Source organism: Aptenodytes patagonicus, chromosome 9 (assembly GCF_965638725.1).
Source record: "Aptenodytes patagonicus chromosome 9, bAptPat1.pri.cur, whole genome shotgun sequence".
Classification (NCBI taxonomy): domain Eukaryota; kingdom Metazoa; phylum Chordata; class Aves; order Sphenisciformes; family Spheniscidae; genus Aptenodytes; species Aptenodytes patagonicus.
The window spans coordinates 298,077-402,882 of record NC_134957.1 but is presented as its reverse complement, the minus strand read 5'-3'; the positions used below and the strand labels follow the sequence as shown (position 1 = coordinate 402,882).

Below are 104,806 nucleotides of genomic sequence, written 5' to 3'. Positions count from 1 at the left end.
GTGCCCCAGGGTGTGCAGGTGTCCCGGTCGGGACAGTGGGGGTTACCCCCCCGCCCAGGGCCGGTAGCTGGGCAGTGCCCGTGCCGTGCGCAGGACAGGGTTCTAGGGGCCGTGGGGGATACCGGGGGTGCAGGTGCGGTCAGTGCTGGGACCCAGTGGGCGCGGTACCGGACTGCGCGGTGCCCGGCGGGTGCGATATCCCCTCGGTGCAGTGTCCAGGGCGGTGCAGATGCCGGGGCATGCGGTACCGGGCCCGGCCAGCCCAGCGGCGGGGTCGTGGGATGCCCGATCAGTGCGGTACCGGGCGGCGGTGCCAGCGGCAGCGAAGGGGTGCTGCGGTACGGCCCCTCCCCCGCCCGCCCCCGCCGTGCACGCGCCGCGCGCTCCCGGTGCGGGGTCGGGCCGGACTGAGCGGAGCGCGGGGCGCGGAGCAGACGCTGCCGCCACCGGCATGGCACTGCCACGCCGCTGCCCCCGACGGTGAGTGAGCCCCGCCCCGCCCGGCCCGGCCCGCGGCGGCTCTTGCTGGGAAGGGCGGCTGGGCGGGACCTGACCGGCCCCACGGCGCGGGGCTGGGGCCGGGGCCGGCCGCCGCGGCGGTGATGGGGCTCCTGGGGCGGGGGTGGCTGCGGACCGGTTCCGGTCCCGGTCCTGGTCCCGGGGTAGGGCGTCCGGGGCCGGGCCGGGCATCGGGGCGGGGCGCGGCGGCGGTTAACGGGTGGGGCCGAGCGCGGCGACGGCGGCGGGTAACGGCGGGGGTTAACGGGGCCGGATGAGCGGCCGTGGCGAGCCGGCGGGTTGCCATGGCGACGCGCTGAAAGGGGGATTGTGCGCCCGCCTCAGCTGCGCGGCCCCCGCCCGCATCCCCGGCCCCCGCCCCGCATCCTCGGCTCGGGGCCGCCCGGTTGGCCCGGTTCTGTTCGGCTCAGCCTGTCGGGCCCAGCACGGAGCGGGGAGCAGGGGTTGTCCCGGCTCGGACGCTCCCGCCTCAGGGACTGGGATCCTCCCCGGGGCTGGGGGTGCCGGTGCAGGCAGGGTCGGTTATTTGGGGTGCAAGGATGCGCCTGGTGCTGCCCAGCGTGAGGCTGCTGGCGTGAGCATCCCCGGGTCAAGGGCAGGCAAGAGATCCCCTTGGCTCAGTTTATTTGGCGTAGCATGGGGAATGATGTTAGTCATTGGGCTCCCGGAGTGAAAGGGCATTCCCTGTCTCTGTCTTGGGCAGGGGACTGTGGTGGAGGCAGGCTCGGTGTCAAACGGGCTCTGTCGTGCCGGCCATGCTTGTCCCTGAGTGGGGTGATGGGTCAGGCACATGGCGCAGGGGTTGCCGGTGGCTCCACCAATGCACACTATGGCTGGAGTCGGCACTATTTGCCTGAGCTTGGCTCCGTTGCACTTGAAGCCACAGAGCAGGACAGGCGTGGTGGGTAATAGTTAGCGCCAGGGTCCATCCACATCTGGCACTGTCAGCAGCGAGGGAGAGGAGAAGTGATGAGGGACATGAGGCCTTTGGCCAGACAGTCTCTTTCTGGACTACGCTCTCCCAAATGGTGACACCTCCCGGTGCCTCTGCTGGCAGCCCTTCCCAAGGCCACAGACCTCCCTCGGGGAGGTGGCTCTGGCATGAAGTCCCCGTGACACTGAGACTTTCCTTCCATCCTTTGAAGGTGCCTCATCTGATGCTGCTGCCACCAGTGGGGCTGGAGGTGTCCCCATGGCTGGGCATGTGTGGGTGCAGCAGGAGAGCTGACAGAGCCAGCTCCCCGCGGGCCCCTGCACTGGCTGTGCTTTGTGTCAGCCTGGTGGGACCTTCCTTCCTCTGGAAACCGGGGTGCTCTGTGGAATCAGGAGCATCTGCCAGCTGGGTAAGGGGTGGATGTGTCCCCAGAGAGGGAGCTGCGAGGTGCCAAGGCAAGGGTCACTTTTAGCTCTGGGAAATGCATGTGCCATCTTTTCTCCCTGTTCTGCACCAGAGCACCTGTGCCAAACCCTGGCGCAGAGCTGGGCGCCCCAAGGTTCCCATCGGAGCAGACCTCCTCCTGCTCCACACGCTGCAGGTGGCCACCACCAGAGTGGTGTCTGCAAAATGGTTAAAGACTGACATTTAGAGGTCACACTTTTAGCATTGTGCATATGTTTGCTTCATTTGCATTTGCAGTTAGCCCAGCTTGAGGCTTCGCCACTTGCATGTGCAGTTGCCATGGTTACGTGTAGTCAGGATGTGGAGTTTAGTTGGACACCTGCAAACATGCAGCTCTCAACCTCTGGAGCACCAGGGCATGAGCGAAAGCCGCCGAGATGCCAGGCAGCCCTTGGACCTGGGCGTGTGGGCCCTCTGCAGCGATGCACTGAGGAAATGGAGTTGTAGTGGCCATCTTGGCAGGGTCTTCATGTTACTGCCTTGCATAGCCTCCAACTGCCCATATTCAACACACAATGTGCATCTAGGGCAACGTTGTTGGAGAGGAAGATTGAGCCCATGCCAAGGGTGTTGCCCTGGACCTTACATGTGGGTCTGTCTCCTTCCCAGACCCTGTGTAGAGGCTCTTCTCCCAAAAGGCTGGAGTGAAGGTGCTCGAGAGCAGGGCAGTGAGGGCAGGCAGAGCCTGGGAGTTGCAAGTGGAGCTGCTGTGCAGGCTGGCAGTGCCTTGCCTGTGGGCAGGGGCCTGCCAAGGCTTCAGAAGGCAGTGTGAGAATTGGCAGAGCACTGTGCCGAGGCTCCAGCTGTGGTGGCTGTGTCTCTCCTGGCTCTCTGTGGAGTCTGGTCTGGGTGCTCAGGTCCAACACAGACAGGGACCTGGTCCAGGTGCCTTTTGACCAGGATCACATTGAGTCTGCGAGCAAGAGCAAGGAGATAGTGACTGCCAAAATCCTCTGGCAGGTCCACATTGGCCTTGTCTTTGTGTCAAGGAAGGAAGAGTTTTAGGACAGCAGGTATGGAAGGGACCTCGAGGTCGTTGAGTCTCTAAGCTCCATCTAAACCATTCCTGAGCAGCATCAGCTCAGCCAGCTTCTAAACCTCCCCAACCACAGTGGTTCTGCTGCCTCCCAAGCAGTTTGCTGCCATCTTCCTGTATCCTTCCTGCTAGAAGCTACTTCTATGCAGCAGGCAGGGGAGAAGGGAAGCCCTCTTGGCTGTCCAGGAGCAACTGTGGCCTCGGACAGACTGGTGTGGGGTGTCCATGCTGTGCCGGTGGCAGCTGGAGGAATCCAGTAACAGGAGGAAGGTGGAAGGATGGTGGGAAGCGGTGGGGATGGGGACATGGAGCATGTATCTGGGCATGAGCTGTGGAGGAGCCACGAAGGAACCTGTGAAATCTCACAGCAGAGCACAGAAGGGCTGAGTATCTGCCATCCTCAGGCTGTGCACCAAGTGCAGAGGGATGGGGCAGGGACAGCTTGGCTCTGTTCTTAGGGCTTTCAGCGCTGCTGGGATGGGACAGTTATTTGCTCCCCGTGGGATCCCAGGCAGATTCCTCTCCTGATGGTCTGTGGTTATCAGCTGCCACTGACAGAGCGTTTCAGAAGATGCTTCTTAATCAGGGTCTGGCATTTGTACCTGCATCCACAGCCACAGCCAGGGGCGTGCACAGGTCTTGGGTCAGCACGGAGGGGAGGTGGTCACAGCCGGCTGGCAGGGGCACATCAGCAGAAGGAGGCAGGGTGGATCCTGGTACTGGGGTGCCTGAGGAAAGCTGGGTTTGAGGACTGTGACAGAGCTGAGTAGTGCTGCATGGTGGACTAAATGCTCCAGTGGTCTCCTGATGTGATGCTCCCTGGAGCTGGGGGCAGGGAGCAGGCTGTGACCGGTGCTGTGTGCTGCTGGCCTCAGCAGGATTCTGCAATGGGTGTGAGGGGAATGAATAAAAGGTCCTGCAATTGCCAGAGCTACCACATCATTCAGACCCTGGAGTGAGTCTGAGGGGAAATGGGGATGAAGCGGGAGCGGTGAAAAGATGTGGGGGCTTCTGGCTGCAGCTGCTAGGTCTTGTCTGGTGCATGCGGCTCCTGGGAGTTTTCCCTAGTTAGGAGGATACATGCTGTTTGCTTGGAGGCTTGTCTGGGCTCAGTAGCGATGAGGTATTGCAGTCCATGATGAAACCTGTGTTCCTGCTTAGTCTTGCAGTTGTGTGGGGAAACACTGCCCTTGCAATATACTCCTTTTGCCATGTTGTCTGTCCGGCAGTGGGGCAGACACATGGCATGGGGGGGGCATTGTCTGTGAGCAAGACTTTGTGCCGGGGAGTGCTCTTTGGGCTTAGACTGCCTTGGCAAGTAGCTCAGGGGATTGTTGGTAAAGAAGCCTTGTTCCTGACACTGCAAAATGCAGAACAGTGGAGTAACATCTGTTATTTTCGAACTGCATCTCAGTGTGAGCATATCCTGTGAGGTGCCTGGCAAGCAGAGCCGAAGCTTTGCCTGGTGGCCAGATGCTCTGGCCATGCCAGCAGAGCAGGTGGCAAAGTTTGGGAAAGGTTGCAGAGAGAGCATGTTACAGGGCTCGTACTGTGCACAAGCCTTGTTTGGGTCTGGGTCTGGGCTGCTGGGGCTCTCTGAGGGTGAGGATGGTTGGCAGAGGCTGGTCAGGAAGGCTTTTGGACTTGGGGAGGGGACTGCTAAGAATGCCCTTTGGTGTGGTGATCAGGGGCTGCAGGGACTTTGCCTTCATCAGGCATTCATTAGCTGCTACTCTAAAGGAGTGGGAGAAGAAGCCCAAGTCTGCATTGTGGCCAAAGTGTCTGCATGCCACTCACCATGGAGGTGGCCATGTCCATCTCCTGGTGCCAACACCCAGTGCTAAAGGAGTTGTGGAGGTGAGTCTGTGAATCCGGCTGTCTTCACGTCCTTCCTCTACCCTTACATGACTCCAGACACCACTGAGCAACTTGAGGACTCATGGAACAGTCCTCAGGTGGTGCAGGAGAAGGGGGCAGGGGTTGCTCTATGCCTCTGTCTCTAGAGCTGCCCGGGGGAGCTCAGGAGAGATGTGTGGGTGTTGAGATCATTGTGGAGTCAAATGCCTGGAGGTTGCAGCAGGAATGGTCAGAGGTCTGACAGCCTCTGTGCAAAAAATGGCTAAATAAGGCAGGGTTCTTCAGACTGGAAAAGAAACAACAGAAAATGGATAAGATTTGTCTACAGGAGGCCAGGAGAGAAGGGATAGAGGTTAACTGTTCACTGTTTCTTTCCATGCATTCCTTGTACTACAAGGTCACATCAAATGAAGCTAGCAGGAGGTGCCACACAGGAGGAGGGGCATTGCCTCTCGCAGACGTGCTATCAAACCGCAGAAGTCCTCAGAATATGGTGTCGTAAACAGCAAAACCTTACATTGGTTCCAGGAGAAATGGGATGAATTCAAGAAGGACAAGAGGTTCCCCCAGAACCAATAAATACACTGAGATCCACATCTGACCTGGTCAGCTGCTGAGCTGCAAATTGCTCATGCTTCTGACTATTGGCAAGAAAGTACATAGGGGAAGGTGGACTCTTGGTCTGAGCTGTTATTTTCATAACGTGGTGCCTACCAGAGAGGGTGGAGCCAGGAGGGAGCACTGGGCTTTGGTAAAGAAGGATGGATTTATCCCCATCCAGCTCTGTGTTACTTTGGCACAGGGTGACAGATGCCTGCTCAGTCCTGCTTCCTCGCTGAGAGTGTGAGATGCTCTCCCCACGTGATGGAGGTGCAGCTGGTGGGAGAGGTGGTACCTGTGATAAACACCGATCTGCCTCGGTATCGCAGAACCCTTTGCTGGAGACTTCTGACAGACTTTTGTCTGCTGAACAGTCGTTAATTCGGTTGGTTTGAAAATGGATGGCAATATCCCTTCCCTCCTGTGTTACCTGGCAGTTCTGCTTCCTCTGGTTCCCTGGGCACAGGGCACCTGCCCGACACACTGGCAGCAGAGCTGGAGTCTCATCCCAGTGTTGTCCCAGTTCCCTGGTACTCGCTGCACATGGTGGGCACTGTGGGATCCCTGGGGGTCTGATCTTCATCTCCACCTCCTCCAGTCCCCTGGCTCTGCCTGTTCTCACGCATGTCAGGAAACATCAGTCTCGGTTTTGTTCCTGGTTTTATGCTCAGATGAGAAAAGACTCATGTCCTGCTACCAGTGAGGGTCCAGTTCAGCCTTACCTAGGCGTACATGGGGTGCCCGAAGGCTGTCCCCCAGCTCCTCAAGCAGTCCAGAGACATGCAAGGACAGCACAGAGATGTGAGGCTCGGCTTGGGAGAGGTTTGCTTCTTGTGGGAGAAGTAGACTGGGAGAGGAGGATGCAGGGATGAGCTGGGGATCTAGTGGTCCCCAGTGGGCTTTGGGTGGGGGGCAGCAGGATGAGGCCAAGCAAGGCTGAAGCTCATGAAGAGGATGCTGTTTCCTATCCTCATGACTTCCAGGAGGACCCCGTCTGCAAGGGCTGGGGGCTTCCCAGCCAGCACAATGGCGTCCTTGCAACCACAAAAATGAAATCTGCCCTTGGCTAGCAGCCGTAAGGGGCAAGCATCCTGTGCCCCAAGACAGAAACGATCTCTATTTCTGTCTCGTTGCCATTTTGGTCTCTATTGCCACTGGGCTCTCTTGATGAGGATCTGAGGTTGCAAACTTGGGCTGCTGTACTTTGATGCTCACGACCACAAGAGGAGCCAAGTGGTTACCTGCTCTTTGTAACAAAAACCTCCTCCTGTGTCCGCCGGGAGTGATGCTTCAAAGTGGGCATCTGCCGAGGCAAAGCTGTACTCAGGGACCTCTGAGAGGCAGCAGGGAGCGCAGGAACCTTCTTGGCACTGGGGGTTGCCTTTCCTTGGCATTGCTGGTCCTTGCACCCTGCCTGTATGTCGTGCTTCATTCTGGTCTGCTCCCTCTGGAGAGACAGGGCATCCCCAGGCTGCCTGATTTGCTCCGGTCCAGCTTATTTCTTAACACTAGGCAGCCTTTACGGTAAAAGACATTAAGGGATTTTTTGCCAGAGGTTTTAGGCTTTCTGCTTTTTTGTGCTTGAAGATAGAAAATATGGGAGGAGAAAGCTACAAGGGAAAATAGAAAATACATTTTGGATTAAATTTGAACAGGCTTCCTTCCTAGCTGCTGGCTTGCCTGGCCTCCAGTCCTTAGCAAGCCCTGGTTGCATGAGCAAGAGTCAGACTTTGGGGAGCTGCCCTGGCTGCAGGCTGACCCCCCCTGACCCTCCAGCCCGGGGGGTTTCCATGGTGTTATGGTTTAACCCGGCAGGCAGCTAAACACCACACAGCCGTTCACTCACCCACCCACCCCCACCCCCCCCCCCGCAGTGGGATGGGGGAGAGAATTGGAAAAAAAAAAGTAAAATTTGTGGGTTGAGATAAAGAGAGTTTAATAGGACAGAAAAGGAAAGGAAAATAATAATAATAATGATAAAAGAATATACAAAACAAGTGATGCACAATGCAATTGCTCACCACCCACCGACTGATGCCCAGCCAGTCCCTGAGCAGCGGTCACCACCCCCTGGCCAACTCCCCCCAGTTTATACACTGAGCATGATGTCCCATGGTATGGAAAATCCCTTTGGCCAGGTTGGGTCAGCTGTCCTGGCTGTGCCCCCTCCCAGCTTCTTGCTGACAGGGCATGGGAAGCTGAAAAGTCCTTGACTAGTGTAAGCACTACTTAGCAACAACTAAAACATCAATGTGTTATCAACATTATTCTCCTACTAAATCCAAAACACATCACTGTGCTAGCTATTAGGAAGAAAATTAACTCTATCCCAGCTGAAACCAGGACACATGGTCTTCTGCTTGGTCACGCCAGCTTGGGAACACGAGCAGCTGATGGCTCTTGCTGAGGGCAGGCTTCCCTGCTTGAGGAAGCTGCTTGTCTTAGTTGAGTAGAGGCTGTTGTGGGCTTGGGCTGGACCATCTAACTGCTTGAGGTCCTTCCAAGGTGACTGACACTGCATCTGTCTGGGTTGCCAGCCGTCACGTATGACCTGTGACAATGGCGATCTCTGGCCGTGATGCCTATATGAACTCTTTAGGTTGCTCACTGGAGCACGTAGCAAATCTATGCATTTCCAGAGTTCCTGGGAAAGCCTTTAGGGTTTCTGGAGAAACCAGTAACTCTGAGACAGGCTTTTATCTTATTCAGCAGCAGACGGGCATTTTTGGATGCCATGCCGTGTCAGCAGCATGTGTGGGTAGCCGTTGTGCCAGGGGCCCTGGGGCTCCCCTCTCCCTGGTGCTGCCCCAAGCGTGGAGGGCACTGCCAGCACTGTGGCAGCTCTGCTGTGAGCCAACGCTGGCTGTGCGGGGTTGGCATCTTTGCCCAGGAGCTCCTCCACAGCCGCCACCCATTATCCTCAGTGCCGGCGCTCAGCGGCGGGGTGGGGTGAGGGGGAAGACAGATGTGGAGGGGGAGGGTGGCTTCTCCAGCACCTGTGCCTTAGTCTGGAGCATGCAAGTGTGAAATTCAATTTGTAGATAAGCCATAGCTGGTGAGGAACACAGGCCACGGCGTCTGCTGGAGCCAGGCGGTGTCTGGGAGCAGCGCGGCCGGCATGCACAGCATGTCCTGCCTGCCAGCTCTTGCGGAGGCTGACGTCACCTCGGAGGAGCAGTGTCTGCTGCAGGACGTGGCTGCTTGACGCTGTGTCATGTTGGCTCTGGGTGTGCAGCCCTGGCTACCGGCAGGAGCCCTGCCGAGAGGTGCTGCCCCAGGCTGGTCTCCCCTGCCCTGTGGAAGCGAGGGGCATGGTGCAGCTGGAAGTGAGAGGGACCTGGTGCTCTCTGCCACCAGCAGCTTGCAAGCTGGGCAGCAGGGAGGATGGGTGTTGTGGACAGAGTTGTCTGTGGTGCTTCCAGCAGCGATGGCATTTTCCCACCTCCACGTTCAGATCTTCCCTTCCTGACATTTCCAGTGAGTCCCACTTGCTGGCAGGAGCAGAGGCAACAGGTGTTAGTGTTAGCAAATGCAGCTTGCACTGGCCTGTGCTCTGTCCTCCATGTGCATTGCTATCAGTGGTCACAGCTCCCCTTCTCCTGCCCCAGTCCAGAGCTTTCTGGGTCTCCTACCTTTGAGTACTTTGCAGACAGCAGCCCTCTGTTGCAGGTGAAGAGACCAGTGCTGTGAGGAGGGGAGCACAGTCACCCAGGCCAGCCACAGCAGAGCTGGGACCGAGCAATGCTCTGGTGGCTGCTGCTGCCGGGGCCAGCTGTGTCCCCAGGCAAGCCGCAGTGTCATGGAGCGGTGGGTCACTGCTGATGCCATCAGGCCTGAAAGGGGCACCAGCATGGTGATGCCACGATGATCAGTTTGTCTGGGTGTTCCTTGCTGGCCAGAGAAACCGCTGGTCCCCTGACCCTGGCTTGACTTTTGCAATATGGTCAGAAAATCATGTCTGTTCTCTGGTCAGGGCATCCCAAGCTCTGGGTGTGTGGGTCTGCGCGGAGCCTGTCTGGTGTTTCACCTGGAAGTAAGGACTATTGTAACAAGGTGGAGCTGGTGTGGATGGTGGAGGTGATGCTAGCTCAAACATCATCTGGGACAGCTTTCCTGAGCATTGCCACCAAGGACCCTGCAGTGGGGAAACGATTTGGTGCTGGACTGCAATGCTTGGGCTTTCTAGCACTGTGAGGGAGCATGCATGGCTCTGCTGCCTGTGTTGTGACCCTGGAGGGGTGGCTCTGTTGAGATGGCCCACACCCGCCGTTGCACAGGGATTTGCTGTCTACATAGAGCCACCCTGCTCCACAGACTTGGTGGCTGGGTTGGTGTCCCATGGTACAAGACAGGGTGGTAACAGGTGGTGCAGGAAGGTGGTGCTTGTACACTGTGAGGTAACTTGTAATCTTATCTCTGCACAGGAAAACTGACTAATTATGTCATGTTTCAGCTTCCATGGAAAAGTTAGTTCCTGCTTGTCTCCAACTATCTTCCTCATCTTTGTTCTTTGCCCTGGGTTTCATTACCTTTAGCCTGGATCACCTCCATGACCTGGTTTACAATTCTGCCCTGCAAAACTTTGCTCAGCTGACGAAGAGCAGTGGGCAGTGATGTCAGGCAGAAATACGTGGTTGGGGCAGGTGTCGGTAAAAGAAACAATCCTTTATCAGCTCTGCCACTGAAACCAGAGGTTCTTACAGCCATGGTCTGGATTACAACCTGTGATTAAATGGTTTTAGCTTCCTGCTTTGAGTCAGTAAAAATGAAATGTTGACAACTTATTTTGGGTGTAGCTGTCCCCATTCAAAGCACTCTTGGGTTTTGTTGCACACCCTCTCTAGTCTCATTTGCAGAAAGTCTTTGTATTTTAAGCTGCAGTCACTTCCTTTCTGCCCAGCCCACCTCCTTACATTTATAGAGCCTCCTCCAGGCCACGCTAGTCCATGGAAAGCATTGGCTGTGCACACACTCAGCCTGCCTGCAGCCACTGGTGCTTTCTCAGCTTTCCTTGGAGCATGCGTGAGACATCTTGACCTGTTATTAGTACAGGTGGTGGTAAAGGTAGGACAGGGCTTTGTGCAAATTGCCCATGACCCAGTTGGTTGGAGGGGGTCCATGTCCTTTGCATGACTGGGCGCCCAGAAAGGAGCTTGAGGGACTGGGGTATGAGGGAGTTTTGGGGAAGGACATTCCATCAGCAGCTGGGTTTCATACATGCTGCTTAGTTTGAGGCATTTCAGAAATGGGGGTGGTCATTGCATCAAGCCAGCCTCTTTGGGTCACTGAAGTCTCCTTTCTTTATTAAATTTGAAACCTGTTTTTGCTAATGTAAGAAATATTAACATGTTTGGACTTAGAGTTTCAGAAGCTTGTTGCTCTGAAAAGAGCCTTGTGCTCATGTAATTTCTCCCTAACATGGTTCAGTCATAATGATCCATGTTAACTTGAAAACCAGGGCCCCTGCTAGCCATGGTAGTTTCCGAGGTGGTTGGCAGAGGACATAGGAGCCATTACTCTGGCAGATGTGAGGGGGATGGTGATGAGCAGCTGGGATAATGTCAACACGTGGCTCACCAAAGCTGGAGAAGGAAATGAGGGGAATGCTGCTTGTGCAGACAGCTCACTCTTTGCTGGGTGAGATTTGCACTCCAGTTGCTAGCTGCGGAGTGTTGATCTCAGATTTGTGAGTGAGCTTATATTGCCTTAAAGTAGGTGCCTGGTGCTTGTTTGTGATATGTTGGAGAGTGAGCAAGTTGTCTTGGCATGAACTTTGTGCTGGTGCCAAGGGCTTGCTGAAAGCAGATTGTCTGTCAGTTTGCTCCTGAATAGAAGTCTGGAAATTCCAGGGTTCTGTGGATGCACTTTTGCATTGTCAGTGACCTGCCCGCACAAAGCGAGCGCTGGAGTAATTCTGCCATTTATTTACAAAGCGCTGTTTCCTCTAGAATAGAATAGAATAGAATAGAATAGAATAGAATAGAATAGAATAGAATAGAATAGAATAGAATAGAATAGAATATTTCAGTTGGAAGGGACCTACAATTATCATCTAGTCTAATTGCCTGATCAATTCAGGGCTGACCAAAAGTTAAAGCAAATTATTAAGGGCATTGTCCAAATGCTTCTCAAACACTGACAGGCTTGGGGCATCAACCACCTCTCTAGGAAGCCTGTTCCAGTGTTTGACCACCCTCTTGGTAAAGAAATGCTTCCTAATGTCCAGTCTAAACCTTCCCTGGCACAGCTTTGAACCATTCCCACACATCCTAGCACTGGAGAAGAGATCAGCACCTCCCTCTCCACTTCATGTCCTCATGAAGCTGTAGAGAGCAATGAGGTCGCCCCTCATGTAGTCCAGGTGATGCAGTTTGCTCGACAGATATCCTTGCACATCCCACCTTTCCTCCAGCTGCCAAACGGCCCGCTGGAGCCCGAGAGAGACCGAGCGCTTTTCCTGCAAGTACTCTGTGCCTTTTAGATGATCTGGGCTGCAGGGCTGCGCTGTGGGTCTGCTCGGAGAAGAACCACACGTTCTCCTGGTGGGGGAGAGGCCGGCGGGGCGGCGGGAGCGGCGCGGTGCTGAAGGGACAGCTCCCGCCCGGCCCCGGGGACGGCGGCGAGGACGCGCCGGTCCCACCTCCCCTGCCGGGCAGTCAGAGCAGGCAGGGATCAATGTGCTGGCAGTGCTGGGGGGCACTGAGCAGCCTGCACCCCCTCACACGATCTTCAGGGAACAGCACAAAGCACCGCCCCATGGTGGTCGGTCCTGCCAGGCCGGACCAGGCACGTTCAGGCTGGGATTGAGCGATGCCACATCCAGCTGTAGCAGTGTGTGTGGCGACCCCATTGCAGGGGCTTCTGGAGTCTCCTCCGGGGCTCTTTGATCTTCCAGGCTGGGTCAGGCTCTCTTCCTTTGCTGCCAGTTGTTCTGGCTGGGGAGCAAGTGCATGTATATCCATGCCAAGGCCAGGGCACTGTGTTTGCTGGTTAGACAGTGGTTCTCATTAACCTTTGCCCCTGCAGGGAAGCATTTGTAAATTGAAACTGTGCAAGCAGCAAGGTGAGGGAGAGAAAAGCTACCACCATTTCTTCATGCTGGGGTCAGGGAAGCCGTAACATGAGATAATCCAGATTATTTCTACCCAGAACATGGCAATAAATGGCCTACTTCCAGCAGCTATCCCTGAGACATGTGGAAACCCGACAGCCCACCAAGAAGCTGCTGCCACTGCCCTCTTCACAGCCAGGGTTCTGTCCCAGCAGAGCCTCTTGCTCACACAGCAGCTGCTGGCTGTGCCATGTGGCCCTGCCTCAGCTTTCTATCAGACTTCTGGGAAAAAATGAGTGGGAAGATCAGTCAAAATCTACACCAGCTCAAGGTGAGTATGTAGCCCACTCCAAAAGAGCTCAGGCTTTCAAGAATGGTTGTCCTTGGGTCCCCTATAGAGGTCACCATCTGCTTGCACTGGCAGTATTGGGTGCTGACCCCAACAACGTCCCTGCTGCAGTGCTCACTGGCTGTCCTTCAGCAGCATCGCCAGTCTCAGCTCAGTGACACTGAGAAACCTCCTGCATTTTTTTGAGCTTTTGATGCTAAACAGGAGTTGGAAATGAGCCAGGCTATCTCACCTGCTGGGTAGTGTGCCTTCTGGAGCCAGGCATCGAACAGTGTGCTGGCATTCAACACCAAAAATGTCTGGAAAAGCTGAAGTGTGGGCAAGGGAAAAGTCTGCTTTGCCCCTGGTGTCCTTCCAGCAGGCTTGGCTCCTTCAGGAAGGACTCGTTAAAGGCCATGGAGCAAATGGGTACAGGCCATATTGCAGCAGGAGGTCATTGGCACCACAGCAGAAGTGGCACTTGAAATTGTCTGTTTCTAGCGATTTTGGGTAACATTCTTCTGTTCTGAATGGGAGCTCTTGAGGATCTTGGCACGTGTCTGGGAGTTGTCAAAGAGCTTCTGTCCCACATATGTTCTTGCAGCATTGAGAAACTTAACTGACACTTCTCATACGGTCTATCATCCTCTCCCCAGGGCAAAGGACGTGCAGTGGAGTGTCTCGTAGGCTTCTGATGTTCAGCTTGCTTTAAATATTGGTGGTGCTGTGGGTAGAAGTTAGGAAAGGCAAGTCACAGGGATGTATCTTGCACTTGAAGCAAATGAGGGTGAGGTTTGTGACTGTTTTTCCTTCTGTTCCATCAGAGTGACTGTGGTGCCTAGATATCGGAGGTGCTGCAGATGTGCCTCTAGGAGGAGAGTGAGATGGGGGACACCGGACTCTGGGGGAAACCTCTGCAGAGTGGAGAACAGGTGTGATGGGCTCCACAGTGCTGGGAAGCCTCCTAAGTGTTCTGCTCTGTCAGAGCATCCTAAATGCTGAAGGCTTCGTGGCCAAGGTGGCTGTAGTTTGCCCAGATGGTGACAAATGCTGAATGTATGAGAGCAGGGACAGAGCTGCCAGCCAGGGTGATGAGAAGTGTAGGAGACTGGAGGGACGCCAACGGGTCACTTGTCCATCTATCTGCCATGTAGCACCCTTTGCAGATATGCATGGGGTACTTTAACTTTTCCTGGTGTACACTCTTAATATGAATGTGTCTCCTACCTAGCATGAAGTTCAGTGTCAGACTCTTCTGACCTTTTTTGCAGTGCCCTCTATATGTTATAAAACTGTGTCCTCTGACTTGTCTTGTCTAGACTAGCCCCACTCTTCCAGGCTTTTGTCCAAGGCTTTTTGGTGGTCTTGCTGGTCTCCTGTGGCCTCTCACAGTTGGTCCAAATCTTTTGGGGAATGAACTGGTTCTCTGGAGGACAACAGTATAATTACTTGATGTGCCTTTATGAGCTGAAAGGAGAGCTGAGTAATTACTTCACGTGTCTTTATAAGCTGGCCTTTCACACATCCTACTGTATTTGCCTTTTTTTGTGGCAATGACATGCTGGCTCACGTTCAGTTTGTATTCCTCTGTAGCCCTTATGACCCTTCTGGCAGAAACGCTGCTGTTTTTTCCTCCGTGGCCTGTTTGTGCAGTTTTTCACCTCCCAATGACTACAGCCCTCCCCAGGGTTTCCTATGGGGTTTCTGCAGTGTTGCAGGCCAGATGGGATGGGATCAGGGGTTGGTGAGAGCCAGGGTCGCTGCCTGGTGGAGGAGAGCAGCTGGCAGGGTGGGAAGCGCATCTGGCAGGTGCTGCTGCCTGAGAGCTGAGCATCAGCCTGAGGTCCCAGAGCACAGGCTGGTGGAAAGGTCTGGAGGTTGGTCGCCCTGGGGAAGAGGAGGCAGAGGTTTCTCATGCTGCTTACCAGGTGCATGTCTGTGCTGGGGTGCGTGGACTGGCCCCCAGCTACCTCTCACCATGATACAATGGCATCAGATGGTGAGCAGAGCTGCACAAGGCAGAGTGGATGCAGGATGCAATGGGACATCTCGTCCACTTGCTGTCGGGAGGAGATCATCCATCCGTGCCAGCTGGGCAGTTTGAGGTCCCAGTCTGTTCTGGCTCTGGACCACACGGGACATAGAGCCACAGCATCAACGTGATGAGCTTGGGGTTGGGTCAGCCTGAGTGCTCAGGGGCAGGAGGCTAGACCCCGATGAAGGGTGCGATACAAGGGCAGGCTGCCTGCTCGCATCTCCTTGGTCACCTGCCAGGGAAGGTGTGGATCCGGCTCGTCTGGCTGGTGTTGAGATGCCTCACTGTGCATCTGTGAGGGAGGCTTCCTGAGGATCCCGCCCGCCCAGGTTTCCATGGAGAGTGTCTCCTTGTTGAGCAGGGAGCCGTCTGGCAGACAGTACGGCCGTGGAAATACTGATAGAGCGTTTGTTTTCCAAAGCACATGAATAATATCCCTAACAGCTAGCAGCCTCACTTCCTCCACTCGCCCCACTAGTGGTCTGGCAGAGTGACCTGGGATGCCTGAGGTGTCTTTATCCTCCTGGCTCCTCACTTCACGCTCATCTGAGCATCCCCAGTTTGGCCGTATCTGCCCAGCCCAGCCCAGCCCGGTTTCCCTTCCAGTTGGCAGGCACAGCTTCTCCTGGTGCAGGGCTGCAGGGAGGCAGCAGCCATCTTCGCTGGGGGACATGTTTGGCTTCGCTGCTGGAGGGAAGAACGGGAGTGCTGTAGGCGGCAAACTGGGGAAGTTTTGCTCCCACCTCTCATGGGATGCGAGGGGAATCACTTCCCTGAAGGAAATGTCCTTTCTCAGATATCCCGGTTATTTTGCATGCTTTGAAAGACCAAGGGGAAGCTTAAGAGCTGTTGAGGCAGCAGGCAGCGATGCAAGTCACATGCAACAGCCCCTGGTGAAGGGGGCTGAGCTTGGATTTTCATGGCAGTCTGTCAATTTTAAATTAAGGCTAAATTCCCATCCTAAATGTTATGTTAACATGAAGTTACAGTAGAAAGCACAGAGCACAGAACAGCAATATGTGGGTATAAGATGTGTTATGGGGATATTGTAATCATCCCAAATGAGGCATTTGAAACCCAGGGAATTCCAGATTTAGGGTTTGCATCATTTTTTGGGTTTGTAATTGAAAAACAATCCAAACATAGGAAGGCTTAGGAGCATGTTGCTGAGATTGTTTGGGTGCCTTTATTCTGTGCTGCAGGGACATGGGCAGATGGAGGGAAAAAGTCTCTAAAAAATGATAGAACCAAATGTGGAATTACAATGTTAAAATACCATGATCTGGATTTGAGTGTTAAGGCATCGTGGCTCTCCAGGGTAATGTTAGGGCTGCTGGGTCTTGATTGTGCATCTCCATATCTGGACATATTTAGCTATCGCTAACGTAACTCACCTCTGTGCCTGATGCTTCATAAAACTCATAATTGGAGGCAGTTGCAAGTCCTGTAGTATCATTTTATTTAAGGATGTGTACTTGGAACTTTAATTCTATCTTAGCTTATGTTTTTTGTCTTCAGATTTCCATGGTTTTTAAAAGCTATTAAAAGAACCATGGATGAGGATTAAACAAAAACCCAAAGGAATATCATCATAACATAATTCTGAGGAGCTGTCGCAAGAAGCTGATTTTTGTCTGTTTTGTAAAAAGAGATTCCTCATTGTGCCAGGACAGGGTGGTTACACTGGGTGTGTGGCCGCTCCAAGGGTGCAAAGTGGGTGGTGAATTCAGCCCTAATTTTGCAGTGACTGGTGTGCATAGCCCAGCTGGGCAGCTGCGGGCTGTGGAGCGGTGCTGCCTGGTGCTGTGAAATTGCTTGGCTGGAGGAGTTGGTGGAGCAGCAATGCCCACAGCACCTTGTGGCTGCAGCCCCGAGGAAGCTCTCAAGTCGGGAAATAAGCTGGTAAGCCACCGCTGGCAGGGCTGTGGTGTTCCTGCAGAGGAAAACAATGACAGGTCAGTTGAAATGGCTCTGCGGGGAGTTGTGGGCACTATCATAAAGACTGGAAGCTGCCTGTAGCTTCCAGTCATACAAATTAGATATGACAGTCATTAATAATTTGGCTTTATCCTAACCCGTGGTACCCAAAGGAACTTGAGCAGAAGGCAGTCTGCCTTCCAGCAATGTCAGGCAGAGCAGTGGGTCTGAAGCACCTTTGAGATCCCATGTGGGAATGCAGCTTTGCGGGGTCCCAGCCCATCATTGCACCCCTGGGATGTTGCTGCTAGGCAAAGGTCAGTTCTCTGCTGAAGGAAGAGCATTGCTGCAAGGAATATTAGACGACTGTTGGTTTTCTTCTGGAGCTGGAGGCAGAGCGGGGCAGCCGAGGCACTGCACTGCAGAGGCAGCTCCAGCAGTGGTGGGGCAGAGCAGAGCTTGGGGTCTTTGGGTGCCTCAGCTGTATTTCTGTCCCTTGATACACCTTTTATTTCTTAGGCTTTGGCAGCTCTTTGGGGAATAACGCAGCAGTGTCATGCTCCCAATGGGTGTGTTTCTGTCACTTCCTGGTGGGGCAGGAGGAGGTGGAGGGGAATGATGTACAGAGGTGATGGGGATCAGGTGTAGAGCAGGATCAGCCCCAGTCATGATAGCTCAGCCCTCAGGTCGTCCCTGTGTCATGGATGGGGCAGTAGGTGCAACTGCTTCTCCCCATCATTTGTACCACCCTCCTTGTCTGGCATTATCTGTGGTCCCTCCGTGGGCTCTGGAAAGGTGCCTGCATGCCCAGCCCTGTGAGGCCTCACTGCTCAGGCAGGCTGGATGCAGTAACATGATTTTCTGGGATGAGTGTTTCTTATTATGCCTGTCATACCCTGATTTCTGAGCCTGCTGTGTTCCCTGGGCATATCAGGAGGGCAGGCACAGCACGGGCCCAATTCCTTAATGACCAGCAATGAATTGCCTGCACATGTGCAGTGCAGATTTGAGACGCCCTCTGTGTTTGTTTGTTTGTTGTTTTTTTCCTGCGGATTTTCCTCATTGGACGAGGTATTCTCCATTCGTGGAGTCCCTGCCCAGCTGAGCCTCCACCAGAGCTGCATCCTCCCATCTGCATACAGCCCTTATTTTGTGCTCCAATAATTCCAAGGCAACTCTGCTCCCCTCTGAGCTTGGGAGAGATTTACTAGGTGGGCATGTAAGATGCTCTGGGGCAAAATGGAGGTGCCCCACCACCGCTTCCATCTCTCCCAGGGTAAGGACATGTGGCTGAGACAGGACGTGCATCCTCTGACCCGCCACTAAGCAGTGCCTTTTAGTGGGGACCGGGCTGCAAAGCTGCCTGCTGAGGTGCGGAGCTGGCCTCCGGCTGACGCTGCTCTCGCCCGGCTGGGGTGAGGGCGAGCACCAGGCAAGCGTGGCCTCCGCGGCTCCCCTTGCCCAGGTCCCCAGTGAGCAGTGGTGCTGGCGGGGGGAGGCGGGGGGGACACTTACATAAGCCCTGAATGCGGCAGGCGGTGCAGGGAGGTGAAGGACAGAGCACTAAAAATCCACACAGCCTACAGCAAGGGCTCCCTGGCGCAGGAGCTCTGCTTGCTGACATACATCCGCAGGTCCCCATCTGCAGCCGCTGCCTGCCCTGCCTGCCTGCAGCTCCCTCCATTTCCCACACACCCCACAGGGGGCTGCCACATCTGCTCCCCACTGCCGACAGCCCAGCGTGGGGACGTGGGAGCAGAGCTCTGCCTCCCCGGGGCTTGCTCGGATGGCCAGGAGGCAGCCAGGACAGGGAGGGGGTGGCAGGGAGGCTGTGGTGCCGGCACAGGGAGACGCTGCCCAGAAGCACTCTGGCTGTTCCCATCCTGCCTGCCCAGCACCCAGGTTGTGCCTTGGGTCTCGCTGCTTTGGCCAGCGGCACATGGAGGGAGAAAGCTGGCTGCAGACTGTGTGGGCGGGCGAGACGGCTGTCTGGGTAGGATATGTGGGTCTAATTTGCTGGGGTGTGAGGTGGGGTGGTGGCACCTGGACAGGGGAGCAATGCTGGGATGGAGCTGAGGCAAGGAGCACAGACTGCGTGGCGTGGGAACGCAGGCAGCTCCAGCTCAGCCAGGAGGGGAGAGGTGCCAGCGGGCTCTTGTGCAGGGGCCACGGTGGGCAGCAGTGGTGCCTGACAGGTTCCTTGTGGGGAGGAATGGTGCCAGGGAAGTGGCACTGTCCTGCTTGTCTTGGCACCCATAATCTGCTGCTGATACCCTCCTGCATCATGGGGCAAGGGCATCGTGCCGCTGTGCAGGGCAGCCTTGGGCTCACCCAGGCAGGGCAGGGGCAGGGCTGGCCCTTGAGCACTGGGGACAGGCTCTGCAGGCGTGGACAGATGTAGTCTGTGTGTCTGCACGTGCTCTACTTGTGCTGCCCACGCTTGCCTACTCCCAGAGCCACCTGCTTAGGCAGTGGCAGAGCCAATGAACACCCATGGGTGGGAGGGTCCAGCCAGGGATCCTGGCTCCTTCTGCACTGCAGCTCTTTGAGTCTTCCCTGAGCAAGTCTGCTGTTAATTCCCTCCATCTCTCCACAGTATCAGCAGTCCCCTCCAGGCCGGGCCATTGGCAGGCGGACAGCAGTGGGCAGCTGGCAGGCTGTGAGGAGTGGTGGCACATCTCCCTGCATCCGTGCTCCTGACTCACCCAGCAGAAGGTGTGGCTGGGCTGTGCGCTCCTGACTCCTGGCTCTCCTGCTCTGTTCCCGGTGGGCAAATCGGAGGCTTGGCGTGATGGGGATGCCCTGAGCCCTTGCCCCAGGAGCTTCAGGCCTGGATGTTGGTGCTGCTCCTCCCAGACGATGTGGCTTATACTCTGGAGAAGCCCTCTCTTGCCCCCTGTTCTCCAAGTGCCTGAGCTGGTGGCCGGCTGGGACCTGCGTCTTGCCCTCTGGGTCCTGAGCTTCGCCTCAGCAGTTGTGCGGATGGAGGGCCAGGTCTACTCGCCGACTGTCAACACGCATTATGGGAAGTTACGGGGGGTGCGCGTGCCACTGCCCAGCGAGATCCTGGGGCCCGTGGACCAGTACCTGGGGGTGCCTTATGCTGCCCCCCCCATCGGGGAGAAGAGGTTCATGCCCCCTGAGCCACCGCCATCCTGGTCGGGCATCAGGAACGCTACCCACTTCTCACCGGTCTGCCCCCAGAACATCCACAACGCCGTTCCTGAGATCATGCTGCCCATCTGGTTTACCTCCAATTTGGATATTGTGGCCACGTACATCCAGGACCCCAATGAGGACTGTCTGTACCTCAACATCTACATCCCCACGGAGGATGGTGAGTCCCGGCCTGGGTGCCCACAGGAGGGCGGAGGGGGCCGCTCTGCCCCTCCCCAGCAGTGATTGGTCTTACCTGGGTGTTGTGTTTGAAGCATGTGGTTGTGGACCCTGCAGCATGCTGTCTGTTTGTGGAAAGCTTTCTCTGGCCACGCAGCTCGCCCTCTTGCCCTCAGCTGCCATCTCTGTCTCGTGTGCTCGTGCTCCTCCACGCCTCCCGGTCCCCCTGCCCCTCCACCTCCATGGCATCGTCACGGGTTCCTCTCTTGTGTTGCTAAATCTGAATCCGACTCTCTGACCGCAGATCCACAGAGCAACCAGCTGGTTTGTGCTCCCCAGGCGTCGAGTGCCAGGTTCTGTCTTGAGTTGGTTCGGGTTTGTCCTTCCTCCCCCCTTCCCACCCTCCCCAGGTCCATGCGCTAGTTGTGGGTGTGGGCTGCGGCTGGGAGGAACACTCTCTGCCTCTCCCTGGGGAGATGCTCCAGCAAGGAAGGGACCGTGGAGCCCTTTTCTGGGCCCTGGTACAGACGGGAGGTTGGGGCCACTGGCAGGCGCATTGCTTGGCTGCTTCCGCATCTGCTGGCGGCACAGCAGCAGAGTGATGAGCCTGGGGTGCGGGGGACCTGCTGGGCATGGTCCCGTTGGGGTGAGGCTGAGCGGCGCTGGGTGCCTCCTTGTCTAACCTTTTCCTTTGTAGGGGATCCCACCTGAACTGTAAGTAGAGGCCAGAGGAGGCAGTGCCTGCCTGCGCGCCCGCCCCAGCCTCACCGCAACGGGAGCCCCTGGGGATTTTCAGCGGGCTGGAAGGGACCCACAGTGGGTCTGCTGTGTGGTGGAGCAGCCTGGCGGGCCGGTGGCTTCTCCCAGGCCGGCTGGCTCCACTCCTCTGTCCCTGGGGCCCTTGGCCACGGGATGCATCGTGCCTTCCTTCCCGCCCAGCACGGCTGGCCCAGAGTTTTCCTCCCATGGCGACGCTCCCTCCCCACCTCCTGCGGTCCCGGGGGCAGCGGGAGGGCAGCAGCGTGGTTGTGATTGCATGCCCACTCCCGCCAGTGGAGCCTCCTGTTATTTTGTAGTCTTTTATTCATTTTACAGTAAAACGGATTTCCAAGGAATGCACCCGAAAGCCCAACAAGAAAATATGTAGGAAAGGAGGTATGTAGCAAGCCGACCGGCAGAGAGGCACAGAGAGGAAAGAGAGAGAGAGTGAGAGAGTGAGAGGGTGCCTGGCCGGTGCCCAGCCCACGGCACGCTCCTCTGGCACCTCTCTGTGCTGCCACGCAGACCGTGGGCCCTCTGAGCAGCCCACCCTGCCACCCCCCACTTCCTACTCGGAGGAGCCCTGTGGATGCTCCGGTCACCTCTGCTCCCCGGCCGTGGGAGCCAGGACTGGTGCCGGCTGGGAGCACAGGTCTGGGGTCAGGTCAGAGGAGGATGCTCACATTGCTCCAGGCCTTTCAGAACAGCTTCTCCTGGGCTGAGCCTGCGCTCCCGCCTTCATCCCACTGGCACCGGCAGCCTCCCAGCCCCTGGGTATGAGGGGGAGCCTCTGATGGTGGGTAGCACTTAAATGCACCCATCCCTTAAGGGTGCATCCCCCGTTGGGGGTGTACAGACCCACTCAGGGAAGCACCTGTGTGATGGGGGACTGCAGCCCATCTTGGGCTGAGCTTTTCCCCCGTTGCATCCCTGGTCATTTTGCATCCAAAGCTCCTCGGTTAAAAGCATAAAACCTCTCCTGGCTGTGTAAATGCTGCCATGTTCTGCCCCAGCCCATAGTCCTGCCAAGACTGCTCCCCGCTGCTCACACCCCTATGCCTCTGCCAGCGCTGCCAGTGAGGATCTGCTCTCCACCCCCTGGCACAGCATCCTCCCTGAGCCCCAGCCGCCCTGTGGGCGGCTGAGCACCTCCAGTTCAGACACATCTCCACTTTGCTTTGCCTCCATCCCCAGGGCCATGCGGGGCTCATCCTGCTGCACTTTGGGGCAAGGGGGGCAGCTCAGCCCTGCCTTGCCCCAAAGTGATCCTGTGTTCCCAGCCAGCCCCACCACCGCGGGTCGGGGAGTGGAGACGTGCAAATGGGAGCTGGCTTGGCCCCTTGTCAGACACGATGCTTTGCCCATCCCATTGCACGACCCCTTTGCAGGCAGGGAGAGCCCAGGCTGCTCTGTGCATCCCAAAGTTGCATGTGCAGGCGGTTGGGCAGCCAAGCTCTTCTGAAAGACTCAGTGCAGGGAAGGGGTGTCTGGCAGGCAGGGGCTGCCATCCTGGGCATCCTGTGGCAGTGGGGTCCCTGCATCCCGGCCTCTGCCTCCCTGTGCCCCTGGGGTTGGCGGGGCTGGCACAGCTGGGCTTGGAGGTTTGGGGAGCGCTTTCCTTCCCGCCATTTCCCCCAGTTCTGTTGTTGGGTTTCTTTGCTTTTCTTTTCCTGTTGCTGTCCTGGCTATTCACACGCCATCTCTCTGAGTTCCAAGGCTGCCCCTGAAAGGGCTGGCGCATTAGGGAGTCTCCGCACGCTGCCTCCGGAGCCGGCTGTGCCAGCAATCGCCAGCCACTTCAAAGCGCTTCCTCTCCTGGCCCTCCCACCGGCTGCTGGGGCTGGTGGACCCCCACTGTCCCGAGCCCTACGGCTGGGGCCAGGGAAGCAGGGTCTGGGTTATGGCTGGAGAAGGGGGACAATGTAAGGCATGGTGAAATACCTTGGGTGTGCTCGTCTGCTGGTTTTTCCTCCCTGCTGGCTCTGCTTACAGGCAGGGTTTCTTTGCAGCCCATCTGTGGTTGCCTCTGGTCACCTCCTGGGGAGCTGGTGGGGGATGTGTCCTCTGCCCCCACCGGGCTCTGCTGACTCATGGACCAGCGGATCCCCAGTGCTGGCCATTTGGGTATCTAGGCATGACGTGCCGGGAATTAACACACCCAGACACTGGCGCTGCCCTTTGGCTCCAGTCACAGCTCTGGTGGCCGTTGGCTCAAAATTGAGTCACTTGTGATGAGACACGGAGGCTCCCCCGCCCCTCATCGTGTATCCTGGGTTAGTAATGCTTGGGGTGAGGATAATGTACCTGCAGTACCTGATTTCCTCGGGCTGCGTGTCATTTGAACATTGGCTCATTCTGGAATATTTTTGATTATTATTTCTAAGGCCACATATGAGCGGTGAATAAGCTCTCCTCTCACAGAGCAGGCAACTGTGCAGTATTTTGGTGGTTCAAAACACCTCAGCTCCCACCTTACTGGAGTTTTCATTATTTCTGCCACCCCTAAGCTCAGTGTATTTCATAACAGCCAAAGGACTGAGAATTTATCAGGATTTATCCCAGGGACAGAAAAATGTCCCTGTGTCCCTGCCCAGTTGCCCACAATAATTTCCTATATGGAAATTTCCTACATGCCAGTCTCCTCCATACACATTGGTCCCTTCTCTGGGAGCAAGGCAGGGCAGCGGTGCTTTGAGAATAATTAGCCATGCACTGTGCCGGAGGAGCTGACAGCGCTGAGGCTCAGCTGAGGCTCAGGTTTTGCTGTGAAAATAGCACTGCCTGCCCGAAGAGCATGTACACACACACACGGTATAGTACCTATGTGCAAAACACAGCTCTGCCCTTTGCTTTGTGCTGCCAACATTTCCAGCCTGTGTTTGACTGTGGTGGGCGCCAGCATGCTTTCCCCTCCCCTTCACCACTAGCCTGGGCAAGCCTTGCTGCAGGGCATGAGGAGGTGGATGTCATTTTTGGAGGAGAAAAGTGTGGCTGCCCTGCACATAGCAGCCCTCCCTGGTTTTTACTAGCGACTGCCGTAATCTCTCTGGCTGGGGCTGTGCAGAGTCTGCGATGCTGCAGAGACAAATGTGCTAGTCCAGCATCTTGCTCTGCTGTGCGAGGGTGGCTGGAGCTCCCAGCAGCTCCTGGGCTCAGGATGCGCTTCGGCTGCTCTGCGGGAAAGGCATTGTGGCTTCTCTGTGGCTCTCCAAGAAGTGAACTTGTCCGAGTACTGGCTGAGGCTTCCCTACGGCTGCGCAACTTCTGCAATGCTCCCTTGCTGGAAGGCTTCTCACCAGCCTCCTGCAAAGCCTGCTGCTTTGCAGAGCTGGCTGGGAGCAGACCACCGCCCTGGCATTCCACTTCCGCTCCAGGGAGTGATTTGCAAAGGTGAGGGTAGGTGTTTGTGCTGGCAGAGGCAGCAGAGCGTGAGAAGATGCAGTGCTTTTAAGGAGTCCGCTCAAGGATGGAGATAACTCCTCTGCATCACCCAGGGACAGGGAGGGGCATGCCAGCACCAAGGTGCGCTGCAGTCCTGAAGCAAAGGTTGATGGCTGGAGGGGCCACCGACACAGGTCCCAGGGGAGCTGCCCCTGTCCATGGGGTTGTGCAGCAGCAGGTTCAACAGCTGTCATCAGTCCCGGTCCTGTTCCTTGTTGCTCCCAGAGAAGCACCTGAGCTGGTGTGGCCACCAGCGTGTGTGCCTCTGGGTACACGTGGCCATCAGACAAGGTGGCAGCACTGCTGTGGGCTCCTGCTCACTGTGGCGTCGTGGCTGCTGCATGGGAGCGGGTGCCCCAGGGAGCTTGCAATGAGGATGGGGTGCTGGGGCTGCCCATGGCCACCCTGAGCAGACATTTGGATCTGGAAAGGTGTCAGCTCAGGCTCCTGCTCTTCTCTTATCCACACCATGCTGAGCACAAAGGCTCCAAGGACTGAGGCTCCTCACCCTCCTTTATCTCTGTTTGCACTGGTGTCAGTGCTGTTGGCATGGTTTACTTAAGATAGCATAAATCCGGTGTGGATGCCCCTGTTTCAGGGAAAGTGATTTTATTTTTTTCTGAACTTGAGCTTAAATCTTCCTAGAGCCTTCAGATAAGAGCGTGTGCATCCTTCCTATCGGCCTAAACAATGTCACTTCGCAGTCAGCTTAAAGTGAAGCAGCAAACAGGCATTCACACTGGGTTAGTGGAGGGAGTTTTTGATGAGTAAGGAGAGTAAGAGCCACAAGTCCTTTTGGATTTTCCAGCTGTGAATCCACAAGCTTAAACCCATCCCCGTGAGAGTAGATGCTGCAGGGCTCTGCGTAGTGGCCTTTGCCAGTGCGGAGGAAGATCTCCTGGGATGGATGTCCTTGAACATGGCAATAACCAGTGGAGGGAGGTAATAGAGCAAAGTGCAAGGCATGGGTGAGGGAAGTGAAGCTGTAATTGCTCTCACAACTGTGGGGCATCAGTGGGTCGTCGTGGAGGTGAACAATGTAGTGAAAGGCAAAAAGCCCACTTGGTCGCAGCAGCCTGTGTTAGCCATAACCTCAGCTACCCTGGCACCTTCCTGCCGATGGGGAAGGCTCGTGCTTTGCATCTGCCACGCACATGTGCCACCACTGTTCCCCTTCCCCCTGGCCTGCATTACTGCACTCCTGCTTTGCTTAGCTTCCTAGTGCTGCTTTCTACTGTCCCTTCTGTGGTGCGTGAAGCTCAGGTTGCTTTAGGCTTGTCCCAGCCATCCCTAAGCTCCAGGGTGGCGGTCTCCAGCCGGATCCCTCCCTGCTCAGTCAGGACAGTTGCTCAGATCACAGGGATGTTGTCCACAGCCTGACAGCTCCTCATAGCTGGTTTCTCCATCCCTGTCTGCATGGAGACCTTTGTCCCCTGAAGGAGACCAGGCTGGAGGGCTGCAGCCCAGCTGGTCACGGGGCTTTAACAGCACCAGGGCCCTTGGCAGTGGAAAGGGATCTCCAGCTGCTTGTGATCAGCTTCCCAGCTCTGAAGCATGGTGCAGATGAAGGCTCATTGCCTGTGGTCTTCATTAGAGAAAAATCCCTATCCCTGAGCAGTATCAAGGAGGTTGGTGCATAGCACCAGTTAGCAAATATTGCATGAGTACTTTGTCATGTAAGTGCTTTCTGGGCTTGCAGCTCTTCCTAATGAAGATGCAGTAGGTCAAGCTTGCAGCCTCCTGCGAACAGGCCAGGCAGCTGCACGCGCCTAGCTGAGTGTGCAGTTGGCGGGTGGGCTGGGGAGGGAGCACGTGGGAAAGATGCAACAGGAGGGGGGGATGCTGGGGCTGGGGTGCTGGGTTTAGAGGTGGCAGGGCTGGGGGTGGCGTTGGGTGAAAACAGAATGATGTGAGGAGCTCAGGGGAAGGCTGGGTGGTGAAGCAGGAGGCGAGGCAGCAGGGCTGGGGCATGGAGCGGATAGGTCGGGAGGTGAACTCTGAGTCGGAGAATATCAGGACAGCTCTGGAGACAGCCAATCCATCCCTGCCCCAGGCAGGAGCAGCTCTACCTCACCTCTTCCTGGCAGGGTGTCTCGCCTGGTCTTAAACACCTCCCCAAGCCACCTCTTCCAGCGCTTTCCTGCCCTTTCTACCAGGAAGGTTTTCTTCTCGTCCAGCTTCAACCTGCCTCGTGTAGCTCCGGGGCTGCCTGTGCTCTGCGCAGCAGAGAGGGAGTTGCTCTTCCACCTCACCACCTGGCCATGGCCTTTCATGTGTCAGGATGCTGCTGTATCTCCCATCACTCCTCTGCTCCTGGGATTCGCGTGACCCAGCCTCCTGCAAACTTTTCTTGCCTGCTGGATTTTTCTAGACTTCTGGTCATTGCTCCTCCAGACTTTCTCCAGCAGGTCATGGTGGCTTAAGGCATTGTGCAAGCCTCTTGCCCCGATAGAGCTGCCCCAAAACCGTTTCAGACCTCTCACTCCCCCATCACAAATTCCTTTTAAATTCAAATCCTGTCCCCCTCCATGCTGCCATCTCTGCTATCCGTCACCTGTGTCACCTGTGGGATCCCACTCCCAGAGTGGCAGTGAGGACGATTCCCCAATTTCGTCTTCCCGGCCAGTTTTGTGCTCGCCTCATTGTAGTTTCATCCAGCTGCAGGGCTGCCCCTTGCTCGCAGGAGACTTGCTGGAGGCCATGCAAAACCCTTGCTGCGGTGGCGATGGAGCTGGCTGGTGATAGCAGCGGGGCCTTGGGATTAGCTGGGTGCCTGGAGGGACCTCAGAGCCCTGCACATCTGGGGGAGGTTGCTGGGCAGCGTGGGCACAGCGCAAGCTGGAGGAAACCCTGCTGTCACCCCTGAGGTCACCATCACCAAGGGAACGTTTTTGGTGCAGGCATTGGGGAGCAGAGGACCACAGGCACTGGTCTGCAGCTCTAAGGGGGTAAGGAGAGCATGGCCTCTTCCTGAAATTTGGGGCTGCAGGGCACAGGGATGGCACCACTCAGCTTTGTGCCCACAAGGGCATGCAGCCCTTTGCAGCAACGGGGCCTCAGTACAGATCTGCACCATGTCTGCTCCCTGCCAGCCCACAGGCCACCTCTCCTGGCTCACGCCGGCTGCATGCAGCTCGGGAAGTACCGCACTCAGTGCACATCGTCTGCAATAGCATCCCACAGTGTGGGGTGGGGCTGCTGGCGTGGTCCGTGCCCTGGCACCGCGGATTTGCTAAGGGCCATGCAGCAACTAGAAAGTGTTCAGGACGTTACAGAAACGACTATTTTTAGGGTTCTGTCTTGGTCAGGGCAAGCTGGTCAGTGCCTTTGCAATCCTCAGTGAACCATGCAACTAGTCTTTGAACTAGAAGGCAGTTGGTACAGGACAGAGCCGAGCAGCGCAGGGAAGGACCCATCACGATGGCTCCCTGCAGTGTGCCATGGTGGTCTCGTGCTGCGGCACTGGGGGTTTGCGGCATAGCTGTGCCAGGCACAACAAGAGGCAATGCACCACGTGGGGATGATGGGCAAGACCCCAGCTGGTGGTCAGTGGCCACCCAGGGCAATCCTTCACGTGGGCTCTGCTGGTGGCAGGGAATGGTTGTCCCCTGTGGCAGCAGAGCTGGGAGCAGATCTCCTGCTCGCACCCAGGTGGTAGGAGAGGGAGCCTTGCGCCGGCACAGGGACCCAAGAGTGCACAAGCAGGCGGGGACCAGGCTGGGATGCAGGAGGATCGGCGACTGCTTTAAGAGGCTGATCTGCCGCCGGCACTGATGCTGACCCAGGCCCGCTCTCCTCCTCCCTGCTGCCCCGGCACTCCCCGGGGAGGATTTGGGAAGGGGTCCAGGCGAAGCAGCATCCTGGTGCAGCTCCTGGGGCAGTCCTGCCTGCGCTCTGTGCCGTCCTGGCTCTGGGAGAGGTGCAGTGTGAGTAGCCGGCAGTGCTGTGGGGCGCAGGCCTGGCCCCACCGTCTCTGCTATCATGCTATTTTTGAATTCTCTTTTGTTTTTTGTTTTTTGTTTTGTTTTGGTTTTGTTTCCTTTTGTTTTCCTTTTTGTTCTGTCTCCTCGTGTTTGGTCCCTAGGAGCCAGCGCTAAGAAACAGGGCGAGGACTTAGCGGATAATGACGGGGATGAAGATGAAGGTATTTCTGTGCTCGAGGCTGCCACTGCATGACACGCAAAGCAACTCCGTTTGCCCGCCATCCGCTGCCATCCCCAGGGAGCCCTATGTGTGTCTGTCTGCCGTGCCGGGCAGCTGCGCGGGGCGGGGGGCAGGTTGGCCGGCTGTGCAGGGCGCCCAGGCCCTTCCCCTCCTCGGGATGGGGGGGAAGCTTGTGGGGTTTTTTTGCTTTAGGAGAAGTTTTCTCCCGCTCCGCTTGAGCGAGGGCAGGGAGGAAGCATGGCAGCTTGGGAGGAGAGGAGCCCTCGGGCACCTGGGCCCATTTCACCCTGAGCCCGGTCACATCCCACCTCCAGCCTCATCCCTCTGGAGTCAGTGACATACAGCTGGGAGCCAGTGACCTCCCTCTCCACCCTTGCCCGGCCCTGCCGTGAGCACCACCACAGGGTGGCCATGCCAGCAGCTTGGCACCTTTGGCACCCACAGGGTACCTCGCCATGCCCAGGAGACCTGAGGTCTGCTCAGACATGGTTTCTGTTAACCTTCTCCACCGAATGCGAGCCAGGTCTTGCTTACAACCAGAGCATCAGCATCAGCCAAGGCAGAGCGAGTGGGCTTTCAAGCAGATGTGCTTCTATATGTATGCCAGGGCTAAGCAAGCTGCAGAATAAGCTATTTTTAGTAAAACGGGGTTGTTCCTCTGCAGGGTATGGAGTCGGTGTGTTTAGCTGCAGGGATGTGAAGAGGAGGCAGGGGGAAGGGTTGGCCAGGGTGCAGCCCTAACGTGCCGAGGACAGTAAAACCTCATGGTGTGCAAGAGTCCCAGGGTAGCTTGAGCACAGCCTGGCAGATGGTGTTTAGGATCTGGGAAACAGATGAAAAGTACCAAACCCCCATTGTTTTCTCACACTAACCTGTGCCCCAGGATCTCTTGTACCAGGGTATAAACTGGCATTCAGCCTAAGTGACTTGACTGTGCTAAATCCCCGCACACTAAATTGTGCTGCAGCGGTTAGGAGCCATTTATTCCCTGGTACCTCTCTGCACATTGTTGCCATTCTGCTGTGAGGATGTCCCTTTGTGCGTCAGCGGGAGCATATGGCAGGGAGGAGAGGACACAGGCACAAGCACCCATGTTCCTGCTCTTTGCATTTCAAGCAGGCGGCCCTGGGAAGACTTGTCCTGCCATAGCTCTGCCACATGGGCAATGTCTGTCCCTGAGGAGCTGTGAGCGCTTTTTGCTCCCCAGGTCTGTGCATTTGCCTGGCTGCATCCTGGCAATAGGAAAAGAGCCGGCACAGGTTTTGCCATATCCTCATTCTCGTGGAGGGAAGAGGTTTTCTATACGGGAGGGAGGCCACCCTTAGCCATGCCACGGGCCACAGCTGGAGGTGGGGATGGCCAGAGGTACCCATCAGCCTGCCCTGTAGCCCCCTGCGATGGGCAAGCCGTGGGGAAGAGCAGACATGGGCAGGGGTTAGGTGGGTGCGAGGGAGCATGTCCACCCCAGCCAGGCATCCCCGCTGAGTTGGTGTGGCTGTGCCCCAGGAGTCCCAGCCCCGCGGGGACTGCAGCGGGGGCTGGCTGCCGGGACAGCACAGTGCACCAGCAAGGGAGGCAGGCAGGGAGCAGCGGCGGGCCGGGGCAGCCGAGGCCGAGCAGCCCCAGCAGGTGATGCCAGCCTGCCCGAGCAAGGTGCTGGGTGTGGGTGAGCATGAGGGAGGGCAAAGTCCATCGGTGCTGGCTTGCCAACCCAGGAGAGGGCTGGGCACCGCAGGCATGTGAGACCTGGCACCATCTCCATGATGGGCGCAACCACCTCCTCCATGTAACGTGGGCAAGATGTACCAGGAGCCAAACGTGTGTTCTTCCCTCACGCCCAGGCTCGGCTCCATGAGGGATCCCGGGCCAGTGGGACAGAAGGGGCAGGACGTCCCCTGGACAGGGCCAGTCAAGAGAAGGAGCGTGGCTGCTCCCTGTCCCGTAGGCTCCTGCAGTCCTTCCTCCCCGGTCCTCAGGGTCCCATTCCCCATCCTCACTCCATGCCTCATGCCCGGTCCTCATCTGGATGCCATGCTGAACTCCCTGACACACACACGTGCACACACTGTCTGCCTCATCACCATGTCTGTGTCTGGGCACTGGGGTGCCTTGGGTTCACATCCAGGCAGCCGGCAGGTTTCTGACTTCCCAGGGGGATGGGAAGGGGGGGGGGGGCAGGAGAGTCAGATGTTGGAGCACCCACCAGTGCCCCCCCCGCCTTCCAGGTCCTGCACACGCCCATCCCTGCCCCCCCCACAATGCCAGCTTCCAGGACTCCCAGAGCTGAGGGCTTGGGTCCAGCCAAAGATGGGACATGGGGCTGCATCCCAGGGCTGGACTCTGCAACTCCCACCTGCAACGGAGGTGCTGCTGGTCTGGCTCCCACACGTGGGCCAGAGCCCGGCTCTGGGGAAGAGCAGCCAGGTCCAGCCAGCATCTCTCCCACATGTGCTGAGACCCCCAAGGGGACAGCAGTGTGGGGACGGCACAGCAGCTGCCACCACCCGGAGAGGGGCTGACGGGGTTGGTTCAGTGGTGGTTGGCTTTGGAGGTCCATGCTCTAGCCCTCAGAAGAGCTCTGGGTTTGGCTCCTAAGCCCCCTCCCTGGTCCTGGCAGCTGGCATTGCCCTCGTCCTTGGTCTGCCTGTTGGGCAGGGTGCTGCGGCTGTCAGCAGGGTCCTGTGTTTAACCGCCTCTCCTTCCAGACATCCGGGACAGCGGGGCCAAGCCGGTGATGGTGTATATCCATGGTGGCTCATACATGGAGGGCACGGGGAACATGATAGACGGCAGCATCCTGGCCAGCTACGGGAACGTGATTGTCATCACCCTGAACTACCGCGTTGGAGTGCTCGGTATGGGCTGGCCAGCGTGGGCTGTGCCGCCAGCACGGCCGGGCAGCGGGATGAGTCCCCACGGCCAACCAGGCTTGAACCAGCTGGGAAGGGGGTGGGGGGGGGTGTGGGGGCCGGCAGGATGGGGGCTGCGCTGCAGGTGCTGCCCCTGCCCTCCGCCCTGGCCGACAAGCAGGGTGCCACGTGGCAGTGCCCCCAGCGGGCGGTTGCAGCGTGGTCTGGCTCCTGGCACTTCCCCCCCCCAGGCTCATTTACACAACCTGGCTCAGCTGAAAGCAAATATTGGTCTGCGGTTAAATAAATAATAAATATGTTTACCCAGTATCTCCTCCTGAGAGGGCTTGGAGCGGTGAGCTGCCAGTGGACACTGCCTAGCTGTCCCTGGGGACCCGGCAGCTCTCCCTCCCTGGGCGTGGGCTGCCTCCAAGCCAGTTGAGCTGCCGGGACCCCTGCAGCCACCTACTGCAGCCTGGCTGTCTGCAGAGGGGATCACAGAAGGCTGTCAGGTGCCGTATAGAGGAGGGCGGCAGTCCCATTTTTACAAGCACTGGTGACCTAGAGAGGTGACACAGGGTCAAAAGACGGTCCCCTACCTGCCACAGCAGAAACCTCCAGGTGCTGGGACACAGGAGATTTGCCTGGAGCATCATTGCTGCGTCCCTTAGCAGCAGGGAGAACAAGGGGTGTGGAGGTTTGCGGAGAGCTATTTCCCAGCCAAGCTGCTGGCAGGGCCAGCTCTCTTCCTAGCGATCCAGCCTGGCACGGTGCTCTCCCCAGGCAGCTGGGCTCCTGGCCGGTACCTGGAGCAGCATATCCTTCTGATGGCCTCCGGACCCCATAGTCACTTGGGGAAGATGGCAGTTACCTGGTAGAAAATAGGCTTTTCAGTAAAAACAAGCCTATTCAAGACCTTTCAATATTACAAGTCAGGCCTTTAAGATGGATAGGTGCAAATTTAAGAGACATAAATCACAATATGAAATAAGACTTAAATGGTGTCATCGTCGTCTCCATTGAAGTGCTGCAGCACACCCAGCCAGAGCACCTACAGTGCTGGAGCAGCACTGGCACCACTCCCTGCCTGCTGGGATTACCCGCCTGGATTTTACCTCAGGACCATGGTTTTGGCTTCCTGCTTTGCAAACGAAACACTGATAGCTTATCTTGGGTGTTCCCTTTGCTATTGAAAGCATTTCTCAGCATCTTCCTCACTGAGAGCCTTTGTATTTTAAGCTGCAGTTGGTTCCTCTGCCCAGCCCACCACCTTACATTTATAGAGCCTCCTCCAGGCCATGCTAGTCCATGGAAAGCATTGGCTGTGCACACACTCAGCCTGCCTGCAGCCACTGGTGCTTTCTTTGGCTTTCCTTGGAGCATGCATGAGATGTCTTGACTCGTTATTAGCACAGGTAGTAGTCTGGGTAGGACAGGGCTTCGTGCCCATCATCCTGTCACTGCTTGCAGTTGGCTGGAGAGGCTCTCCGGGGCTTGCAGCTGCACTTGCAGCCTTTAGCCCCTCTGTGCCGTGCAGAGGGTGGCTAGAGGTCGGTGGTATCCCTGCTCCAGCTTAGAGCTCACAGGACTCTCAAGGTAGTGGGATCTCGTGGTGGGACAGGGTCCCATAGAAGTTCCTCTAGGCCTGGGGAAGGGGGGTGGGAGGTCAGGACACCCTCTGCTTCCTCATCCCTAACCAGGCTCTCCTTGGCCCATAGGGTTCCTGAGCACGGGGGACCAGGCTGCCAAGGGCAATTATGGGCTGCTGGACCAGATACAGGCGCTGCGCTGGGTCAGTGAGAACATCGCCTTCTTTGGGGGAGATCCCTTGCGGATCACCGTCTTCGGCTCCGGCATCGGTGCCTCCTGCGTCAGCCTGCTCACCCTCTCCCACCACTCTGAAGGTAGGTGCCAGCTGTGCCCAAGGATGCTGCAGCTGCGAGCAAGCACCCTGGCTGATGCTAACCCAGGGAAGGGAGCCCACCCGGGTGCTGCTGGCTACCCTAGCAAAGTCAGGGCTGCTTTTTAATTAGTCACTGGTGAGAGCCTTACCCAGGGCCAGGAAGCAAAACCTTCTGACGGTGGGCAGGGAGAAGCCAACAGCAGAGCACGTGGGAGCCAGGGATGGCACTGGTACTCCCAGCGTGCGGGGCTGCAGCCTGGGGCCAGCACCTGGGTGTGGGGAGAGGTGGGGACCCCTTCTGTCCAGGCGCCTGGGCTCGCCCACGTGCAGGTGTGGAGGGGGTGTAGGGCATCAAGCAGGACACCAGGAGCATGGATCTCAGTGCTAGGAAAAGCATTCATACTGGAATAGAGGGGAGGCCAGACCTGAGCCTGGGGAGGGATGGAGGGCCCCATCTTGGGAGACTGGGAGAGCTGGAAGTGCTGCGACTAGTAAAACACAGATGGAAGTGATATGATTGATATCTGTAAATATAGCAGAGTGTTTACCCTAGATAAAGATAGGAATTATTTACACTAAAAGATTGTGTTGACATAAGAGCAAATGCATGTGAACCACCTGCAAAGACATTTACATTGAGCATTGGGGGAAGAAAAATTAACCATGGGAGTAGAGGTGTTCTCGATAAACATCCTAAAGGAAATTGCAGGAGCAAAGCCTGAACTGGACATGGTCCACAGGGTACCAGCCTGCCAGGGACTTGGTCACAGGGGCTTTATATGAGGGTGCAGCCCTCTTCCCGTGCTGTGTCCTCAAGCGTGGTGCAGGGGAGAGGGGGACACGTGTGGGCAGTGGACACGGGCATGAGTCTGCACCTTAGAGACACACAAAATTGCACTTGAAGCCATTGTGAAGAGCTGCAGTCCTGCTCAACAGCTTGGGAATGACACAGGAACGAACGAGAACTTCAGAACCTCAGCAGGGCTGATGAAATGGCAGAGGGTGTACAGGAGGGGGCTGGTGCTGGCCAGGCTGCTGGCAAAGTTGGACAGCCTTCTTCTGGCCCTGGGAGTTGTCAATGGACTGATTGCCCCGATATTGAAAGCAGGAATGATCTCAGCCCAGGCTGCTGCACAGGTGGCTGCACCAGCACCAGCATCATGGTCTGCTTGGTAGTATTCGATGTGGAGGTTTTGCAGGTGCTGTGGGCAGCACGAGGCTGGCATTAGCTGCAGTGAGAGATGGCAGAGCCTGTGCTCATGATGGGGAGTGAAGGGCAGCACCACACTGAGCCCACACCTGGCACAGGGCTCGTAGGATGCTGGCAGTTCACCATGGAGTCAAAGGCAAACCCGAAACAGCTCTCTTCTCCCAGATTTCTCCAGTTAGTTCTTTTCGGTTAAACTTGCCTGATTCTGGCAAACCACTTGCCCTGCGGTGAGCCCACACCCATGCAGACCCGTCATCGTGGGGAAGCTCTGCTTCCCACTGATGGCCCTTCCCCAGGGACAAGAGTGGGGCTGACAGGCTGCCCATGCCTCTGCACCCATCCCTGCTGCCCATCAGGGTGCCCAGCGGTTGCAGCTGGCTGCCAGCCTCTCCTCTGATGGACCAGCAAACTGAAGCAGAGAGGCTGAGACATGCTGCCATGGCCCATGGGATCAGAGTATGCAGAGGAGCTCCAGAGCCTCCTACGTGGTGGGATATCCCAAGCAGGCTCTGGAGCCCACCAGTGCCCCATGCTCCCTCTGCGCCAGAGCCTGTGGCACAGCCAGCACCAGCCCACCCTATGCAGAGTGTTCCTGCTCTCAGGGTGGCTGCTTCCACCGCTGGGCTCCCCTTGGTGCCCCAAGGACCAGCGCACTGGGGGATGCTCTGTCCCACAGACCCAACAACAGAGGCATGTCTGGACCTGGTGGGCAGCTGCTTCCTAAAAGCTGGCAGCTTGGGCACTCCCACATTAAGTCCATGGTGGTCCCTAGTCTTCCATGACTGCCCTGCAGCCCGCTGGCTCTGCTGTCACCATTGCTGGTGCCCTGCCATGTTTGCATAAAGCAGGGAGAAACAAAAAGGCAGGTAAAGCTGAAGTGATCCAACCCTGGCAGCATGTATGGAGCTGCTGTTGCCCACTCAGGACATGTCTGTTCTGGGTAGGCCCCTTTCCCTGCTGCCCCGGGGCACTCAGTACACTTGTGCTCAGTCCATGCTCCTGCATGAGTGCCCGGTGCCTGAAGTCAGCCCCTCTGTCGTCCTGCTCCCTCTGTGCCAGCTCCTGAGCTGTTGCCCCATCCTCTTCAGGTGACTTGGACAAATATTATGGGTTTTAGATTACAGTAAGCTCAAGAAGCTCAAGAACATGGAAAATGTGAGTTATACCTACAGAGCCACTGCTGATGTTGCAATGCCAGAGCAGGGCAGGACCACTTTTGGGGCTCCTGGGGTAGGATTCCCAGCTACCCAGAGCCGTGTGGGGCAGGCAGCAGCTCTCTAAGCCCACAGGAGGAGGTGCTTTTGATGGCTAAAGCCAGAGGATGCTTTGCTTGTGCTAGATGGTAAATTGAGCAGCGTGTAGGAAAGGAGCACGGATAAGTCTTTGCAGACTCGTTTCTGAGCAGCAGGCAGGGCAGGGCATGGTCTGAGGCTGCAGGGGCCCATGCGGGGCTGTGCCGTCCCTGTGTGGATAGCTGGGGCTCTGCGTGCCCTCCTGCCCTTGTGCAGGCACCCTGGGCAGCGTGGGCACAGGCTTGGGTAGTCTTTTACAGGCTGAAAGCTCCTACTGAAAGGCAAAGGGTTTTCTCTGCCCATACTGAGTGTGAAAGGCTGGGGAAGGGACACTGGGTGTAATGCATTCACGGTGCTTCTTAGGGTGCTTTTCTCCATCACAGGAGTGCCTGGGAGGCAGGTGGAGATCGCGGGGAGGTGCTCTTGGTCCAGGAGTCTCCTCTCTGGGATTGGGTGCTTCTGGCAGGGCAGCCCCAAGGCTGCAGACTGATTTTCATGGTCAGATGGTGACACCTCTTTGGAATCAGGACTGTGTGCTTGGCTGCCCAGGTGGCCTCAACCACTTGTACGGGCCCAGGATAGAGGGAGCAGCATGGAAAGAGGTTGGGGGTGGATTGGAGGGGCTGCTCCCTGACTTTCCAGCCACGAAAAATACTGTCATGCCAGTATAGCACTTTTCAGGTGACACTAGGCTTTCTGCCACTAAACCCTGCACCTGTGTGCCATGTCTTTTGCTGCCCCATCCAGCCCCAATGCCTGTGATGTGATCCCCCCCTGCATCACAGCTGCGCTGGATGCCCAGCACCCTCGTTGCTGTGGCAGGGGAGCTGCTGTTGGCTGTAAATGCCGTGAGGTGGGAAGGGAGTGCTCGATGCTGCAGACAGTGTCACATCAAAGCAAATGGCCATAAAATGACCTCAAAAAAACCCCTGTGCCGGAGCACCCATTTCCCCAGGGACAGGGCAGGGGCTCTGGAGCACAGCAGGAGAGCTGTGCTAAGATGCAGCCTGCAGACCAGGCAGGTTTGTTTTTATCACATCAAAATAAAACTCATAGTGATCAAGAACTATTAATGAAGCTGCTAATTTGTGCCTGCTCTGCCAGGCGCTGCGAGAGGCAGACACTGGAGGCTGGTGCAGTGCATGCTGTGTCTGGCTGCTGGGGAGACCGGCGGCTCCCCTGCCAGCTTCAGCCCTTGTAGGCGGGTGGATTCCTCGCCTAGGACGGAAGTGCTGCTTCTCTCCCCAGCTGGCCATGCCAGGGCAGGAGCAGTCGCTGCCAGGCAAACCTCTTGTGCTTCCTTTGCCCTATCTCCAGCTCTGTGGGGGCTGCTGCCCTTCGCTGCCAGCTGTGGGGATGCTCAGACCTCAGCTGGACAAGGCACCCAGCACCCTGCTTTGAGCAGGGCTTGGCCCAGACAACTCCAGAGATGTTTTCAGTCCCAGCTACTGTGCAAAGTGAAGGGGAAATCAGGAGCTGGCAGCAACCTGCAGCACCGGGCACCCTCCGGCAGAGCCCTGGTCCCACCACGTGCCTCCGCTGTGCTGTGGCAGCCAGCTCTGCAGGACACGGGGTGCATCGGGACCCTCACCTTGGAGGGGAACAGGCAGGGAAGGCAGAGCTGCATCTTCCTGCCTGGGCCCCAGCAGGCTGGAGGGCTCTGGGGTGAGCTGCAGGGTAGTGATGCCTCCCTGAGGTGCTTATTGGGCTTCAGCTGGGTGCTGGCATGGAGGGGGAGGATGTGGCAGGACTGGGCTCTCACAGACTCCTGCGTCCTCCTGGGTCAGGACATGGCCATGCAGAGACACAGTGAAGGGGCTTCATCAGGGATGTGACCAGCTGTTGGTGACACCAGCTGCCTGTGCTTCCCCAGGCAGGGGCAGGCAGGGGCAGAGCCTAGCCTGGTGGGTCTGTCTGGGAAGTGATGCTGCTGGTGGGGATCAATAGCTGCTGCTGGGATGGCATCTCCTGGGAGCCAGGGAACCCCCATCCTGACTCTTTGGCATGTGGATGATGGTGCAGAGCAAGCAAATCCATGGCCAGTCTCCAGCCTGTAGGCTGGGTACGGCTTTCTAGGGCACTGGTAGGTGACAGAGCTTGTGACTTCTCTTTCTTCCAGCACATGGGACTGTATGTCAGGTACTTGGCAGAGCAAGGACTGTGCGTGCAGACAAGAGCTATGGACATGGTGGCTGGGAGCCAGGAGCCCCTGAACACTTCTGCTGCGGGAAGGTGCATGCCCCCCTGCAGAGCGGCATGGCCTTGGCTGCCCAGGGGGTCTCATGCAGGTGCTCCGCATTTCAGGGCGGCCAGGGGCAGCCCCGTGGCCACCATGCTGCTGAGCCAGCACCATTCAGGGACCGCCTGAGACAGTCCCTCACAGGGAGCAAGTGCCAGGGTCTGGTGAGGGCGCAGGCAGCACTCGGGGTGCAGGAGAAGGCTGGCCAGAGAGCAGGGACCCCAGGGTGCACCCTGAGCCCGGCTGCCTTTCACCGCCCCGGAGGCTCCGCTTCCTCACCGCCCTTTGTATTCTGAGCACAAGCGCCATTGACATGGGGCTGGAGCACAGCCACGCATTCCTCTGCCTGGGCCAGGGCCTTTGTGGCCCCATTTTCCAGGGCGAAAGTCCACTCCCTCTGTGTTCCCAGTGGCAGAAAGGCCCTCTTTGTGCATCTGGCAGCATGCTCCTGCGGGGCCGGATTGGCACCGAGCAGCCCCAGCTGGGCAGGAAGCGGCAGGGAGGGGGGCGAGGGGGACCCTGACAAAGCGCTGGGGTGGGACATGCAGGGTTAAGTGTCCCTGAGCAGGCGTTAACCCTCCCACTGCTGCCAGCCTGCAGCCTGGCTGCTCAGTGAAGCCGGTGCCACCCTGGGCGCTGAGGATGGCGCTGAGCCAACAGCAGCATGTGCCCCTTGGGGGCTCAGGCAACACGTTCTTGGGGTGGCTGGGACAGCATGGGCTGCTTGGCAAGGCCAGGCTGTGATGCAACCATGGCCACTCTCCTTCCCGCACCAGGACGGGGTTGCCGGGCTAACCCCTGCAATGGGATCCCTGGGGAGCACAGCAGCCCTTGCTTGCTGCCAGGAGCACCCACTGCATGCCCAGCTGTCACCCTGCCACCCTCATGGTGGCCCTGAGCTGAGCCCCCCGTGCGAGCCCGGCTCAGCGGGCAGCACAGCCTGGGTCAAGGCCAGGCGCAGGCTGGAGCACTGGGTCCTTGCAGGGGTCCAAGGGCATTGATGCCTTCTCCATGCTGTATCCTGCACTGCAGCACTGGGGTGTTGGAACGGTGCTCAGCCCGCTGCAAGCTTCCTCTGCTCCTTGCCTGTCTTGCAGGTCTCTTCCAGAGAGCCATCATCCAGAGTGGCTCCGCGCTCTCCAGCTGGGCGGTGAACTACCAGCCTGTGAAGTACACCAGCATGCTGGCCGACAAGGTGGGCTGCAACGTGCTGGACACAGTGGACATGGTAGACTGCCTGCGGCAGAAGAGTGCCAAGGAGCTGGTGGAGCAAGACATCCAGCCGGCTCGCTACCACGTGGCCTTTGGGCCAGTCATTGATGGGGATGTGATCCCGGACGACCCGGAGATCCTGATGGAGCAGGGCGAGTTCCTCAACTATGATATCATGCTGGGGGTCAACCAGGGTGAGGGACTGAAGTTCGTGGAGGGGGTGGTGGACCCCGAGGACGGTGTCTCAGGCAGTGACTTTGACTACTCAGTCTCCAACTTTGTAGACAACCTGTACGGCTACCCCGAGGGCAAGGACACCTTGCGGGAGACCATCAAATTCATGTACACAGACTGGGCTGACAGGGACAACCCTGAGACACGTCGCAAGACTCTGGTGGCCCTCTTCACTGACCACCAGTGGGTAGAGCCATCGGTGGTGACGGCTGACCTGCATGCCCGCTATGGCTCCCCCACCTACTTCTACGCCTTCTATCACCACTGCCAGAGCCTGATGAAGCCTGCGTGGTCTGATGCAGCCCATGGGGATGAGGTGCCTTACGTGTTCGGCATCCCCATGATTGGCCCCACAGACCTCTTTCCCTGCAACTTCTCCAAGAACGATGTCATGCTCAGCGCCGTGGTGATGACCTACTGGACCAACTTTGCCAAGACAGGGTGAGTGGGGATGGGTGCTGTGCCTGGGAGGTCTGCACTCACTGCAGCTGCACCCCTTGGGACAGTGCTGTGGTGGGGGATGTCATGCCCAGAGGTGCATGTGCTGTACCTTCACTGAGGTCAGGGCATCAACCACACAGCGAGAAGCTGAGAGCACGGCCAGCCCCCTGGGACAGGATCCAGCCAAGCACAGGGGTGGGGAGGTTGGTTGGCCGTGGTTATCGTGGGTGAGACTTGACCCAGGGTTGGGGTGCTGCCCAGCCATGCAGGACCTTTTGCCAGCCCACCCTGTGCCACCACTGGCAAAGGTCCCCCCCCAGCCTCCATCTCCACATCCAGCTCTCCCTCCTCGCCTTTCTGGCTTTTCCCAGTGCTAGCTCTGTTTTGCCTGTGTTTCGCAGGGACCCCAACAAGCCTGTCCCCCAGGACACCAAATTCATCCACACCAAGGCCAACCGGTTTGAGGAGGTGGCCTGGTCCAAGTACAACCCCCGTGACCAGCTGTACCTGCACATCGGGCTGAAGCCACGGGTACGCGACCACTACCGGGCCACCAAGGTTGCTTTCTGGAAGCACCTGGTCCCCCACCTGTATAACCTGCATGATATGTTCCACTACACCTCCACCACCACCAAAGTGCCGCCACCCGACACCACACAGAACTCCCACATCACCCGCCGGCCCAACGGCAAGATCTGGACCACCAAGCGCCCTGCCATCTCGCCTGCCTACAACAGTGAGAATGGGAAGGAGAAGTGGAGCCCAGAGCAGGAGGCAGGCACCCTGCTTGAGAGCCCCCGCGACTACTCTACCGAGCTGAGTGTCACCATTGCTGTGGGCGCCTCCCTCCTCTTCCTCAACGTGCTGGCCTTCGCCGCCCTCTACTACCGCAAGGACAAGCGCCGGCAGGACACGCACCGGCAGCCCAGCCCCCAGCATGGCACCACCAATGACATCACCCACGCGCCTGATGAGGAGATGCCCTCCTTGCAGGTGAGCCAGGGGCATCGTGAGTGCGAGGCTGTGCCACCCCACGACACCCTGCGCCTGGCTGCTCTGCCCGACTACACCCTCACCTTGCGCCGCTCTCCGGATGACATCCCGCTCATGACCCCCAACACCATCACCATGATCCCCAACTCGCTGGTGGGGCTGCAGACCCTGCACCCCTACAACACTTTTACCGCCGGCTTCAACAGCACAGGGCTCCCGCACTCACACTCCACCACCAGGGTATAGCTGCCCGCCGCCGGCGCACACGCATGCACGCACGCACACGCACGCAGCAAACACTGGCAGAGGGACCGGTGGGGCCAACAGAGCCCCCAGACGGAGGGGCAGTGCCCACGGACGGTGTGGCACCGAGCCTGGAGACCCATGGGGTCCCGGCATGGCTGGATGCCCCGGTCTTCCCCTGGCGCTTTATTTCGTTCCTATCTAACTTTTGAGAAGTGCTTTGATTCTCCCGGCTCCCGGCCAGAGGGCCCCGTGGGTCGACCCAGGGCGCTGATGGGGTGCAGGGGGGACACGGTGTAGTCCCTGCACCCATGTACTGGCATGGGCGGGCAGGGGGGACCCCACTGGCAGTGGCCACGGGGCTCCCCGCACCGGGGCTGTGCCTCCCCACAGGGTAATCGCATCCCCAGTGCTCCGCCTGCTGAGCACCCCACGACTGACAAGGAACGGGGCTGGGCAACCCTCTTGGCCAGTGCCTGGGCATCCCCAGGCAGCTTGGCATCTTGAGTGCCCTGGAAAAGGCTCCTTCACTGTGTCGAGAAGTGGCCCTGGGCCATGGTGCTATAGGCAGAGGGAGCAGGCGGGGTCCAGGGACCCAGCCTTGTGCTGGGTGTGGGTGCTGGGGCCAGTGCTGGGGCCTGGGGACCCCAGGGACCCTGGGAGTGAGGCCCCGGGCTGGAGACTCGGCACCTCTGCCCCTCTTTGCGCTGCAGAGAATCTCTTTTGTGTCAGTCGTTTCTCTTTGCAGAGACGTTTTTTAAGCAGATCTTTAGTTCTTTACACACTAACGGAGTCGCCGCGTTTTGTCCTTTGTAAAGATTTTAAAACCAAGTGTTCTTGATATAAAATAAAAAGCCAGTTAGAAGCCAGCGTGTGCGCGCGGTGCCGGCCCCCATGGCCCCCGCCTGCCGCGGGCAGGCACCAGGCAGGGCACTGCCTCCTGTGCCGTGGGGCCGCACTCTTTTGTATTTTTGATATTCTTCCTCCTCTGTCGCCCGTGCCAACGTATTTCAGCCAAATAGCCTACCCAACGGTCTGCCCGCGAGCACCCCCACCCCGGCCCACCCCGCTGCCACCACCAGCCAGTGCCACCCACTGCCCCACGTGGGCATCACCTCCTGTGAGCACCGTCTGCCCACCCCCATCAACCCAGGGCAGCCCTCCAGCACCGTGTCCCAGTGCTCCCCACCCTGCCCTGCTCCCCTGGGAGCATCCCACGTCCCTTCACCACTACCCCAGGGCCATCCTGTGCCCTCCCTGCTCGCGCTGCTGCCCGAAAGCAGAGCCAGTGGTTTGCAGCCTGCGGCAGAGGTGGGCAGTGCTGCGGGGCTGTCAGGAGCAGGATGAGCTGTGCACCGACAGCGACTCTGCTTCCCACCTAGCTCCCGCTGGGGCCTTTCCCCTGTTGCAAGGTGACCCCAGCTCCGGCATCCAGGGCATGTGGCCAGGATAGATGCCTGGGCAGGGGCTGCTCGAGTGGGGCCGCTGGTGGTGATGCAGCCTGCATGGGGCTGGGAGCACCCGCCCTGGGGCACCCACTGGGCTGGTGGTGACCACCAAATCGCATACGGCTGCGGGTAGTGGGGTTCAAGGCGAGGGGCTTCAGTGCAGCTGGGCGTGGAGAAGGACCTGCCTGGGAGCCCATGCGGGGCACCCCAGTCTCAGCCCCCCACCGTGGGCGCTGGCACCCGGGGCCTTGAGAGGCAGGAAGAAGGGACGGGTCCTTGTGGGGACACCATACCTCATCCCTGTGCAAGACGGTCCGGCTGGCAGACGCTGCCTGCGCTGGCGGCCGTGACGCACCGGTGCCGGCTGGCCCTACTGCCTGGGGCCAGCGCATCCCTGGCCCTGCACCCTGCCCTGGCCCTCGCTCCTGGGCAGGGCTGAGGGTGAGGATGCTCGTTGGAGAATGTATTTATACCCTGTCACCTGCGCAGAGTAACAAATTCCAAATAAAACAGAAGTGATATTTTTAAGTGGTGTATCTTGCCTCTTCTTGGAGCATGCAGGGACTGGGGGCTCCCAGGCTGGGTGGGGTGTACTGTGCTGACTCAGAGCCACCCCAGCCATGTCTGTGCCTGCAGGCAGAGGGTCCGGATGGTCCCTGTGTCCCTGGCACCCACCCCACGGAGGCAGCAGGAGGACCCCGGTATCACCCCACCAGGTCAGGGTGCTGGACCCCCAGCGCAGCACGCATGCAAGCCAGCACTGTGTGACCCAGGATTGCCAACACCGTGTGCCACACTGGGGGGGTCCCCACATGCCCCCAGCCCTGCTGGGCACCCCCCCAGCACTGAGACCCCATGTGGGACCTCATCTGCCCCACAGCCCCCTCCCACCGAGCTCCCCTCTCCTTTCCCAGCCCAGCTCCCCTCCCCCTGCTTGCCAACCAGAAAAGCTGCTGGTTTCATTTCTTTTTAATGTAATTTCAACTGGAGTTGCCATGGAAACCAGGCATGGGGCCTGAATCGCCTCTAGGCAGTGTGCAGGCAGCAGAGCCAGGGCTGAGGCCCTGAGCCAGGGGGGCTGGGGGGCAGGCAGGGGACAGGCGGGGGCCTGCGTGGGGGGCTCTGCCCTGCTCTCCTGGGGGCCCCTTGCAGCTGCAGTGCCACTGGCACATGTCACCCTGCTCAGCACCATGCTCAAGCCCCTGTGCTGGATCCCCCATAGCCCCCGGTACTGCCCAATGTGGGGGTCCCACAGCCCCTGCCAGCCTGTGCCCTGTGTCCTTGAGCTGCAGCACACGGCAGGCAGTGTGGGCATGGCCTGGAGACACCAGCCTGGGATGGCAGCAGGCCCCTCACACCATGGGGCAGATGGAGAGGGTGGGGAAGGTGCCGGAGGCAGGCAGCATGCCGTGCCATGCTGTGTCATGCCATGCCATGCCATGCCGCCAAGGGCAAGGATGCTGCAGAGCGCCTGGGATGGGTAGCAGCAGGGCCGAGCCAAGATGGGACGCCAATGGGACTCCCGCCGAGGGCACAGGGCTGCCTTCCACTGGGCTTTTCCATGCCGATGGGCAGAGCTGCTCCCTGCAGGTTCAGCTCTCTGGATGGGGGGATGGCTGCCCACCCTGAACCCTGACCCGCAGCCCCATCCAGTGCTGCCCCAACTGCTGCCCCCCTGGTCCAACCCACTCGGCAGCCCCAGGACTGCGGTCCCAGGATCCTCCCTCGCAGCCACTGGGTGCCCCTGTTTAGTGACTGGCTGTGAGAGGAACCAAGATGAAAAACCCACATCAGGCCATGGGGCTGGGTTTCCATGAAAATGCCGGTGCTCTGCAGCACAGCTCCAACAGCAGCCACCTCACCACGGTCCGAGCAGTAGGACCAGCCCTGCCTGGTGGCCCGGTGACACCAGCATCACCACCAGCTGCCCATGCTGTGGTGCCTAGTGCCCTCTTGAAGGGGAGATGCCTTTCTGCCCCAGAATAGGAGCTTGCCCTGCCCTTCTGTCCCCCTTCCTCAGCCTTGCACAGCCACACCTGCCTGCTGTCCCCATGTGCCAGCACGGCCACCCCACCTAGGACCCCAAGGGCAAGCTGGTGACAGATGACGTTGCTATTATGCTACTGCCTTTGCAAAACTTCCCAGCCTGCCATCTGTCCAGGGTCTCCTTGACCATCAGCAGTGTTTCTTTGGAGACGTGGCAAAGCCCAGGGGACACTGTGTCCCAGAGGGCACGTGCAGTTAACATCTGTGTGACAATTGTGGGATATCCTCAGCATCCGGTGACGTGTTTAGGGCTGCTGGCAAAGAGAAGCCTAAGGGAACTGAACTGCAAAGGTGTCCCTGGCATGGGGAGGGGATGAGTGACCTGTGCCTGGCCCCTGCCTGCTCTAGGAGCCACAGCCAGCAGGAGGGCAGGGATGCTTCTCTGCATAGTAGCATCAGTGGGACAATGTCCTGGTCCTGGTCCCCACACCCCCGATGCACCCAGGACACAGGACAGCAGACCCACAGGTGGGCAGGACAAGCCGTTACACCGTGCGCTGCAACCCCCTCTGCCCTGTGCTGCAGCACAAAGGATTTCTGTGCTCACCTGCTGCCAATGCCCTTCCCAGCAGAGTTACTCAAACCAGAGGGTTTTGTCTCTCTGAGGGCAGCAGCCTGGATGCAGGGATGCCTGTGCTGCCGTCAGCCGAGCCTGGAAGCCTGGTGGCCCCTGCACTGTAGCGGCCATTCAAGCTAGTGGGGGGGACTGAGCCATGCATGGGGCCACCCCAGCCTGGGGCAGGATGGCAGGGGAAAGGGCGCTCTGAGAGCCTGCTCTGCAGCACCCTTTTCCTCCTGGCAGAGGAGGTGTTTCAGTGATGGTTGGAGCTTGATTTCCTCCATCATACCGACACAGACTGCTGGACTGTGAGATCTCTGACCCCAGCAAGGTGCCAGCAGCTGCGTCACTCCCATCCTGCCACTCGGATGTTGGCTCAGCCCTGCCCATCTCATCAGCTTGTCTGCATTCGATGTGCCCACATCCTTGAGCTCTTCGCTGCAACTTCAGACACCAAATTAACCCCACGATTAACGTCATTAACAAAGAGCCCATTTCTGGTGCACGTGGTTGCAGACAGGGCAGTTTTCTGAGCACTGGAGGCAGCACCGGCCACAGCTGCTTCGTACAGACTGTCCTTGACCGCTGGCTTTTGCACAACAGTTTTGCTTACTGCAAACAGGCGGTGCACGGAGGCAGGGCACGGAGGTCAGCGGCAGCTCCGGGCAGGCGACGGTGCTGCCCGCGCTCCCGCCCATCCCCGGGGCTCCTGGTCCTCCCATCACCTCCTGGTGAGGACACCGGGCGGGCACCGGGCTGGACAGTAACACCCCGGGTTCCTCCTCCCTCTTTCCTATTTTTTCTCAATTTTTATTATATTTTTAGGTGGATTCCCACGCGTTGAGCCCCCCGCCGGGTGCTGCCGCGGGCGGGTGCGGACCCGCCGCCCCCCCGGCCCGGCCCGGCTCGGCCCCGCAGCGCCACCTGCTGCCGTGGCCGGGCGCAGCCGGCACGGCGGGCGGCGACCACCCCCCGCCCCGCACTGCCGTGCTGCCGGCCAGCGTGCCTCCTGGAGCCCCCCAGCCTGGCTCCTGCAGCCCCCCAATGCTTCCCCCTACTTAGCCCAGCCCACAGATCCCCCAATGCCCACCAGTCCGCTCCCCCCGGCACCCCCCAGTGGCCCCCACCCAGCCTGATCCCCTCAGCCTGGCCCCACTTAGCCCCTTGCCCTACTGCCCCCCCCCAGTCTGCCTCCGACACCCCGCAGTGCCCCTCCCTCCGCCTGCCCCCCCCGCACCCCGCTCAGGGCAGGACCCCCCCGGTCCCGCGGCGCGTCCCGGGCCCCGGCTGCGCGGCCAGGGAGGTGGTGGCGGCTGCAGCCGCTCCCGCTCCCCGCCGGGCGCTGCTGACTCAGCCGGCGGCTTATCGTGGGCCGAGATTGCGGCCCCGGCCGGCCCCACCCGCCCCGCACCCCGGCGATCCCCGGCCCCTCACTGCCCGTCACGCTGCGGGGGGGGGAATTCCCCGTCGCCCCCCGCCACCCCACAGTGCCACCGTTCCATCTTCATGCAGGGGACAGTGGCACTACTGCCATCCTCATACAGGGGATGGTGTGCAGTGTCCTGCAGCCCACCCCGGGGCCCCAAAATGCAGGGCAGGGTCACCATGTCCCAGCACGCTGCGGGGCCATACAGGGTGCTGGGCGGCAGGACCTTGGAGTGGGCCGTTAGCTGGGTTAATCGTTGACAAGCTGTTTGCCTTTCCTGGCTGCACTTTTACACGTTAAATCTGGGTGCTGGTGGCTCCCCAGGGACCAGCCGGCAGCCTGCAGCAGCGGATCAAGGTGCTCCAGGTGCTGGGGGTGCCCAGAGCTGTCCCCTGGGATGGAGAGCGGGGCCCCGCCATGGTGCATGTGCCTGGCTGACATGGCGGGGAGGAAGCTCACAGCAGGGGAGTGTGGCCAGGGAGACCACAGAGCTCCCACGGTGACCATCCTGGGGGACTGGCCCTGCCTCAGTGCTGCGGTGACCCCTGGGCTGTCCCTGGGGGATGCTTGGCCACAGCAGTGGGTGTGGGTGGATGCCTTGGCAGTGTGAGCGCGGACTGGACACACCTGCAGTGTTTACTTGGCAGGCAGCAAGTCCTGGAAGGAGCGAGGCTGTTTGGGAGGGGGTGAGTGACGCGCTGGAGGGCAGTATAAAGTCCAGGGTGCTGCACTGGAGGCTGAGGCTGCTGTGCTTCCCAAGAGCTTTGCCTGTCGTGGTGCTGAGGTGAGAGCTTGGTGGGCATGGCACTGCTGCGGGGGTGGCCATGTGTCCCCCAGCTGGGGGACACTGGGGGGTCCAGGGTGGGGGCCACAGGAGGGCTTGGCCATGGGCCAGGGAGGGCAAAGCTGGGGGTGCTGACCCCCATGGGGGAAGCAGGGCGAGGAGCAGAGCATGGTCTGGGCACTGGCTGCCCTCCCCGCAGCTTCACTGAAGGGTCTTTGCCCACCACCGTTTGCACAGCTCCACGCGCTCGCACTCTGGGCTAAGGGGGTAGAGATGGCATTTGGGATGGCGTTGTTGCCCCGCCACCCTGCAGGCCCCCAGCTGGTAGGTTTTACTCGATGTGCTTAGGTGGGGACAAAACCCGAGGGACATGACACCATCCCCACAGGGATGGAGCACAGCGTGACAGTGTGGCTGGGACACCAGCCCTGAGGGACATGGGCACAGAGGGTCTGCAAGCACAGAGGCTGTTGCCCCCACCAGCATGTCTGAGCAGTGGGGCAGCGTCAGTGGCACCCCCATCCCCATAGAGGAGCGCAGCTCCTGCAGCGCATGGCTTTCGGCACTGAGTGCAGCCCCCGTTAACACACAGCCAGCATCACCCCGGCAGACTCTTTCCCATGTCCTTAACAGGATGGGGCACATGCAGGGCGGCTCCAGCGCCCTCGCAGCTGTTGCTGCTGGCACCAAACCCCTGGCAGCAGAGCCTCAAGGGCATGGCAGGACCCACGGGGGCTGTACCCAGCGCACCCAGACCCATGGGTCCTTACAGACTGCTCAGTGCCACCTGGGGAGCAGCCAGACCCCAGCTCCAGTCATGGTGCCCCATGCCATCCATGCGGCATGGGCACGCAACTGGGCTCTGCCATGCATCCTGGGGAAGGGACCCCCAGCCACCCTGGGTGGCCATCCAGCCCGGTGATGCCCACAGCGCAGGTCCCGCCAGGCAGAGCGACGAGCACCCCGCAGCCGGCAGTCAGGGAGGCCGCAGCCGTGGTTGGCACAGGGCGAGGTGGGAGCAGGGCCGGGGCCGGGCAGCGGGAATGCAGCACACAGGCACTTTGTTTGGCTGGGGTGGGCGGAAGTCAGGGTGTTGGGTCTGAATGCTAAAGTGTGTTGTTCAGGAGCTGATAAAGGCCCCATTGTATGTAAATAGTTTATAAAGCAGCATATGACTTCCAGTGCAGGGCAGTGGCGGATAGAGACGAGGGCAGGCGGAGCAGAGCTCTCTTATGGGAGACATGAGACCTTAGAGGGGCCACTGGGGGCAGCTTGCAAGGACCCTTCCTCACCGGCAGGTACGCACCGCCGGGACCCTCCGCAATGGGGACGGCCAGAGGGCAGGTCCCAGCCCCCCAGCCTCATGCTCAGGGTGGGAAGCAGCTCCCGGGGCTGCTCAGTGCTGGTGGGTGGCCCCGGCGGGGCGGGGGTCTGTACTTGGGCTGCAGGGTCACCCCATGCTCCCCAGGCAGGGACGGCTCTAGGAGGGTGGCAATGCATGGCTGCATGGGGGGTCACCCCAGCTCGGGGCTCCCCAGCCCCACTCCTGCAGCGAATGGGAGGGATGAGGGCAGGGAGGTGCTGGTGCAGAGGAGCCCATGGAGCTCCTTGGGTCCATCCCTAGCCGGAGAGCTCAGTGCTGGGTGCAGATTGGGGGTCCCTGAGGAGGTGTGGGAGCTTCACCCCCATCCTCTGTGGCAGCTGTGGGTCAGGATCCCTGTGCCAGTGTGGGGTGGCAGGGCAGGAGCAGCTGGCATTACAGGGCCAACCGGTCTCCTGCCTGCTCTAGCCAAAACGCTGCCCTGAGCTGTGTCAGCAGCAGGAGCCACGCTGCCATCCTGCTGTCGGTCCATCCTGCTGTCTGTCCATCCTGCTGTCCACCTACCAGGGCTGCGGCAGCCACCTGCTCCCAGGTCCCTCCTGGGGCTGCTGCCACCAGGGCCAGGACACAGTGGCTCTCAGCCAGGGGCCCTTCCCACTGCTAACACCGTCTCTCGCTGCTCGGTCCTGCAGACGTGAGGAACAATGAACTGGGCCGGCCTCTACACGGTGCTGAGCGGGGTGAACCGCCACTCCACTGCCATTGGGCGCATCTGGCTCTCCGTCATCTTCATCTTCCGGATAATGGTGCTGGTGGTGGCAGCTGAGAGTGTCTGGGGGGACGAGAAATCTGCCTTCACCTGCAACACCCAGCAGCCTGGCTGCAACAGTGTCTGCTATGACCACTTCTTCCCCATCTCCCACATCCGTCTGTGGGCCCTGCAGCTCATCCTTGTCACCACGCCAGCCCTCCTTGTGGCCATGCACGTGGCCTACCAGCAGCACCAGGAGAAGAAGCTGCTGGTGCTGAGGGGGCACGCGGACCCCAAGCACATGGAGGAGGTGAAGAAGCACAAGATGCGCATATCGGGCTCGCTGTGGTGGACATACGTCTGCAGTGTGGTCTTCAGGCTGCTCTTTGAGGCCGTGTTCATGTATATCTTCTACATGCTCTACCCGGGCTACCAGATGGTGCGGCTGGTCAAGTGCGAGGCTTACCCCTGTCCCAACACTGTTGACTGCTTCATCTCCCGGCCCACTGAGAAGACCATCTTCACCGTCTTCATGCTGGTCACCTCCAGCATCTGCATTGTCCTCAATATGGCAGAGCTGGTCTACCTGGTGGTGCGGGCCTGTGCCCGCCGAGGCCAGCACAACTCCAACCCCCCGTCAGGGAAGGGCTCCTTCTACGGGCACAAGCTCTCCTCCGAGTACAAGCAGAACGAGATCAACCAGCTGCTGACAGAGCAGGATGGCTCCCTCAAGGACATGCTGCGCCGCAACCCCGGGCTGCAGGAGAAGGGCGACCGCTGCTCTGCCTGCTAGGGCCAGTGCTGCGGGGGCTCCAGCCCTTGCCCCCACCCCACAGCCTCCTCATGGCCCTGTGCTGTCCTTGTCACATGGATAGCATCCCTCAGGTGCCGGTCTGGCCCTCCTGGATGGCCAGGAGGGCATCTGGGGCCATTAAATCTCCATTCTCAGGCGCTGCCTCCCTCCTTTCTGCTCTGGCCGGGACATGCTGGGGACTGGGGTACCAGTGTGGGGTGCCCACCCCTGCACCCTAGCCCAGGTGGGTGCCACGAGGGGCTGTGGGGACTGCAGTGCCCAGGCTGGGCTGGGGCCATGGCTGCAGTGCCCTGGCAGCTGGCATGCAGGAGCAGTGACCCCTGGGTGGCATTGAGCAGAGTCGAAGGGCTCGTGCTTCCCCAGCACCAGCCCCTGCAGCCCCAAATATATTTAGAAAAGTGCCCAGACCAAAAATAGAGGGAAAAAGTTTCCCCAGTGGCTGTTTCATCTGCCAGTCACAACGAAAGCCAATGGGGCACACAGCTGCCTCATGCCCCAATAACCCCATGCCCACCGTCAGGTGGATGGACGGACAGAGCCAGGCGGACCTATCCACACCCTGCTGAGGAGCCGGGGACCAGCTGGGAAGGGGCCTCACAGCATCCTGCACCGCCCCACCGAGGGGAGCCGACGGCACGGGAGCACTGGGCTCTGCCCCACGCACCTGCCAACGGTGAGAGGGGTCCCCATGACGGATTGCCACTGCGGTGTCCCCCACGGTGCTCCCAGCATGGCAGGGCTGCTTTCTGCTGGAGATCTTTGCTCCTGCTGCCCTCCCCGTGACAGGTTAGGGCTCCCATGAGACACAGGGTGGGGACGCTCCAAGGACAGCCCTGGGTTGGGTTCCTGCACGCCCGCCTGGCCGGGGGATGGGGTAGCAGTTCTGCAGGTTGTGGGGTGGCCGTGTCTGGAGAGCGGCTGTCTTGCAGGGCACTGCGGTGCGTGCCATGGGGGACTGGAGCCTGTTGGGGCGGCTACTGGAGAGCGCCCAGGAGCACTCCACAGTGGTGGGGAAGGTCTGGCTCACCGTCCTCTTCATCTTCCGCATCCTGGTGCTGGGGGCAGCTGCTGAGCGGGTCTGGGGTGATGAGCTGTCTGGCTTCTCCTGCGACACACAGCAGCCTGGCTGCCAGAATGCCTGCTACGACAGCACCTTCCCCATCTCCCACCTCCGCTTCTGGGTCCTGCAGATCATCTTTGTCTCCACTCCCAGCCTCGTGTACCTGGGCCACATCCTGCACTTGGTGCATCTGGAGGAGAAGGCGCAGCAGCAAGCGGCAGCACGGGCCAGCAGCGGGGCCAGGCGGCAGCGTGCCAGGCAGCCCCGGCTCCCTGCAGGGGACATGCGGGTACGGGTCTGCATGCGGGGGGCCATCCTGAGGACGTACGTCTGCAACGTCGTCTTCAAGGCTCTGTTGGAAGTGGGCTTCATTGTGGGCCAGTATGCCTTGTACGGGTTCCAGCTGAAGCCCCTCTACACCTGCAGCCGCTGGCCCTGCCCCAACACTGTCAACTGCTACATCTCCCGGCCCACCGAGAAGACCATCTTTATCCTCTTCATGCTGGGGGTGGCCTGCGTGTCCCTGCTGCTCAACCTGGTGGAGATCTACCACCTGGGTCTCACCAAGTGCCGGCAGGGGCCAGGCCCCAAGTCCCGCATCCTGCCCAGTCCTGGTGGCCCTGCAAGGTCCCACAGCACCTGCATCACCCTGCCTGGCAGTGGCAGCCCTGTGGCTGCTGGCAGAACCCCCCATGGCCTGGCACCCTTGGGGAAAGTGGGTACATGGCTGGGGGTGGCCAGTGGGTCCCACGGGAAGGCGCGAGTGGCGGACCTGGCAGTGTGAGTGTGGCCTGCTGGGGTGCTCAGGGATGGGTGATGCACGGGCAGCCACAGTTGTGGTTCTGCCTTCGGGCCCTGCTAGGCTTGTGGCATGGACTCCACGGCCAGCACAAGAGATGGGCATGGCCCTGGGGACACGGCTCGGCCACTCCCTGCACTCCTGGGAGCAGCAGGGCTGAGAGTAGGACCAGGCTGGGGCAGGGGCCTGTCAGCCCTGGGGGAGCAAATAAACACCCACTGCACCTAATTTGACTCCTGCTCTGCCCACAGGCACCGCGGCATTGCTCTCTGACTGGTCCATCCCATGGCCACACTGCGTGGCCAGGGCAGGGCCACTGCTGGGTTGGGTTGGGTTGGGCTGCAGCCCTATGGGCAAGGGACAGGCAGGGCATGTCAGGCTGGCACCAGCAGGCACGGGGTCAGGGGCCATTCCAGCATGCCAGAGCTGGCAGCACACCAGGGACCAGACAAGGTAGGAAGTGCAGGCAGCACAGGCAGGCAGAGATGTACAGGAGTGAGGTGCACAGCAGCAGTGGGACACTGGCCCTGCTTTCCTGCAGTGCCTACCCTGCCGAGGGGGGAAAAGCAGGGGCTGCCAAAAGTTTTCCGCATCTTTATTTGAAATGAATGGTTTCCAGAGACACAGGGTTAGTCCTACCACCCTGGCATCACTACAACAAGACTGGTGAGTGGCTCACTCTCCACATGGACACAGAGAACAGATGGCCCCAGGCCAGGGCCCAGAACAATATATACAGGCTCAACAGGAGACCCATGTACAGCTCAAGAAAACCGACCAGAACACGAGGAGGGGCAGGAGGCAGCAGGGAGCAGTACAGCTGGAGCCAGGCTTGCCCTGGGCAGGGCGCTGGCACCCCGCTGCTTTGGGAGGGAGAGGGAGGCCAGCCAGAGCTCCTCACTTCTGCCAGTGGCTGCCTGAGCCCCCGGCCGGAGCAGAGGGACCCACCGATGGCACCTTGCACGGGGGAGGGGGGTTATGCCAGGGCAGGGGACAGTGCGGAGAGAGGGCCAGCGCTGGCACAGACCCATCTCCATTAGTTTTCCGCCAACTCAGAAAACATTGACAAAACTGAGGGAGGCAGCCCGGCTGCATACAAGGGAGGCGTCCCCGCAGCAAGGCTGGGTCTCTGCCTTCACGTTCCAGCACTGTCTCCCTCTGCTTCCTGCAGCCAGCCCAAACCTCTCCCACCCCTAGGAACAAGCCCTCCCCCTGACCCAACAGCTCTCGGCTTGCCCATGGTCCTTCCCCACTGGCTTGAAAACACCATCCTGCTGCAGCAGCAGCAGCAGCGCTACTGTTCCTGCTGTGCCACCTGCAGCCTCGTGAGGGGATGCTAAAGGAAGGACGAATTAAAAACCTTGGGGCCGCTGGTCCCAGACGGTGCTCTGCTGTATTGTGCGGCTTCTGCCCCAAAGCAGGGGGAGAGGGGATAGTGTCAGGGCTGGGGGTAGGCGGGGGACAGGGCTGGGCAAGGGGAGCTGCCCTGGGGGCTCTGCCACCCCTGTGCTGTGTGGACTGGCCCCGGGGAAGACGGCTCACCCAGCAGCCAGGACAGGAGGCAGGGCTGAGCGCAGGGGCCACGTACATAGGAGAGGCCTGTAACGAGCAGGATGGGATGTTCAAGTCCAGTAACGATGAAGGGACAGCGCTACCGCAGCACCATCCCTTCCTGCACTGCATGGCCCCTGCCCTGCAGCAGGAGGCAGGGAGACGAGGTGTACAGGGCTGGAGTGCAGCCAGCCCGGCAGCACCTCGCTCTTAGTCCATGTCGTCCTCCAGGCCGCTGAGCCGACTGTGCTCCTCGTAGATCTCCCTCACAGCCAGGATGCGGTTCAGCATGCTCTCTAGCATGCTCCGGTCCATGGGGATGACCGAGTACCAGAGCGGGGACTCGGCGATGCACGACCGTTCGGGCTGCAGGTAGAAGACATCGTTGCGGTTTCGCAGACTCTCAGGACTGTAAAGACAGAGAAAGGTGAGGATATCAGCTCCAGGGACTCAGAAAGCCTGGCCTGCCCTCATGGTTACCAAGGGGGGGCTCAAGGCTTGTCACAGCCTCTCATCCTTTGGCAGGACGAGGACACAAACCGAGTCTGCAGCTCCTTGCTCAGGACCAAAGCCCCTAACCAGCCAAGCACCAGGACTCATACTGCACACTCCTGCCTGCCTGAAGAAAGGCAAGTAGTGGAAGGGGCCAGAGAGAAGCATTCCCTCAACCATGGTCTATACAAGCAGCGCAGACACTGGGCAAGGCTTCACACTCAAGTACAAATGTTTGAAGAGCAGCAGCCACTCCACAGGGTCCCACCAAAACTGAGAGGTGGCCCCAAAATGGCACATGCCCCTTCTCCAGAGAAAGCCTCACCATTTGGAGAGGTAAAACTCATAGAACTTGACTGGGCATCGGAGTGGGTTCATCCTGTTCTCCCGCTGCTCCAGCATCGGTACCTCCTCCTCGCGCTTCCGCTTTCCAGAGCCGCCATCTGCAGAAGGGGAGAGAGCAGGATCACTGCTGGGACCCAATGGGGGAGGCAGGGGCAGGGACAGAGAGATGCTCCGTCAGACCCTACCTCGGCCTTTCTTCTGCTTGGCAGGAGCGTAGTAGCGGATGCTCACCACCTTTGTCATGCCACGGGCTGTGGTGCACTTGCGGGACTGGCGCACCACGTTGGTGAAGGAGAGCTGCATGTGCTCCTCCGCTGTCTGCAGCCCAAAGAACTTGGTGTTGAAAAACATGAGGGTGTTGAGGAGCACGAAGGGTGAGTAAACGCCCAGCTGCTTGCACTCCCAGAGGTGCTCCTCCTCGACACGTGAGAAAACTGTGTCTGCAACGCACAGAGGAAGAACCAGGTCACATCAACAGTGGCCTTGTGGCAATCCCTTCACCCTGCCCAGGCAAGCTCACTGCAAAAGACTGACGCTTCACAACATCTCCTTTTCCATGAGGTTACTTCTCCAGAGCCATCAGCAGAGCTAGATGCTGGCTCTGCCCAGCCACGAGCCACCCCAGCTAAACCACAGGCCAGAACCCAAATCAATCCTAACTGCTCATCCCTATAGATGGCCACAAAGTAAACTCCAGGTCAGTGCTCCACCACAGTCAGTGTGAGATGAAGGAAATACAGCAGGCAGGACAGACACGACCAGCTCCTGCCCAGACGCACAAGTCTGGAGCCAAATACCTCTGCCTGGGACAGCCAGTATGCAGAGGTGAGGCTGGATCTGTGAACTAACCACTTACAAGGCACAGCAGGGAAGGCAGCCCAGATCACAATATCATGAATAGCTTCTGCAGAGCTCTAAGTTAGTCCACTCACAAGGCAGCAGCACAGCAACCCAGGCCAACACTTAGCACAGTGTGCAGAGCTCGCCGATGTGCTGGGAACACAAAGGCATGGGCCACCGTGCCTCCTGACTTGGAATCCTCTTTGCCAAAGGGTGGAGACATCACTGTGAAGTGTTGTAAAGATTCAAACTGTCCCAGGACACAAAGCAGCCATGCTCTGCTCCCAGCTACCCTGACTCTGGACAACAGAAGCTACTGAAGTGTAAACCAGGCTGGCTCTGCTGCTGGTATGGGTCAGTATGACCCCAAGACACAGCGGGACTGTGCTGCCTATGCCAAGGAAGAGGGTTGAGGCTGGAGGAGCACAATCAGACCGGGGGATCCAAGGCTAGAAGCACAAACTGGGTATGGGTGGTGACTGAAGGTAATCTGGAGACACATACTATTTGGTAAGATTGTGGGTTGCCAGCCGCTCAGGGATTTGTTCAGCTCCTGCACGAAGGTCAGGTAGTAAAGGTCTGTAAATATATTCACCATACGATTGTTCTCAAGCAGGTACTAGAAAGGACAGAACACACAGTCAAGAGAGACACAGCAGCACTTGGAATGCAAACCCTCCCCAGAGAGCCCAGGGCACACATGCAGAGTGCCCCTCCTTGCACAACCAGAGCTGCAGGGCAGACTCCTAAAACCAGCCACTTCTGAGAGCTGTGAGGAAAACCCCCGGGCGTGATAAAGCAGACTTGGTGCTGAAGAAGGGACTCAGTCTGGGGAGATCTCCCAGCCCTCCAAAAGGATGTGCAAGGAGGGTGCAAGGCTGGGGAATAGCTGCCACCCTACCCGCTGGGCTTGGGAACAAACACCAAACCAGGTGGGCTACTGTCCTGGGATGAGGCACTAAAGGAGAGTCCAGTGAGCCTCTCTGGGTCCCCAGAAGGCAGAATAAAGGGTACAAGCTCCCCTCACCAGATCTGACCCCCAGGTTTGGCTGTGGAGGACTTGAGGGCAGCAAGCCCTCCCTCACCTGCTGGATGCCAAGGCAGAGGTAATAGATGCTGTCCGGTTCGTAGCGCTCCCCATTGGGCCGTGTTATCTCCTTGACAAACTGGGCCAGGCCGTAGTTGAGCTCAGCTGCTGTGCAGGCCAAGATGTCTTCCTTTATCCTCATGGGCTTGGCTGTGGAGACAAGCACAGCAGCCTCAGACAATAGCCTGCAAGGCCAAGAGCACTTCAACACTCTGGGACACAGCTTCTGGGAGGTTTCTGCCACTCCGCCCCATCCAGACAGGGCACTTACGGCCAAAGCGTAGCTCCTCTCCCTTGCTGGTCTCTCCCCCTGCATACTTGGCTTGCACCCAGGACTTCCAGGCATTCACACCGTATGAGTAGTTCAGCACTGTGCAGCTGGGCTGGCTGCTCACTGAGTCTCGGGAACAGCTTTCAGAGAGCACCAGACGCTTCTGCCCCTGCAGAGAGGTGTACTGTGAGACTGGGCACCTACCTGGGACAGATGCAAGAGTCCTGGCCACCCCTCAGACCTGCTGACCGCCAGCTCCCTCCCAGTGTGCCTCTACCAATGCCAGCAGGCATCCTTCTGCTGACAGCAAAGCCAACAAGGCCCATTAATTATGAGGACCACAGGCAGGAAAGAGGCCAGCTCTCACATGACCTGTGGCATTCAAAGCTTCTCCAAAGTGACAGGCAAGTACTTTCATTCAAGGAGTGGCCCACAGGCCAGGCATGCCCTGAAGGGAAAGGGCACAACCTCCCCAGCACACCAAAGCCTCTGGCACACTTCACCTTGTGCATCCCAGACAGCAGCTCCCACTCCAAACCCAAAGAGCTTTAAGCAGGCAGTACCCACAGAGAGCTCACCTTTCGGACAGCACGAGGCAGATCCTGCTCTGTTGACACATCATCAGGTCCCACCAGCCCACAGTCAAAGAGGAAGTCCACACTGGGGTTGATGTCTAGAGGGTCTGAAAGGAAACACAAGCAGAAGGGCTCAGCTGAGACTTCTCATCCTGTCCCCTGTGCTGGCCTGGTTCTTACAGCAAGATGAAGAGGAAACACGCAGCCCAACTCTTCATACCTTCCACTACTGCCTGGCATGAACTTTCAGCCACAGCCCAACAAAGGAAATACAGCTCTGGCAAATGATGCTAAGCTTTCTCAGACTAACCAGAGCCCCACATTCTCCCCTCTGACAATTTTTTGTTTGTTTGTTTTTTAAACCTGAGGAACATTCCTCATCCCCTTGTGCCAGGCCAGCACTGGGGACAGCCTGGCACAGGCACCCCAATTCTCTGTCCTTTGCTGCTAGCATCCTGCCTCAGCACTGCTGTGCTCCTGCCAAGTCCCTGCCTCTTCTTCCACCTTCTGTCCGCTGATGGATACTCAGCAATTCTGCAGTCTCCCAGGATGTCATGCCCTGTCCAGGTCTCTCTCGCCTTGCTGGATCCTCTGGAATCATCATCCATAAGCACACCAGCGCCGCTGCCCTGCTTTTTGTGCTGTTAAAATCAGCTTCTCATTCCCCCTTCTCTGCAGACCTATGTTCGCAACAGGTCAGTTAGTCTAGACAAACACACACTCCTTCAAAAGTGGTGGTCTCCTCACCCCTGCTGCGAGCAGTCATCTGCAAGACTCTCAGTTCCTGGCCTCAAGCCTGGTCAGTCAGAGGGCATGGGGAGGTAAGTTCACACAGCTCTTAATGCTGCTGGCAATGGTCAGCCGAGGGCAGCAGGAGGACCCTGCTGCAGCATGAGCAGCCCTGCATGCCTGCTTCACCCAGCTCTTACTCTTAGGGAAGTCAGCTTCCAGGTCCTGGCCCGGCTCATCGAGGACATTTGCCATCTTGACAGCCATAGCCAACACATCATCCCGTGCCGGTCCAAACAGATCACAGTCCTCCAGGAGACCCTCTGCACTCTGGTTACTCACCAGGTCTGCAATGCAAAAGCAGATCATAAACCCAACTTTCAAGAAAGTCTTTTGCCTGTTTTCCCTGTGACAGCAGGAAAATGAAGTCAGGCTCCCTGCAGCACAGTCCTGTGCTCAGAGCAGCCCCATGACACCTGCACTGCCCAGCTTTCCCTGGACAGCAAGACATCGGACGTTTGTCCTTGCCTCAGCCCTAGTCACTGGGGCTTGAGGAATGCAGCCCTCAAGTAAAAAGACCTGCGAGGTCAGGACTGCTAGTCTTCTGGCTGGGAAGCTGCTTTAGGTAAGAGCCTGAACAGCCACCTGAATAAACTAACAGTGCTGCACATGTGCCATAAGACTGGCACCCCCAAAAGGGACAGTGGCAGACACTGCTCCCTGCTGCAGCTCTTCCCTCCTGGTACCTCCTCAGCAGAAGTTGAGGACTTGCTCAACTTTCCTGCTCCCTTTTCAAAGGCTTTGGGGGAGCTGCGATCCAGGCAGATGCTCTAAGCTCCAAGAGCCGGCAAACCCCACATGATCCCAGCTGTTGGGCCAGACCAAGCCATGGCAGAACCTACCGCACAGGTCCGAGGAAGCCTTGTCCAGTTCCTCAGCCTCTGCAATCATCTCGGCCATGGCCAGTATGTCAGCCTCCAGGGGATTGGAGGGGATTTTCACCTTCAGCTCCTCAATGGTCTCCACAATCTTATCTGTGCTCTCCAGCGTGGTGGGCAGGAACATTGGCACAGGCACCTGTCGACAGCAGCACACCAGGCAGAAAACTGACACTCAGCTGACTGACATAAAAGCAGAGGCAGGAGAAGAGGACGAACAGAGAAGCAGGGAGGCTGCAGCAAGGCAGGATCGACACAGTAAGAGAACATGAGCGGGAGGAGTGTGTCGCTTACCGGGACAGGCATGGAGAAAGGCACAGGTACTTTCTGGCAGTACATATGCATAGGCACAGGCACGAAGATCGGGACGGGGATTGGCAACACAATCACCTGGGGCTTCCAGTCAGCCTCTGACAACAGCAAAAGTACGTCAGTGAGCTTGCTCCCAGCAGCTCCTCCACCCAGCCCTGCTGCGCACTGCCATGCCCCCAGCCATCCAGCACCACGGTGCTTCCAGCCACCAGCTTCTGTGACTCATGGAGCAGAGCTGGCTTGCCTTAGCCAGAGGTGCAAGCCCTGCTCTTACATGACCCTGCTGAGAGGTCCAGTTACCTTGCATATGCCGGAAACCACACACACATGCCCAACAGGAGCTACACAGTGGAACCTGCTCAGCAGATGGCCCCTCAGACAAGCTGACTATCTCCAGAGGAGCAGAAGTCATCCCACAAGAGGTGGGATCTTGCTGCAGTGCTCTCTGCATCTCTCCTTTTGCTGCTGATGGAAACGGGCTCCCTACCTCCAGCCCTACTGTGTGTGCCCTGCACTGCCCTGAGACTCCTCAGCATGGTGCCAAACACCCAGCCATTCTGTACAGCATTTCAAGCTGGATTCACATTTAGTCTCTGGAGCAGGGATGTGCCACTTGCCTTTTCAAAATGCCCCTGTAATCCTGCAGTTATGTCTCGTTTTCCTACCTGTCTGACATCCTTTGGACTTCATTTCTACCTTGCAGGAAACACCCCGATTCTGCATCAGTGGTTTACACATGGCAGCTTTATTTTTCCGAGGGGTGGCTGGAACCGGAGGGGGCGGGGGAGGTGGCGCGGTTGGAGACATCTGGGCTGAGGAGGTCTTTGCCGACAGCTGAGGAAACGCAGAAAGCAGGAGGTTGGTGTCCACCTAAGGCAGCACCACCTCCTCCCAACCACAGGTACAGCTGGAGGGACTCCCAAAGCACTTCCTGGAGCCTGGCAGTCCCCAACACACACCCATGGTCAGACCCGGCCGAAGGACTGCCAAGCTGCTCCTGGCAGGCAGCAAGCCTGTGCAGCATCTCTGCAGCAGCCAGCAGGGAGCCTGGTGCTGGTTGCTCCTGCCCCGCAGGGCAGCGGTAAACACAGTAGGACAGCAACTATACGCAGGCACAGGGGAGCACCATGCAAAGAGGAGCCAGTGCCACAGTGGCAGGCTGTTCTGGAGACCATCATCGATTCCTGGGGAATGGTTATTCTTGGCCCTTGCAGGAGATATGCTGATGCTGTCCTCCCCAGCAGCTCTTATCAGCTCCCACTACCCAGACATCTTAAAATGCATTGGTTGTAGAAGAATTAAATCTCCCTGAGAAATGGCAGATCTGTGCTTTCTTTGGGGACAGCCCCTTTGTGCTACCTTGCAAACTCCTACCTCCAACAGGCCTTACCACGTTAGTGTCTGTCTTCTGTGGGGAAGGGGCAGGTGGTTTTGGCTCTGAAGTCTGACCTGAAAGAGAAAGCAACGACTCTAAGTTCAAGAGCTCCTGGGCCAACAGGTCCCACTGCTGGGACTGGACGTGGCACCAGCCAGAGGGCAGGGACAGGCTCCCCGGAAGCCGCTCCTGGCCACTCCAGGAACAGTTAATGTTTCCACAATCTCTAGCCCTAGCAGCTCAGAAGACACTACAACTCCAAAATCAAGTAATTTCCATGTCATTTTGTGCTCCCTTGCAGTCCACCCCATCCCCATCACAGCAGGTCAGGAGAAATCCCAGTCCCTTGTAAAGAGAAGAATCCAGGGCTCTATTCCCAGCTCTGCCTATTGGCTTGCTGTACCGAGCCATGGCCCCTCCCTGTGCCTCCATCTCCCTGCTACAAATACCTTGGCAAAGTGCTTTGAGATCCCTAGGAAGAAGGTGACAGAGCTAGTAGTAGCATTACGAGATATCCCAGAAAGCAGGGAGACCGCTTTGCCCCAGCCCTAGGGATGCAGTCCATTCCCCTAAGGAAAGAGGGGATCACCTGCAGGTAACAGTGCGTGTGGCAGACACTAGTCTCAGGTGGTGACAATATCATCCTGGCTTGGATGATAATTCCAGCTCATTTCCTCTGCAGAGAACCTGCACCCATCTCAAAGGCTGATGAGCTAAAAGATCACCTTCATCCAAGCCTCCCGTGAGCCCTGGTTACCCATGCGGCTGGGAAAAAGAACTGCCTTCTACAGCACTGACTAACCGTGGGCCATGCATGAAGGAGACACCTGCAAGGAAAGCAGCAGGTCTCAGCACCCAAAGGGAGCGGTGGATCCATTTGCACCTCCTACATAGGCTCTCCAGGAAAGACCCAGACTCCCAAAGGACCAACACATGGGCATTCACACTGTGCAGATTTCCTCTGTCCTGAGGAAATGCAGGACAGCTCTTGACCAATTGGAGGCCCAGCAGGGTCCACTTGCTGACCACCACAGGCAGACAGGTAAGTTCCAGTTGGAGGAAACTCCCTAGTCTGCAGCTAAGCATTCAGCCATAGGATCTGCAACGGTCTCAATGGGTCCAAGAACTCCCCCTGACCAGCCCGAAGAGGATGGACAGCAGGTAGGTGGGGGACATCAATGGCTTGAATGAGAAAAGACAAGCTATGGAGTACGAGCAGAGTTTCTGCTGCAGCAGAATCAAAAGCAAAGTTGATTGCCCCACAGGCCAATGATTTAGGACTAAGGGAAACAAGATCCTCCTGCCACAAAGCTCCATGTGCTACATGTCCAGGCTTCCAGGAAAGCTGCAACTTGTTCTTTACTCTCATCCCAACACCAGCAAGGAGCTGTCAAGGCATTGCCTGCACCAACTGTGACTTCTGGCCCTCTATCCTCTCCAGCTGGATGTCCCTGTGCAGAGGCAGTTCCCCTTGGAAGTCTTTGGGCAGTTCTGTGGCAGAAGCTCCTCAATCCCTCATTACACAGACTGTTCCCAGCAAAGGAATAGCCACTTTTATCATCAAGCACTCTCAGGATCACCAGGTTGGCAGCAGCCACTGGGTCACAGGAATGAATGGCTTTAGGCAACCACGGGCTGCAAGAGAAGCAGTAAGTAGTCAGCAGCTCTGCCCAAGACAGGCCTGAAATCCAGGTAGTCCCTTGTGAGCAGGCAACACAGCTGCCAGGTCCACAGGAGACCCTGGCCAGACCAGGCAGAAGCTGTTCCTCACCATGCACTGACAAGCTGCTCCTCCCAAAATCCCCTGCATAGCACGCTGGGCTGGAAAGCTCTCTGTGTAAGCACACGGCAGGCCCTGGCTCCAGCACCCTTCCTTTGCAAGCTGAGCAGTATGCCACAGTCCCAGGACAAGGATGTCCACAGCTATCCCACAACTGGCAGGGGATGGGTGTGCCGGAACACACAGAGGGCCCAGTGCCACCAGCAGCATTCACCAAGCATGGCAGCTGCTGGGGCAGCCTGGAGCTTGCGCTCAGCCGAGCGCTCACCACTGCTGATGGGCTTTTCCTTGGCTGCCCTCAGACTCCTCTGCCTCACAGGGTGCATGGAGAGGCAGCTGTGGCACGGTGAAGGGTGATGCCCCATGTGCCAAACAGCAAAGTTCTTGGGGGTCTCCAGAGATGTGTGTGTGTGTGGGGGGCTCAGACTCTCGTGGTTGTTGGTGGTTGAGAGGGTACTTCTTACTCTTGTGGTCCATGGCTCCAAGGAGACAATGGCCAAATGGTGTGAAACATGCTTCCCTCTGCAGGCAGAGCTTGCTCACTGTGCCTGTGTCCCAAAAGCAGTGTTACTGGTCCCTCACAAGCAAGATGCCTTGAAAGCAGAGGACAAATGGAACAGCATGGCTAGGGCTGTGGAATCACTTGGTGAGCTACACGAACCAGCAACTTTAACACCTCTTCCTCCCCTGAGCAGTAGGACAGTCTGTGTCCCATCAAGCAGACTCCCCCTGGGCACCCCTGTGCCAGCAGAAACCAACAGTTCCTTATCCAGGTCACTCCAGTGTGGTGACACTTGAGACGTCGCCTCACACGGCCTTTTAGGGAGCATGGCTCTTAGAGGGCAGGTTGGGACTCCCCTGGCTGGTGGAACCTGCTGCTTCTGGCAGAGCAGCTCTGCTTTGCTGTCTAAGCAGCACTGACATGCAGGGCTTCAGCTTCCCCCATCTTGCAATCAGCCCACTGCTGTCAGGAGAGGAACAAGGAAGAGTCTGGGGATGGAGGACGAGGTCTCTCACAGGAAGGTCCTTGTCTTGGTTTCCCCTCCTTGGCACACCCTAGTCAGGGTTTTACACCTCATGAAATTCCAGGGAGGGCAGCAAAGCCCTGAGCCTGCGATGCAGGTATCTGTCAAAGCTTGATGCACCAAAGTGAGTCCTACCATAAGCTGCAGGCATTTTAACTAGATCACACAGATTACCTAGAAGATCGTGACCTATGAAAGACCATGCAAAATGAGACTATGTGAGTGTCCGAGGGCCAAGCAATGTCTTGTCACTGTCACTACAAGCACCTTCCATCCTGAGGGACCCCAAAGCACTTTGCAATCTTCCATAAGCAACGGGCTCAAGTTAATGATAGGAAATGGGGCAACAGGCAGTGAAAATTGCCTCTCCAGCTGGAACTCCACAGATGCAGAATGGGGTTATGCGGGACATGGGGTTGGCAACTCCCCAAAGCTGCAGCAATCTTTGGGTAAATGGTAGGACTCCAATCTAACATCACAAGACAGAGTGCCTCCAGCAGCTCAGCGCTCCCTCAAGATCGTTCTAGGTTCAGCTCTGGCTGAGGAGAGCCCACCTACAGCATCACCAGCACCACTTCCTGCAGCACCCTGCGTTTTCCTTGAATGTTTCCCATCCAAGCACTGACCTGGCCCAATCCTGATTAGCTTATGAGATCTGAGAAGGTCACAGCTCGGAGGTGGTGTGGGGCTGCAGGTGGATTATCATGCCAAACCACGCTGTCCCCTAACCCTGTAAATCGAGCTCTCCGCTGGCAACATGAGGCTGTTAAATCCCTGAGTATCCTCGCTAAGAGTGTGAGCTACAGGCAGCACGCTGGCACCGGCTCCTCCCGTCTGGGCCCTGTGTGTCATAGAACCATAGACGTTAGAGATGGAGAAGCCCCATTAGGTCCCACTCCGTCCTTTCCCCCCCGCAAGGGCCAGTGCAGGATTGTTCCCTAGCGTCTCATCCAGTCCCGGGCAGGAAGCTTCCACCCCTCGCTGTTCAGTCTTCCCTGTGTCTCTCGGACTGAGCTATGCAGGTCCCCTCCCTCCCTCCTACTCACTGTTCAGCAGGCTCTCCGGCCCCTTCTGCGTGTCCAGGTTGGGCTGGTTCTGTTGATTGTAAAATCGCAGCAGACACTGCTGGTTGCAGAAGTGTTTGATTTGCCCCCGCCAGTGGATGGTTTCCAGCAGCTTCCCCTGACGCTTGCAGGCATGGCACCGAGCTGCCTAAAGCCCACATCAGCAGGAGAGAAACAACGAGTAACTAACCACACCCCCTCCGAGTGCAACACAACTCTCCAGTGAAAGGTGCACATAGCAAGGTGCTGTGAGCTTCCCCACAGCAGTGCCCTGCCAGTGCCAGCCGGGGACTCCAGCGGTGCGAACTTCTCACAGCAGCACTAGCCGCGGATCCAGCACTGTGAGCTTCCTCAGTGCAGTGCTCTGGCAGGATCAGCTGGGGACTCCAGCTACGTGAGCTTCCCCGTAGCAGTGTCCCGTCATTGCCAGGCAGGACTCCAGCAGTGCCAGGTTCTCCGCAGCAGTGCCAGCCAGACTCCAGCAGTGCGAACTTCCTCAGTGCAATGCCCACTTATCTGGGTGCCGTGCCCACCACAGCACTTAGCACAAGCTGCCAGTGCCAATACTGACCTTGAAGTACCAGAGCAAGTATTTGCTTTTGCAGTCTTCACTACAGAAGTCCCAGGTGCTGCCCTCCAGCTGCTCGGTGACCGCCCGCTGGCAGGTCTGAGAACAGTAGGTGCAGGTGATGCAGCACAGGCCCAGGTTCTTGGTGAAATCCTGTTTGTAAAGAAGCACACACCCTGCGGAGAAACAATAGGAGTGAAACCTTCCCAGGATGAACTGGGGGCCTCCCTGACCCAAACATGACCAGAATCCAGGTCTGCGGAGACAACAGAGCACACGCAACACACTGTAGGGAACAATCCAGCACTGGCCCCTGGGGCTGGGATAAGATGGGACCTCATGGGGACTTGCCATCTCTCACCTCCATGCTTCTAGGAAGAGTCTGACTCCAACCTCCTGTGTGCAGGAACCCAGCAGGCAGGGCAAGGCCAGGTCAGGCCAGCCCAGACGCAAGAGCGTAGAAGTGCATGATGACAGGAGGAGCGGAGCTGCCACCTGCTGTCTCCCCAGCCCCCAGAGAGAGAAAAGCTGTGAGAAAGCCCTCCCCAAGGACACAATGAACGGTAAAGATCTTGCCCTAGGGCCTGGCTGGACAGCAAGCCATCCCCACGACAGTCCTCCCTTCACTGCATGGCAAGGCTCTTGCCCCAGGGCCTGGCTAAGACAGTCTCCCCTCTGTTTCTCTCCATGCTCTCTTCTCCTCCCCCAGCATGGGCTGGCATGGGGGCTCTGCCTCTCCCATGCCTTCCCCAAGTACCTTCGCTGCAGAAGTTCTTCTCCACTCCAGAGAAGCGGATCTTCTCATGCAGCAGCTTCTCCTGCTTGCAGTGCTCACATTGAGACACCACCCCACGCAGCCGCTTGAAGTCCTCGCAGCAGTCCTTGCAGCAGAACTGATACACCTTGTCCTGCCAAAAAGACCACCACTGGGTCAGCCAGGCTGGCAGGAGGTCCCCACACTTCTTGAGGAAGCAAGAGCAAGACTATGGGGCTGAGCCAAGTCCCCAGCTCTCCTGGCACGGGGTCTGGCAGAAGTGGTTTCCTCCTGCCCTTCTGACATCCTGCTGAATATCAGGAGCGCAGCACTCGGTGCACGGTCTCCAGGCACATCTCTGCAGCTAAGGCAGTCAGAGCACTGGCGCAGAAGGAGCTCTGCTTTGAGCAGGGAGAGGAAGAAGCCCTGCAGTCCTCACTGGGGTTGGCCTCTACCACAGCATCCCCCTGGGGAAAGTCCTCACCTGCCAATCTAGGATCTCCGGCTTCCCACTGAAAAGATTGTGGCAGTAATGGCAGTTGAGGTGGATCCCACCTTCCGGGCTGGTTCGCTGCAGGAGACAGAGACAGCTCATGGAGGGAGAGGCACACAGAGGGCAGCAAGCACCCGCTTCACACTACCACCACCTCCTGCCTCCTCCACCGTTCACAGCAGTCCATCTGCCCCTGCTCAGACCTGCGCTTGCTGCCACTGTCAGTGACTCACAGTCAGTCCATCAGATCATGTCTCAAGCTCCTGGAGAGCAGATTCTTGAGCAATTTCACTTTGCTTCCAGTGTACTCGGTCCAGCTCTTCTCAGGAAGGCAAGCTTTCAAGCTGCCACCCCTCTGGATTTGAAAACATTAAGAGACGGGAGAGCTCTGCTGCCTCTTCTGAGAATTTCTCTAAAAGATCTTGAAGCACAGGTGCCTGGTTTCTATTTTCAAGGTAATGCAACTTCAGAATTCAAGCAGCCATTCTCATCCCACCTTCCTCTGCTAGATTAAACAGCCATTTAGCACTTGGTGTCTTGTCCACAAGGATATATTTATTAATAAAGTCATCTTCCTGGTTTTCTTTCTTAAAACCTCAGATAAGGTGCTCTGCAAGTGCCTCAGTACATGCATTTTTCAAACCCAAATGTAATTTTTCTCTCTTTTTTCCAGCACACTTCAAATTTTTCTTCAACATTGAAAATAACGTGGACATCGGATGAACATCCTTCCTATCTGTGCTCTTTTGCTCCCTAGCCCCCAAACTTTAACTCCCTGTTCCTCTGCTTGTACTTGCAATAACTTAATTAATCCTTCCCTCTGCGGCTGTAAACTGAGACGCTCGTACTGAATAGCTTATCTACTGTAATCCAGGGCCTTTTCAAAATCCTTACTTTCCCAGGACTTACATCCCCACACTACTTGAGTAAGGCTGATACAGGATCTTGCACTGAATTGTGTTTAAGCACACGTTAGGAGGAACCAGTCTTGTCAAGCAATGCAATTGCTTTGCTTTCTATGACTGCCCTGACCTCAGCATGAGTTAACATTTCACCAGTTTTTGTTTCATCTGCAAAATTTTATCACGCTTACTTTGACTTTATTGCCAGATGACTGATGAAGACTCCTTGGGCTTAATACTGATCCCCAAGAAGCCATCTTGAAACACTCTCTTCAGTTGTTTTCCTTTGACAAGTGTGTTCTGAGATCTGCCAGCAAGACAGTTCCTAATCCAGGTTATGCATGGATTTACTCATGCTACAATGTTGATTTTACATGGCAATAATTCAAGTTAGGTGAATTAGGTTAAGTCACTGGTGACTGGAAAAAGGGAAACATTGCACCCATTTTTAAAAAGGGTAGAAAGGAGGACCCTGGGAACTACTGACCTGTCAGCCTCACCTCTGTGCCTGGGAAGATCACGGAACAGATCCTCCTGGAAGCTATGCTAAGGAGGACAGGGAGGTGATTCGAGACAGCCACCATGGCTTCACCAAGGGCAAGTCTTGCCTGACCAACCTAGTGGCCTTCTATGATGGAGTGACTACATCAGTGGACAAGGGAAGAGCTATGGATGTCATCTATCTAGACTTCTGTAAGGCTTTTGCCACGGTCCCCATCAACATCGTTCTCTCTAAATTAGAGAGATACGGATTTGATGGGTGGACTGCTCGGTGGATGAGGAATTGGTTGGATGGTCTCATCCAGAGGGTAGTGGTTAATGGCTCAATGTTCAGATGGAAATCAGCGACAAGTGGTGTCCTGCAGGGGTCTGTATTGGGACCAGCACTGTTTAATATCTTCATCAATGACATAGACAGCGGGATCGAGTGCACCCTCAGCAAGTTTGCAGATGACATCAAGCTGAGTGGTGTGGTCGACACGCCAGAGGGATGGGATGCCATCCAGAGGGACCTGGACAAGCTCAAGAAGTGGGCCCATGTGAACCTCGTAAGGTTCAACAAGGCCAAGTGCAAGGTCCTGCACCTGGGTCAGGGCAACCCCCGGTATCAAGACAGGCTGGGGGATGAAGGGATTCAGAGCAGCCCTGCCGAGAAGGACTGGGGGGTACTGGTGGATGAAAAGCTGGATGTGAGCTGACAATGTGCGCTCACAGCCCAGAAGGCCAAATGTATCCTGGGCTGCCCAAAAAGAAGCGTGGCCAGCAGGTCGAGGGAGGTGATTCTGCCCCTCTACTCCGCTCTGGTGAGGCCCCACCTGGAGTACTGCGTCCAGCTCTGGAGCCCTCAGCACAGGAAAGACATGGACCTGTTGGAGCAGGTCCAGAGGAGGGCCACGAAGATGATCAAAGGGATGGAACACCTCTCCTATGAAGAAAGGCTGAGAGAGTTGGGGTTGCTCAGCCTGGAGAAGAGAAGGCTTCAGGGAGACCTTATTGCAGCCTTTCAATACTTAAAGGGGGCTTATAAGAAAGATGGGGACAAAAGTTTTTAGTAGGGCCTGTTGTGATAGGACAAGGGGTAATAGTTTTAAACCAAAAGAGGGTAGATTTAGACTAGATATAAGGAAGAAATTTTTTTTACGCTGAGGGTGGTGAAACACTGGAACAGGTTCCCAGAGAGGTGGTAGATGCCCCATCCCTGGAAACATTCAAGGTCAGGTTGGACGTAGTTGAAGATGTCCCTGCTCATTGCAGGGGGATTGGACTAGATGACCTTTAAACGTCCCTTCCGACCCAAACTATTCTATGATTCAAGTCTTATGAAGTCTACAACTGTAAAAACTCTACAGCTACCCTACCAACACCATTTGTGATCTCAGTGAAGGATCGCATCAAGGATTTATTAAAAAAACCAAAAACAAACCAAAAACCAACACCCAAAAAACCCACAACACAAAAACCACAAGAAAAAAAACAAACCCCAAAACCAAATGCTGCAACTGCCAGTAACTAACTCTTTACCTCTAGATTCTCTAAGTTTTCTCAGTTGCCCAAGGCATGTCCTGGTCTAAATTTCCCAGGTCTTCCTGGCTGTTGCTTTCTTCTTTGACAACTGTACAAAACTAATATTCTTCCAGTTGCCTTTGAATACCATAAACATTTCACATATGCTGAAACTTAGTATCAGAAGATTAAAAACCACCAGTCACATGAGGTATCCAGGCCTGCTGGTTGTAAATTTTTAGACAACACATCCTAGAAGACTTATGTTCCTTGGTGATGCCTGGCTCAGAGGGCAGCTCTGCCCCTTTCCACCCCACTAGCAGGTGCCCACTGTGCTTTGCTAGCTTATTTGTGCTTTTGCTCGTGCCCTTATAAGGCCACTCATGCAGCACAGCTCTGCATTGCACTCCTGTTGGGCATAACCTGATAGACAGGAGTGAATTACAGCCCGTCTTAGCCCAATGGAGGAAGGGGGCGATAGGGCCAAGACTGAGTTATTGGCAACTACAGTCACTGCAACTCTTGTGCTCCAGCAGAGACTTTCTTATGGACCACCCCAGAGGAGCTTGAGGAAGGTGGAGCCTCTGCTAAGTGCAAAAGGATGCACGAGCTCTATGGCCCAGCCCAGCATGAAGGATATTTCAGTACCTGGAATTTGGTCCAGCAGCTGGGGCTGCAGAACTGGTAGACAACCCGGTCTGTCTTGTTGTAATAGCAGGGTTCAGATAAACTCTTTCTGCAGAAGCTGCAGGGTCTAGGGGGACCTGATGAAACAGACAGGAATTGGTGAGGGCAGCAGCACAGGACGTGGGACTGGATTCTGAGGATGGCATGCAAGCTACTCACCCATCCTCAGTCTGTCAAGCTATTATTAAAAAGCAAGGGACAAGAACACCAGAAAACTAAGAGCACCAGATTCTGCTAGGACAGAAATGTTAAACACGGATGGAGAGCAGACTGGTTCAAGGAAATGACCCTAGCTCTACAGGAATTTGGGACAAAACAGGCTGCAATACTTGCACCAGAGACCAGACCATACCCATTCCTGGACACCCTGGTACTCCGTGTAATGGAAAGGGCAATGCCAGCATAGTACGGCACTACAACTTCTTCCTGCATTCTCAAGAACAGCAATGTACACTACCCCTCAGTATTAAGATGCTGCAAGAGTTCCTCCCTCTGCAAATCTCCTTCCACTTGTCTCACTGGACTCCTCCCCAGGCAAGCAACATGCCTTCTTTCCAGTCTCATCCACAAGCAATAAATAGTACCAAGGAAGGAGTTAGAGTAGAGAGGTGACTGATGCCCTGTATGTAGGTGCTCTTACCAACCAAGCCTGACTGCTTCACTTTGTGGGAGGTAGTGCAGCAAATGGAGCAGAACAGGCCCATCTTGCCACTACGATCCACGTTGGGCAGCATGTCGAAGTTCTTGCACAGCGTCTTGCACCACATGCATGGGTAGACCCGAGTGTTCTTCTGCAAACACAGAGCAGAACAGAGCTGCCAGGGAGACCACCACAACTGGTGAGGTCCGACCCTCATATCCCACCCCACTACTGTATCCACCACAGGGCAGCTCTCCTCCAGGGAACACCTGATGTCAGATCCAGTCTCATAGTCTGCAAGTTCAGCTGGTGGTAGCAAAAAAGGCTGCCTTTGGCACCTCAGCTTCTCATTTGAAGGGTACCCTGGCAGGAATACAGAGCTTGGCAATCCCATCAAGACAGTTAAGTGAAGCCTGCTTAGGCCACAGAGGAACATATCCAGCCAAGCTTTGGGGAGACATCCAAAACAAGCCAGCCCATGCTAACTGCATATACTAGTGTCGCTGCACAGTCCAGCTTACTGAGTGCCTGACCCGTACTCGGGTCCAAGATGGGCCCCACGCATAATAAATAAATTCTGTTTGTCTGCTTCAAAGTTTCTCCACAGCAATCTCTTAAATGTTTTGTCAGCAGTAGAAGGCCAAGGGGATTCAAGTCACCTGCTATTGCATAAAGTGCCCTGTGCCACACCGAGCAAAGGAGCTGTGTGCCCACAGAGATACCCCACCCCAGGCAGCTGACTCCACACACCTTCTTGTAACTGTTGAGACAGGCAGAGTTGCAGAAGCGTTTTTGCTGGCCTTCATGGAAGAGGTACTCCAGGGGCAAGCCCTTGTTGTAGATGTAAAGTCCACAGTTGTCACAGCAGTTGGTTTTCAGCCCCTTAGTGGCCCGGAACTTGGTGAAGCAGGCGTCGCTGCAGATGCGGTGAACCACGTTCCCATTGCTGACCTCATGCTGGATCTGCAGAGACATCATTGCTGTCACTCCCCCAAACCACCACGTGTCCCCTTCCGACATGTGTGCACCACTGCTACCACGGCCCTTGGGACAACAGGCTGTTACACTAAAATTCAGGCAAGTGCCATGCTGGATGCTGGTGTGGACTCAGGCTGGCCTTCCTTGCCAAAAGTCAGCAGAGCAATTGGGAGAGTGGAGTGGCAGGAAGAAATGAGCTTCAGGGTGGGAAGAAGCAGAAGCCTTATTTCTTCTGCTGGAATAAGGGCTCATTCACAGTAACAAAGAAGGACCTGGGAGTGAGCCCACGCCAGCTCAGGGGCTGAGGTCTCACACCACAGGAGAACCTGGCAAACACCCTGTGATGGTCCCAGGCAGGGCCAAGTGCTGCAGGTAACAAGCACCTCATCCAGGACATGGGAAGGACAACGGATTTGTTTACCTCGCCAGGTTTGTGGCAGACGCTGCAGCGGCTGGTGTCCAAGGCATCTGCAGACTGAGGTGCTGGTCTGTGCTGCTGGGCCTCATAGAGGGAGAGGCAGACAGAGGTGCAGAACTCGTGGAAAGAGCCGCCTGAACCGATCTGGGCAACCACAGAGTCCTTGGTGTTCCAGATCTCCCTGCGCATCAGGAGGGGATGTGTTAATGCAGGGACACACCGGTCCTGCCACGAAGGGACAGGATGGCACACTGCAATGCACGGGACTTTCTGGTGCCCCAAAAGGGTGGCAAGAACCGTCTCACAGCAGCTTCTGTCCTGGCCCAGGGGGGTGGTGCCTGAAGACAGAGCATGCGGGAGGCTGTTTTGAGGGGAGGCTGGGATATGGGGCATTGAGCCTGGGGCAGGCAGGGAAAGGCAATAATGTGAAGGGGGTGTAGGGAGCATGGGATATGCAGTGTGTGAAGGAAGACATGGGGCAGCAGCTGTCAGTGGGCAGGAGTAATGTGGTTGAATGGGAAGCATGAGGGTCACAGGGATGGGGACTGGCAGGTAGGGCTGTGGGGCAGGTGAACAGGGTCACAAGCGAGCACTGGGGAAAGGGGAATGAACACACACTTTTTACAGAAGGTGCATATCTTCTTGCCAGGTGGTTTTTTTGAGAAGGTGGTGAGACAGGAGCTGGAGCAGAAGAGCTGAGGAAGCCCTTTACGCTGGTAGGCAGTTTGGCCCTTCTGCAGTGGGGTCCGGCAGTTGGCACAAGTCATCTTGGTGACAGTAGAGCGGGCAGCTCGCTGAGCCATCTGAGTACGTAAAGACATACGAGTTGAGCGTCGGGTACGAAAAGGAACAAAATCCTCGTCGTTGGGATCATCCACCATTGCATCAGAGTCTTCGTCAGAGACCGGAACTGCAAAGCACCAGAGAAAGATGCACAGAAATTCCTCATTAGGAACTGAGACAGAAACCTCTGCCATGAAACACATGCTGGGGCTTTCTGGGGTCACCTTTCTGGAGTCCCTCTACAGGCTTTGTACCTGTCTGGGTGAAATGATAAAGGGACCCTTAAAAGATATTCTGTTGGAATCAGAGATGAGTCAGGAGGTCTTTAAGCAAGCTGGGCTTAAGTACAGTTCCTCTCTAGGAAGTCATGATTTGCCAAGGCTGAGCAGAAGCCTAAAGTGTGAATATTTACAGCATAAAACCCTCAAAGAACTGGTAGACCTTAAAGGGAACAAGCTGGATCACCAGTCTCCAGCACAGGCTGCACAAGCAAGCAATGAAGGAGCAACACACAAATACTAGGGAATGGCAGGGTGACACTCAACATCTCAAAGAACAGAGACTTCACATTCTTCTGCAGGAAAATCCCCAAAATGCAACCTTCCTTCAGACAGCCTGCTGCCATAGAGACAAAGGAAGAAAGTTCCTGTCTGAGGAGATGGAAGATGTATTTCCTGGGAACAACCGCAGAGTCTCATCCTATCACTTGGTGCTTGGTGTCTACACACCACTGTAAAAATACTACAACCCTCCCTTCAACCTAAGTGCCCTGAGAAAGCAAGGCAAGTACCCCAGATTCATGGGGTGAAGGGACCTGTCCTGTGTAAGAGGAAAGTCTGCACAGAAGCTCCAGAGTTCCCACCGTACTCACACCATGAACCACCCGCCCACAACGGAGTCCCTGCTCTCTGGCTGAAAACAGGCATTGGCCAGCCCTAGTTACTCACTGCTCTCAGAGGAGTTCACAGTTTCAGGCCTGGCAGTTTCTGATCTTCTGGCTCGTTCACTTCTTTTCTGCTCCTAGAAGACATTCAGAAAATACTTAGGCTAACCATCTGCTAGGACAACCATGGATAAATATCCCAGATCACGGTGGAGTTCCAACTTCCGGGATTTGCTTTGCCAATAACTAGGCTGAAAACGGATAAAACTCCATGGATACCTGACCAGTGTTGGCAAGGTGGGGGAGAGGGGGAAGTAGGCTTATGAGAATGACATTCCAGCCGGGGGTAGCAGGGACACACTGAAGCCACATTACAGCACAGTGTCAGTGCACAGGGATTACTCCGTCACAGGAGACATGCAAACTCCTTCCCAGAGGGGTGACGAGACAGCCAGTGTCCCTCACCGAATTTGACAACAGCCAGCCACACTCTATACTCCTGTAGCATACGTACTTGACTGCATTCTCCTCACCTTCTCAGTTGGCAGCTCGCTTCCCTTCCCAGACAGGCCTTCTCCTGGAACAGAAGCACAGAAGCAGCTTGCATCTAACATCTTGCTTTTCTCCAACAGAATAGGACAGGTGTTCTTCAAATGCAGCCACCCTTTGGGTCAGTCTGCACATGAAGCCTCAGACAGTCCTGGCTAACAAGCACAGTTCTGGTGGTGATCAGACACAGGAAAGTTCCTAAACCCACCACCTGTAGTTAGAGATCCAAACACGCAGCTTGGGAGGAGTCCTGTAAGGAGGAGACCTCCCTGCATGGGGGAGGCATGCTGGGCAGTTGCCTCCAACCACTCCTGACCGAGACTGAGCATCTCCTGAGGACAGCCAGCCTGGGCAGAGGGACTTTGCCTATTAGAAACACCTTCTCCCGGTGACCCTCCGTTCCAGCAAAGACTCCAGTGATGAAGAGTGTGAGCTAAGCTGACGCACAGCCACAGCTTTATCAGGGAAGCTCCTAGCTGACACAAGCATTGAAAATCAAAGTTAAAGCTATGAAAGCCAGAGGAAGAGCTTGTGTGCACCAAGGGAGCAGCCTCCAGAGCATTATTCCCTGTAAGCAAGATGCTTTCCCCAAATCTAGCCCATCAGTACCATTGACAATTTCCATAGCAGGGGATGATGGGAAAAGTTGGAGCGCAAAACAGACTCCAGCTTCACCAATGTGCAGCAGGATGACCTCCTGAGCAAAAGGAAGCCAAGTTCTGCAGAGATAACAACCTACCTGCTGGTGGTGAGGCTTCCTGTACACGACTTTCTTTAAGCGAGTTGTTCCCACTGTCATCCCCTTCCTCTGCCTGGTTTTCCTCCGTGGGCTCAGGGGGCAAAACTGCAGTACTGTTGTCTGGGCTCAGTTTCACCTCTGCTTCCCCTGCCAGCCCTTCCCTCTGCATGGGTGAGCTTTTCCTTGGTGCCTTCAACCTCATCTTCTTTGTCTGTTTAAGATTGGGTTGAGGGGGGGGCATTGGTGGACATGAGGATTGTGCTGCGATTTCTTCTGTGGCTGGGGTACTGCTGAGGTCCCCTGAGTCAGGAATGGGCTGTTGGGGTGATTCAGGGGCATTGTCATCAGACAGTGCAGGAATAGCAGCAGCACCACCATCTTCCTTTAGGTCCTCAGAATCATTTTTTGGTGCATCTTCCCCTTCTTTCCATGTTTCTGGAACAAGGGCTTCTCTAGAGAGGGCAGAGGAGTCCACCGGTCCATCCTCCACATCCTGGGAAGGATGTGCCTTATACAGCCCATCCAGACCCTCTGATTTATCTAGCTCCATCAAGTCAGCAGTTTTATCCAAGTCATCTAAGACATCAGGTTTCTCCAGCATATTCAAGACACTAGGTTTATCTAGAACAAGGTTGTTTGATTTGTTTAGTTCAGACAGGCTGTCTGCTTTCACCAGAAGGTCCAAGTCCCCATCTGCAGTCATCTGCTTGGATTGATCCCAGTCAGGGGGCTGAAGAACTGAAACTTCCTGGGTAGAAGCTGTTTGTGAGCCCAGCAGATCTTCCCCAAACTCCATGTCAGCAGGGAGATCACCAATAAGCGGCTTGTCAGGCAAGGACAGGGGGTCCAAAGATCCCGAAAATTCACTGGAATCCATTTAGAAGATGGCAACTGGAAATGAGAGAGAGACTTGCAAGTTAATGAAAAGCAGTCTAACACGGCGCATGAATTGTCCACTCTTCTGAACACTGTTGGAGTAAAACAAGGCCCAGTAATACTGCTAGCCATAACCAGGATACCAGCAGGTCAATCACATCTACTCGTGAGGTTACAAAACTCTAAAGCCTAACAACAGCAGCGAGACGCAGCTGTTTGGTATAGCAGACCTTTGGGAACTCTACAGCCTCCACACACCTCACCACAGCATGGCAAACAGACTTGCTTAAGCTAAATGACACAGTGGGGTGTCAGAAATGACTCGAGTACCAATTCAGGAGGCTTCACACAGCTATTCTGTGGTGTGTAAGGGTACTTCTATGGTGGGAAGGGGGTACCCTTCCCTGCCTTCCTCTCTATCTCACCAGACCCAAAAAATCTGGTCTGTCCTTTCTCCTGATCTGTTCTCATGGAGCTAACACATCTTTTATTTTTAAAATATCTTTTCTCTTAAACACAGAGGCAGAAAGAACTCCTTTATAGCTCTGTAGCCTGTGCCTTGAACAAGATACAGGATGACAAGATGTATGACTTTTGTCAGAGGACAGATATACACCATGTTACAGTATAACTACAGCTGCAGCATAGCCCCAAAACTACGTGGGCTAATACTCAGACACAGAACAATTGGAAAAGCTTAAGTTAGAACTAGGAGGAATTCTGGAGAGAGGCAAGAAGAAAGGTGGTAAAGCCCATGATGTTAAAAGCAGGCATAAGAGGAAGAACAAGTAGCAAAGAAGACACGAGCATGCAATGTGGAGTCAGGAAAAAAGACCAGCACGACTTTGCAGGGCACAGACAGTGCACTTGCACAGGACGATGTGATGCTGACTGCTAACATCAGAGGGACAAAGTTACAGCCCAGCTCCTCATGGTTGACATTATCATAAGACAGAAAGGGCAAGACTTTTGAGATGAGGCGAGTAAGCATTTATACAAATATTGGCTAAAAATGAATTATACCCCCACAAAGAGATAATGGTTGACAAACCTGAAGAGGGAAAGGGAGAAGGAGCTGGAGTCTACAAGTGATGAGGCAGAGTAAGACTTGAAGTAGCATCATGTCCCCAGAACAGGCTGTAAGTAGACACTACAAGGAAGGCACTAGAATCAAAAGATGTGGCACCAACCTATCCCCCCCATTAGAGTCATTCTAATTCTGAATTTGGCACTGTTTTAAGCCCTGAAGCAGAAGATTCAGTATTCCTGTCTATTGGGGCTTACTATGGGCATAACTCATCTATATCAATGAAGGAGAAAGCCTGAAATAATTTCACTGGTGATGGCTGATTAATTCTTTCTTTATATCCTTCCCTCTGAAAGGATAACCAAGTCTCACTCACAAATGGTTTACTCAGAACTAAACAGGACATATTTGGACACAGAATGCACCCAACTTCTGAAACTCATTTAAGCAGGAGTTTAGGGAATCATACCCTACAGCTGGAGTTCAAAGTCATTGCCTCCTTATTTTATCTAAACACACAGTGACATTTGCTGTTTCACAGTGGCAGATAAGCACTGTTCCCACAATCACAAACAGAAACTACAGAAGATGTAATCTTCAGAGATGCTCACCACTAAAGACTGGTGATTCCGTTCACTTTCTTTAGTTACAGAGGACGAAGCTTCTAGAATGAGCCAATTCCAGAGCAATACAGGATCTAATATGTGTTTTAGGGTGGCTGACAGAAAGAAGAACAAAGTGAAATAGAAATAAAGACATCTGAAAGAAAGGTCCTAAGGATTTGAAGCAAGTGAGAACCCTCCCAAGATGATAAACACATTTTTTCTGCTGTTCAGAATACAAACAATGCCTCCTTCTCAAAGATGTCCCCCACCCAGATTTCCAGATGGACAGCAGACCTTACAACAATAAGCAGCAGAAAGGTCAAGCCACTCAGATGAATAAGAAAAGTTTATTTATAGGTATACTTAACAGGACTAACATACTCCTCAAATTCACTTTCAGACACTTTGCACGAGTCTGCAATGAACCACAGAGGTGACACCCCTACAGTATTTGCCACTTTCAGCTGGCCTAGCCTTTGCTTGGTAGAAATAGACCCTGGGAACAATTTTGGAGCATAAGAAATCCATTTGGGCATTCCCTCCCAGAGGATAATGCAAGCAAAAATTAATCTATGAACTTGCCATGCTACTCATGTGCTCTACAAATAGACCAAAAGCATCTGGTTTCAATAATGCATACCTTAACATTGCTTTCAAGCTTTGGGCGCAAGAGCATTACAATGCAAGACAAGACTCTGACAAACTTAATGGCAACAACATTGACCAACAAAATGATCTTAAAGAGAACAAGTATTCTGCAGATTAAGTCAACTCCAAACTACTGGTATGTGGTTAGGACAGATATGCAGGCCTTTCTGCAGACCCAAGAGTCCACAGTAAGACCACTCATTTGCACGTTCTGGTTGGAAGCACAGTGCTTGCCCTGTGCATTCAAGGTCCTGTCCACTTTCACCAGCTCTGTATGAAACCCTCCAGCAGAATAGCTCACACGTTCTGGTGAACGACTCAAAACTTCTTCTTAGGATGTGCAAAGCTAAGGACTGCTGCAGTCAGTCAAATGAAAGGACCATGTATTCGAATATCCTGTTCCTATTCACACCAAGAATGGATACCTGGAGAGACAGTATAAGAAACACAACTAACAGGATGCTCCTCTTCAGCACATCCTCTGATCAAGCGGCAATCAGCTGCTGAAGAACTGCTTGGCTTGAGTTGCACCGAGACTGTCACTGTTAGGAGTCTGTACTGGGCAAATCCACCATGAATCTGCCTAATCCCCCTTTGAACCAATTTATACTTTGGGCCTCCAAAAATTCCAGTGGCAATATGTTCTGCAGCCTAACATTTATTTTTTAAAAGTATTTTCCTTTTGTTTATTTTAAACCTGCTGCAGCAGAGCTCCGTGACAAGGCGATACGGAGCAGATGAGTGCTGACTTTTGATGTATTTATAAGAATCTGGAAAAGCTGATGGAGTTCGAGTTGAGGCTGGACCCAAGGAGGTAATGCTGACAAGCAGTTTGAGTGGGGAAGCAAGGAATGTCCCTGCCCATCACTGCAATTCTGTTTCCCTGACAATGAAGTCTTTACAATGGCTTTCAACCACTAGCTGATGAGGATGAAGAGGGCAGCCCTCATAACAGGAGAGAACGATGCTTTCCAGCTCTGTGGGTTGCTCTGAAGTCAAACTCAACCTGAGGAAATTAGAGCTGCCCAGCTGCAGCAGGGTAAAAAACGCTACTTCTTCTGTTTGCCCCAGGCGTTCAGATTCATCTGGGCTTTCTGCTGAGCTTCAGTGAGTTAAGCTGCCAACTGAACATGCACTTTACCTCTGGTAAAGTCTCTTCCCAGTTTCTCCAACAGCAGAAAAATAGTTTATTGTTTCTGGCAGATGCTGAAATGATCCACCACAAGTCATCATCTTTTTTTATTCCAGGACCATCTAATGCACAGCTCAGTCACCTGGCTCTGGCCCCTGGTCTTCTTGAAATCCTTCTCTTTTCCAGCCACATACCTAGCAGTGAGGAGAGTATGCTGGAACATGACTCGGCCAAACAAAGAGGAAGCAGCGTTCTGAAATCCTGCACGTTACAGCAGATACGACTGCTCTGTTGGAATTTGGAAACTCCTTACTTAGGACTCAGCACCATCCTCTCCAGAGTATTCAGTAACAGATATTCCAGGGAAGATCAAGTTCAAGGAGTGAAGTCCCCTGCACAACAGTCTGAAGCAGAGTGCTTCTCAGGTAGCATGCAAGAGTTTCCAAAGAAGTGATGGGACGGCTGAGGATCCTCCCTGAGTGTGCAGGACTGGCATAGAACACAACATTGACCACCAAATCAAACGTGTGGCTACCAGACCTGCCCTGCACTTTCTGCCAAAGAGGGGACACATGGATCTCCTCTCAGACCTGGAAGCTGAGAGTGAGATATCTCTGCCAGGACACTCAAGTACACCAAGTGACTACCTGGGACTAGCTTATTAAAGACATCAGTGGTGCTGTAACTGCACAGATCCTCCATATGTTGGTGTCCTCAGATAACTATTAGCAGGGGAATAAGTGGCCTACCTACAAAAATGAGGAGCTACCATCAAACATTTAATTAAAATCAGACAGTAAGAAAAAATACTGTTGTTACTCCCTCACGTTGAAGTCAATACCTCAGAAGTCTCTACTGCCCATGAAAGAGCGCAGCTACGCAGTTACTGCTTTCCTCTAGCAAAGGAATAGCAACTGCTTGGGTACCTGTCCTAGACTTTTGTTCATGGATATGGATTCAGATTTTCAAGACTTTTGAAGGCTGAAGGATTTATCTTTTTTGCTATTAGAGATCATTTGAAATATGAAAAGCATTAACTAATAACTACAAAAATTAAGACACTTAAATCAACATTCCTGCTAATTCCTACCTACGAGTTCTGTAAGACCTGAGCAGAGCTCTGGAGGAAGCTCCTGGCTTTTGTGCCAAATTTTAGAATAAACAGTAACACCCAACCTGGTATTTCTCAACAAAATCAACAGTGGTCAATACACAGTTCTATCAATAAAACATTAAGAAAATAGTATCATGTCCTATCAGATTGGTTTCAGTCAACAGATCTTCATTAACAATATTATACCTTGAGTGACAAATATGGCAAAAAGCTAACTTCATTGCTGTGACTTATCTGAGTTTATCTGGGCAGTTGATAGCTTTCCAGATTCAAGCACTGCAAACATTTATTACAGATTGGTTAGCTCATTTTAAAGCAAATTAATTTATGAAGAATCACCAGTAAACTAAGCACACTGCTAAGGACCAGGTTTCAGTCCAGTCAAAGTTCTCCAGAAAGGAGCAGAAAGGATATTGTTATTCACTAGTGTTTTTGGAGAGGCAGCTCTCTGAGCTCCCACTCAAACTCAGCAGCCCAAACTCAGTCTTCAAAGAGCATGAAGCCCATTGGTGACATTCAGTACAGTGCTGCTTGCACACAGTACCACATTAGACCATCACTGTCTCATTCTTGGCTAGTGTCTACACTTGATGACAGATACTGGAAGAGCTGAGATGTTTCAAATAAAAAAAAATAAATGTCTGACACAGTAATGCAAGAATACCACTGCTTTAAGAATCAACCACGGTTCAGAAAACACCTTCCAGTGATAAACCTATTTTGTTCATTGAAAAGAAATGGGGAGACATGACCCATCTCAAAAAAAACACAAGGTAAGAAGATCTACAGCAGAGGACTCTTCAGAGATACAGACAAATGCACATGAGGACTCGAAAAGCTGCAAGTCAAAGTTGGACAAACTCAGAAACAGCTATTTCCAGATTAACACTATAGATGATTACTTAAACAACTGACCCAGGGATATGTAAACCCTCTGTGACTCAGAGATTTTACAACAGCATTCAGTGACTCCTTCCAAGTCAGCTATAGCTACTGCAGATGTCACTGGTCAAGTTCTTCAGCTTGTGCTTTGCAGGCAGGGCTTGGTGAACAGCTGTCTCTTCTCATCTCCAAATGTATTATTGGCTCTCTCAATTAGAGTGCAAATAGCAGTAGCTATAACCATGTCCCCTTCAGGCCTGTCTTCACATGTGACTGGAACTGTCTACACAACAGGAACTGGTAGATGGGGAAAAGAAGGTCCTTCCCAGAACATCACCAGCAGCCTCAAGACTCCAGCAATGGTTTTCTAACAGTCCCAAAGCCAAGAGGTACCAAGACCACCGCTAGATTTTTCTACAGCGGGAGCACCAGCTTAGGGTGCAGGCCTCAAACTTAGTACAGCAGTCACCCAGAATCAAGAAAGCCTGAACCCTCCAACACAGAGCAGATGGTGCTGCAAAACGGCACTACGAGTTTCCTGTTAATTCCTCAAAGGCAGGAACAACCAAACTAGATTTTTGAGCTTGCATTCCAGAAACTTCATCTCAGCTTCAAGAAAGTGCAAGAGGAAGGACAAATTTCAGAAATCTTCTTGCAGAATTGTCTGGAATTAGGTTTACGAGGAGACTTCCCTGCAACACTTCAAAGGTACTTAACATTCCTCGGATCTCAGCATTATTTGTTGCTAACCCAACACCTCTGTACTAGTGGTAAACTCTTAAGACAACCAACAGGAGCATGCTCATCCATCCAGAATGCCATCCTGGCAGCAGTTTGAAACTGCTTGGATACTCTCACATCTTTTTGTAATACCAGGATCCCCCCAAGCACTAAGTGTCAAAGCTTTGCAACAGAGAAAGAAGCAACAACTCTAGGTACACTCTAACACAACTTGCTTTTGTTTACACGTGTTAAGACAGAGGTCTTAGCAGCAATGCCTGGTGTCTGGAGGGCAATTCAGCTTCAAGAACCAACTCCACTCAGAGACCAAGTCAGAGAGAAAACTCTCCTGCCGCTTGTACAGCTTTGTGTCTATAGCATGAATAAGCAATATTTCTTCTAAGGCTCACCATTCACCACATGACAACATCTGCCAATATAGTGTTATACACAGGGGAAGGGGGTGGGTGGGTAAAAAAGCTTTGGGAGTACTATCTGATGCACAACAAAAAAGCATGGAGGTGCATGGCATGCTCGAGCAGTGTCTATCGAAACTGCTCTAATGACATTAAGACACTAATTAAAAGACAGAAATAGACAGTAGACCTGGAAGTGGCCAAAAACAGATGGCCCCCAGGTCTCTACCTGTTGCCCAATGCTGCAGAAGGGTGTCAGACCACCTAACACAAAGTCCTGGACACTTCCCCCAAGCAGCCTCAGCCAGCTGGAGAGGAAAGCTGCAGGCATAGCAGGTGACTCTCCAAAGGAGAGTGCCGCAGCCTGGGAATGAGCCATGGACTCCCTGGCCCTGGAGGTCCTCAAAATTCAACTGGACAAAGCCCTGAACAACATGGTCTCAAGTCAGCTCTGCTGTGAGCAGGAGGTCAGTTGGACTAGAGACATCCAGAGGTCCCTTCCAACCTAAATCTGTCTGTGGTTCTTTGAATGAACCTTACTACACAGGGAAGAGAGAGAAGACGAGAGCAGAGTCTCAGGGAGGATGTATCCTTGAGGGCAAAATGTCTAATTTTCCTTAAGTGGCCTTACAGAGCCAAAATACTGGAAGTGCAAGGTGAACTGTCTCCTTGGCCTCGCTGAGAGTCCCAGAGGCACCTGCAAGGTGCCTGCTGCCAGGTCCCTGAAAAGGCATCTCAGCATTGGGATGCTTCACCTCACGTGCAGCTGTACAAACTGGCCCTGGGTAATGCTGCATTGAACAGACCAATGTCTCACCCAGCGTAGTGACTGACTCCTTTCTCTTTACACTGCCGAGGGTTGAGCCAGCAGAGCAGGCTTACGGGAAGCAGCCAAAAGACACCACCAGAGCCCATGGCCAGCAGAACAGGTGAAGGTAGTCTCAAGCACTGCCCTTTCCTGACCTGTGCTGCCAGCAGAGGAAGAAGTTAACACTTAAAACACTCTACTGAGATTAAAACACAATTCCAGTGAAATCCTGCTAGCACGGCCTTCGCTAAGCTAACAAATTCATTGTCACAGCTGTAGACTATTCCATACTTCCCTTGGATTGCTTTCACCACAACCCTTCTGCACTAGAGGCTTCTGCTGACACACCTGTATCCATCAGGGTCACACATCCCAGCATCACTGACCGTAAAACAGCCGTAAAAGAAGTAACACATGGGGCTTTGCTCCCAAAGTAAGGCCATGGGCTCAGCCTCAGCCCCTTGCTCTGGCTGTCAGAGCTGTGGAGGAATCTGGTGTGACTTACTGTCATCCTCCAAAGCAAGGGCACTCGCAGTAAGAGGGATGTAAGCAGGTGCAGAGAGCTGGGCTGGCAATAACGATAGAGCTATGCTCTTATCACCAGCTTTAATCCCAGGATAGGCAGGGTTAGGCAAGAAAATGCAGATTAAAAGTTTTCTTGGGGAATGCCGCAGCAGTTAGAAGGAAAGAAGTTACAGCCTAGAACAACAGCCATAGCTGAAGCACAACAGGAGAAGGGAAGAGCACAAATGAAGCAACTCTCGTCCTCATCAGAAAGAGACTCCAGGAACCATTCCCCAGCACTCAGCTGAGCATCCTATCCTCCACCATCACCTGACACAGACCATGTCCAGCGCTGCCTCTGCCCACACACGCATATCTGACTGCCAGGGCCTTTTCCCGTACCAGGCACATGCCACAGCCAGCTCCCAGCCTCGCCGGTGCACACCCTCCCATCTGGGGCCAGTCCTGCTTCCACCTCTGCAAACCACACGGGAGGTACTGATGCTCCCCAGGGCACCTTGCTGGCCACAGCCACGCTGCTCACATGCAGCCTGGCCTGCCGAGGCTTCAGCAGCTCAGGGCTTTGCCTCCTCTGGCAGCACAAGGCAGCTTCATCCCTGTGGGGCTGTACATTTCTCTCGCAGGGCCTGATCCTCGAGAGCAGCACATGGTGTCAAGGGATCCACACACACACACACTCCAGGCCTCAGGGACACTCCCAAGCCTTGCCCCAGTCCAGACCCACCCCACCCGTAAAGGGGGAAGGCAGATAGAATGATCAGCCAGTTCACAGACCAGCAGCTGCTCCACAGACTTCATTACTACATGTGGTGACAACAGCATAAAGGCTGCATCACTCAAAGCCTCTGCCCAAGATGCAGGAAGAGGCAAGCCAAGGAGGGTGCTGGGGCAGAGCACTGGGTGCACAGCAAGCTTCGGGGCAGCTGGGTGCCAGGGGGAGGCCAGGGGCCGTTTGCTGCCACTCCACAGCGCAGCTCCCCACAGCAGGGACAGGCCCCCCTGGGGCGGGTGCACTGAGGGCTTATGAACCACAAACCCCTGGGCCCAGCCTGTGCCCAGGCACCAATATGGCAGGGGGCACAGCCAGCCCCAGGGTGGGGGCCACCCTGGGGCCTGCTTCCCCCACCCCTCCAGTGCCAACTGGCACCAGGGTGAGGGCTGCTGTGTGGGGATGGGTGTCAGGCAGGGGCCTCCCCCACCATACCGGGAGGGGGACCCCGAGGCCCGCTCCCCCCAGCAACGGCGAGGGTCGCACCGGGGTCTCCCCGTCCCAACCGGGGAGGGCGGGGCCTGCCCCCCCTCCAGCAGACATGGGGCCGGTGCCGCATCGGGGTGGGGTCCCCGGGACCCGCCCCCCGCCGCAGGGCGCCCCCAAGCGGTCGCCACCGCCGGGGGGCCGAGCGGCGCCGGCCCCGCCCCCTCACGGAGCCGTAGGCCCCACCCCCTCCCGCCAGGCGCGCGCCCCGCCCCCCATCCTGTGGGGGGCCCCACCCGCGCCGCCCCGCCCCCCCAGGACCCGCGCCGCACGCGCCTGCCCCGCCCCCACCCGCGGGGCCACGCACCAGCACCCCACAGGCGGGCGCCCCGAGGCCGCCCCACGCTGCGCCGCCGCCCCACCTGCGCCTCCCGTGCAGCCGTAAGGAGGCGCCCGCGGCCGGCGCTGCTCGTACCTGGCTCCCCGACGCTGCGCCGCCCGCTCTACCCAGAGCCCGGATTCGGGTCGCGGCCCCTTTAAATGGAGGCGCCGCTCGGAGCCCTCAGCGCGCTGCAGCCCGAGGGGGGGCGGGGGCAGCGCCCCATTGGCTGTGCAGAGCGAGGGACGCTTTCCTATTGGCCGCGGCGGGGCCTGCACTCGCGAGACTCGCTTGCAGACGGCGGCCTCGGAAACGCGGAGCGGAACGGCGAGCCCGGGATCGGCGCAACAGCCCAGACTCCGCCGGGCGGCCGGAAAACCCGGAACGGATCAGCGTGGCGGAGCGGGGCCACGCGAACAGGCAGCGCGGAGCCGAGCGCGGGCAGCGGCCGCACCCCAGCGGGGCACGGCGCAGTGCGGGGGACGCGCGCGGCGGGGGGCGCAGGCCAGAACGGGGCGCCCCAGTTCCCGCCGGTGCCCCCGCGGCCACCCGCAAAGTGCGGAGCAGATCCCGCGGAGCGGGCTTCCCACCCCGCTCCCCCCCCCCCTTAACCCTCTCGCTGCCGCCCCGGGAGGGCCCAGCCTGGCCGCGCCGCCACAGCCTCTACCTGCGCGCGGGGGGAGCCGCCCGGCCGGGTCCAGGCACCGCCACCGCCTCCCTGGAGCTGGAGCGTCTCCCCGGGGCGGTGAGTGACAGCACGGCCGGGCGGGGCTTCCGCGGGGGCCCGGGACACGGCACCGCCCCCGGGAGGGGCTGCCCCGGCCGGCGCCCGCCGCCCGCGTCCCGCCCCCGGCAGCCCCGGGCGCCCCCCCACCCGCAACAGCCCCCACGCTCGAGCTCCCCTCCCCCACCCAGGCCCCGCCCCCTCCATGCCCCCCAGGCTGCCCTCCCCCACCCGCCGCACCCCACGCACCCCCGGGCTCCCCTCCCCCAACGATGACAACCCTCACCCGGGCTCCCCTCCCCCACCCGCGGCACCCCCTCCAACGGGCACCCCTCCCCCACCCATCCATGGGCCCAGCCGTGCCCCCCCGCGCAGCTCCCTCCAGCCAGGTTTGCCCTCCCCCGCCCCCCCCGGGGGGCTCTGCTCCCGGCGGGGCCCAGGCTCCCTCCATCCCAGAGGGACACCATTCCCCCCTCGGCCGCCCCACTCCCCGGGGGGCTCTTCCATCCTTCCCTCCCCCCCCCCCGGGAACCAGCCCCCTCCCGGCTTGCTTTTTCGTCTCCCCGCGGGGAAGACGGGGGCTGCAGGGGCTGAGCCCCGAGGCACAGCGGGGTGCGCAGCGCTGAGGCCAGGAGGAGGCGCCGGGGCGACCTCCCGCGCTCCAGGGAGGGAAAGGCAGGTTTAGGACCGTCAGGAGGGGACGGCGGAGTTGCGGAGTACCGGCCGCACCGCCGGCTGCTCCCCGCTCCGGGAGGGCTGTGAACCGCCACGAGATTCCCGCGCCCGGGTAATGAGCTGGCCACGGGCGCACGGCACCCCTCCCGATTACGTGCGACGGGACACGGAGGGAAACGGGAGGTTTTATTGAAAGGCGGTGAAATCAAGCCCGCCGGAGGCAGTTAACGACCGCGCTACCGCGGCACCCGAGACGGTGCGCGCGGGCGGACCGCTCCCGGCCCTCTGCGGCCGCCAGGGGCAGGGTACGGCAGGAACCTGCCCGCTCCCGCAGGCCGGTTCCTCCTGCCGAGCTGGCTGCCCTCCCGCAACGGGGCAGCACCGCCCCGACGAAGAAGGCTGGCGGGGCGGCGGGAACAGGGTCCGGAGGACGAGGGGGAGGTAAGGGGGAGCCCGCAGCCAGACGGGGAAGGGAGCGGGCACGGGGCTGGAGCTCGCCCGCGGCGCCTTGAGGAGACCCAAGCGGCGCGCCGGCTCCCCCTGCTCCGGTACTTACTGGCCGTAACGGACGGGCAGAGCAGGGGCGGAGAGGCCACCCCTCACGCCGCTCCCACCACTGGCCCAGGCACACACGCGCGCACCCCGGGGTGGGGGGAGGGCGGGAAGGCAGCACGTGAGAAGAGAAGCAGGGTGAGCGCGCAGGGCGGCACGCACTCTGCCCCCGCCGCGGTCCCTTTAAAGCGAAAAGCCCCCGCCACGCCTGCGCGTCCTTCCCCCCACTGCGCCTGTGCGGCGCGCTCCGGCGGCTCGTTGGGCTCCTTTGTCCCTCGCTCGCCTCTCACCCAAGCTTATGCCCACGGCGATGATTGGCAGGGCGCGCGGTGCACTTGCCGCCGCCGCGCAGCCAATCGGCTCCGCGTGAAGGGCTGCCGGGGCGGCTAGCCCCGCCCCGCCGCTGCCGGGCTGTGAGTGGCGGCGAGTACAGCCAATGGCAACGTGGTGCTGGAGGCTGGGAGGCCAATGGGAGCGCGGGTGGCGGACGCCCGGTTAGGCTGCGCGAGTTCCGGCCGCGCGCGCGCTCTTCTCTGGGCTGCTGCGGGGCGAGGAGGCCGCGATCTGCCTCGGCGTCGGTGTCCGCCGCCAGGTGAGGCCGCGACGGCGGCAGAACCGCTGCTCGGCTCCGCTCCGCCGTGGGGCGGGCGCTCCCGGGCGGCCGCTGCCGCTAGGGCCCTGCCGGGGCCCGCCGCGGCCTGCGCGGCCCACCCCGCGCCGCCGCTGCACGCGGCCGCTTTCGCGGGCGGGGCCGGGGCCGGGGGTGGCGGGCGGGAGCCGGGGTTGAGCTCCGGCACGCGGCCGACCGGGCGTGTCTGCCTCTAGGTGGGAAAGATGCAGGGCAATAAGGGCTTCAACATGGAGAAGCAGAACCACGCTCCGCGGAAACAGCACCAGCACCAGCAGCACCCGCCGCCGTCCATCCCCGCCAACGGGCAGCAGGCCAACAGCCAGAGTGAGTCCCGGGCTCGCCGCGGGGGGCCACCCGGCCCTGCTTTGGGTAGGCGTTGAGCGATCGCATTCGCTGTAGAGGGTAACTTCGGCTCCTGGTTAGCTGTCGGCCCATACGGGTGCAACAGGTCTTGGCGGAAACAAACAGGACCCGATCTTTCTATCTTAAACAATAAAAACTCAGGTCCTTAAGCGAACCGCGACTTGGGTTCGCTGTTTGCCTGCAATAGTCGGGTTTTTCCATTGTTGGAGACGGTGGTTTGAACTGCGGCTGGGTTGGGTTTTGGGTTTTTTTGCTCAGTCTACTCAAAGATGCATGTGGCTCCCGTAGGTTTGACTGGAATTTGTTTGTAAGTTTCTTGTGTTCCCAAAACTGGGCAGTGATGTAGAGGTTCCTTCTTTGTCCCAAATTCTCAAGAAAAGCTCACTTAAAGAGTTTGAAGTCTCTGAATCTTTAACGGTGTTTCTGTAAACCTTGCAAATACGAGATGGCCTGTTTTCCGTTGCCTCTGTTTCCTTTTTTTCCCGACCATAATAGATGGCTTCTCAACACAGGTTTCCTTAAGTACTAGTGAAATGAATTTGCTATCTGTAAAGATACAGTTGTAGTAATAATGTTGTTACACCAATCTGCAGTCACCCATTAAGACTAAATTTTTACATGGGAGGGATGAGGAGATACCCAGCTTTACTTAGTAATATGTCAGAATTCGAGTACCAGCTGACATAGATGACAATCTAGTGTGTTTCCGGGTTGGTTCTTAGTGTGGACTGTAGCTCTGTTATTTGGGATACAGAGGGGGTGCTTGTGAGCTGAGACAATATGCATTAATGGCTTCTGGGGCCTTAACTGATCTAACTTGATAGTTTAGAATTACGGCAGCAAGGCATTGCCATTAGCATTTCTGGGGGAGGAAATGCTATTGTTACATTAAATTTTTTTTTTTTTTTAAGTTTGGACACTTCGGCTGTTCAAAACAAGTGTGTAGAAGTCACGTGCACTTCGCATGATTCCTCTGTGTGTTTTTTCTGTCAGAATTGCAGGTTTAACTGCATACACACGCATGCAGAGGGACTGGGCTAATAAAAAAATTCCTGCATATTTTTATTAGGTGGCCCTGTTAAACAGGCTCCTTATCAGTTCATAGAAGATAATAGACAAGGGTGGCAGACCAGTCTGTTTCCGGTCAGGTTGGAAACGATGCAACACAACTGTATTGTGGTATTCTCATAGGGATCGGCTTATAGTGAGTGACTGTATCTCAGATTCCTTTGAGTGGATCTACTTAAGGCAGAACAGTAATATGGTATAACCCTGCCGTAAGTGCCTCCTAGTGTATTCACAGGCCTTGCAGTTGATCCCCAAATACTTCTGATAATGGTGTGAAAAAGTTCACAAGACAAAACACTTCACTTATGCACCCTTCCTGTGTGAAGTAGATAACTTACTCTCACTACTCTTCTATAGATATACCATCAGTCTTTTTTTTTTTTTATTTAGTGTTAGCCATAGAGGTGTGCTTATTCTTATAAAAGAGTTGTCCTTGCATGTCTTGCATGCATTGTCTTTGCATGAATAGCCTTTCCTGGTTAGTGCCATGCTTTGTAGCCTGAATCAAGCCACTACTATGTTCGTAGTTTATTTCATATGTGTGGCCATGAGGTGTGTCCTCTGCAAAGCCAAGGGATTACTTTCTATGGTTTGCTGTCCTGTGTGGCAAAGTTCCATATATGTTTAAGAAAATGGAACACAGGAAGGTGCAGTGATGATAAGCCACCCCTGTGTCTGGTGTATAGCAGAGCTTCCAGGATTGTGCTGGACTCCTGCTGAATTAAGGGTTAAAGATTGTATATGCACGTGGGGATTTGAGAATGTTCCTACAATCTGTTCTATTTATTAGTATTAGATATAGCATTACTTACTGAATATAGTTTTTTGTAAGGAACTTCGTAATTTTTCTGAGGTCTCACCTATATGGCTGTTTTTTTGGGGTGGTTTTTTTTCACTATTTTCACCATTCCAGCCTTCTCTTCAGCTTGGAACCCAAGACTCTAGAACCCAAATCCTGTCTCGTAGAATGACAGCTATCTCAAATGTTATCTGTCTGGGCAAAATTTCCTCTCATTTCCATATTTTTCTATACATCTGGGGTTGTTTTTTTGGAGTAAAAATCTGGTTGCTGGCCAAACTGTGACTTTTCTATAATTATTCAGGTTGTAATAGCCAAATCCGGTATTGTGACTACAGTTGATTTTCTTGTGGGCCAGTCATCTTGACCAGATCTCCAAAAGTTGAGTGAAATCTCTCACATTATTTCAACCTGCACTGTTCTTCTTTTATCCAGTTCTAGACTGTCTTTCACTGGTGTTAATGAGCACTGAGGTCCAAGCATGTGTTTTCTTTAAAAAGAATGTGGGCCTATTCTGAAATAAAATCCCCTTGTTGCTGTAGAGATGGCTGGAGAGGTTTGAGACTGAAGTGATTGGGTGGTGTTACCTATATTGTCCTATGTCTCTGTGTTCACTGTGATGAAACCTAATAGAATTTATCCCCCCAACTGTAGAGCAGCTGTGTACCTTATTCCCCTCAGATGAAGGCCTGACTATTGACCTGAAGAATTTCCGGAAACCTGGTGAAAAGACCTTCACCCAAAGAAGCCGCCTGTTTGTGGGGAATCTGCCCCCAGATATTACAGAGGAAGAGATGAGAAAGTTATTTGAGAAGTATGGCAAGGCAGGTGAAGTCTTCATACACAAGGACAAAGGCTTTGGCTTTATCAGGCTGGTGAGTGACTTGCTACCTTTGGGGTGTTTTTGTGGCAATGACTCACACTGGAGGAGTATTGCTAATTGGAAGTAGTAGATGTTCAGATATCTTGCTAATTAAGCCTGCTGTTGATTTTAGTAACCTGGAATATGGGATCAGCTTCTACAAGTGGTTTGTCTAGAGCTTGTTATGAGAAGGAATGTGAATTCAGGCAGCTTGTGGCAGGATTTATGAGATATCTGATAAAGTTATTCTGAAGTCAGCTGGTAGAAAACAGAAAGAAAACTGTGATGCTATTATAGACAAGGTGGACTTCATTTTCTGGAAGGGTGTGAACATGGAATTTCTATGAACATAGGTTGTTATGCAGTATTACTGGAGCAATGAATACTCTTGAGGTAGGGGATCTCTGGATGATCACGTTGAAGCGTGGCTAGGAGGGAAGTAGCTACCAAGGTAGAGTAATGGTTCTCAGACTTTATTGGCTCACATACTACCTTTCTGAAAGCCCCAAGGTGAGTGGGTAGAGCATGAGGTTCCCACACCAAAGTCTGGGGCACTTTGCTGTAGTGTAGCTGCTTGGTTGTGACTTAAATGAGTGGAAAGGTGTGAAACTGGCATAGGATGTCTTTCATGGATTGTCAGCATTTCCTTTTACAGTTATCAGACTTGGCTAATAGTTGAATTATGATTCTTTTTTAAATGTATTTATTTTTTTAAAAAGGCATGCTTTGTAGCCTTAATCTAATTAAGTCTGATAGATAATGATCATTTAATTGTTTGCTTAGTTTGTACTGGCTGTTGGATTAAGCTTATGTCTGATACATTTCCCCCCCCCCCCCAAACTCTGTACATGCCTATTCAGCTAGAGTCGTTGATAATAGAGAATAGCTATGGTTTGTTAGGACACTTTTTACCATGCTATGGGAGGATTATTTGTTCCTCTCTGTGAAGTACTTGTTTAGGGGAAATAGGCTTGTGATTCTGTTGTGACTGCGACTGGCTGATTCTGTTGTGACTGCGACTGGCTGATTCTGTATTGCATTGAGAGTTTTAATGATAACTTTTTTTATCTTCAGGAAACTCGCACTCTGGCAGAGATTGCAAAGGTGGAACTAGACAACATGCCTCTACGTGGGAAGCAGCTAAGAGTGCGTTTTGCATGCCACAGCGCATCGTTGACAGTCAGGAACCTGCCTCAGTTTGTGTCCAATGAGCTCCTGGAGGAAGCCTTCTCAGTGTTTGGCCAGGTGGAAAGGGCTGTGGTTATTGTGGATGACAGAGGACGATCCTCTGGGAAAGGCATTGTGGAGTTCTCAGGGAAGCCTGCTGCTAGGAAAGCCCTGGATAGATGTAGTGATGGGTCTTTCCTGCTAACTACGTAAGTGTGGAGGGTGAGAAGTGCTATACTGGCTTGTGTGCAGGTTGATGGGTGGCATTGGCTTGTGAGCAATGTTTCTTAACACCAGAGCGGGACAGATGAGATATGGGGCAGGAGGTGGTAGGTGATTTGCCCAGGGAGAACTTTACTTAGCTTTGTTCCAACAAGAGTGAGTCTGTGCTGAAACTCAGGCCTGAAAACTTTCTTCTGGGAAGCTGCTAGTGGGGTAAGTGCATAAAGCTTCCCGATAAGCTCTTTCTCGATAAAGCCTTCTTAGGGCAATTAAAGCAGCCTTTAAGAAGCAGGAGCTATTTTAGAGACCATCCATGTCATTTGTTGGAAACGAAGCTCAAGTGTGTTAATTGTGTACTCTGGGTCGCTTCAGAGGCAAGTCTTGGGATGGGACTCCACTCAGCCAGCATGCACTGCTGGGGTGGAATGCTGATCCGCCACTGTGGGCATGGGATCTGTTGGAGAAGCTGGTCATATAGATTGGATTGTTTGGAGTTTTCACCATAACAAACTGTTCTCCTTGTGCTTGAATATCATAAGGCAATAAAGCATGTTCTTGCATAATTATGTGAACTTGCTCAAGTAAGTGACTAATTCTAGATGCATTCCACAGAGCATGGCTTGTTGCTCTAACTATTAAGAGGGAGCCATTTTTGATCTCTTGGAAATAAAAGTTACTGGATATTTTGTATGTACACACCTAGAATTTGTGAATAGAATACTTCCTGAAATTGGGGCTATATTGCTAATTTCTAAAGTAATTTTATAAGCTTTGTGCTTCTCACTTCTCTTCTTTTTCTTGGAGGCCTACATATGGCACAGCTGTACACAAGCACATTCAGTTCCAAAAAGCAGGTGTTTTGTTGGGGTTTTTTTAGTATCTGTTTTTCTCCCTGAGACTCTTCGGGGATAACCAGCATAGTGTGCAGTGCTCTGCAGGAGGATTGCTGTTAGGGAGCTTTTGCTGATTCAGAAGTCTATATCCTGAAAGAACCATGAAAAAGAAATGTAAAAGTGATCATGCAAAACTAATCACTACCAGTGTATAACTGAGAGCTCCTGAGGGTAACATTCAATCTTTTTGTAGCTATCAGTGTATTAGATTCTGATATCTAGGACAGCAAACCAATATGTTGCTTATTTCTAGTTATGGTTTGGTTTTGATTAAATTTGTTCTGGTTTGTCCTAGTTCACGACAGTAACAGCTAGATAAACTGGTTGGAATTGGTTCACATTGGAAAATAAGACTATTAATAATGGAATATGTAACATTGAAGTGAAAAGCTACATTGTGGATCTTCAGCTGAGGAGAGAGATTTTAGCCTCTTATATCCTGCCTTCCTGCTGGAGTCTGGGCACCGCTTGCCACTTGGCATAGCATGATCTTTTCTCTTCCATTTCCCCAGCTCTGGCAAATGGGGTTGAGAAGCTAACGAGAAGCTGTGGTGCTGCTTTGTGCTGAGGATGAGCAGTGTCAGAGCTAATTCAGAGACTGGGGACACTTCTGTTAAATACTTTCTTCTGCACACAGAAACCAGGAGGACAGAAGCACACATGTGCAGTGTCTATGTTGTGAAGTGCACCAGTGGATTTCTTGGGGGGGAAATTCAGACAGGGCCCAACAGGCACTTAAAGAGCACTGCTGTTTGGCAATAATGGCACGTGATGGTCTCACCAGGAGAGTATGACTGAATGGTACAGCCAGCAACCTCCAGTGAGGATCACTGTAGTTACTCTTTGCTTTAGGCAGCTATAAAAAGGTACACAAGGACTTGTGCAGCCCATGGTTGGCCATGTAGCAAGGGAGGAAAGGGAGAAAAACCAGACTCTAGGGACTACAAGACTTCATGCTGAGTAGATCCTACTGGAGGATGTCAGATTCCAGTTAAGCTGTTAATTTGAACCATTAACTGCAAGAATTTAGTACAATTTTTGTTTGGATTCAACAAGGATTCTGATTAACAGTTCAGCTCCTATTCTAGAAAGAAAGAAAGTGTTCAAAGCGATTTCTGGTTTTACTTTGGTTGAGATCCCCAACTGCTCTGAATTTCTTTGAGCAGTGCTAAAAGCATTATTTTATAAGTTCAGACACAGTACACATGCTTTCCTACACTGCAAGCTCATTCTTGAATTTTCTTGAAAGCACCTCATCTTTTCTTTACAGATTCCCTCGGCCTGTCACTGTGGAGCCCATGGATCAGTATGATGATGAAGAGGGACTACCAGAGAAACTAGTCATCAAAAACCAGCAATATCACAAGTACGTGCCTGCCATGCGACAGGAGATGAGACTACCTGTGGACTAGGACATTGACTAGTGCCTCAGTCTTAGGAGGGTGGCTCATCAGTGCTACTAAAGGTCCTCCTTTTTTCTGTAAATGTGACCTGACTTTGGAAAGAGAATTGCATACACTGTTCTCTTGCCATGGTTAGCTGAAAGAAAACGGTGGTTTTGGATCCACACTGCTGGATATGACTGGCAGCCTCCACATATTTTTCATAAGTCCATTTCAGTTGTTGGAATAAAAGTGTTGATTTGAGATAACGTGAGATCCCCTTGCTCAGATGAGAAGCTGAAGCAAAGACATAAGTTACTTGCTCTGAGTATTATGGAAAGTCTGTAGAGGAACAGATTTGAACCCACAGTGAAAATTTAAGGAATCATGTGAATAACATTAGGAGATTGTAGAGCTATCCAGGTATAAGGCCATGATCTTTGAAGGCTTCCCAGTGTAAGTAGGTATCATGTGATCTGAGCAGTGGGAATTAGTAAACCATGTGAGCTCATGAATTTTTTCAAGTAAGGAAGATGAGAGCTTCGGGAGATGGGAGGCTGCATTAGGAACAGTCATATACTCCAGGTGCAGGGGCTGCAGAGATTAGTGAAATAAACACACACATTTGGGCAGTGTTTGTTTCTGGAATGGATCTGTCTATAAGATGTGCAGCAGGAGCAAAGGCTGTTTCTTTCAAGAGTATTTCTAAATGTCTTTACCCAGAATCTTTTGGTGTCTTATGAAAGCAGTGTCGTTGTTTGTTATGGAGGAGGGCAGGACATAGCTTCCATGTAGAACTAATTCTGCAGGAGGATTCTGCCTAAGTTTCTCCTTTCAGTAAGATGTTTCCTGAGGAGCAGACAAACTGGTATCTCAGGCATAGCTATTTGTGAGAAAGTAGAAGACAAAGTAGTTCCTTATTTGTTGCACTAAGAAATGCATTTCTAACTGTTAAAAGGATCTGCCATTGCAATTAACACACAAATGTATTTTTCTTGGTTCCTCCTTGCTCTATTGAAGCATTCACTAGCTATTCCTTGTTTGACAGGGAGCGTGAGCAGCCTCCTCGATTTGCACAGCCTGGCAGCTTTGAGTATGAATATGCCATGCGTTGGAAGGCTCTAATAGAAATGGAGAAGCAGCAGCAAGAACAAGTAGACCGCAACATCAAGGAAGCTCGAGAGAAGCTGGAAATGGAAATGGAAGCAGCTCGCCATGAGCACCAAGTTATGCTCATGCGGCAAGGTAACCAATCAAAGATAAATACAGTATCAGAACATGGCCCTGCAAAATCCAGGGGTGGGTAGCTCAGTAGGCTGGCTAGAGCCCACTGAAGGTGAGCCGTGGTGTAGCTGCTTGACTTGTAACCAAGCATGGTAGCAGCAAATGAATGGAGAGATGTTACTGTATTGCTGGAGGCTCTGTTACCTTATTCTCTTGCGTGTTAAGGTTCTAGTTCAGGAATTGATGAGAGGTGGCATGGGAGATGAGTTTGATTGGGTTTTTTACTGTCGTCTTTTACAGATTTAATGAGACGCCAGGAAGAGCTGAGGAGAATGGAAGAATTGCATAACCAAGAAGTACAAAAACGTAAACAGTTGGAACTCAGGTAAGGGGGCAGGTGATGAAATGCTGTGAATCCATAATATTACGGAATGAAACACTTCTTCAGTGCACCTAATTGTTCAGTGTGGCAATTTAATTACTACCTCAAGTGTGGCTGTTATGTTGGGCCTTTTTGTTCATAGGGAGAGTCTACAGTTGGCTTAAGATGGAAGAGTTAGGAGTTTCTTCCACTGATAACTATTTGGTTTTTTACAGTTCTGTGTCTCAGTTTAGCTCCTTGACTGAGGCAGATAATCATAATTTGTGCAGTGATTTGGTGGCTTCAGTGCTGCAGGTTGGGAAACCCCATTCTAGCATCTATCTTTTTGTTTGAGGGGTAACTTAGTCTCAGAGATTTCTCTCTCCATTCCAGCTCTTCCTTGTCTCAGGGTCATTTTGAGAAGCTCTGGGAAGATCTCCAGACTACTTCTGTAATAGAAGGGGCTTGAGAACTGTCTGGCTTGTATGCATTATATTGCATGTAGTCAGCATGTATTTGGGAGCTGCTGCGTACATAGAATCATAGAATCATTTAGGTTGGAGAAGACCTTTAAGATCATTGAGTCCAACCGTTAACCTAACACTGCCAAGTCCACCACTAAACCATGGCCCTAAGTGCCATCTCTACATGCCTTAAGTACCTCCAGGGATGGTGACTCAACCACTTCCCTGGGCAACCTGTTTCAATGCTTGACAACCCTTTCAGTGAAGAAATATTTTGTAATATCCAATCTAAACTTCCCCTGGCACAACTTGAGGCCATTTCCTCTCGTCCTATCACTTGCTACTTGGGGAAAAAGGACCAAGACCCACCTCACTACAACCTCCTTTCAGGTAGTTGTAGAGAGTGATAAGGTCTCCCCTCAACCTCCTTTTCTCCAGACTAAACAACCCCAGTTCCCTCAGCCGCTCCTCATGAGACACACACATGGGTGTGTTCATGTTGGGTTTTATAACGAACTCCTTAAAATTGAAAGTGTTGGAAATGTCTTGGTGCGCATACATGTTTCTGTTTTCATCATGAGGTACCTAATATTTTACAGCCTCAGCAAAATAATGTTCTTAAAGTTGTAGGTTTCCAAAGACGCCTTAGGCAGCACTGCAACACTGTGATGCAAATGGTTGGTGTATGTTGTGCTGAGCATCCTTGGACCTTTTTTGCAGGCAAGAGGAAGAACGCAGGCGCCGTGAGGAGGAAATGAGAAGGCAGCAAGAAGAGATGATGAGACGCCAGCAGGAAGGCTTTAAAGGGAATTTTGCTGATGCGGTATGAGTGCTTCTCATCCCATCACATCTGGGCACTGACATTAGATTTTTGCCCTTCCACAGCATGAGGCTTTCTGTGAATGCTTAACTTGTTGGTTGAGGGACTCTACATGTTTAGTGCATTCTGTCCTAAATTGACTCCCTGCAGTCTTAATACAGTTTAGTCTGGAAAATATAAATACCACAGTTACTGTCCCTCTGCTGTTCATGTATGACCCTCGCTGGCTGTCTTGCTGTTCAGAAGAATATATGCTAACTAATTTTATTCTAACAGTAACAAAGATGTAGTGTCCTGAATTATTGCTGCAGAACCCTTTTATGGTCATATGCTTGGCTATATCCCTAGCCTGCAGTCTGTCTTAGTTATGCTTAGATTAAATGATCCCAACTTGAGGCACTGCTGCAGGCATGATAATTGCTTGTACTTACAAGTCAGTTGGTCAAGTATTTTCTTACAATGTGAAATGTGTGGTAACCTGCCATTTAATAGCAGTATCTCTAGTTCTATAAAGAACTGTCTTACAATTAATTTCCAGTCCCAGCAACTTTCTATTGTGGAGGCAGCTGTAGTGCTCTTGAGGTGGTATAATGGCATCGATGCAACTGGGTGGCAAGTCTTTATATATCCTAGTGAAAAATTGGCCTCTAAGCAAAATAGCTAAATATATGTCAAACCAAAAGGGCCAAAAGCATGTGACTGACCTAAATGTGTGAATATTACCCTGCATAGCAGAACTCCTGATTTCTCTAAATTACAGTGCCTTCATATGATAAATAGTGGTACTGAGACTACAGATGAAGTGAAATCTGTTCTTCAGTTCCCACTGTGGAAAAACTAGTACCCTCACTGAAGTGAGGAGGTGCTCCTAGCTTTGCAGCGAGAGAGATCTGTGGCATGTCCGCTATGCTCAGTTAATAAAGGAAATTGAACTCGCTAACTGGTATTTTAATGCAAGTGACCCAGTGCTGCATCTTTATGTAAGCTTGCATTCCTTTCAACAGGAAAAGCTTCTTAGCTATGCTGAGGAAGTAGCAAAACTAATTCTATCTAATGTGTTACTGCTGCTCAGCAGATCTTTGCATCCAGATATCAGGTATCTCTTTATGCTGCTGTTTGGTAAAATCTGCACACGCAGCTTTGCTGCTGGATGTTTTACCATGATTGTGAAAAAGTGTCTTTTAGAATGAGGTATTTTAAATAAGACCTGTTTGTTCAGCAGTTAATCGTGTGAAGGTAGCTCAGATCTTCTGTTCAAATTTACACTGGGCATGACTTTTCTACACAATTTTCAATAGTAAAACCCAGAACCCATTGAATTTGTATAATTATATTTTTTAAAAGCCTGAATTTTTGTAATTTGAAAAGAGTGTCTCTTTTCCAGAGGGAGCCACCAGACATGCGAATGGGACAGATGGGTATGGGAGGTAAGAGTATTCTGTGGCCATCTTTGTTCCTATGCATGTTCCTTTTCTTCTTTACAAAATCTGTACATTTTTTCAGTAGTCTTCTTTTATTGGCTTCTTCCTTAGAAACTCAGTCATAGTCATATTCTCCCAGTTCAGTGACAGAAAGTGTTCATGTGACAGGAAACATAACAAAATTTGGGTATGAGGCAGTACTGTACATTTGTGAAAGACTTAGTTCAGTAAGCAAAAGACTCGAAGTTGTTATCGGACCCATAGTGTGCTTCCGAAGTTTGTACTGATACAGAAACTGGTATGACATGTAGTGCTAGACCTTGAGCCCAGGAAATAACCTTGATTACTCTATTTCAGTATTTTGACTACATGATTTTGAGTTTCAGGCCACATGTACAAGAGCAAGTGAAAAGGCGATGGGGGCTTAGTGGTTAATGAAGGTGGTGAGTGTTGGAGCCTGCTATAGTTTCATATAATACTGGAATGCAAGATCAGTTTGTCTTGACCTAATAGTGCAAAGCTAGTTAATAGACTAGGACTCTGTCCCTGAATATAACACTGCAGGGAGCTTACACGGTATTTTGTGGCTCTGGAGTGATGAGTAAGACCTCAGTCACTGTGTCTGCCAGGACTATTCTTCAGTTTTCTTTTCCAGGTACCATTGGCATGAACAATAGAGGAGCTATGGGTGGTACCAATGTCCCAGCTGCTGCACCTCCTGCGACTGGTCCTGGAGCTATGATACCTGATGGAGCCATGGGAATGGTAATGTATCTCCATCCGCTTTTTGTGCACACCTTTTAAATGCAGATTATGTTGTTTCCATTGTTAAGCACTATGCTGCTAAAGTTGAAGCTTGTTTGTCTACCTAGACCTGTTGCTTAACTCCTGCTGAAATCTTTAGAAGTTATTCTTGCCTTGATACTAGTTGGTAATTTTCAGGAGATTTAGCCAAGTCTATAACTACTTACTTTACTTCCAAGATAGCTAGTGCTAAAATGTTTGTTAGAAAGATCTTAGCAATAATGTATGGTTATTTTTTAAATGGCATAATGGGAAGCACTTTGTTGAATGAGAGTGTTTTGAGAGTAGATTCTTGCAGGCATAAAGCCAAGCTTTCAGGAATGTCCTGTCCATCACCAGTTTTAAAAACAGTTATCTCCTATGCTAATAGGTTAAAATGACTATGCTAAAATGAGGTCAGCTAATTTGCTTAGGAGGTAAAGAGCAAAGATTAGTGGGGGTTATGCTTATTTATTTGCCTTTTTTAATTTTTATATTTAATTTAGTTTTAAACTTTACTGCAATAGACCTTTACAATAGACCATGGCTTCTGTGGCATCTGTCATTCCTCTCTGTCATACAGACGATCGATCCTCTCACAGTGTCAGCACTTCCGGTCAGCAGCAGAAACAGCAGCAGTCATAGTCAAGTTTGTCCTGAAAGTTCATCTTCCTTTAGCAGTTTATATCAATTGGTCTAATAAACAATTTTCCTGCAAGCCTTCCTACTTAGACTTCTTGATCTATCATGACTGCTACATCACGGAATTTTTTTTTTTTTTTGTCATAAAGAACAGTTTTATTTGGCTATAAGATTTTGTACCTAAGTGGTAGGGACAGTGGAGTGGCTGAGGTTAAGGGAATGCGTACTACACAAGGAAATTAAGGGGGAAGATGAAGAGAGGAATGGAAAAGGGAGATGAGTTCAGATCAATATGATGAAATAATACCATTTAGACCAAAAAGCAATAAGCTGTTTCCCTAATGGCCAGAAATATGTATAGTCTTTTTGGAAACTATTTATCCTGGCCATGTGCTTGGTTTGAGGAGTTACTGGGCCCATGTATTCCAGCTTTTTATTCTTGTAGGGAGCAGTTACTTCGCATGTTTGCTCCAGCTGCTTGGAGTGATTGCAGTGTTCTTCCCTGTGATGTGTCCTACAGGATAAGTTCATGATTACTCAGAATTTTTCATCTGTAGGGAAGGGAAAAAGGTAGGAGTGCTGTGTTACTGCTAGTGCCTCCCCTGCACTGCCAGCGAAGTGAGCATTCAAAGTCCCTGGGACCTCCCCATTGACAATTTTACTGAAGTTTGGGAAGTTTGGGTCTGTGTTCTGTAGAACCAGGCAATACCATGGAGTCATCTACAGTACTAATACCAATTATGATGTGCATATATGTATCACTGCTGTAAACCTGTGGACAACGAATAAATGGAACGCAGGAGCCTCGTGTAAAGCAGCTCTGCTCTATGTAGTCACTTAGCCCCAGTCCAAGGGGAAGGAAGAGGCAGTGGTTGTCTCCAGTACCTTCCCCAAAGGAAGTACCATGTCCACCATCAGGACATTCAAGCAGTGGAGCAGGTTGCCCAGAGAGGTTGTGCAGTCTTCATCCTTGGATGTTTTCAAGACCCGACTGGATAAAGCCATGACTAACCTAGTCTGACCTCATAGCCAACTCCGCCTTGAGCAGGAGGTTGGACTAGAGACCTCCTGAGGTACCTTCCAACCGGAATTATCATTTGATCGTCTTCTCCCTGCTGGAAGGAAGAGGCTGTGCAATAGCGCTAACCCAGCTGGGAGAGGGGAGAGCCAAAGGAATGGAAATAACAGGATATGATCAGGGCACAAGACTAGTTTTGCAGACTTATTTTGGAATTGGAGTGTTGTGTACACCTGGATTGTGATAGTGCTGTAGTATCAGTATGCTGATCCTAATTTGTATTTTGTTTATTATTATTAATATTAATATATTAATATTGTTTATTAGTTTGAGTGAAGGAATATGGTGGAAGTGTGAAGTTCTCCTTTCCCAGCCTGCATTACTCACACGCTCCACAGCAGGGCACTAGTCTGTGAGATGGTGCAAACTGTATTCTGGTATGCTTGACTACAAGTTACGTGGGGAAAGAGACTTGGTCCTGCAATGGTCCTGTCAGTGCAGTTTTGGGGATATTTTTGGTGGGGTGAAGGTTTGTAGCAAGGTCAGCTGGAATTGTGGAATCCTGGTAGAATTTTAATCAACTCAAATGGCTTTTAACTGCCCTTTGTTGTTCCTTGTTCTTCTTCCTGCCTCTTCTTCATTTGTCCTCATCACAAGACTCCACCACCACCTGCAGATCGCTTTGGCCAGGGCGGTGCAATGGAAGGCCTTGGAGCGATGGGAGGGAACCCACCTGCCTTCAACAGAGGAAATCCAGGGGGTGATTTTGGCCCTAACAAGCGTCGCAGATACTAAGAGGATTAACCTACCCCCTGCACACGCCCCAAAGAGGAAAGGAATCTTGGCAGGCCACGCAGGGTTCAACTCGGGGGGGGGGGGGGATATTAAAAATAGTTAATTAGAGCCTGGTTTGGTAAAGCCACTCTAGGACAAGGGGAGTGCAGTCTGACTGGTAAAGGTTTTAGAAAATTTCATGTGGTGCATTCCTATAATTTCAATGTGAAACATGGATTCTGGGAGGCTGCCATGGTTGTTCAGTAATGGTAAAATCTGGCAAGGACCGTAATGCCTTCACCATTCCAGGTTTCCTATTTGCAGCCGGAGTCCTGAGACTAAACTAGATAAAATTGCAGTATGTCTTGACATTTTTTTAGTGTAGTGTACCTTGCTTAAGAGCACAGGGAAGTCTCTGGAGAACTAGGGCAGCATCTGGGTACTTTGCAGCTCCCATGGTTCTGTAAATTTATATAGCTCCAAATGATCTGTCATGTAGTGAATTGGGGAGATTCTATGTTCATTTCTTTCTTTCTTTTTTTTTTTTTTCCTCCTCCTAACTTGTAGCTATTCTTTTTATCTGGATCGTCTGTTTCTTTAAAGTAGTTGACCGTCATGTGCAGCCTGAATGGCTGGGAGGCTCTTGTTTGGATGGATTTTTTTGATAACGTGTTGTATCACTGTTTATTTTTACTGGTAGTAAAGTACAATCTATTGGACAAAGATACTGTATCTCATGCTGAAGATTTAACTGAAACAAATGTTTGTATAATCTTAACCTTGCCTGTCTTTTGTGTAGAAGTACTACAAGATTTTTCATTTAGTGTAAACTGTTTGAACACAAGCTGTAATTGTCCCACTAACAAGTTTGAGTTTGTCTGAGGAATGTTCCAGGAATGCATTATTAAAGTGGATTTTAAGCCTTTTTTATCTGGTGTGTTCTCTCCTCTGTTTTTTGAATAAAATGTGTACATATGGATTGAAGTAAATCAAGCTTCAGATTATGGCACAAAAGTTGTTCTTGCATAGCTCTATAAAGAGAGTGTTCAACCCCTGAGTATTTTCTAACAGTTCTCCTTGTCACAGAACAAGTTTTATTTGTGTGTTGGAATGAGACCTTCAACTTCAGCATTTCAGAATACAATAAGAGAGCTCCTGATGCACCTAGGATGTGTCTATGTTGTGGATGCAGAGAAGCAAGATGCAAGACTTGTTCATGTGTCAGTGGGAGTGTGGAGTTCAATTTGTCTCATCTGCATAGTACAAAGTTGTCTGTCTCTGCCCTGTCTTGCAGTTACCTCTGGCTGGGATGCAGACCTTCCTGCAGAGCTCTGAACTGGGGCAGGAAGTGGAGGACTTGTAACTGTCAGTGGCAACAGTAACGCTTTATCTTGTGTGGGGAATCATGAGGGAATCTGTAGTGACAGGAGCCTTCTGTGAGTTATGTTCTTGCACCGAAGCTTTTGAGATGGGAGGGAGGAGCAGAGGGGGAAGCTTAGAAATTTAGGTGGGAGAGGGAGGGAGAAAGAGTTACAGCCTGTGAGCAAAAGGAGCTGCCTTACAGACTTGTGAAATAATAGGGAAGATGGAAACATTTTCAGATGCCTAATGTTACCAAGGCAATAACCTTAAAAAAATCAGTTTGGTCCTGTAGGTACCCTGTAAGTAGGGAAAGATGAAATAATCACTCCGGAGGTTTTATTGGTTTACCCCTGTCATTTGATGGCTTATAATTAGCCTGGAATAGGATGATTGATGATAAGCTGTATTGAAGAGAGACTGCAGCCAATGCACTTGTTTCTTTTGCTTGCTTTGTTTTGTTTTCTACATTTGAAAGCATCAGCACTAGTAGCTGGCTTGCTGAGGTGATACGGTATTTAATGGTGATTATCAGGGGGATTGTGACTTACCTGTAGGTACAGTATGGTGTTTGGTGATGTTTTTCACCTGGCACATTTGCTATAGGATAGCTAAATATTGCAAAATCTCAAATAAGTTGGTGAGAATGCTGATTAGCTTTTCTGTTGCCCTGCGGAGAGGATGCATCTGTTCTTGTGGCTTGTGTCTGGAACATGGCTGGCAGACATTTGCTAATGCCATGGGTGTTTAGTAAGTACATCATTTAATTCCAAAGTGTGAAATATTAGAAGAAACTGTGAAGTTGCACCCAGGTGTCTGTATTGTCTCTCATTCTCCTGCCCATTGTTCAACTGGCTTGCTTGTTAGTGAGCAGTCAAAAGAGAAGTTGCTGCCTTAAGGAAACAGCAGAACTCAAATGTTCAACAGTACTCTGCTGCTGCCTCAATCCTATTCAAGTAAGATGAGGATCGGTCTGGTTACTGCCTTTCCCTGGGAGAAAAGGTATATAGTAACAGGGTGTGTAAAATCATGGGGAAGGAGGGATTTAGCACTGCTCAAAGTCCATCTAACAAGACCGGTATGAGGTGAAAATTGAAGATCCAGTGACAGCAAAGGAAGAAAACTGAAACTACACTGGTGTGAATGCTAGAGGTAACTATTCTCATTTGCTTTAAAGGAGGAGACTGAAAACCTGTCACTTGAGGTTCTAGTAAGGAAATTGTAAAGCAAACCATTACTAAGGTTTTCAGAGGCATGCAGCAGGAGGAAATGGCACTAGGGACTGCTTGTAGTGCAGAACCATTTAAGGCTGGGCACAGGAGCAAGCAAGGCTGCCTCACTTCGCTTCCAGATGCTGGAGACTGCTGAAGCACTTTGGGTTTTGCTGGTGGTGCTTGCACTGCTTGGATAAGGTAGCAAATGCAGCT

The 104,806-nt window shown here is 54.5% G+C and overlaps 5 protein-coding genes across 18 annotated transcripts; 4 read left to right on the top strand and 1 right to left on the bottom strand.

Annotated features, from left to right (window-relative positions):
• The first annotated feature begins 411 nt into the window (after nucleotides 1-411).
• NLGN3 (neuroligin 3) lies at nucleotides 412-42,110 on the top strand. Of its 4 annotated transcripts, XM_076346832.1 has the most exons (8): nucleotides 412-480; nucleotides 19,339-20,079; nucleotides 21,174-21,233; nucleotides 28,363-28,422; nucleotides 31,148-31,297; nucleotides 33,010-33,195; nucleotides 39,033-39,822; nucleotides 40,224-42,110. In XM_076346832.1, the coding sequence occupies exons 2-8, from the start codon at nucleotides 19,602-19,604 to the stop codon at nucleotides 41,059-41,061; spliced, it is 2,562 nt and encodes an 853-aa protein (XP_076202947.1). In that variant the 5' UTR covers nucleotides 412-480; nucleotides 19,339-19,601; the 3' UTR covers nucleotides 41,062-42,110. The 4 variants fall into 4 exon arrangements, with proteins under 4 accessions (XP_076202947.1, XP_076202948.1, XP_076202949.1 ...); XM_076346833.1 differs by lacking the exon at nucleotides 21,174-21,233; XM_076346835.1 differs by lacking the exon at nucleotides 412-480 and having other exon boundaries at nucleotides 20,040-20,079; nucleotides 21,155-21,233.
• Nucleotides 42,111-47,237: 5,127 nt separating this feature from the next.
• Nucleotides 47,238-50,343, top strand: GJB1 (gap junction protein beta 1). Of its 2 annotated transcripts, none has more exons than XM_076347623.1 (2): nucleotides 47,238-47,321; nucleotides 49,335-50,343. In XM_076347623.1, the coding sequence occupies exon 2, from the start codon at nucleotides 49,347-49,349 to the stop codon at nucleotides 50,184-50,186; it is 840 nt and encodes a 279-aa protein (XP_076203738.1). In that variant the 5' UTR covers nucleotides 47,238-47,321; nucleotides 49,335-49,346; the 3' UTR covers nucleotides 50,187-50,343. The 2 variants fall into 2 exon arrangements, with proteins under 2 accessions (XP_076203738.1, XP_076203739.1); XM_076347624.1 differs by lacking the exon at nucleotides 47,238-47,321 and adding an exon at nucleotides 48,508-48,619.
• Nucleotides 50,344-51,154: 811 nt separating this feature from the next.
• On the top strand, nucleotides 51,155-52,242 carry LOC143164356 (gap junction alpha-3 protein-like). The gene has a single exon (XM_076346830.1). The coding sequence runs from the start codon at nucleotides 51,155-51,157 to the stop codon at nucleotides 52,049-52,051; it is 897 nt and encodes a 298-aa protein (XP_076202945.1). The 3' UTR covers nucleotides 52,052-52,242.
• A 403-nt stretch (nucleotides 52,243-52,645) lies between these two features.
• Nucleotides 52,646-87,283, bottom strand: ZMYM3 (zinc finger MYM-type containing 3). Of its 5 annotated transcripts, none has more exons than XM_076346822.1 (25): nucleotides 87,131-87,283; nucleotides 74,849-75,739; nucleotides 74,094-74,137; nucleotides 73,625-73,697; nucleotides 72,513-72,804; nucleotides 71,898-72,075; nucleotides 71,249-71,461; nucleotides 70,499-70,649; nucleotides 69,820-69,935; nucleotides 66,257-66,343; nucleotides 65,776-65,926; nucleotides 65,022-65,194; nucleotides 64,433-64,598; nucleotides 60,597-60,655; nucleotides 59,872-60,040; nucleotides 59,189-59,304; nucleotides 58,859-59,033; nucleotides 58,157-58,303; nucleotides 57,231-57,334; nucleotides 56,653-56,821; nucleotides 56,380-56,531; nucleotides 55,799-55,913; nucleotides 54,640-54,894; nucleotides 54,435-54,552; nucleotides 52,646-54,026 (listed from the first exon to the last, which is right to left on the bottom strand). In XM_076346822.1, the coding sequence occupies exons 2-25, from the start codon at nucleotides 75,723-75,725 to the stop codon at nucleotides 53,828-53,830; spliced, it is 4,299 nt and encodes a 1,432-aa protein (XP_076202937.1). In that variant the 5' UTR covers nucleotides 75,726-75,739; nucleotides 87,131-87,283; the 3' UTR covers nucleotides 52,646-53,827. The 5 variants fall into 5 exon arrangements, with proteins under 5 accessions (XP_076202937.1, XP_076202934.1, XP_076202936.1 ...); XM_076346819.1 differs by lacking the exon at nucleotides 87,131-87,283 and adding an exon at nucleotides 85,843-85,897; XM_076346821.1 differs by lacking the exon at nucleotides 87,131-87,283 and adding an exon at nucleotides 85,272-85,324.
• Nucleotides 85,872-102,948, top strand: NONO (non-POU domain containing octamer binding). 6 transcript variants are annotated; one of them, XM_076346825.1, is made up of 11 exons: nucleotides 85,872-85,920; nucleotides 87,952-88,126; nucleotides 90,642-90,862; nucleotides 91,924-92,225; nucleotides 94,402-94,497; nucleotides 95,562-95,758; nucleotides 96,038-96,122; nucleotides 97,283-97,385; nucleotides 98,767-98,809; nucleotides 99,459-99,568; nucleotides 101,904-102,948. In XM_076346825.1, the coding sequence occupies exons 2-11, from the start codon at nucleotides 87,961-87,963 to the stop codon at nucleotides 102,039-102,041; spliced, it is 1,461 nt and encodes a 486-aa protein (XP_076202940.1). In that variant the 5' UTR covers nucleotides 85,872-85,920; nucleotides 87,952-87,960; the 3' UTR covers nucleotides 102,042-102,948. The 6 variants fall into 6 exon arrangements, with proteins under 6 accessions (XP_076202940.1, XP_076202944.1, XP_076202943.1 ...); XM_076346829.1 differs by lacking the exon at nucleotides 85,872-85,920 and adding an exon at nucleotides 87,630-87,718 and having other exon boundaries at nucleotides 87,952-88,081; nucleotides 90,669-90,862; XM_076346828.1 differs by lacking the exon at nucleotides 85,872-85,920 and adding an exon at nucleotides 87,630-87,718 and having other exon boundaries at nucleotides 87,952-88,081.
• The last annotated feature ends 1,858 nt before the right edge of the window (nucleotides 102,949-104,806 follow it).

Excerpts from the sequence above, each read along its gene's own strand:
- NLGN3 (XM_076346832.1), top strand. The coding sequence starts at position 19,602 with ATGTGGCTTATACTCTGGAGAAGCCCTCTCTTGCCCCCTGTTCTCCAA. Across the intron at positions 31,298-33,009 it reads CTACCGCGTTGGAGTGCTCG|GGTTCCTGAGCACGGGGGAC; the intron begins GTATGGGCTGGC and ends CTTGGCCCATAG. Across the intron at positions 39,823-40,223 it reads ACCAACTTTGCCAAGACAGG|GGACCCCAACAAGCCTGTCC; the intron begins GTGAGTGGGGAT and ends TGTGTTTCGCAG.
- GJB1 (XM_076347623.1), top strand. The coding sequence starts at position 49,347 with ATGAACTGGGCCGGCCTCTACACGGTGCTGAGCGGGGTGAACCGCCAC.
- LOC143164356 (XM_076346830.1), top strand. The coding sequence starts at position 51,155 with ATGGGGGACTGGAGCCTGTTGGGGCGGCTACTGGAGAGCGCCCAGGAG.
- ZMYM3 (XM_076346822.1), bottom strand. The coding sequence starts at position 75,725 with ATGGATTCCAGTGAATTTTCGGGATCTTTGGACCCCCTGTCCTTGCCT. Across the intron at positions 56,532-56,652 it reads AGAGGAGCTACGCTTTGGCC|CCAAGCCCATGAGGATAAAG; the intron begins GTAAGTGCCCTG and ends TTGTCTCCACAG. Across the intron at positions 54,895-55,798 it reads ACCCACAATCTTACCAAATA|ACACAGTTTTCTCACGTGTC; the intron begins GTATGTGTCTCC and ends TGTGCGTTGCAG.
- NONO (XM_076346825.1), top strand. The coding sequence starts at position 87,961 with ATGCAGGGCAATAAGGGCTTCAACATGGAGAAGCAGAACCACGCTCCG. Across the intron at positions 90,863-91,923 it reads GCTTTGGCTTTATCAGGCTG|GAAACTCGCACTCTGGCAGA; the intron begins GTGAGTGACTTG and ends TTTTATCTTCAG. Across the intron at positions 92,226-94,401 it reads GGGTCTTTCCTGCTAACTAC|ATTCCCTCGGCCTGTCACTG; the intron begins GTAAGTGTGGAG and ends TTTTCTTTACAG.